At 43.0% G+C, this 118,336-nt stretch overlaps 1 protein-coding gene across 2 annotated transcripts; it reads right to left on the bottom strand.

The window, feature by feature from the left end:
• Positions 1-3,058: 3,058 nt before the first annotated feature.
• On the bottom strand, positions 3,059-91,826 carry GLRA1 (glycine receptor alpha 1). 2 transcript variants are annotated; one of them, XM_072756790.1, is made up of 9 exons: positions 90,719-91,826; positions 56,390-56,517; positions 50,717-50,784; positions 31,442-31,665; positions 28,671-28,753; positions 27,370-27,507; positions 25,051-25,265; positions 14,966-15,112; positions 3,059-8,095 (listed from the first exon to the last, which is right to left on the bottom strand). In XM_072756790.1, exons 1-9 carry the CDS (start codon positions 90,772-90,774, stop codon positions 7,805-7,807), a joined length of 1,350 nt encoding a protein of 449 aa, XP_072612891.1. In that variant the 5' UTR covers positions 90,775-91,826; the 3' UTR covers positions 3,059-7,804. The 2 variants fall into 2 exon arrangements, with proteins under 2 accessions (XP_072612891.1, XP_025866370.1); XM_026010585.2 differs by having other exon boundaries at positions 3,059-8,119; positions 90,719-91,674.
• Between the last annotated feature and the right edge of the window lie 26,510 nt (positions 91,827-118,336).

Here is a 118,336-nt window from a genome sequence, read left to right as displayed (position 1 = left end):
TATAGTGGGACCTGATAGCTGAATTGTGATATTGAGCGTTCATTCACAATCTGTTACTAGTCCACATGTGATTGACACCTATTTGCAGAGCTATGTGTGCTTTTTATGTAGGTAGTATTCAAATGATAACTGGGCAAAAGGGATGTAGGTGCTTGATAAGTGGAATCAGACTAGAATTTAGGTCTTTTCAGTGTCTTTTCAAGCTCTGAGGTAAGCACTGAGGGGCTAGTCCTGAAATGTCACTGAATAGCCTGATCTGTAGGGCAGGTGGATTTGGTTTTTGGGGAGCCAGCCTCAGTTCTGAAAGCAAGCTCTTTGGTGACCTCTTCTGGCAAACAGAGGAAGATGTAAGAAATTCAGAGAGAGTGAGACAATGACAGTGCTTTACATTGTTTACAGTGAGGGGGTGGGGTTAATACGAATTGTGTCATTCTTATCCAGACAGTGGACCTGTGATGTGGTTGTTACTGTCCCCAAATACATAAGCCAACTGCGTGCCCATGGTAGTTGCATCTCCGCTTTCTTGGAAGCTAGTGCCCTTTCTGCTGCACTAGAAAACCACAAATGTGTATAGAGAGGAAAACTGAGAGGGTAAGATGAAGAGTGGGACCAGCTTAAGTCTGGAGGCCTTGTTTTTTTCAGCAGCTAAAAGACAACTGGAGAAGTGGCTTTAAAAGAAAACTTGACCGCTGGTGGAGGAAACCCTTCAAGCTCAACGAATTCAATACTTCTGTTGTACAGATAGGAAAGCTGAAGCTTGAGGGGGAAATATGTAGAATTTTACAGGGACGATATGGTAACCACCTAGATTATGCACTTACCATTTCACTGTATTTGTGAAACATTTGTTATATCACGTATGTATCCCTTCTAGAGTAGGGTAGGAAGTTATGGTTTCTATTTTATTATGGGAAATCTAAAATGGTCTTTAAAAAAAAATTCTAAACCTTGGGAACAAAAAAAAAAGTTTCAGTCTGCAATATTCTCATTAATTCCAGGACCAGATGAAGATAATGAAGATCATTTGTCATACTGTCAACCTATAAATATTTTGAAGAGATTCCTTGATATAAAGCATAAATATGTCCTTGCTCAGAAAGATAGGAGCAGTGTTTTCTGACTATAAGGAGTGTGTGTTGGAGCTACAGGAGTATGGAAGCCATTTCAGAAACATCATTGCCTGGGTGAGGTTTTGTTTCTGGGTCTGGCATGGAGTGAGCTGGCCCAAGTCCAGCTACACCTGCTATAATATTTTTTCTTTATATTACTATAGTGTAGCTCAAGGTCTGAATTTAGATGACCCTCTCTAGTAGTCTGGAGCAGTCCCACTTTTTCTGCCTGTAACTGCAGGCAGCATAATGGACAAATAGGGGGAAATATTCTTAAATCTTGCTGGAAGTTTCTTGCTATGATTAAATTGTATGTGTGGGGAAACAGGCGGGGAGGGGACTTGGTTGGAGTCATTGGAGTTACTTCCCTAGGAGTATTTCACAAGTTCTGCTCTGATGTGTTTCTCTTTGATTCTTCCAGAGGCTCTGGCAGAGAGAACTCAACTGCCATGGGAAATGGGTTACAGCCTTCACAGGACATACATGCTAAAATACCAGAGTGGAATGTTGTCCTGGTGTTTGATGGGATTCTCAGGTGAGAAGCCAGTCTTAGAAGCAAGTCCAGTAGTGCTGTGAAAGACTTTCTTTCATGGCCAAAACAACAACAAGAAACTAAGATTGTAATCAGCTTGAGGGCCAAGACTTTCCTCTTTCTTAACCTCTCCCTACCTGCCTACCACAAGGTCTGCCTACCACAACCTTGACACTGAAACAGGGGAATAATGAAACCTTCTCTAACATACAGTATACCCTTTTCTTTAACCCATCAAAGTATCCAGTATTTGCCTTTGAAAAATCTCCTTCAGCTTCCTCTTTTTAACAGGGTAGTGAGCAGGCCAAGAAAGGCCAAAGTAGCTTACCTGTGTTTCCATGGTGAGCCTGAGGGAGCACCAGAACAAGGACTCACTTCCTATTGGCCTCTGTCCACCTCAGAAGGCAGGTGTTTAAATAGGATACTGAATTTCTGAAGTCTTTTAAGAAATCAGTGGAATTTAAAGAAAGGCAGGCCAAAACCAAGGCCATGCAGGGAATTGTGCGGCAGGGCAAGTGTGGGAATGGGACCGTTAATGCTTGCATCTGTATGAGACAGGAAATGCCTTTTGTCCCCACATGAGGTGGCTGGTACTGCTCTGTAGCTGGTTAATGGCCTTATGTAGAACATAATTTTCATCACTGGTCTCTTGAAGGGTATATTTTGGGCTTGCCATTCTCTAGACTCTGACTTTTTGACCCAATGTTCCAATGGAAATTTTCCAGAGCAGTGAAGTTTCAAAACGCACATACAAGAGGAAGAATAGACATTGCAGCCTTAAAACAAACAAGACAGGAGCTACTATGTCCATTCTAGTCTTCCCCACCCCCCATGCCCTCAGAAATAAACCAGCATCTTCTGGAAGTGTTCGGTTTCACAAAATGAGATGCACAAACTGATGAGAAAGGAAATGCTGGCAGGGAGGCAGTGGAGGGGCTGGGGGAGAGCACAAGAGGGAGAAGTAATGGTCTGGATGCTAGCTGAAGAAGCCTTAATGATCCTAAAAATTATTGGGCAATAATTTCTACTTTGGAACTCATTTTGCTGTTCTGAAGAATGATAAAGCACCTTAATTATTGCTTTAAATAACCACACAGCTCCATCAAAACAGCATGTAATAGCACCCATGTTTGAACAAACCTATCTCCTGCCATTGCTGTCTTTACAGCTTGAGAAATTCTAAAGGAAGCAACAGGATAATAATTTGGTAGAGGCATCATCTATTCTGGGCCCTCAGCATTCTAGATTACTTGGGTGGGGAGGGCAGCAGTTTAGGATTTTTCAAAGTTCTATATTTCTGCCAGGATTTCAACCTACCCAAGGATATTCTTATTGGGATTTCAGGGGACTGTGAAACCAAAGCCTTTCCAACATACGCTTTTCCTTAACGCTGATACAAGTAGTTCAACAAGCCAGCTCAAACACAACAAGGCATATTTCTTTTACTCTTTCCTTTGGTCAGGATAAGCTATTTCTGGCATTGTAGAGCTGCAGAAAAAATAGAGGATTCTCAATTCAAGTTCCTGGAGTTGATTTCTGGGAGAAGGAGCTTAGTGGAGGAAGAACAGATAAATCATATTTTAAGAACATGTTTGTTTAGAGAATTTTTGGTCTGATAGTTTCCTGGATCAAAGAGAGTAGAGGTCCATTCGGCCTTCCTCAGCAGACCATACCAGCCTCTTAGAGTGCAAGCTTTCTAGTCCGAGAAACAACAGCCCATGGAGAAGACCCTTTTCAGAGCTGGGGTGGAGGGCGGGGAGACCGTGCAGAAGGTACTTGTTGAGTGAATCTGGTAGCTTCCAGAGAGCGGTACTCATCATCTCTGGGCTGGGATTCCAGTCAGGCAGGAGAAACGTTGCCAGTCTCTGCTCTCGACCCCAGTCCTCAAGTTCATACAGATTGTACCACCAGCAAGCCCTTCACTTGCCAGCTGCTTTTACTAAGGAGGCAGCTACTGCAGACATGGTGAGAACTCTGCTCCCTTCGATTTCAATGCGTTACAGTTAACTAAGGAGTCTCATTTTCACAGAAGACTGACTTCACCCGTGATGGTAGCAGCTTAGCTGGGACTGATCTCTGCAATCTAATATCATGGAGCCTCAAAAAGACACAATCTCTTTTTAATGATGCCCATAAAAATGTGTGCTCTTTTTTTTTAATGTGTACTTTGAAGGGAAGGGACCAACTCCTGTCATATTTCTCCCTAGTATGAAAAAAGTCTATGACAAATATTGATAGGCTTCTTAGAGGGAAACATTTCTTATTTATTGAAGCTTAGAAGAAGAAATAATTTGGGTCAGATCACCTTCTTTTATCTTTTTCTCTCTTTCTCTGCTTCTCTCACATGCACACTCTGCATCTTTCTATTCTGCATCTTTCTATTCACTCCTGTCCTTGGTCACTCTCTATAGCCTTAGCCAAGAATGGACTCTTGAATGTTTGAAAGGACCAGAGGGTGGCAGAGCTAAGCCATTTATTTTGGCTGCTCTTAAAACTAATCTAGGTAAGTTGCAAACTAAGGTGAGAAGTTATTAGTATTATTATCTACCTGCTTAGTTGACATTTCTTAATTTAGGTGTAGCTGCAGTATTGGAGGTGGGTGAACTTACCATCTGCTCTATGCCAGTATCCAGTTCAACCTTCCTGTATAAATACTGGTCTAACCATGTAGAGGGTTTGAAAACCAGCAAACCACCTATTACATCTAAATAAGGTTTTCCCCCTCCCATAACATTTGGCATACGTCATCCCCCAAATAGAATATATCCTCTGTGCACAAACTGAAGAGGAAATTACGAAGGCATTGTCCTATTTGTTGGAGCCAGCTAAAAATGGTCTTAGCCTAAATTATCTAGTTGATTTTCTTTTTAATAATGATAAAATCTATTTTTGTTGATATGGTAAAGATCATATGGTAAAAACCATTTGATATGGTAAAAAATTACCATTTGATATGGTAAAAACCATGATAAAAACCAATTTATTGCTCAATCCTTACCTCATTATATATTAATGATAATACCTTCTCTCTGAGCATGCTCCATTTCTAATTCACGATGGTATTTTTGACTTTATAAGGATTGTTCTCTTCCCACCACTGCTCATCTTTGACCAAGTGGAGCAAAAAGCAAAATGAATCTGCAAAATTTCCGAAGAAGAAAGGTGACAAGGATTGTGTGGGTCCATGTACGTGTGTGTGTATGCGCATCTGGAGGGTTCAGAAATCAGAAAGTGACATTAAACTTTTCACTGTGTAAACCTCCAGTAGTTCAAGCACATGGACCAGTTAGAACTGGAAGGGGTTAGAGATCTGTACCACTCTCCCCACTGTGTAGAGGAACTAAAGCTAAATCATTTACTGAGGGTTCCCCAACACATTAGTGGTCGGACTAAAATTCTGCTTCTTGTTTTCACTGCTGTAATGTAATCACTCAGATTAATTTTCCATGAGGAATACCAAGTTTGAAATAGTTGGAGGAAAAATATCAGTGACCTCGCTCTGTGTCTCAAAAAGATGACTCTATTGTCTGTTAGATGCTGTCAACTAGCCCTGGCAGCTCCCAGAGGGCCTATAGGTTGGGTACAGTGGCAGAAGTTCAAGGACCCAGCAGAGGTTGGGCAAATGGCCCAGTGATTTCTCTCTTTCAGAGAGATTCCAGACACCTTGTACGAGGAGCCCAGTTTGAAATGTGCAGATACTGCTGTGTGAATGGAGGCAGAATGTCTTGGAACAATTGGTCCCTGACAGAGACCTAACGCCTTTGCTGCTTGATCACCTAGACATCAGACATTATGAATTTAGTCCAGTAATGAGTAAACTAGAGAAAAGGGCTGCTTTAATTTTTTTTTAATTAAAAAATGTTTTTCCCCTTAAAGTGAATATAAAGTGCTAGTGAAATGGTCAAATAGCCTCTCCAATGACTCGCGCGCCACTGCAGAATTGAGGATTTCCTCCCTTAATTAAAGTGAATGTCGTGCTAATATCAATTCAGTCCGGAACTGGCAGTATTTGTTCAAATCTCTCTGTTTCACCTTTCCTCCTTTAGATGCAGTTTGTGGTGGGGAAAAGGATAGTCGTAGATGAGAGATTCCTACTCAGGATTCCGGGTTCTATCCCACATCATCCAAGGCTAGAATACAGTTTAACTTTCTGGTCTACCCAGGCCAAGAGAAGGGAAGGCAATGACTTACTGACCTTGAACCTGGATGTAAACAGTTTTTTCATTCAAGCCTCAAAGCCAAATCCTTTTTTGGCTGCACAGTGCATTTTCTTTACCAAGATCACACTAGATCTTTGTCTTGGGCTTGGTTTTTTGGGGGGCCTCTATAGAGGTATTAGCTATTGTGCCACAGGGAATGGGAGAAATTTCCCTAGGGGAAGGAGCTTTAGGGAAGAGTTAGGCTCCCAGTGTCTTCCTTCTCTCCTCCCCCACACTGGGGATACTCTAAAGCCACATGTGAAACCCCAAGCCTCAGGACAAACTGATTGTCTGCTGTGTTCCACCATCTACCACTACTTTGATCCAGAGCCAAGACCCTAACATGCAAAGGAAGAAATGTACCCAGTATTCTGGTCACAGGCCACAGCAGGGAAGCATGCCCCATACAGCAGTGCCATCATTTCAGGCATGATGCTGTTGGCAGAGAGGACAGAGGCTCCTGGGGGCTACTCCTATCTTTAATTCTATGGTCCCTTTTGCAGACCTTCCAACAGTGAACATCCATGTCCTTTAGCAGGCCCCCACCCTTACAACTTATTTCCTAGTCTCTCTCCTTTTTTTCTGGAGTGCGCTAGCTAACCTGGGATAGTTCTGGCACTTCAGAGTTAGAAGCAAAGAAATATTTATCTAACTTTCCTAAATGTTAAAGCTAAGCAAAGCACCAAAAGAAAAACAAAAAAGACTTATAAAAATATAATGGGGTCATCCCCCCACGCTTCCCACATTATTTGTGGCATATGAAATGTCAAAATATAATGAACAGACTTTCTCAACACCACTATCTCTTTCCACCTGTATGTATCTGAGTTGTGGCTGCCTCATTACTACCCTTTCACATCTTAAAACTTCACTCTGTAGAACCACTATATAATAAATCTACTTCATCCCACGGACCCCACCTTCCCAAATATATATCCACTTGCAATTCCAAAGAGACTCTCCAAAAAAATAGATATTTGAAAAAAGTGCATCTGTGTATACTCCATCTATCTGCATATTTTTCTTGAGATTATTACTTTTTTTTAACCATAAAAAAGATTGCATATTAGCAATATAATGGGAAAACCATGGCGGCCATTTCTGGGTGGCAGTGAAGGGTAAGTGGGGTGGGTGTTGAAGCATAGAAGCAAGAGGGCTCAGAGAGAGGCAGGTGTGGTCCTTAGCCTTGAGACCTGAGGACTGATATGGGAGTTATCTTGATTATCAATCCTTGGGCCTCTGAGATTTCCCATCTCCTTAGTCATACCCTCTCTTCTCTCCATCCTTCCCTATTTCCACACCCATGACCAGGCCGCATAACCCTCTTGAAGCAGAGGTGGAATGGCTTTTTGGCATGTGTCCACCCAGGCCAGTTTGAAGACAGGCATGGCATTTGGAGGGCTGTGATATGGGACACACACCAGAGCAAGCTTATTTGTGACTATTTCCACTCTGGGAAAAATTGTCCGTCACTTCTGTGACTATAAAAATTTAAGCAGTTACTAGGCTGATAGGTTTAGAAACAAATCTTTTGTTTTTGTGTTTTGCATTAATATTAAGCATGAATATATATCATATATTACATTGCTTTCCTTCTGCTCTGGGGCAGACTGCACTCTTCTTCCAAATAGGAAAACTGCACAGCCCATGGACTCAAATTTTTGAAAGCTGTTATTCCCCCACTCCCTACCCCCCACCCCTAGCCCTCCCCTTCCTCCCGACCCCTCAGTTCTTATATTAGAAAAGCCCTTCCCACCCCCCTCCCACCAGCCCACCCGAGGTTAAATAGTGCCACATTCTAAGATTCATGCATCACTGCATTTTGCTATTGCACATAGTGCAGAGAAAGGAGTTTGTATGTGTGCCCCCTCCCTCTCCTTTTCTCTTCCTTAGGCTCTCAGATTCCTGTGCTATTCCCACTCTGCCCTCTCCCAGCCTCCCCCGACCCCTCCATCCCAGACCCGTCACTGGTTGTGGACATCCTCCCTGCGGACAATCTTGTAGATGATCCAGTAGAACATGTTGAAGATGAGGAAGGCCATGGGGAAGCCAATGCGGGATATTTTGTCGATCTTCTTGGCCCTCTGGATGAAGAGTTTTCGCATCTCCTCTGGGGACTTAGATGGTGCGGGAGGGGGGTTGGTGGTATTGTTGTTGTTGGCTCCTTTAACCGAGATGCCATCTTTGGCCTGCAGACAGGCTGGGCCCATCCCATAGGCAGAGAAGTTGAAGCGGCCTTCTCCAGCCTCATCCTCCTGGAATAGATTCAGCATGGGGCTCTACTTAAAATAAGACAGGGGCTGGGCACCCTCCCTGCAAGGCACTCCCCTGGGGGCCAGGCCAGGCCCATCTGGTTCTCCCTGCCTCTATCATTCCAGGTTTTCTGAAGGCTTTTAAGCTGGCTGGGGAGTTATGCCTTATAGAGGGGCGCCACTTGCATGCTGAAACAGATGCAAACCAGGGGATAGGAAATGCCTAGAGTATGCAGACCTATGTCCAAGTCTGGCTTGGTCACTTGCTGGCTGTGTGGCCTTAGGCAAGTTACTTCTTTGAGTCTCAGGGGTTTTTACTTCATCGTTTCCTGTGAGGGAAAATATTCACCCTACTACATCAAAAGGTTCTTTTGATCATCAGAGGTTATACATGAGCAGATGTTCTGGGTGCTGTTTTGTTAGAAATCAAGGGGAAAATTTGGAGAGATCCCCTGCTTTGCCTCTGTTGCCTCCTTGCCCTCTTTCTCCACCCCATTCCCCAGATGATGTTTTCTTGGGCATGGGTTGGAGGGAGGGGGCAGATGGCCTAGGAGAGAGCAATGCTATGGACCTCACCTGTTTCACACGGCGGGGAAGCCATAGCTTCTTTCTCCCTCCACGTTCCCACAGCCCTGGCACTTGTGACCTCAGACGTACCTCTGGATTAAGTTATTATTCAAGGCCCTCCATCATTTGGCTCAATTTACCTTTACAGGCTTCTGTCCTTCCCCTTGCTTTCTGCTTTGCATACCTGGCAGTTCGGTTGCACTTTGCAAGTCAGCCCTTGTGCATTTCTCTCTCCCTGCCTTGTATGCTCACTACCAACATGCCTGCTGCCTTTATTCTTCTAATTTCTCCCTTTCCTAGCTCCTGGTTATCTTTTACTGATCTGACTTATGGAGACACTGTTGTCTGCTCTCATCATGTCTGGCTTTATCATCTTCCCGGGTGAGCTCTGGTGGCACCGAGAGCCTCAGCTGAGCTGTTGATTCAGTGTGTAGCTCTGGGGAATTTTTATCAGCTCACATTGTGTTCCTAGGGAGTGAGGGTTCTTAGAGTAGGAGGCCTATCTTCTGCTTGTTCCTGTGTAGGACAGGGCTGACGTAAAACAGAAGACACAGTAGAGGAGCCCCTTTCCAGGTCTGTTCCTGCCACCCTTGCTTGGGCCACCCTAGGAGCAACTTGTGACAACTTCAGCCCAGTCTTCCTCCTGTCTCCAGTCCGGTCCCCCCAACCCATCTGAGTTGTCATAACACAGATCTTACTGGTCTTTTGTTTGAACTTAATAGGCTGCCCCTGGCTTCAGGGTAATTAACATCCTAACATGGTAAATGAGGCCTTGGATGACCTGAGCTCTGCCTGCCTCTCCAGTCTCATCTGTGCCGTTCTCCGTCTGGCATTCTATGCGCCAGTCACCCTGAAATATGTACATATATTCAAAAGTGCCATTCTCCTTTTTCAGCTGTGGGCCTCTGTTCAAATTGTTCTGTCTTCCTGGCACATACTCCTAACCTCTGCTTCCAATGCCTTCTCTTTCACTGAACTAATGTCTTACTCTGAAGCCTTCCCTGAGGGCAAGGATAGTGAGGTGCTCCTGCTATGTGCTCCATGAGCTCCATGTACATCCCTCTCTTTTTTTTAAGCTCTTATCAAATTATGTTTCTTTTAAAAAAATATAATCTTTATCTCTTGCAAACCTTTTTATTTTTATTTTTTAGAGAGTGAGGGTGGAGCAAGGGCAGAAGGAGAGAAAGAGAATCTTAAGCAGGCTCTATGCCCAGTGCAGAGCCTGACATGGGGCTGGATGTTAAGACCCTGAGACCATGGCATGAGCCAAAATCCAGGGCCAGATGCTGACTCTGAGCCACCCAGGCGCTGTACATTATGTTTCTTAATTCATGTCTATTTCTCCCATTAGACTGTAAGCTTTATGAAGGCAGAGTCTTACTCATGTTAATTGCACCCTCAACACTGAACATATGCACAGAGTTCCTGGACATAAGCTCAAAGCTCAGTAAATATTTGTGGAATAAATAAGTAAATGTTTACTAGCATATCTTCACTACTCCTAGTTTCCTTTTTTTTTTTTTTTCTTTTTTTTTTTATGAGGTTGTATTCCTGGCACCAGGGGATTTGAGACATGAAAAATGCTCAAGAAATCTTTGGTAAATGGTTGAATCTGGTCCAACACCCTCACGGCAGAAAGGGGGAAAGAACATGTGCTTGGCAAATAGATCTCAATAAATATTTGTCTCTGAGTAGGGCAACAGTAGAAGGTTTGTGCCAGGGCCAAGGAAAGGAGTTGGGGGCAGCTGTCCAAATTACTGGACCCTGTGCCTGGAAGGGGGTTTGAGTCCAACTCCATTGCTTACGAGTATAAATCTGCCCTAGCTGCAGGATGTGATGCTTGAAAATGTTTTCTTGCTGGGTTCTAGTTATGCAAGGGAAGCACCAAATTAATTTTATATACAGCTTTGGGCGAATTATTCTCTGCCTTCCTCATCTATTAAACATGGGAGTGGCAGGGGTGGAGGTGTGGCCTGGAGGCCCCATCTAGTTAGATGATCATCAATTTCACACTTTACCTAGGAGAAAGGAAATTCGCTAGAAATGACTGGAGAGAGGCTTGCTATTCCTGTTCTCTCCAGCAGATGGCAGGAAATGAAAGCTTGGGGACGGAGCCGGGGGAAATCTGGTTGTCTCTTCTAGAACCCAGGGAGGTTGGGAGTGTGCCTGCCCAGTCGGGATCGCAGATTTCCTAATAATCTGACTAATGAGGCCGGCCAGGGAATTTGAGGACCAGATGCTTTGTGCCCAACAAATGAGGTAACATGGGAGGATGGTGGGAGTTGAGGAGCCTGGCCAAGATCACAGGCTCTGACAAACTCAGGCATGGAGCTAGTTACTTTTCACTCACCATCTGGGGCTGAAAACCCCCTCTGCACCCTTCCCACTGAAGGGAGGTTTCTGCAGCCCAAGCTTATGCACTGCTGATGTACAAGCCACATCCAGAGGGGTTTACTGCAAAGGAAGTGCTGCTTTATGCAATTCTGCATCCTTGTAGTTTCTGACATTTCAGCCAATTTCAGAACCCTGAGGAACAAGGTCACACTGATTCAGCCACACATAAGGGGCTGTGCAGGAGAAATGTGAGTGAAGAAATGAGCCAGGGCTGAAAAAAAAATCTCTAGTCAGAAGAGACCATGGCAAAGCAGAGAGTGTGTTCCTACCCACAGGCAGTTCTTATGACCTTGTATCAGGTGGGACGTGAATCCAGTGGGACCAGAGGCTGTGACTTTTTGAGTGAAGATAAAAGTGTGATTTTTAAATGCTGGCCCTTATTTTAGACTTCTAAGACACTGCTAGTGAAAATACAGATAGATGCATGTTGAATTAGAACTCTGGCAGCTGGTTTTTGACCTTTGCCTTGGGATAAGTCTTGCTTCTTATTTGTGATCTAATAAATCTCAGGGTTATTTTTATTGGCTTCAGGATGGAAACATTGATGGACAGATAAGCAACTGATGGTATAGGGTCAGTAGGAGCCGTGGGACCTCAAGTACCTACCCTGCTTTTGCCCCTAGCACCTCTGTGATCCTAGTGACTTGCTTCTCCTTGCTGTTGTCACTTGCATGGGCAGAATGGACAGAGATGCCCTCTAAGAACTCTTTCAGCACTACTAACATGCTGTGAGAGAGGGAGGAGGAAATGGAGCCCAGATTTCTGATCAAATCTGATAGTGGCTTTATTGACATTTCACCTGGCCCCAGAGAAAGTTTAATTTTCCTCTAGTGTGTAAAACTGGTAAGGAGTTGGTGAGGGTGGAGGCAGCCTTTGGAAGTACTGTAGGCCCCCCATACTGCACATTTTCAGGGGGTTCCATTTACATTTAGCCTATGCAAATAGCATCCCCTGGAGTTGTGCAGTGCACAGTCTACTGGCCTGATGCTAGTCAAATATTTTGGACATAATCTTCCCAAATAAGTGTCCCTTTAACAAATATATTAACCCTCTTTTACCTGAGGAAAATGGAAAAAGCAGCTAGCCAGTGGGAAAAAAGGAAAAATAATAAATTCCCAAGATAGGCACGTTTGATCAGTTCCTTGCTTGGATTATTTTAATAGTCAAAGGCTAAGTATCCAATGGGCAGTAGGGACTAAAACTAGAGGTCTTTTGAGAATGCCTGTCTGGCTTGCTGCACTGAAGATAGTTTTCTCTTCCTTTTTTTTTTTTTTTTTTTTTTAGATTTTATTTTTTTATTCATGAGAGACAGAGAGGGGCAGAGACACAGGCAGAGGGAGAAGCAGGCTCCATGCCGGGAGCCTGATGTGGGACTCCATCCCAGGACTCCAGGATCAGATGTGGGACTCGATCCCAGGACTCCAGGATCACTCCCCTGGCCAAAGGCAGGTGCCAAACCTCTGAGCCACCCAGGGATCCCCATAGTTTTCTCTTCTAATGCAGATTTAGAAGGATGGTTACACCTGAACGCCCATAGACATTTTCTGTCTTGAAATGTCTGCCTCCTGCCTATGGTAAACTACTAGAAGTTAATTGAATCAGATAGCTGATGTTTAAGAAATACACTGATGAAAATACTGTGTGCGTGTAATCATTTTATTCCCTGGCCCTTATTTGGCAGGAACAAAACTTAAAGCTACCTCATAATCTGATTTAATCTTCACCACAGTCCTCCATTGTGCCAATTCAGTCCATTTTACAGATGGAGAAACTGGGCCAAGAAAAAGGCTATCTTTAAATCACAGTGATAAAAAAAACAAAAACAAAACAAAAACAAAACAAAACAAAACAAAAAACAGGGATGGGACTCCTGGGTGGCTCAGCGATTTGGTGCCTGCCTTTGGCTCAGGGCATGATCCTGGAGACCTGGGATCAAGTCCCATGTCGGGTTCCCTGCATGGAGCCTGCTTCTTCCTCTGCCTGTGTCTCTGCTTCTCTCTCTCTCTCTCTCTCCATCTCTCATGAATAAATAACTAAAATCTTAAAAAAAAAAAAACAAAACAAAGAGGGTCCTTTGACACAACACATTGCAGCTGAGTAGTAGACAGCTATTTGAAGCAGGTCAGTCTAAAGCTTATACATCTGTGGTGTATGGCAGGTATTTGGTATGGCCTGACAGGTCAGTGTATTATGGGTTCTTGTTTGCTCTAATCTAATCTATTGCTGGAAAAACTTCTGGGTAGGCTCTCTGACCGGAAGGGCTCCTCTTTGTTCATTAGGTTATCCCTTTGTCCATTTGTTCAGTAAATGCCTATAGCATATTCACTATGTGTCAGGCATTGTGTTAGTTACCAGAGACAGCACTGAGCAAAAATAGACACGGTCTCCACCATTATGGAGCTTATAATTCAGTGGAAGAGATAAGCACAAAACAACTACATCACTGAATGTATAATTGTAAATCAAGATAAATGTTCAGAAGGAGGGAAACTGAGTTCTATTAGAGCATGACCTTTGTTAGCTCACACAGCATCCTTGTCCCTCCTTTCTAAACATATGAATGGGAATCCCTTCCTTTGGCTGATACAGTCTATGCTGAGACAGGTCTTGGGGAAAAGTGCTTCATTGGCTAGGGGCCTGTGTAGGATATAGTCTGCATGGCCATACTTGACAGCCTTGCGTGAGTACCTCACTACAGGACCTAGACCTTGACTCAGGTATCAGGAAAGATGCCTCAGCTAAGAACCAGAAAATAAGTGCTTGGTTAACACTAAGCAAATGCACGGGGAGGGCATTCCAGGAAAGAACAAGACATCTAAAGTCCTATGTGTATGTTTGAGCAACAAGGGAAAAAAATAGGGTAGTTGGTGCTCAGAGATCAAAGGAGAAAGTGGTGTAAAGATGAGGCTGGAAAGAAAAGTGGATTCTCTGATATCCAGAGGTGAGGATTACTAGAGAGCATCTCCAGTTCCTCCAGCAATAGCCACAAATTCTCCAACTGTGAGACTGCACTCTCACCTTACATGTCCCAAAAAGATGGATACAAATCTTTCTCTTCCTTATCTTAATGACGGTACTTTTTTCAATTTCTGGAAAAATAACAAGCCCAACTTCCCTTTTGACTACAGTCATATTAAACAGATCACATCAATGATAAATGTCACCACTGTAAAAACTACTTAATTTGTAAGGAAATTCTGTTTCATAGTAAAAATAATTGTGGTTGGAGGAAAAAAAAAAAGGTGAGGTGAGGTCTTTGGGGAAATATTTATAGACCAAGGTGTACAATCAGTTTGTTCCCACAGACGGCACTCTCCCCAATGGCATTTGCTGGTTGGAACACAGCCTCTGAGTTAGCAGAGGTTGGTGACTGTGTATAGATAGTCTGCCAAGTAGTTTTTTATTCACACCCTCATAAAGTGAGAGAATGCACTCTGGGGGAGAATCTTGCATGAGGCCCCTTTTATGGAAGTAGGAAGCAAAGACCTGGCACTTGGACATTCTACTCAAAGATCTTAACCTTTTGTGGTGCAATGCCCTTCTAGAACCAAACCCTTGGAAATAATGCAGCCTTGCAGAAAACACCAATAAAAATCTTTCAGCCTGCCACGCTTCAAGGTCACAGCTAGTTATTATCTTAGCTCCTCAGTGTTTGCTCTATCACTTCTGTTTTCAGGTATAACTGGATCATTTCTATGTGTTATGGTTGGAAGAATAACTGCCTACAGACCCAACAAGGCATTATTTATGGGATGGGAAGTTAGGTCTTCTAGGACTTCAATCCCTATTTTATATCTGCCTTACGCACTGAGAAGGATGGTCCAGTGAAACACATATCACAAGACAAGGCTGCTTGGAACTCTTCTGTTTACTACCAACTCTCCCTCCTTAGGTAGTGATTCAAAGTCCTACCTTGTGATGTCTTCGCTTCCTCCTGAATCGGAGCAGCTCTTTGTGCTGCCGAGACACAAAGTTGACAGCAGCATACTCAAGCAGGGCTGAGAACACGAAGAGGAGGCACACTGCCATCCAAATGTCAATGGCTTTCACATAGGACACCTGAAGTGGGGATGAGAAGAACACAGGGGCATGAAGGTAGGGGAGAATGAAATATCTCAATATTTCTGCTCCTCAGTAACTCCCCCATCACCCACTGCTTTTCCCTCCTCAGCTAGGATATTAGGAAGGTACAAAGGAAAACAGAAGAAAAATGAATCAAGAAGACTGTCTAAAACACTAGAGAAAATAGAATATGGTACCCAGAAGAGTAGTAAAGAGAGGAGGATGGGGTATCTAGCAACAAAATTGAGTGAAATGGAATGTTGTGTTTAGTCTAAGGGTGATAGGAACAGAATGGTATATATATCATTAAAAGTAAACAGATGATGTTAAAAAGTATCAGAGTAAGATCTTCAAGAATTCTTTTCTCTATAAAAGGAATGAAGACAACAGCAGAAATGGTCAGAATCAATTGTCTCAGAAGCTCTGTTAACCAAAGGCTAACAGCAATCTTGAAAGAATTTACTTAAAAAGTCAGCTGAATGCCAGTAAGAGCATCAAACTTTGTAGCATTAAAAAAAAAAACAAAAACAAAAAACCTAGCTTCATTGAGATGTAATTCATATACCATACAATTCACACACTTAAAGTGTATATTTCAATAGTTTTAAATACATTTGAGATATATGCAACCATCATCACAGTCAATTTTGGAATGTTTTCATCACCTCCAAAAGAAACCTAGTAACCTTTAGCCATCATTCTTTTCCCTGTTCCGCCAATTCCTGTCTCTCCCCCTACCCCATACCAAGCAACCATTAATCTACATTCTGTCTTTATAGGTTTCCCCATTCTGAGCATTTCCTATGAGTGGAATCATACACCATGTGTCCTTTTATGACTAGCTTCATTTACTTAGCATATTTTCAAGATTCATCCATGTTGTAGTCTGTCTTTTTTCTTTTCTTTTCTTTTCTTTTCTTTTCTTTTCTTTTCTTTTCTTTTCTTTTCTTTTCTTTTCTTTTCTTTTTTTTTCTTTTCTTTTCTTTTCTTTCTTTTCTTTTCTTTTCTTTTCTTTCTTTCTTTTCTTTTCTTTCTTTTCCTTTTCCTTTTCCTTTTCCCCTTTTCCTTTTCCTTTTCCTTTTCCTTTCCTTTCTTTATTCATGAGAGACAGAGACACAGGCAGAGGGAGAAGCAGGCTCCATGCAGGGAGCCTGACGTGGGACTCCATCCCGGGACTCCAAAATCTCACCTTGGGCCAAAGGCAGGAACCAAACCTCTGAGCTACCCAGGGATCCCCTATATTTCATTCTTTTTTAAAAAAAAGATTTATTTGAGAAAAAAATAGTGCAAGCAGGAGAGGAAGAGAGAAACCCAAGCAGATTTCCCGCTCAGCATGGAGCCTGCTGCAGGGCTTGATCTCATGACACTGAGATCATGATCCATGCCAAGACCAAGAGTCAGACACTTAACTGACTGAGCCACCCCTATATTTCATGTCATTCTCTATTATGGCCAAATAATATTTCATTATGTGGATATACCACATTTTGTTGATCCAGTCATCAGTTGATGGACATTTAAGTTTCAACTTTTGGGCTATTATCAATAATGCTGCTGTGAACATCTGTTGTACAAGTTTTTGTGTGGACATATGTTTTCATTTCTCTTGGGGCCTTGTGGTGTTTTAACCTGCCAAATTCCTGTTCTCCTGTCTCCAGTTCTGTGCTAGCCTTGAAAACCAACAGCCTGTAATCATTCTGAAAACCAGTATCCAGGCAATCAGTGTATGGGGTAGAACAGAGTTGGAGCTTCTTTAAAGTCCCATTCCCAGAGAACTGTCATTATTTAACTTGTCTTCCTTTCTGAAAGACCTCACTCACAAAAAGGGCTGTCTTTATTTGGCCTGACTTGGAGCGGGCCCAATGTGAACAGCCTTTTCCCTGGAGGCATCTGTTGAAAACAGTCAGTGGCAATTGTTGAACATCACATCAGCCTGAGGCAGTAGGTAATAGTTGAGGCAAACAATAGGTTGATTAAAAAAGCTTAAAAGGAAAATCTGGGGGAATGAGATGTCCATAGGGGGCTTTAGAAAGCTCTGACATATTTCTGGGAATTGGTGTGCATACTTAAGCCTGTGTTCTACTCAGGGAAGACCTGAGAAGGCCCCTTCCCTCTCAACTCTGTCTAACCTTGACACACTGAGCAAGCTGCAAGTGAAGGGTAAGGCAAAACTGTAAACTGCTTGGCTGAGTGTTGGAGGTGTGTTCTAATATATCTGTAGAGCCTTAGGAGAAAGTTGGGAGATTTCTAGGTTCCACACATTTAAGCAAATTTCTGTCCAATTTTAGCTAACCACCAAGCTGAGCAGAGACTTCACTGACCCTATACAACAAAGACCATATACAATACAATACAGACCTTAGAGAATTAATTCACAAGAGTTACTAAACAAACAGCAACAAGAATCTGATTTCCCGAGATGCCATTACATTATGTAAAATGTAGTTTTCAACCCAAAATTATAAGATATACAAAGATATAAAGGATGGCCTTGCAATGGACTAAATGTTTGTGTCCCTGCCCCCCTCCCGTCATAGATTGAAATCCTAATTCCAATGTGATGGTATTTGGAGTTGGGGCCATTAGGATGTCATTAGATCATAAGAGTGGAACCCTCATGAAGGGATTAGTGCCTTTATAAAAGGATACCAGCTAGCTAGCTAGTTCTCTGTCCACCCTGTGAGGATATAATAATAAGTAGGCAATTTGCAACTGGAAGAGGGTCCTCACCAGAACCCTACTATGCTGGCACCTGATCTCAGACTTCCAGTCTCCAGAACTCTGAAAAATAAATTTTTGTTATTTATAAGTCACCCAGTCTCTGGTACTTCGTTATCGCAGCCCAAATTGACTAAGCCCCATACACAGAAAAAAAAAAAAACAAAAAAAAAAGTAGTCAAAAGAAGCTGCCCCTGAGGAAGCCCAGATGTTGGATTTACTGAAGGCTTTTTTTCCCCCAAAGATTTTTAATTTATTTTTTCATGAGAGACACATACAGAGAGAGGCAGAGACATAAGCAGAGAAAGAAGCAGGCTCCATGTAGGAAGCCCGATGTGGCACTCCAGGATCACGCCCTGGGCCCAAGGCAGACACTCAACTGCTGAGCCATTCAGGTGTCCCTTACTGAAAGTTTTAAATCAGTTACTTTAAATGTGTTCAAAGAACTAAAGGAGACCTGTATAAACAACTAAAGGAAAGTACCAGTATAAAGTCTTACCAAACAGAATAGGAGATAGGAATGATAAAAAGAACCAAATAGAAATTCTGGAGTTGAAAAATAACTGAAGAGTTCACTAGAGACGATAAATAGCATATTTGAGCCGACAGAAGAATCAGTGAAGTTGAAGAATCAGTGAACTCAAGGTTATCTTGTCTGAAGAACAGAATGAAGAAAAATGAACAGAGCCTCAGAGATCTGTGAGGAACCATCAAATACACTAACATGTTTAATGAGTGTGCCTGAAGGAGAAAAAAGAAGCAAAATATTTAAAGAAATAATGGCCAAAACATCCTCAAATTTGAAGAAAAACACTAATTAATGTCCACATCTAAGAAGTATGAACTCCAAGCAAAATAAAGAGCTCCACACCTACACACTTCATAATCAAACTGCCAGAAGACAAAGAGAGAATCTTAAAAGCTGCAAGAGAAAAGCAACTCATCGTATACAAGGGATCCTCAATAAGAATGACAACTGATTTCTCATTGGATTGATTATATACTTTTAAGTTGGAGTGGGGGAATAGAAATTATTAAAGCACAGAGATGACCCATGGGCATAAAGAACTGCATTGCAATTGTGAGGAGTGAGGTTTTTTTTTTTTTTTAAGATTTTATTTATTCATGAAAGACACACACACACAGAGGCAGAGACACAGGCAGAGGGAGAAGCAGGCTCCATGCAGGAAGCCCAGTGTGGAACTTGATCCCAGGACCCCAGGATCACACCCTGAGCCAAAGGCAGACACTCAACCACTGAGCCACCCAGTCATCCTGAGTAGTGAGATTTCTCATTAGAATTCAAGCAGTCTAATACAGATGGCTAACAGACACATGAAAAAATGCTCAACATCACTCATTATGAGGGAATAAAAACTAAAACCACCATGAGAGATAACACCTTATACCTGTCAGAATGGCTAAAATTAACAACTCAGGAAACAACAGATGTTGGTGAGGAGGCAGAGAAAGAGGAACACTCTTACACTGTTTGTGGGAATGCAAAGTGATGCAGCCACTCTGGAAAACAGTAGGGAGGTTCCTCAAAAACTTAAAAATAGAACTATACTATGATCTAGCAATTGTACTACTAGGTACTTATCAAAAGGATACAAAAATAGTGATTTGAAAGGGCATGTGCACCCCAATGTTTATAGCAGCATTATCAATAATAGCCAAACTATGGAAAGAGCCCAAATGTCCATCAACTGATGACTGGTAAAGAAGATGTGAGGTGTACACACACACATACACACACTGGAATATTACTCAGCCATCAAAAAGAATGAAACCTTGTCATTTGCAATGACATGGATAGAACTAGAGGGTATTATGCTAAGTGAAATAAGTCAGAGAAAGACAAATGCCATATGCTTTCATGCATGTGGAATTTAAGAAACAAAACATGAACATAGAGGAAGGGAAGGTAAAATAAAATAAGATAAAAGCAGAGAGGGAGGCAAACCGTAAGAGACTCTTAACTATAGAGAATAGACTGAGGGTTGCTGGCAGGAGATGGGTGAGGGTGGGGTAAATGGATGATGGGCATTAAAGAGTGCACTTGTGATGAACAATGGGTGTTATATGTAAGTGATGAATCACTAAATTCTCCTGAAGCTAATACTACACTATATGTTAACTTGAATTTAAATAAAATCTTGGGAAAAAAAGAAAAGAATCAAGCAGTGTAGAAGACAGTGGAATGACCTATGAAATGAAAAGACATCCTTTGCTTATGGATTGGAAGACTTGCTATCATTAAGATGGCAACATTCCAAATTCATCCACAGACACAGTGCATTTTTAATCTAACTTCCCTTTTTATTTTTGTTGCAGAAATTGACAAACAACTTAAAAATTCATATTCTGGTTCATATGGAAATATAAGGGACCCAGGATAGCCAAACCAATCTTTAAAAAGAACAAAGTTAGAGGACTCACACTTGCCAATTTTAAAACTTACTACAAAGCAAAAGTAATCAACAGTGTGGTACTGACATAGGTTAAGTATGTCAGTGGAATAGAACTGAGAGTCCAGAAATAAACCTATATATTTATGGTCAGTTGATTTTTGACAAGGTTATAAACTCAATGGAGGGAAAGGATAGTCCTTTCAACAAATAGTGCAGCAGTAACAGGACATCCACATGCAAAAGAATGATATCCCTCCCTCATACTATATGCAAAATGCAAAATGGATTAAAGCCTAAATTAGGGCTAAACTACCAAATTCTTAGAAAAGAACATAGGTATAAATTTTTGTGACATTAGATTAGGCATTAGTTTCTTAGATACAATAACAAAGGCCAAGCAACAAAAGAAAAAATAGATAAGTTTTATACTTCATCAAAATTAATAACTTTTGTGTATTAAAGGACACAATCAAGTGAAAAGACAACCCACAAAATGTGAGGAAATATTTGCAAATCATGTATTTGATAAGGGATTAACATTTATAATGCACAAGGAACTCTTATAACTCAATAATAAAAAGAGAAATACCTTTATTATAAATTGGTCAAAATATTTGGATATTTCTCCTAAGAAGTTACAGAAATGGCCAATAAACACATGAAAAGAATACTCAACATTATTAATCACTAGGAAAATGCAAACCAAAACTACAATGAGATAGATACTACTTCACATCCATTAAGATGTTTATAATAAAAAAAGACGATAGAAGCATTAGTGAGGAAGTGGAGAAATTGGAACCCTGGTAAGATTATGAAGTAGTGTAGACACTTTGGAGAATAGTTTGGTAGTTCCTCACAAGTTTAATATGTAGTTTCCATATGACCCAACAATTCCACTCCTAGATATATATATTTATCAGAGTTGAAAACATATGTCCACACAAAAACTTCTACACAGATGTTCATAGCAGCATTATTTACAATAGCCAAAAAGCGGGAATAACTCAAATGTCCCTCAACTGATAAACAGATAAGAAAAATGATAGACCCATACAATGGAAATATTACTCAGCTACAAAAGAAAATGAAATACTGATACAATGTACAGATGAATCTTGAAAACATTGTGCTAAATGAAAGTACACATATTATATGATTCCATTTATATGAGATGTCCAGAATAAGCAAGATCATGGAGGTGAAAAGTAGAGTAGGCATTGCCAGAGGCTGGTCAGAGAGGGGAATGAAGGATGACTATTGATGGGTAATGGGGGTTTCTTTTTGGGGTGATGAAAATGTCCTGAAATTAGATAGCTGTGAGGACGTGCAACTTTATGGATATATTAATTGCCCCTGGATTTTATGTTTTTAAAAAAGTGAATGAGGAAGAATGTGAGGTTGAGTGCTAATAGTATATGGAGCCAAATACCAAGTCTGGTGTCAACAATGAATGGAGCAGAATGTTGAGTCTATTGTAAATCATAAGTGAAAGAGAATGTGGCACCAACAATAGACAGTGGAGTAGGATGTTGAGTCTAACATAAGGAAAAGGAAGCAGATACATATGTTGTTACAATTGTACAGAGCAGAATGTGTTGCCAAGTGGTAACAGTAAATGGAATTTGGTTTCAAGCATTTATAGTGAATCTAGCAGAATGCAAAATCTAGTGTCAATAGTGCAAAGGGTAGATTATTGTTTTTTTTTTTTTTGTAAGAGTGAATAAAGGAGAGAGTGTTGATGGGAGATGAAGCAGAATGTCATCTCTCACATTAAAAGTTAATGGGACATCTGTGGTGCCTGGGTGGCTCAGTTGGTTAAGTGTCTGCCTTTGGCCCAGGTCATGATCTCAGGACTCTGGGATGGAGCCCTACATAGGGCTTCCTGTTCAGCGGGGGTCTGCTTCTCCCTTTCCCTCAGACTGTCCCTCCCCCCCAACCCCCATGCTTTCTTAGTCCCAAACAAACAAAATATTTAAAAAGTTAATGGAACATGAAATATTATGAAAACAAAAAACAGTGGGCTGACTATTCTAGATTAAAAGAGTAACCATATACAATATGAATCGTGACTGGATCCTTGATTGGATCCCTCACCATTTTTACTGATGATATTTTTTGACAACTAGAAAAATTTAAATAAAGTTTCTGTATTAGATGATATAGAATTATTTCTAATTCAACAATTATATAAAATTGATATATGATATAAATATAATTATTGTTGAATTAATGTTGACATTTTTTTAATATGAACATTTTTATTTTTTATTTTTTATTTTATTTTTTATTTTTTTAGAAATGCAGTGTGAATTGGTGACAATTCCACCTTATAAGATTTTTATTTTTATTTTTTTAATTATTTATTTATTTATGATAGTCACAGAGAGAGAGAGAGAGAGAGAGAGGCAGAGACATAGGCAGAGGGAGAAGCAGGCTCCATGCACCGGGAGCCCGACATGGGATTCGATCCCGGGTCTCCAGGATCACGCCCTGGGCCAAAGGCAGGCGCTAAACTGCTGAGCCACCCAGGGATCCCTTAATATGAACATTTTTAGATGTGACAAATATCATTGTGATCCTTATTCCTTATTTAGAGATGGCTTGTTATGATGTCTGTAGCCATCAAATGATTCAGCAAAAATTGTGGCTGTCTACCTACCTACCTACTTAGTTACTTATCTACCTACCCACCTACCTATCTATACAGAGGGAGAACTAAAGTAAATGTGGCAGTATTATAACAGAATCCAGGTGAGGGATATTAGAGTGATCATTGTATATTCTTCCAACTTTTCTATATCAAAACAGAATGTTAAATGAGGCATTAATTGAAAATGGTGCAGAATGGTACATTTAGCATAAAGCTGAAGGAAGAATATGGAGTCTGGCATTAATGGTAGAGCTGAATGTTGTGTCTGCTGTTGAGTGATGAAAGCAGAATGTGGCTCAAATGATAGTAGTGAGTGTAGTAGAACGCAGTGCCTAGCATTAAAAGCAGAATGAGGCATCAAACATTCATAGTGAAGGCAGCAGAATGTTGTACCTCACATATGGGTGAATGGAGGAGTATGTGGTGTCTGGCATTAATAGTAAATGAAGCAGAACATTATGTCTAGTGTTAAAAGTGAATTAAGCAGAATATGAGGTCTGGTGTTAACAGTGAAAGGAACAGAATGTTGCATTTATTGTAAGGGTGACTGGAGGAGAATTAGTGGCTGGTGTCAGTAATGAATGAAGTGGAATGCTGTGTCTGGTGTTAGAAGAATGGAGCAGAATGTTGTGTCTAGCACAGAGTGAATGGAGCAGAATGTGTATCTGGCTTTAATAGTGAATGGAGTGAAGTGCTGTGTCTAGTGTTAATAGTGAATGGAGCAGAGTATGGTTCAAGAGTGAATAGTGAAAGTGGCAGAATGTCATGTTGAACATTAGAAACGTAAAAGAGGATTGAGGTATGTACAGAAAAAAATTCATGTGTGATTTTTCAGATGAGGCTGCTATCTTGCAAAGGACCTGCTTGCAAGATTGGCCCTTGGTTGACATCTGGGAACTTGGATTTGGGGAATGTTCCCACTTTCCCTAACAGATAAGGATGCCTCACTGTGCCTAGACTGCCTATATAAGCAATATGGTGTATGCAGAGCATCTGCTTTTCTTCTGGGAGTCTGGAGTTTTGGTATGTGCTCGGCAGAGGGTGCCTATGTGACCAGCACCCAATAAAAACCATCGATACCAAATCTTAAATGAATCTCAAAATAATATCTCTATCTCCCTGGGCAGAAACATCCCACACATGTGACTGCCTTTTGATTGTTAGGGTAAGAATGTGCTCTGTGTTGTCTCTCAATGGGAGGGAGAAAACAAGAAGCCTGCACACGGATTTCTCCAGACCCTGCCTGTGTCTTTTTCCTTTATCACCTAGCTGTGTATTCTTTTTAATTTAATTTTACTTTATTTTATTTTCAGAGATTTTAATTTTTTTCAAAGATTTTTAAATTTAATTTAATTTAGTTTTTAAAAAGATTTTATTTATTTATTCATGAGAGACACACACACAGAGAGGCAGAGACACAGGCAGAGGGAGAAGCAGGCTTCTTTCAGGAAGCCTGATGTGGGACTGGATCACGCCCTGAGCTAAAGGCAGATGCTCAACCACTGAGCCACCCAGGCACCCCTATTTATTCATTTCAGAGAGAGTGCATGCGTGAGTTGGGGGAGGGACGGGGGAGAGGGGAAGCAGACTCCTTGCTGAGCTCAGAGCCCCATGTGGGGCTCCATTCCACGACCCTCAGATCATGCCCCGAGCAGAAACCAAGAGTTGGACACTCAACCGACTGAGCCACCTGGGCGCCTGCCTAGCTGTGTATCCTTAATACGACACTGTAAGAAATCTTAGCTGTGAGTACAACATTTTGTAGAGTCCTGTGAGTTGTACTAACTCTCTGAACATGGGGGTGGTCTTGGAGACCCCCATCCCAAAGTATCTACTGTTAATGGTGAAAGGAGCAGGATGTTGTATGTAGCCACAAAAGTGAATGGAGGAAATGGTGGAGTTGAGTGTGAATAGTAAATGAAACAGGATGTGTGTGTAATGTTGGTAGAGCATGGAGCAAAATGTGGGGTTTGGCCACTGTATACGACGTAATGTTCAGTCTGGAGGAGAGGATTTGATGGATCAGCATGCTGGATCCTGCCAAGTATAGTAGATAAAGAAATAGTGACTAATGCCTTGTGCTCCCTTTCTCTCAGGCAGGGTAGGGAGATGAGTACAGGTGTTCTGTGCTCTCTGGCAGTAGGACTTACCTTGGGCAGGGATGCTCGGGAGCCAGAGCTCTGGGTGGTCATGGTGAGCACAGTGGTGATGCCCAGGCCCACACGGGCTGGTGCGGCATCCATGTTGATCCAGAAGGAAATCCATGAGAGAATGACAATGAGCAGGCTGGGAATGTACATCTGGATCAGGTAGTAGCCCATCTGTCGCTCCAGGTGGAACCGGGCCTCAATGCAGGTGAATTTACCTGCAAGAAATTATAGTGAGAAGGCAAAGTAGCCTGGTGAGTAGGAACCAGACGTTGAGGTCAGAACAACCTCAGTGGGGGTCCTGGTTCAGCCTCACACTAGCTGTGTCCTCAGGCACGTGATTGAATCTCTATGTCTCAGTTTCCTCATCTGTGGAAAATTGGGGATGATGATGATGATGATACCTACCTCATATGGTTACTGTGAGGATAAAATGAGATGATGCCTATAAAGAACTTAGCACTGCCCTCACACCATGTATGCTCAGTTGCCATCACCCTCATCAGCCATGTTTTGTTGCTAAGAGTGTGCCTAAGTGGACCATTCTTTATCCTTCTGCCAGTTATTTTCCCCAAACGTGGCTTGATCTTGTTACTTCCTCTTACGAAAACCTTTCTTTCCTTCCTTCTTTTCTCAAACCATAAAATCCCTATTATTTACAAGAAGAAGTTCAAACTTTTCAGTCTGCTGTTCGTAGTCATGCTGTGGCCTGGTTTTCCATCCCTTTTCCCTTCTTCCTTCACCCTAATCACGATGCCTTCCACTGTATCCTTTGCCTTGAACACGTCCTACACTTTGGCCTTTCTGGGCTTTGGCTCCTGCTAATCCCTCTGTCTGGGATAAACCGGGGACTCCTCCCCACAACCAGCCAGAGCAACCCTCCTGCTCCTCTGCGGTGCAGAATGTGAAGTCTACCCAGGCAGAATGACTCTTCCTTGCAAGTTCCTTCAGTTCAGTTCTGTTCATGCAGTTATCTGGCCTTTAGGGCATAATACAGTGAGGGCATAGTCACGTCGGTGTCTCTCTCTCTCTCTTCTGCACTGGACTGCGGGCAGCTGGTCTTCTCCCCATCTGTGCTTGCCTGAAACTGGGGCAGGGCTGTCCCATGGAGGGGGGCTGGTTCTCATCTCCAGCCCACTGCAGTGCAGTTACTAGGGAATTTCCTAGAGCTCCCTGGACTGTCTGCTGCATGTGGGCAGGGCCTCATCAGCCTCTGCCCTTGTATCCACAGGGCTTAGCACAGAACTCAGCCCTCGCTTAAGTGGAAATAGTGAAAAGCCAATGAGATAATGAATGAGAGAATGGTGTTTCAAGCTATGGTATGCGAGTCAGTGTGATTGTGTGATTCGTGGGAAGTCCCTGCTCTCATGGCTGCTAATGGGTGTATCATTACTTCTCGGTATCTCAGCATGCGCAGTGATCAGGAGAGTATCTCTGGAGGTTCTGAGACATCTTGGAGGTTATCCAGGAAGGGGCAGCTGTCCTCAAGAGACCAGAGACCAGGCTGCCTGCCCTTGGTCTGGGCCTTCTCCTTGTACCAGGGCGCAGCGTGATTTCTCTCAACTCCCCTGCTTCACCTCCTCCCCTCCCTGGCTTCTGTCAACAGCCATTTTTATGCAAAATGCCCACCCTTTGCAGCTGGGCTAGGAGAGCAGCCTCCTACCCAATACTCCAGCTGGCATCCTAACTGCCTATCTTTCTTCCACTGTGTCTCTGTGAGCTCCTTTCCAGCCCAGGGTAGGGCAGGAAAGGCCAGTCTTGGTCTGATCTTCCACCAGAAGCTGTGCTGTGCCTGGAAGACAGCTGAGCAAAACAGTCATGGTTTCTACACCCTCTTGCAGTTCACAGTCTAGGGGACCCTTTCCAATTGCACTGTTTACAACCCTAGTGGCACTTCTCAGCTCCCTCCTGCTGTCTGATGAGAGCATTCTGTGTTCCTGTGCCCTGTCAGAAATGCCAGTTTCTCTGTGACAGACACTGTCAGATGCCCTAATATCAGCTCCTCCCTTCTGCCTTAGGAATAGGATTCATTTGGAACTGGGCATGCTGCTACCTGGAATGAAGACAGTCTCTCCTAGCTTCCCATTCAGTGAGGTGTGGCCTAAGCTTTACTTACTTGCCCCAGGACATCCAGGAAGAAAGTGTCAGAGCCATTTTCTTGGTTTCAAAGACTATTCTCTTAACCACTAGGTAATAAACACATAACCATGTCCATCATAGGCACCTGAGAAGATCTGTTGAATCAAAGGTTGAATGAATATTTGGAATTACCTCTGACCCTGGTTTGGGGGTGGGACCTGAGGAGGATACCCTTGCACCTACCTGTGTTGTAATGCTTCGTGCAGTATCTCAAATCTTTCTCCTCTTTCAAGATAAACTGGGGTAGAGTTAGTCCATCTGCCACCTGCACAGCTCCCTGCTCCTGCCACTCGAAGATCAGGTCATTCATGGTATAGCCAACTGGGATGGGGGATCAGAAGAAAGAGCAGTCACCACCCAGAAGCACTTATTTGAAGCATGTCAGAGTTGGTTTGGGTTGGAGGCTGAGAGGCATCAGGCACTAGATGGCACTCATGAGACCATGTTGCCTTACCAACCTCCTCTTCCACCCTGCCCCTTCCAAGGAGGTTAAAACTGGTTTGATTGTTTATATCTAACCCCCTGCCCTTCTACCTCGCTTCTTATCTCTCCCACCACCTTACATTAGCTTGTCCTTTTGCTTCCATCCTTACCCCCACGATCATAGTTTACTACATCTGCTATTTGACCTTGCAAGTTCCCTCCTCTACTCACAGCAGCTTTTCCTCTGGGGAATGGCTCTATAGAACGCTGTTGTGGGACTATTAGCTGGGGGCCAAGGTGTTAGATAAGGTGTTAGATAATGACTCAACTAGACCAGTCAGATGGTCTGTCCCAGAACTTTGAATCTTGAGTCAAGTGACAAAAGATTCAGAGTTGTCTCTCTGAGGTGGGACTCCAAGGGACTGCTCCATTAGTTCCCACTGCCTACATCCTCTGCTGTGGTGCCTGTACTTTCAGCTTCTCTTCCAAGTCCATGAGGAACCCCTAAGTCCTTCCATCTAATTCCACCTTTTAAATTAGATTGGTTTCTGTTTGTAGTCAGTGAAGTCAGCTACCTCCTACATAAAACTCCCTTCAGTACCCCCTCCCTTTCCTAGTCAGAAGAAAGCACTCTCTCTGCCATGAGGCCACAACATTTGTACTTCCAACAACACACTTACCACTTGCTGCCCCATGTTAGAGTTATTTGTGCAGCTAGCTGTCTATCTCACCAGCCGCAGGGAGCACCCCTGTGAGTTCAAGGACCATGACTTATTCAAGCTCTTTCTCCTCTGTTCCTGGAGAGCATATTCACAAGGGACATGGAACAGTGCCTCTTGGGAGAATAGTGCTGACTCCAAACCTAAGCCTCAGCGAGACAGTATAAAGGGGGTTGTGTTTCTAATGCATTTTCTAAAACAAAGCCCCTCATTTGGTATTTTGGGCTAGTACAGTAATCTCTTGGGGTCTAGCAGTTAGAAGCAGCTGTATGGGAATTTCTGTAGGTCCCATGGGTAAAAGGGAGCCTGGTTCTTTCTAAAGCCCTCATGCAAGGGACTCACAGCTTTCCAGTTGCATGATACATGTCTGGACGTCCATGGGGAAATTCTTCAAGTCCATGGGGCAGGCCAGTGTTAGGGTGATTCTGGGAAGAGAAGGGAGTTGAATGATGTTAGAGCCACAGACCAGGGAAGTTGTGCCTCCATTTTAGTTATTACCAGAAAATAATCTTGGAGAGGTCAAGGAGGTCAGGGAACTAGTATTTATGGAAATAACATATGTATATTTCTACCTTCCAGATATGGAAATGGAGGTTCAGAGAGATACTTTATGTTGCCTAAAGTCACACACAGTCAGTGGAACTTCTGTTTTTTTGTGGAGTCTGTCTGGCTTCTAGATATCTGCCTTCAGCAAGTGGCCTGAAGGCCTGGAGGCCAGGGGTTGCCCTTGATCCCTACTCTTCTGCAGAGCCTGAATTTCAAGTTGAGCAGCCCTAGGGCTCAGGCATCCAGTACCTCTGCAGCAGGTGCTTCAAGTTGTTCTTTGCTGCCTCCCTGCATACACTGGAATCAGCAAAAGTTATTTTAAAGAGGCCCTTGCCTTCTGGGTATCCAAATAGAGCTGGCTCACATCTGTGGGCCCATGCCAGGGTCAGTTGGGAAGTGGTGGGTGCCCCTGGCTTCTGGGAGAGCTATTTTGGGTTGTTCAACCGTGCTGAGGCTGAGCCTTAGAACTAGAGGGAGTCCCCCTCACAGAAGCAAAGTCCACAGCTCAGGCTGGGATGCAAGGCCTCAGCTTGAAAGGCTGTGCCCACATCTGAGCACTTGCTGCAGAGAATAGAGAAGAAAGACTCTCAGAGCTTAGATCATCAGGCCAACTCCCTCATTTGACAGGTGAGAAAACTGAGGTACAGAGAAAGATTGGTTGGGACTCCTGCAAGGTCACACAGCAAGTGATGGCTCAAAGGCAGGATTCAAAACTACATCTCTTGGCCTTTGGATTCTGAGCTCATGTGTTTGCTTTCCAACACTATCCTGAAAGCACCTCATTGGTGGTGGTCTAGCGACACTTGGCTGCTGGCAGGTTAGCTGCAGCTTCCTTCCTCATGCGCACACCCATTGCTCTGGTTTGGGCCCCATTTAAGCACAAGGTAGAAGCAAGAGGGGGAAAAGAGAAGGAAGCGGGAGGGAGATGGTGAAGAGAAAGTGAACACAGTTGAATTTCTGAAGATAAAAGCTCCAAAGTGGGGCAGCTGTCACACTAGGTTAATTTCCCGAAGTTGAATGACCTTGGGAACATCACTTTCTGCTGATTTGTCCTTCTGTCATGCTGCATGGGGCTTAGCTCTGTGGAGATATGAAACTAGCCTGGCAGCAGCAAAATCCAAGCAGGGTAACCCCAGCCAGTCAGGGCACTGGCGGCCATCCTGAGCCCATCACTCTTCCATCTGGATGTACCCTGGCAGGATGGGCTCCAGGGTGAGGAAGGCTGCATTAGCCTCTGGCTCTTCCCACTCATCCCCTGCTTGGTGCTTCCTTTCCCTGCTAAGGTTCTTAAGTCCCCTCTCCCACCTGGACTATTCTCAGAAGACACCCCGGGCCCAGTCTCTGAAGGTTAGGACGGTTGCAGCCTCTCTGATGGGCCTAGACATTTAAAGCTCATCTCCTAATGGAAACAGGAAGATTTATTTCCCCAAAAGAACTGGAGGGTGAGAAGGAGTCATTTAGGGCCAGTGTACCTTGTAAGCTCTTTAAAATAAAAACATATTCATTCATTCATCAAATGAGTGCCTACTGGATGCCCTCGACTGTTCTGCCAAGCTCTGAGTGGGCATCAGGTGCACACAGATTAGAATCTGGGCTGTGCCACTAGGTTGCTGTAGGAACTTTGGCAAGTTACTTAAGCTTGTAGATCTTTACTTCTCTAATCTGCAAAAATGGGTGTAATAGAAACTACTTCATGGGATTGTTAGAAGGATTACAAATAACATATGTAAAATACTCAGCCTAGTCAGTAAATTCTCCGTGAATACACATGTGTGAGAATCTAACATGGATATTGGTCATTTTCTCCATGACTTGGGGGAGGAAATTGGGAATTACATGGGGAGATTTGGCAGGAGACTCTGAAAGTTTGCCCCTAACCAGTATCTGCAGGGTATTTCCCAGCTGGGAAGGGGGTCCAGCTTCCTAGACTCAGTGCAAGGCATGGAGGATAGAAAGGGTTTATAGAAGGGAGGGAGCAGCCCTGGCTTATACCTGTGAGTAGCACCATCCACTTGGAAGGCCCATTTTTGTTGAAGTTGCTATGACTTTTCAGGCTTTGTGCCTTTGCTCCTCCTGCCTTTTATTTTATTTTTTTTAATTGTGGTAAGAACATTTAACATGAGATCTAGCCTTTTAACAAAAGTTTTTGTGTATAATATAGTATTGTTCATTCTAGGCATAGTGTTGAACAGCGGCTCTCTAGAACATACCATTTTGAGTCACTGAACACCTCTGCTGCTGAGCAGTGTCTTTGAATGCTCTTTTCCCTTCTTGTTTTATCAAAATGCTGGGTAAGCTTAGGGGCCTAACCTTAACGCCTCTCTCTGAGGTGCTTCCTTGGTTCCCCTGGTTATAAGGAACCATTGACTCCTAGTACTTTGCATGGTCTGTTATTCTTGCTCCTGAGTGTAATTTACATAGCTGGCTCTGCATATTGTGCAGGGGTGTGGGATTGCCAGGGCCTGTTTACCCATGGTTGGCCCGCTTGTTAATGTCTCCTCCCAGGAGGCAATGGGACAAGGTGTGTTCTGAGGCTGACGGCAGGGGTGAACCTGTGAGGAATTCACCTGATGCTGTAGAGGACATTTCCGTTCCGGGAGATCCTCAGCAGTTTGTTGTCTGTGGTGATCTCGTGGAAGTGGGCCCCCTTCTCATTGGCGAAGAACAGGTCAGGTTTCCAGATGGAATCCAACATGGATGGGTCCAGGTCCAGAGAGTCATCTGGGTATTCATTGTAGGCCAGCCGGGGGTCATTCCACTGCTGCCGCAGGAAGATGTTAACCCTATAGTCCTATAGCCAGGAAATAAGGAGTTAGAGTCAGGGGGTTAGACCCTGGGATGTCAACTCCTGGAGGGCCCAGGTGCTTTCATTCAGTGCTCCACAAAATCCCTCCTGGAGAATTATGAGTGAGGTTGCAACTTATGAAGTTCATGCATCAGGAAAAAGTCAGGGGAGTCATCCCTGAAAATTCTCTAAATGCCCTATTAAATATATTAAGTTCTGAATTGAGATTATTTAAATGTTATTCTTGTGAAAAATCTTAAAAATAAAGTTCCAACTGATGTAATAAACATCTATTGTCATCCTGTTGACATTTTGTCATGTTTGTTTCATTTTTTTGAAAAGAGAAAGAGTACGTTACAGATAAAGTTGAAGTCAATCCCTCTTTTATTATCGAGGTCATCAGGGCAGTAATTCCCACGCACAGTGAAGTTTGAGGGTTGCTCTGCTAGATGGACTGAAGGAGCAAAGGGAGAGGCAAAAAGCTGACGCCCGGTCATTCAAACTGTTCTGTCTGAAGAGAACAATTAATTCCCAAGCAATGAAGGAAGGATGGGTGAATTCTGTGGTGCTCCTGCTGGCCATAGGGTTCACACCACTTTGTTTCAATACCAGCCTTCTGCAACCTTCTATCATAGGTGTTGATTTATGTGTTTGGGGAGGATTTTCTTTTTAATTTTTTTTTTCTGATGTAAGCTCTAAAACCCAATGTGGGGCTGAACTCATGACCTGGAGATCAAGAATCGCATGTTCTCCCAACTGAGCCAGCCAGGTGCCCCTGGGGAGGATTAATAGATGCTGTGGAGTAGTATCTTACTGGGTTCTAAACTCAGTGCTAAGCCTAATGCTTCTTTGATGGGACTGTTATGTAGTCTGCTGGAAAAAAAAAAAAGGTCATGATTAAACCAATTAGGGAAATGTTGGACTAAACCAAATGCAACTGATTTTTTATTGTAGGACTTCTCAGAGACCTGAAAAAGCTAATTATTTCTATGTATCTCCAAGAGGGGAACAGAATATACATTTCCTGGATTTATTTTGGGCATACAACTCTTGCATTTCGTGCACGATGCTTGCCTTTTGTGGAACGTATGTTAGTAATTGCCATCCTAGTCAAAACTCCCTCTCCTACCCTCCACCTTTGTTTCTTTTCTGAATGGAGAAACTGAAGTCCAGAGAGTTAAGACTGATCCAGTTTCACTCAGAAGAGGCAGGTCAGAGCTGATTCTGGAGCATGAGTCCTGACTCCCTAGCTGAGGATTTGTTCAGCTGGTCCTAGAGTTGCTGACAGAGTCCATTCAGCTCCCATGCACAGCCTGAGAAGCAGTTAGTGGTTTGGGGAGGTCTCCATGCCATGAAAGTGGGTCATGAAGTTAAATATTTTCATGAAGACATGTTTTCAATTTTGTTAGGGAGGCATTGTAAATCTGGGATCCATAGTATCACTATAGTGCAAGTAGAATTGGGTGTTTGTGTTTTCCTAGGAAGAAGTGCATGGCTGTCTATATTAGATTCTCAAAAGGGTCTATAGCTCCCCAAAAGATTAATAACCTCAGTTTAAGTCCAACTCTGAATGCTGTCCTTCCAGGAATCATCTCCACACAGGAGCACCTGCTGCCGTTTTCCCCGAAAGTGCTGGATAAATGAGATCATGCTACATTTTATTTTCCTAATCACTCTTGATCTGTCATCAGCAGGGATGGACTAGAACAAATGACCCTCCTCGCCACCCTCACCCTCACCCTTACCCCTGCCAGTTGCCCCCATGGTACATGCCTCATTCTACTTGCCTCCAGAAATATCAATAGCCTCATAAAATGTTCCAAAGTATTTTATAGGATTGTTCTATAATTTAATTGAAGACTCTCCCTCCAGCCCCATAGAAAATGACATTTGGTCTCATAATCTCATGTCTTATAAGTCCCGTGGTGGAGAGAGAACTCTAGGCCAGAGCTGGATGTTGATATTTTGTTTATCCTGCTCACAGTAACAGACAGCTCCCAATCTGGCCCCCTCTTATCAGGGAATTAGAAATAGCCTTTCTCTCTTGGATATTACATGAAGTGTGTGTGCGTGTGTGTTTGTTTGCATATGTTTGCGTGTGTGTGACGGGGCACTGGGCAAGTCACGTCAGAGGAACACAGGCTATGAGTGGTTGGGCAGGAAAAGCCTTCAGTCAGCAAACCCCAGCTGCACTTTTGATGTTCTTGCCAGTGACATGACAATCCTGTTGATGTGGCTGGAAGGAAGAAAAGAAAGTGGCATTTCTTAAAACAGTCTGTTAGGCATCAGGCGCTGTTCTAGATACTGTCACATATACTTATTCCTTGCAAAACCACCCCTGGTAAACTAGATATTCAAGTTCCCATAGTGAGCAGAAGGAGACTGAGGTTTGGAAAGGTTGTGAGACTTGTCCAAGGCCCAGAGCTAGTAAGTGGCCGAGTTGGGTTCTGAAGGCACGTCAGTCAGCCCAACCCGCTGTTCTGTCCCACTGGTGCACATGGCCTGTTCTGTGCCAGGGATGCTCCTCTTTCATCCTCACTGCCTCTGTGAATTTTGCCTGCTTAGCTGAGGCGCTGTCTCCTGCAGTAGCCTTGATGCCCCTAGGTGTCCACGGTCTTTTCCTTTTCTGATCTCCCAGCAAAATGGAATCACTGGAAACATGTCATTTAGCACTGCATGTGTCTTATCTTCTCGACTTGATTGGCAACAGTTTGAGAGGATGAACCTGACCTACCCAATACCTAGAAAGAGGAGGAGGCAAAGCCAGAAAAAGAGCAGGAGGAGCTTTCCTCATTTTAGAGTGGAGAGACTGAGGCCTGGAGAGGGAAAGCATTTTCTAAGGTCACACAGCAATTCAAGAAAGGACTAAAATTTGGAATCTGAATTTGCTTTTCTAAGCCTCAGTGTTCAAAGGAGTTAGCACAGATGGTCTTTAAGGACCTCCCAAATCAAATAGCTAATTGTTATTTAATTTTTTTCCAGCAACATTTAACTGAGCATCTATTGAGTGCTAGGCATGGTTCTAGGCCCTGGAGAATCTGCCATGAACAAGAAACACATATTCTTGCAGCCACGGAACCTGAGTGTAATATTTACACCACACAGAGCTCAGGGCTTCCCTAGGGATTAAGTACAGGGTGCCAGGGAGATGTAGAAGACAGGTTCTCCAGCTAGACAGGGGCCTGGTGGTCAGGGAAGGCTCCAGAAGAAGTGATATTTGGTGAGACCAAATATGGTTGAGCCCAAGAGGAAAAGCACTCTGGAGCAGTAGGAGCCCCTATATTGGAAGGCCTAGAGGCAGAGGAAGGGCAGGGAAAGAAAAATATATACATGAGTGAGGGGAGGATGCTTGCAGGGCCTCGCCAACTGTCCTGAGGAATTTGGACTTCATCCTGAGAGTTGTGTGGAGCCTTTGAGGAATTTTAACTAGGGGAGGGCTTTGTTACATTTGCATTTTGTGACTGATATTTTTAAAATATTGATTTTTTTTCTAATTACAAAAGTAAATGCGTGTACATTTACATGTACATGTACAAAAGATAAAGGTACATCCCTTAAAAGAAGAAAAACGAAATAAACGTGATAGGGTCTCATTATGAAATGACTAATGAAAAGTGAGAGCAGGAGACCTGGAGAATGTATCTGGTGTCCTCAGGCAGCTTAACTCCTTCTCCCGGCAGCCCCTGCTCCTCCCCTTAGCAGCTGCTGCCCAAACAAGCTGTTACATCGATTTTCTCGTCCCTAGTTGGGAAACAGCAGTGGGATATGCAGTTCGGAGGCGATCAATGTAATTGGCATAATAGGCTGAAAGCTAAATGCAGTTTTGCTTACTTAGCCCTGCAATCACACTGGTCAGTGTTCGACATGCTGGGGGTCTCTGTTCAAGTTCAGGGGTCAGAGGAGCAACATTTGTGTTCTCCGCCCTAGAACCTCAGGTTCCCCCTCCAGTAGTTGGCTTCCAGGTCTCAAGCTCTCAACAGTGGCCCATCTAAATCTGAGGTGGGAGGGATTTCCAGAGCTCTAGCTCAATAGTCTTTAGCATCAACTCACCTATCCTCTCTGTGAGAGTCCCTGATGGTCTCTTTTCTGGTAACAGGGCAACTACCTTGCTTATAAGACCAAGGTAGAGCATTAGTCCCTTCATTCACTCATTTTGTCATTCAATAAATATTTATTGGTGGCTTCCTGTGTGCCACCTGCCGTGGGATCTGCCCCCCCCCCCACTGCCACCCCTATTGCGTCTAATTTCAGATTCTAATCTTTCCCAGTAAATTCCTCTAAACTCAGTACTCTGGCAAAATAGGAAGCATGAGTGGTTTAGCAGGAAAGAGCCTGCATAAGTGTGGTGGTGAGAAGGGGATGTGGTGGGCAAGATGTTGCCCATTACAATCAGAGCCAAGAGACATCACCCAAGCCCTGGACAAAGAACTAGATTCTTATACCTTCCTAGGTCTCAGCATTCTGGCTGTCAAAGGGGTGTCTCTTTGCTCAATCCATTTCTATTCTATAAACATTTATTAGGCCTAGAATGGTGAGGATGGAGGGAAAAGGTCTTGGTTCTACCCTCAGACAGTTCAAATTATCTGGCAGGTGAGGTTAAGAGATGGACACAAATATCTACCACATAAAACTGACAGTGATAGAGGTCAAAGAGGTTCTAAAAAATTGCTATTAGATTTTGCTTTCAAAGCCATTGAGATAGCTTCTAGCTAGGTTGGATTATTCTGGAAAAGCTATCAGAGAGAAGGTGACATTGGAAATAGCCCCTTTCAGTTTGCTCCATCCTACTGAAGTTAACATCTCTGCTCTGAGATGGGAACTATATCTCATTTCAGCTGGAAAGGAGACCAGTGATGTGTGAGGGGGACATCCAGGTTTGAAGAGTCAGGCTTAGAGCAGGAGGGACTTGAAGACTGTGGTGTGGCCTCAGAGTATTTAGATTAGGATGGATATAGTCAGGTCAAAGGAATCTTGTGTAGAAGGTACAGCACAAGCAAAGGTGTGGAGGTAGGGGCATTCAGGCCGTTCAACTTAGCTCAACCACTAGCCATATAAGTAATAAAAGGTCCCCCTTATTGAGGATGTACTATGTGCCAGGCATTGTGCTAAACATGCCATCATTTCATCTTATTTTAAAAAAGATTTTATTTATTTATTCATGAGAGAGAGAGAGAGAGAGAGAGAGGCAGAGGGAGAGGCAGGCTCCATGCAGGGAGCCCGATGTGGGACTCCATCCCAGACCCCCCAATCACGCCCTGAGCCAAAGACAGACCTTCAACTGCTGAGCCACCCAGGCATCCCTCATTTTATCTTTAAAACAATCCTATTACATAGGTATTTTCAACCTAAGCTATGGACGAAGACTCAGAGAGGATAAATAAATTGTTTAGACTTACACAGTAGTCAGTAAAGTCAGAATTTGAATCTGGATTGTCTGATTATACAAATTCATGCTCTCAGCTACTCTGCTGTGCTAAGGCTGTAAAATGGATTGATTTGAGACTCTGGATATCATTCACTGCCAAACCAAGGGGTTTGGATTTTATTGTGTAGTCAACTGGGCACCTCTGGGGTCTTAAGCAGTGGAGCAGTATCTCCATTTGACTTCAGGAAGGCCAGTGTGCCAGCAATGGCCATGAAGTCTTAGAAATGAGAGAAAACAGGTATAGGGAGATCCATTTTGAGGCTCTTGTGGCAGTCTAATTAGGGCCAGCTAAACTAAGACAGCAGGAATGGAGAGTGGCGTAAGTGAGAGAATCATACTTCTGTTACCACCATCATCAAATATTACAGTTAGAAAGAACCTTTGGAGAATTCTGTTTCAACTTCTTCATTTTACACATGGCCCAGAGAGGGAAAGGGACCTTCCTTGGGCCACACAGCAAGTCAGTGACTTAGGTGGGACTTGCATACAGACATTCTAACCCTACCCCACTTTTTTTTTTTTTTTTTACGATTTTATTTATTTATTCATGAGAGACACACAGAGAGAGGCAGAGACATAGGCAGAGGGAAGCAGGCTCCCTATGGGGAGCCTGATGCGGGACTTGATCCCAGGACCCCTGGATCACGCCCTGAGCCGAAGGCAGACGCTCAACCACTGAGCCACCCAGGTGCCCCCAATGTCTGCTTTTAGGTAGTATACTGCATTGGCTTTTTAAAATTAATAATGTGTCATATTTAGTTGCTGCTTTTTACTTTTCAAAGCATCTTCACATTAATTGTGTTCTATGACATTTGGCATAAAGAGAAGATTCTTTTCCCCATTGGGCAAATGTAGAAGCTAAGGCCCTAAAATCCTGAGTTCTCACCACTGGTTACTGGTAGATCCAGAACTGATAACAATGGTGCAAATAATACGAATTTGTAAGATTGAGACTTTACCACATGGAAGGAATGATTCCAAGAGCATGATGTGTGTTATTTTATCTTCATAATAATCCTGTGATATAGGTTCTATTATCATTCCCATTTTATAGTTAGATAAATCAAGGCACACAGAAGTTAAAGTACTGTTTCTGACATCACACAGCTAGTAAAGGCCAAAGCTGACATTTGGACCCAAGTTGTTCATGCCAGAGCCTAAACACTTAACTCCTAGACTGCACTGCCCAGAATCTCCTAGAATTGCTCCAAGTGATAGTTTCATGCCACCTAAATGCCATTGGAAATATTACTCAGCCATTAGAAATGGCAAATACCCATCATTTGCTTCAATGTGGATGGAACTGGAGGGTATTATGCTTAGTGAAATAAGTCAATCAGAGAAGGACAAACATTATATGGTCTCATTCATTTGGGGAATATAAAAAATAGTGAAAGGGAATAAAGGGGAAAGGAGAGAAAATGAGTGGGAAATATCAGAGAGGGTGACAGAACATGAGAGACACCTAACTCTGGGACACGAACAAGGGGTGGTGGAAAGGGAGGTGGGCGGGGGGATGGGGTGACTGGGTGATGGGCCCTGAGGGGGGCACTTGATGGGATGAAAACTGGGTGATATGCTATATGTTGGCAAATCAAACTCCAATAAAAAGAAATTTAAAGAAGATGCCATTGGATACTGTCGCTGGCTGCAGGTATGTAGCTGTGGATTTGTAGATATCCACAATTATCAGGAAGTATTAAAAGGCAAAAAACAAAAAACTTCTGCCCCAGGTCCAGAAGTCTGCTAGAGCTCCTGCCTCATTTCCAGTTTGACCCATTGTCTGCTCTACACTCAAGTTCAGTGCTGGTGGACGCCCCAGATCCTGATCTGTTGAATCCTTGGTTCCAGGGATCTGCTCTGTGGCTCAAACCTCTCCCAAGTCACCATTCCTGCCTAGTGTATTCTCTTTTAGATTTCGTGCAGTCAGAGATACATTTGTTGTGAAGAACTGTAGATGGTTTGGACCAGTGGAGCTGAGCATCTTTGTTTGTCTTTAGGGGATCACTAAAACACAGCGTGAGTTTAATAATTACATAAAAATGCTAATAGCAGCTACTTTTCTTGGGAGTCTTGCATTTGCTAGAACTTTATATGCATTGTATCTCTAAACCTTTCATCAACCTAGAACGTTGGGTATTATTATCCTCATTTTATAGGGGAGGAAACTAAAATCCAGAGAGGTCAAATAGAGGTTAAGTGTCTTGCTCAAGTTCTCATAGCTAGTAGGTGCTAGAGCAGGAATATGAATCCAGGGCTGTCTGACTCCCAATTTCACATTCTTTTGACACTTAATGCTGCCTCTCTAGTTCCTTTTTTTAAAAAAAAACAAGTTCCTACATGGGTAGATGAAAAATACAGCAGACATAGTGTATTGGGACCCCACTGAGCCTATGTGACAGGTTGGTTCATGCATGCCCTTATAATCAGTAGCAGTTGGAGAACTTTGGATTGAGATATTAAACAGTGAGGTGGCTTCATAACTGGTTGCCAAAGGGTGCAAACTGGGGTGGGGGAAGTTAGCCTGGAAAGAGGAAAGAAGACAGTATTGGCAGTGTAGGGAGGAGTAGTGAGATATGCCACGAACATATTTAGAAATATGGAAACAAAGTTGCTCTGTGTAAGTTAAACTAATAACAGGGAAGAATGTGCAGTAGAGGAGTTTGGCAAGGCCCAGCATCAATCACAGTGTCTTAACGTGTAATCCTGATGATTTAGAACAGGCCTATGCTTGTAATTTAATAACTGAAACCCTAATTTGCTGTACTGTGTCTCATTTAGGGAACTGTTTATAAACATATGGGAGACATTCGTTCAATAGTATGAGAAAAGGGTGTTTGAGGAGCAGGAATTTGGCAATTGGTAATCTAGCATCATCTGGTTGGGGGAATACCAACACTTTCATTCCTGCAAAGAGGGTTTCTGAGTGGTGAGGCAAGGATGCTTTCTTAGACCTCTTTCTGGCCTAGATGAAATCTCCCTCAAGACTATCTTCTTTTCCTTTAGTTCCAGATATGTCAAATGTGACTCCTGATTGGCTTCCCTGGTATTCGGAGAGTGGCAAGGGAGTGCTTTCACAGAGGACATGAGCATTCCTATTACTTGAATAGAAAGCCGCATTGTAAATTAAATAATGTGGCAGTCCAACCCACTTGAGTATTTTGTGGGGTTGAGTGTCATGAGTCAGCCTTCCTGAATATGATCTGATAGAGGGCCAACTCTGAGCTGTCACGAATTCCCTATTGTTATGCCCCCCTCGGTGGTGTACTGGGGAGAGAGGCATCCAGCAGATGAGACATCAAGGCTGCCTACAGCCCCATTTTCTGTCTCTAACAGACTCTAATGGCATTTCTGAGCCTTCTCTCCTTGGCCTTCTTTTAGTATTCAGTTTACCGAGGCTTTGTAGACTGTTGAGCCGTATCTAATTGGATGACATTAAATAGACTTTCTCTTGGATCCCCAAACCCAAGAGTATAAAAAATGACCTAGCATGAGCTGTGTAAAGAGACTGAAGTGTAATGGAAAAAAGCAACAACAACAAAAAGGATCTCATTCAAAATAGCAATCAACCTCACAAAGTATCCATGGATAAACCTAACAAGAAATATGTGACTCCTAGATATTTAAAAAAAAATGAACCCAACAACTCTAAAACTTTACCGAAGGGCATAAAGGAATACCTAGATAAATGGAGAGACATATTGTGTTTATATAATATTGTAAAGATGTCAGTTCTTCCCAAATTAATCTATAAACTCAATGCAATCCCAATAAAAACCTGAAGTGATTTTTATCAGCTTCAACAAGCTGATTCTAAGGTTCATATGGAAGGACAATGGACTAGAAACATCAGGAAAATCTTAGGAAAGAAAAACAACAGAGAACTGTTTCTACCACATATAGAAATATAATGTTAAACCATAGTAATTAGAATAGTGTGTATTGGTGCAGAAACAGACAAACGAGCAGCAGAACACATGGAGACTGGAAACAGACCTAGGTATATATGGAGATTTCGTTTATGAGAAAGATAGCATTTCATATTGGTGGAGAAATACTGATCACTTAAGGATAATGATGGAAAGATTACTATCGAATTAGAGAAAAATGGAGGTAAACCACCACCAAATACTTTACAAAAGATAAAACCAACTACATAAAGGAGGTACACGTAAAAAGAGAAACCTATAATATTATTGATAATGCTCAGTATGCAAAACAATATGCAAAGATACTCAGATTAACTAGGAGTCTGGAGTGAAAATTAAAAATGATAATGAAGTACCATTTTAAAAATCCCATTTGGTAAAATGAAAAGGCTTGATAATGTCTTGGGTTGGCAAGGATAAAGAGAGACAAACACTGTTGTGGGGACAGTGAATTAGAAGCTTCTTTGGAAGTGAGCTGGGTAATACGTCTGTCAAAATCACAAAAAAGTTTCATGTCTTTTGATCTATTCATTCCTCTGCTGGAACATATCCTGAGGAAACACGCGGAGTTAGGTACAAGAATATTCTTTGTGGCATTGTTTGTAATAGTGAAAAGCTGCATAAATGTAAAAGGTCCATCAGGAAAAGAGTGGTTAAATACCACAAAATGATGGCCTTTTCCAAACATGGCATTTTTTAAAAGACTTATTTATTTGAGAGAGAGAGAAAGAGAAAGAACACATGAACAAGGGGAGGGGCAGAGGAGGAGAGAGAATCTCAAGCAGGCTCCCTGTTGAGTGTGGAGCCAGATGTGATACGGGGCTCTATCTCACCACCTGAGCGTAAATCTAGAGTCGGGTGCCTAGCTGACTGAGTCACCCGGGTGCCCCAAGGAGCATGGGATTTTACAGGCAAGCCATAAAGTTTGGAAACAGATTAAAAGTATTTGTCATATCTGGAATGTGGTAATAACAAACCACCTCTTATATTCCAAGTTGGTGTTATGCAAAGAGGTAAGAATGAGTTAAACCCATATGCAGTGATGGGGAGAAATTCCAAGACATAGTGAAGGAAAAGAGCACAGTCCTAGTTATATAATGGTTGTGCATGTGTACATGAGGATATGTGGGACCAAGGAGGGCAGTAGGATATACACTGACTTATTTATTTGTAGTGGTTAACTCAGGATAGGGCAGTAGGAATTGGAGGAACACGGGAGGCAGGGGTATTTCTGTTTTCTTTCTCTCTTTTCTTTTTCATTAGACTTATTACAAAAGCTTCTTTTTATCTCTTACTTGTGTACTTAAAAGAATGTTCCAGAGTTTAGCTCTGTAGCATAGTGTGAGTCAACACTGTGACATGGCTACCTAAAGGAAATGTCTTTGGGTGGCACGTGTAGAAATGACTTTAGTATTCTGAGAAGGTTCCCTGGGAGGCAGGGATTAAGGGAAAAACTGAGGGAATGAGATTCCTGGCCTTTGCTCCACTTCGTCCAGAACAGCCTGGTTTGGTTTGGTTTGGTTTAATCAGTTTGTCAAAGTGCTACATAAGATTTAGCTTAAAACTGAACTGTGGTGGTTGAGCTGTTTTTAGAAGCAATGCTTTGAAGCCCACTAACCTAGAATTGGGATGGCAGTGACCTTGCCTTGCTCTGCTCTAAGTACTCTTGGGGGCTCGGGTTCAGTTGTTGGCTTCTCATCTCAAGATGGAAGTTGATGGCCCTGGATGTACTTGGAGAGCACCATGATGGTAAAGGAACTGGGCACCAGGGGGGATGGTTGAAGAGTCCAGGTGTGGGCAGGGGGCAAGAGGACTATCTCAGTTATTTGAAGGGCTGTCAGGTGAATAGATTGGTTCTCTGTGGCCCTAGGAACAGAATGAAAACCATGGGTAAGTGGAGATTTCAGAGTTGTCCAAAGGCAAAATGGGCTGCCTTGGAAGATAGGGAGCTCCCTGCCTCTGGAGGTATACAACAAAGTACTTGGCCACAATGTTTATGGTAGAGATTCTGATGACAGATGGCCGTTCAACTAGCAGACCTCCAAGGCTAATTCTTTCTCAGTATTGATTGAGTGCCTATGGTTCAGGCAATGTGTTGGGTGATTGAGAGAGACAAGAACCCCCTTCCAATAAAAAAGCAAACAAGACAACTTAGAAGTGAATTTTTACATTTGAGACATTGCTTTAAGGATACTAGAACAAATGATGTGATAGTGACTGGAAGGGGGGTCATTTTTAGATAGGGAGTCAGGGAACAGCCCTCTGAAGAGACATCTGAGCTGAGACTTGCAGGATGAGAAGGAGCCATTCACACAGAGATCTCTCTGGGCAGAGGGAACAGACCAGAGGAAGGGAAATTGCTGCAGGGTTTGAAGAAAGAGAATGTTGTGATCTGATTTAGGGCTTAAAAACATTCCTCTAGCCACTATAGGAGGGGAGGACATGAAGAGGGAAGGCACAGAGGCCAATTAGGAGGTTGCTTTAGTCAAATAGGAGAGAGGTGATGTCAACTAGACCTGACAGCAGTAGAGTTGGAAAAAAGTAGGTGGATTTAGTTTTATCTTCTATGATTCAAAATATCTGCTTCATTAAGTCACTTGATCCCAGAAGTAGGTTTGCACTGTAAAGTACTACTTTCCAAACGTGTATTAACATTTAGGGTTGAACTAAGGGGCATTTAATCTCCTATGTGATAGCTGTTTTTGTGTATCTTGAGGTTTCATTTGTGAATATCCAAAGGGATGAATGGCCAAGGTCTTGTTGTGGTACAAGTTCTGATAGAATCCCACAATCCTACTGATTAACTAGACCACAGTGCAGAAGACCAGGATAAGGTCAGGTCCTCCCATGGCCCATCATCCTGTTGGCTCTGCCACCTTTCTTCTTGCCCCATGCTGTGTAGGTGGACCAGGCCAAGAGCAGGGCTCCAGAAGTCAGGCAGCCTGGAGATAGTAACTGGCGAGGACATTTATCAGCTGGTAAAGTGTGAGTGAGTTAAGTCTGTCTCAATTTTAGTTTCCTCATCTGTAAAATGGGATTGTTAGATTATATAGAGTAATCCCCATAATTTGCTAACCACAGATGCCTGGTTTTCAGTAAAGTGATCAATAAATGACAAACACTGCCACCTCACCTTCTCTTCAGAGCAGAACTTTTTGGAAGAATTATCCTCCTACTGTCTTTGCTTCAGTTTGTCTTCTGCTCTCTCCATGCCCCTGAGGTTACATTTCTAATTTCATACATGTTCCCTTCCCGTAGTCCATACTGCTAAACCCATTGGATGGTATTGTCTTTTCTTACTTGACTTTCACCCTCTTTTAGTACTGTTGAACACACATGGGTTTTTAAAAACCCTCTTGCTGTTGGGTCATTCCATGGCATCATTCTCTGCTGGAAGGTTTTAACCTGGAGAGTACCATGATAAGATTTACGCTTTAGAAAAATTACTCAAAATCATACAACAGCATTTTCATAGCACCTGGCACATTAGACATGTGGAGTGAGCATTGGCCAATACTGCTATTGGTCATCTTGCTTCTTAATATCTACAAATGAGGCCAAAGTTGTGGACTATATTTGGATAGGCTGTCACCAATCACTGGGGGTCCTGGACACAGTGTGCCTGTCTCTATGCCAAACTAGCCCAAGACTTGGCAAGAGAGTCTGGAACACATGTCCTGGGATTCACGCCCGAAGGATGTCAATCCACATGCACTCAGACACACATACTCACACACATACGTACACTCTGTCTCTCTCTCTCTCTATATATATATATTCTACATGAATTCCAGCTACCAGAGTGTCCCCATATGTGCACAATCACATAGACATACTTGTACTCACATACACATTTAATTGTGTATCACTTATTCACATGTAATTGTGTGTATACACATTCACACACACATGCATATACACATATAAATGTGCTTATTCAAATATTGAAGTATACTTAAATATGTGTTCATCTATTCACAAATACCCATATATAATTGCATAACTGAAAATAATATACTTCATTCCCTCTTAAGAACTTTTACTTATTCTTACATATATGTGTGCACACAGATATCTGTGCATCCCCACTTACTTACTTGTACATGTAGAACCACAGAAGCAGACATACTTATGCTCATACCTGTACTTGGCCATAACATTTCTCTTTAAGGCTACCTGTTTCAATATCTTTAAGCTACCATGTACATATACACATACCTATGTGTACATTTGCACAAATATACAAGCCCACAGTATACACATGTGCATAAACACTGCACAGAGATGCTGCTGCATAAGCACTTAATACACACTTATGTGTGTCCAGACAAGCTAGATGGATTCTTCTAGGTTCTAGCTCCAGATCCTTCTCTTGTAGCCTGCCACAGGGGCTGCTCTAGTTCAGGACCCCCTTCTCTCTTCTCTCTTTTCCATTCCCATTACAACCCTACCTTTATTTTCTGTGTAGACTCAATGAAAGTGTCTGGTAAGGTCAGATGAAGGGCTGGCAGCTTCAGCCTTCGCCTCATCGGGAATGGATAGAGACCCCTGTTGCTTTTCTGGCTGCCTCTCTGTGCTCTCAGGTCTGTTAGCTCCGGTGAATAAAGCCAGGCCCTGGGAGGCAGACAACCAGGCCTGGGGACTCCAGCTGTTTATAGAGCTGCTATGCACTCCTGCTGCTCTTGGAGAACAAACACAGCCTGGAAAGTTTCTGGCATTGGGACTATGTCCATATTACCATGGGCCCAGGAGGCACAGCTAGCTCTTTGCGTGGATGGTGAGGCAGAGTCCTGGGCTGGAAGTCTATTCAGTGAAGTTGCCTTTCATCTCTGATTTCCTTATGATGAAAGGAAACAAGTAGAGGCTGGGATATTCCAAACATCCAGGAATTAAATATTTATATTTGGCTCAAGAGAAGATAGGCTTTGGGGTGAGATAAGATCTGAGTTCAAATTCTATCTCTGCCACTGATCAGTTGTGTGACTTGATACAAGTCACTTAATCTTTCTGTGCCTTATATTACTTATCTATAAAATGGGGATAACATTTCCTGCCCCCTGGAGATTGTGGTGAGCTCGGAATGAGATGATATATGCAGAAGTGCTCCACACTCTGCCTGGCACACAGTAGCATTTAAGGCATGGTGTGGCTCTTGTTTTTAAGATGAGTCCAGTCTTACTCTCCAAGCATATTCTGCATGACAAGAAAGGAGGTTTGAATGGGGAAAGTGATTCAAAGGGTTTGGTGGGTGGGATCTTGGTGAGAAAGAAGCTGAGGGGGAGGGGAAGTGTTGGCCACTTGGAAGAGCGTCAGACCTGGGGTTTTGTCACACTTGCTCCCTACTTTGTGGCCTTGCTCAAGTGATGTCCCCACTCTAGCCGTCATATTCCCTCTCTGTAAAGTGAAGGACTGCCTTAGACAATTTCTTCAGGTTTTCTTCTAGTTCTGAGATATTAGGTTATGTTTTTCTGAAATCATCTGCAAAGTAAATTAAATGCATATAGATAACTAAGGACCCAGTGGGAAAAAGTCACAGTATTATGGAACGTACAAGCTGAAAATGGTAACTCCTATTCTGAATTAACATTAAGTAATAAGAAGAAAACTGTGCCACCTGTGGACCACTCCCAAGGAGGCACATCATTGCCAATTCTTCATTCTTCATCTGAGGATTCTGTATCTCCACCGCAGGGTGCCACGCCCCCCCAGGCTTCCCTTGGGGCTCTTCCCATGTTCCATCTGTTCTGTTTTCCCCTGAGGTGTGCTGAGCCTGGCACGATGTGAGGTTGGGTTTCTACTTCTGATAATAGTTAGGTGGTTGCTTAAGCGTGCTGTGTGGGTCTGTGGTCTCTCGGCTTCCTGAGTCATTGCCTTTTGATGTTATGGCAGTGTGGGGCACTGCAAACACCTTCTATGGGTTAGGAGAACAGGATCTTCATCCTTGCCTGGTAGCTAACTAGTTCTGTGATACAATGTGTCCAAATCTATTTCTTTAGCTGGAAACTGGGGGACATAGTGTTTACCGTGTCTACTGTGTAGAGAGTGGTTGGAAGACCTAGTATTTAGTGAAGGAATCAGATGAGAGAGTGGGCATGAAATATGTTGAAAATTATGAGTAGTATTTAATAATAATAGCTGACATTCACTGTGTGTGTACTTTGTGTCAAGCACCATGCTTGGCACCTTCTACACTTTATCTCTGAATCCTCACCCCATGTGGCAAGGTGGATGCTACTGGTACTCCACTCTACAGATGAGGAGAGACTGACTCAGGCTACTCTGCCCCAGGTCATAGAGTTGAACCTCATGTTTTGCTTGGCCATGGAAGACTGTGTCCTAATTGCTACACTAACTCTATAGAGAGCAAAATGTAGCAGGAGTGAAGTCTAGAAAGGTAAGCAGGAGACATGGGAGAGGGGAAAACGGAGATTCAAGGTCACACAGATGATTAGTGATAGCTCTGGGGTCACCATCATCATCTTCATCATCAGCATTATCATGGGAAACATTAAGAGCACTTACAAAAAGCATTTACTGTGACGAAAACTGTCTTGCACTTAATTTCCACCCATGATACCTTGATGAGGTCAATATATTAGTCACCATTGGGATTTTACAGATGGGGAAATTTAGGCTTAAAGACATGAAGAAAAGTAGATTCTCATATATAGTGAATGAGACTGGATCTATGTGACAACAGAGCCTGGCTGGTAACCACCACACAAAATAAAGGCAAACTGCTATTCTTTTTAAGAGAGAGGAGGGGGAGGGGGTAAAGAGAAGAAGAGAGAGAATCTTAAGCAGGCTCCATGATCTCTCTCCTCTCTCTTTCTTTGACCTGAGCCAAAATCAAGAGTCAGATGCTTTTTTTTTTTTTTAAAGCACTTTTTTATTTTATTTTTTTACTTATGATAGTCACACAGAGAGAGAGAGGCAGAGACATAGTCAGAGGGAGAAGCAGGCTCCATGCACTGGGAGCCCGACATGGGACTCGATCCCGGGTCTCCAGGATTGCGCCCTGGGCCAAAGGCAGGCGCCAAACCCCTGTGCCACCCAGGGATCCCAAGAGTCAGATGCTTAACTGACTAGGCCAGGTGCCCCAAACTGCTGTTCTTTTAGGAGGAATCTGTGTCAAGGAAATAGATCTATGTGTGGCCATTGTAGGGAAACAGGTTGGGGTGGGCTGGAATGCTCTTCCAGGTGGTTGGGGTGGTTCCAGGTGGTTGGGGTGGTTGGGGTGCTCTTCCTGCTTGGAAGAGAAGGAATGTACACCTGTTCTTAAATAACCAAGTTATTTACATAGCTGGGTGGTCCTTGACCTAATCTGATAACCATGTACCATTCTAGAAGAGTGCAAGTATCAAGACTCACCACACAGAGAGTATGAATAATTCAAGTGTCAATGTGCTTCTGATTTGGGAGGAACAAGAAGAAAAGCATTAGGAGCTCTTAAGACATCCATTCAAAGTGTGGAAAAACTTGCCTTTTCCACAGGCAAAGTGGATCCAGCTGACCTGGATACCCAGTGAAAAGCAGTCATATTTGTTCCTAGTCAACAGGTGGGATCATCTCCATTTGGAGATAATAGGCCTATTCATTTTAGGGAATTTTTTTTATCATTTGTCCTTTGGATGTGAGCAGGGTCTACTTGACTCTATTAAGACAGGTCTCTTTGCAAAAGGACAGATTTTGGACCATTTGCCCCACAATCTATAGAGATCAGTGATTTTTGCTAGTCTGGGTCTGAAAGATTAGATCTACTCTCCATAAATGCTTAGGACCCAATCATTGTACGAATCAACAGACAATATACTTGATTTGGTTTATTTATTTAAAAAAGTTATTGAGTACTCATTATTAAATCACTGTTCCAGCTGCTGAGGTTACCACAGGAAATGAGACAAGATTCCACCCCAGAAATAACTTACATTATAGCAAGAGCAGGAATGAATAAGCAGACCATTAACCGTGTTACTTGTGAGTGGTAAGTGCTATTATGGGAACTGTAAAATGTGTCATGAGAATGGGTGGAAAGAACTCCTCGTAGCCTTGGGTCAAGCACACAGGTGAACTCACACACGTACACACGTGTTTGAGTGTGCGGGCTGCGTCTGCAGGTAATTCTAGCATAGACTTAAAGGGGAATAGGAATCAGCAAGGGAAGGGGGGCTAGTGTGGGTGCTCTAGGCAGAGTCCTCAATGGCATCAACACAGAGACACACCTGTCTAGAGAACTCTTAGGCATTTCCATTATCCAGAAGAGGAAGCGAGCGAGAGAGAGAAGAGTTGAAGCAGGGCAGAATCACGGAGGACCTTCTAAGCTTTTCAAAGGAATTGGGGCTTAATGGTGAAGCTGAGGGGGAGCCACCAGGGAGGTGTAGAAGCTGGATGATGGTGGGGTTAGATCTGTATTTTAGAAAGACCAGCCTGTGAGAAAGAAGGATCGTAGTGGAGCAAGATGAGAGTTAAGGCTCTTTTGCAGTAATGTGAATAAGCCCCATGGAAGCCTGAACTAGCCAGGGGCAAGGGATGTCTAGAAATGGGTAGCTGTTTTTGCCTTTTTTTTTTTTTTAAAGATTTTTATTTATTTATTTATTTATTCGAGAGAGAGAGAGAGACAGAGACAGGCAGAGACAGGCAGAGGAAGAAGCAAGCTCCATGCAGGGAGCTCGATGTGAGACTCGATCTCAGATCCTGGGATCACATCCTGAGCTGAAGGCAGACGCTCAACTGCTGAGCCACCCAGGCATCCCCAGAAATGGGTAGTTTAGAGGATTTCCTGGCAGTAACATCTGTCTATAGGACTTGATGATTAGCTGGCTGCTCTCATTTGGCTCTTAAAGAGATGACTTTAGGCTGCTTAAATTGTTTTCTCATGAGCTAGATCATTCCCTTCAAAGCAAGTACAATTGACTTTTGTTTTGTTTTGTTTTCAAGGATTGGGAAAAAAATTTAAAGTATCATTGCATCTATTTACAATCACAAATGTATCATTTGCTCCTTGCAGAAATTCAAAAAATAGGGAAAGACTGAAAGAAGAAAATTAAAAATTATCCATAAGTCTGCAAGCCAGGGATAACTGCTATTAATATTTTGGTATTTTTCCTTCTAGTCTTTTTTTCCAGTATAGCTGGTTTATTTTAAACTTTTTACTATGCAAATTTTGAAATATACACAAAAACTGAGAGAAGAGTTGAATCAACCCAAAAGACCCACTGCGGCTTCTATAAGCAGTCTTCTGCTATTGCAGAGTTGAATTGTAAACTTACATGCAGCTCTTTACATTTTCTTTTCTTTTTTTTTAAGATTTTATTTTTTCATGAGAGACACACACTAAGAGGCAGAGACATAGGCGGATGGAGAAGCAGGCTCCCTTACAAGGGGCTTGATGTGGGACTAGATCCCAGGACTCCCCTGAGGATCACACCCTGAGCCACCCAGGCAACCCTATAATTTTGTTTCTGCATCCTGGGTGTTTGGCATGTGCTAGCCCTGCTGGCTCTTTGAGCATTTGCAGGTGTATGTCTTCACCCCAAACATTGAATAGGAGAGTAAAAATGCCTAAGTCGCATGGTATGTACTCGAGATCTGAAAAAACACCAGATTCCCCACCTTCTTGGGGAAACTCCATGCAGAGCGCGCATATTTCTGGGAGAGAGATGTCCTCAGCAGGAAATAGCAGCCCATATTTTGATTCACTCACCATAGTTGTCTCAGCAATGGAACCAAAGCTGTTGATGAAAATGTTGCAGCTCACATTCACCGGGGGACCTGCCAATCAAGAGAGATTCCTGCTTAGCTCCATGGCCCAGAAGAAACCCACAGGATAGGACCCATTCCTGGAACAGTGACTTCAGGGATGGATTCTTCTTGGCAGAGGAGACCCTTACTTGCCCTCCACACCAACCCTGAGCAGCAGGGACTCCCAGCCACATCACTATGCCAGATTCCCTGGTCCCCAAGTGAGCATCAGGTACAGAACACCAGAGGCTGAACTGAGATGTACTTTCATTAACACAAGATGATTCATCATCCTGCCATATGGTTGAAATCCCTTCTCCAAACCCCATCGGCTGCCTTCTAATTTGTGGCTGAAATGTATTTACGGCTCCAACATTTGGAGGCCATCTTGGGAATCGCAAGGAACAGCAAGTTCCTTGCCTTGAACTTATGAACCAAGAATGATTGCCTGAAAGGGCGTTGATGGGAATTACCAGCTGAAGAATCCAGAGGGAACCTTGAGGGAAGTCCATAAGTCTTTATTAAATACTTTTCAGACAAACTTTTTAAATTCTACTGCAAAGGATAGGAAAGAAATGAAGGAACATTTGTCTTTGGGATCTCATTGTTAGGGGGCCTCTGTCAATCTTTTCATTTTATACTGTGCTGTGCTAAGAGTGTTATCGATACTATCTCATTATATCCTCTCAACAACTCCAGAAGAGGACATGGTTATTACCTCCACTTTGCAGGTGAAGAAACAGAGGCTCAGAGAAGCCACACAGCCAGCATATGGTTGAGCCAGAGTTTGAGTTCAGATTTCTCTAATTGCAAAGCTAGTGATTGGTTGTACTTGGAGGAAAGAGATTCAGAGAAAGGAAGGGGCATGTTCAAAGTCACAGAGTGGCGGACTCCAGGATTTTAAGCACTGGGCTTCTACATGAACTGACAAGGGGGCTGAGATAAAATACCCAGAGAGAAATGTGAGACCATGGGATAGATTGCTATAAGCAGGAGGAGTTTAGGTATAAGAGAGGTTCTGGGGAACAAGGCATTAGGAAAGACCTCATGAAGGTGATAAACCTTGAGCTGACCTTGAAGGTGGGTAAGACTTGGATAATAAATAGCTCATCATCCTTCACATGAAGATTGCAATGGGCAATCTGTGAATTTTTTCGGGTCTGCTTTTTTGTTAATCCCCATGAGGTCCTGAGGGAGCCATGGCAAAATTACCGTCCCTGCTATGGAGCAGAGAGTTTTAATAACTCACTTGGGCTTATTTATCAAGCATGTGGTAGAGCCGGGACTCACACCCAAGTTTTCTGACAGTGGAAAGAAGGAAGCAGATGTCTTTGTGTCTTCTGTTACCTCTTTAAAAAAGTAGCCCAAACATTTTACCCAAACTCAGTCCAGTTTCCTTCTTTTCAGAAATCTTGGTGTGCAGGAAGGGACTCAGTCTTAAGGTAGGATCCAAGTTTTCCCTCCAAGGTTGTGCCAGGCTCCCTGGGTTTTCAACACAGCTCCGATACTCATTGGCTATTTTATTCAGGCGCGTCTCTTCCTGTTTCTGGGTTACAATTTCCCCATAAGTCTGGGAGAGTAGTGCATGATCTGGGTAGACACTTTGAGCTCCTTTGGTTTGGAATTCCCGTATGGAAGCTATCCATGTGAATTACATGGTTACAGGATTTCAGGGCTGGAAGGTTTCTTAAAGGTCACCTTATCAATTTCTTCCCAAAGTACTGTCTGTAGTAGAATCACCTGGGGCAAAATTTAAACTGCAGATTCCTTGGCCCAACCCCAGACCCAGTGAACCCAGATCTCCGGAAATTAGCCCAGAATGTATTGTTTAACGAGCTACCCGGTGATTCTCACACACAGCCAAGTTTAGGAACCACTGTTGTAGTGGCACCAGCTGCCCATTCAAGGCTGAACACCTCAGTGATGGGGAACTCATTTTGTCTTGAGTAGCTCTTTCCATAGTTGGATACTTCTGTCTGCTAAAACATTTCCCTTATGCTGAGTGAAAATCAGCCTCCTTGTCACTTCCACCTAAACAAAGACCCATTAAATTTTTCCCCTCATTTAGACTCAGACCCAGGCTTTTCTTTTCATTCAGTCTCATACCATTAAGATGCCCCAAAGAGTTACTGCCAGTGCCTTGAAATGACGCACTCAGAGTTCCCACCCAGGCCCTGCAAGCATCTGGTGCTGTGACTCCCATATAAATTAGATCCTGATTTATGTGTGTGAGAGGGCGCCAGCCAAAGGGACCCCATGGGGAGGTGCGGTTCATTGATATAAATCTGAAATTAAATTATCCTCGAGAAAATTACAATCCGGCCGCCTTTGGCAGCAGGATAATGTATATATTTCATTAAATATTAAAGTTTAATTTTGCTTTTGTGTATGTGTTTGTATTAGGCTGTGCCCCAATCCCGGGAGCCATTATCCTATACAAAGTCTTAAAGAAGATACAGACTATCAGAGATAGAAGGTCTGAAGCCCTACTGGATCCTTCTGCAGATGCAGAAACAAAGGCCCAGATATGTCAAGTGATGTACTTCGGGTCACACTATCAGGTCAGTGGTGGGAGGACTGGACTCCAGTGTTAGCATGCTTTACTTCCGTACTCTGATTTGCATTGCCACTGTGTTCTGCAGACTGAGCCTGCTGTTCCCTGCCATCCTGATCTTCAGTAGAGTTAAGAGCAGGCAAGATTTCTGGTGTTTGAAGGAAACTGCTGGGTGATTAATCACTCTGTAGAGTTTCCAAACAATGCAGACCTCTTCCTCTTGTGTTAGGGGTTACAGAGGCCTTATCTGCGTGGCCTTTTCAGGAGCTCTGTGTTTGTAAGCTCTGTGGCTTTTGGAAGTCTTATTTGTGCTTTGAGTGGAAGTGTGAAAGGACCTTGGACCTTGGGACTCAGGGGCAGAAGAACCTTCATGCCAATGTTTCACCCCTTACCACAAGGCAGAGTGGTGAAACCTTGCTTCCCAGTTTTAGAGGGTAGGGTGGAGGGAGCGGGGGGGGGTGTCCTAGAAGATTTACCTTGCTCAGGGCCTGACTTAGAGGGGACTGAAGGGAGTAGAGACACTGCAGTTTTGGGAAGCGACTAAGACATTATCTAGTGCTGTACATTTGGGGACCAGATATTCAAAGTAAGGCTCCCAGATGCGGATAGGGAGGAGAAGAGTGTTGATTCAATAATTTTATAGTCTGAGCAAAATTTTATTTCTTAAAACTGTCCATTGCTAAGCAAATAAACAAGTAAATAAATTAATGAATGAATAAACAAATCAACAAATCACTAGCATGGTACCAAGAATTGAGTAAATGTAGCTGAGTGAAAATCCCTAATCTAGATGGCATCCCTTGGGAAAGTCACTTAACTGCCCTATGCCTTTGCATATATTTTGGTTCCTTCGTTCATTCATTTGTTTTTGAAAGGATTATTGAGGGCCATCTATGTGCCAAGTACTGTGCTAGGCACAAAGGATAACTAACTAATGCATGAACGCTGTATGGTACACATGCAACGAACGGGATTCCTCTCTCGGGAGAGCTAGACACTCCGGGTGGAAGTTCCGAGAGAGCCCACCAGGGGGCGGGGTGAGCTGGAATTCGGGAAAACTGAAGGCGGCCCTGGAGGCAACCTGGTGGTCCTTGTTCTTGACCATGTTTGGCCAATGGAGTTTCTAAAAGGTGTCATTTAGCTGCCAACTTGGAAGACTTCCTAGAAAACCCTCAAGTCTTATCTCGGAAGGCCTGCTGCCCAGGGCCTGTATTCCTACCTGGCAGCTACCTTAGCACCTGACAAGTGGCTGCCCTTAGATGAGCCTGTGCTTTCTGTTTTTTTCTTATCCCGCTCCCGCTTCACTCATGTGCCATACATGATCCCTCTGCGTGTTTGAGGTTGTGACCCTGGTGAAAGGTGTGGTCCCAGGCACTATGGCAGGAACACTGGTCATGATTTGCCTGTTCTTGAGGGGACCATGGTCATGCTAAGGATGCTGGGAGATAGGGCCCAGGGAGAAGGGGTCAGAGGAGCCTGGAGGTAGAGGGGAGTGGGAGGTGGGCCCCAAACAACCAATCCCTATGCATTTCACAGAGCACTTTCCATTTGCAGAGCACTCTGAGAAGGGTACTTGGAGAAGGGGGAGCCAGGTAAGCAAATATTAGGAAGCTGTTACTAGCTGTCACATCCCTTGTTTGGTCTTGGACTTGAGCCGAAAGGAACAGTGAGGAAGGGCATCTGGAATCAAGAATTGATTAGGAGGCTGGCAGTTGATCCTTGAAATAAGATTTTAAAGGGGTACTGGAAGGAAGGTCAGAGAGCTTGGGGTCCCAGGGAGCTCCTCACAATCGTACCTATAGAACTCTGCTTGGCAGTTTGGGATTGCTGCAACTTCTTTGGGTATCCACAGACATGACGAAGGGAACCTGTCTCCTCTAGTAGCAGACGTCAGGGTCTCATAGAGCCCTTCAGAGCTGAAAGAAGCTTCTTAGATCACACTGGTGAGGATGTGTAAATTGGTCACCCACAGGGCATATCTGGCTCACCAACATGTTTTTTTTTTTGAATTCACATGTTTTAGGAATCAGGAAATTTTGCCTAAATCTTGATTTCTGGCTCTTCTTAGAGTACTGGATGATTAGGAAACATGAGGCCCTAATTCCTGTAGGGTAACTGTGGCCTGGGGCTAAGGAGAGGCTGTGCCCTTTCGAGGAGACTGTACCTCTGTTTTTCCATAGTGGCTACAACTCCCTTTGGCCTCACTTTGGGCTCACCTTACTTGTTATCCCTGGAGCCATTTGAAATTGTGACTCTGATTTAGCCTAGACCTTTTTTTTTTTTTTTTTTTTTTAAAGATCTTTACTTATTTATTTGACAGAAAGAGAGAGTGAGAGCATGAGTGCACATGTGCAAACAGCAGGAGCAGCAGAGGGAGAGGGAGACTTCCTGCTGAGTAGGGAACCCAAGGCAGGGCTGGATTCCAGGATCCTGGGATCATGACCTGAGCCAAAGGCAGATGCTTAACTGACTGAGCCACCTAGGAGCCCCTAGACTGGACTATTTCAAAATTATATACTAATCCTTGGGAACTTTCAGCAGATGAATTTTAGTTGGAAGTTTCTTCTCTAAAACAAATAACAGTAAACTGCTTGGAGGAAAAGTGAGGGTGGGCTTGCTCATTATTCCCTGTGTCCCTTTTTTGGGCACATGGTGGAAACCTGAGAACTCCAAGAAGCATAGTTTATAACCCACAGATACGTCCAACTCTATCACTGCAGAGATGAGGAACTGAGGCCCAGAGAAAGGAAGAGGCTTATCAAAGTTCAGAGTATACGTTTGCACCTGAAGCAAAACATGAACCCCTTTCTCCACATTCCATATTTGTCTATCTGTCTGTTACACCAGAGGGAGCAAATAGGTTTTCATTCACATACTAACCCCTGGCAGGCAGAGGTACTGTTGAGCTGGGTTCTCTGAAGCTTTGTTTGGGCTTGGTGGGGAGAAGACAGAACAATGTCTGCATCTGGGAAAGAGTCGGAGTCATACCATGTGTTTGCCATCTGCGTACAATACCATGCTGTTTGCTTCTGTAATTTAGGAAAGCAGATCCCTGAGAATCGGAAGGAAAGTTTTCTCTACCTTTGAAGTTGGGCCTGATCCTGGCATCATATCCAGAGGTTCTCCCCATTAGCTTATCCAGGAAATCCGAGGGTGACATGGGCTTGGGTGCAGAGCGGGCAGCTTCAGCCTCCTTGGAAGCAGCAAGGCTAAGAAAAGAGAGGAAAGCAGAGGGTTAATGATGGCCTTGTGATCATATCCCAGCCTTGCCCAGATCCAAGAACCACCAGAGAGTTCTCAGCCTAGGAAATAGGGAGTGTGGGTCCTTAATGAGGAAAGGCCAGGTTAAATTGTTTGTTTGGCCAGACATCAGCCAACATGGAATCCTGTCAGGCAGCTGCCTGTCTCATGCTGTGGAGAAGCTGCTGCCTCTTCAGGTTGCATCTCTGGGGTTTTGTGCAATCATACTCCGCTGCTGGGCCTACCTGGGAGGAGATTGAAGGGTCAACTTCCCCCGAGGCCCAGCCCCGTGTTCTGAGTGACTGCACTGTTATGGGTCTGGGGAATAGCACATCTAGAGAGAATCTTAGAGATCTAATAGTTCAGCTTTTCCCCAAAGTTTCTCTTCAGAATCAGTCACTAATTAAAAAAAATGTTGCCCAAGTCAAATGCATTGGGGAACAGAAATTTAATCAGGCATCTTTACCTCGAGTCTTCTCAGAAGCTTTAACAAGCTTAGAGGCCTATGCTTATGGGACTACCATCTCATGAAACATACACTTTAGAAAATGCTCAGTTGGGAAAATTGAGGTATAGTTAGTGGAAGAGAACAATGTAGGTCCCAGAGTAAATCAGTCTGCCTCAGTGTATCAGGATTGGGGGATTCAAGGCTGCTGGAGTGCTTCACACTTGTTTCTGTCACCAACCCCCATCCCCCACTCCCACGTGACACTGTGGTTTCGGGTCCTCATTCATGCCATAGCATGAATTACTGAGTCTAAGGACAGTGGCTGTCCCCCTGCCACAATCTCAAAGGTGGATAGATTTCTAAAAGAGTCAAGATTGAAAGCTGAAGGGTGAAAGAACAATCATTCAGGTTCTTTGGGCAACTGAGCTTTCCCAGTCCTGAAATTGTACCAGGAGATAGCTGGATCAAGTGCAACCCTGGGGTGTGGTGCTGTCAGCAGCTGGTAAGTTGAAGGATGTGCATGCATAGAGGGATGAGTGTGTGCACATACACACACGTGTGTGTGTGTTGCATAAGATGGGAACTTCTGTCACCTAGCCAAGTAGGTGTTCCCCAAGCATATGCACTCAACCTCTCTTGTTCTTCACCTTGGCTTGTTTCTGATCTCACAGCTGTAACGATTTAAGTGATGACCTTTAATGGATGACTTTCAAATCTGTATCTCTGCCTGGCTGCTCAGGAAGCCCCTTTCCTCCCGTGCAAACACCTGCAGGGCATGTCTATCTAGATGTCCTGTGCCTCAAATTCATCTCCCAAACGGAATGCCATAGCTTCCTCTCTGAACCAGCTCCTCCAGAGCACACTTCCCCAGACAGCACCAGCGTCTGTCCACTGGCTAGTCTACAAGCTCCAGAGCCATCTTGTCTCCTTGTTGCCTTTTCCTCTCATCCCCTCATTCACCAGGTCCTGGACTGTGCTACCTTGTAATATAGTTACTTGTGTTTGCATTTGAAGACCAGGAATCATGGTGTTGTTTTTTTTTTTAAGATTTTTAAAATCTATTTATTCATTCATGAGAGTCAGAGAGAGAGAGAGAGAGAGAGAGAGAGAGGCAGAGACACAGACAGGGAGAAGCATGCTCCATGCAGGGAGCCCGATGTGGGACTCGATCCTGGGTCTCCAGGATCAGGCCCTGGGCCAAAGGCAGACGCTCAACCACCAAGCCACCCGGGCTGCCCAACCATGGTGTTTCCATTTATTGTTTATTTGTTCTTTTAATCCCCTGCTATATCTATCACGTATCTCAAACATAATTGGTGCTCAGTGATTGTGCAGTGAATGAATGAATGAATACTATGCTACTTTAATTAAACAAATATTCTGGTTAGGAGGGTATTCATAAATATTCATGTATGGACTAACAATTTTAAAGTAATTACACTATTATTTCCAGTAATGAAGAATACTGAAAGCAATCTGGTATTCCTGTGCAGGTTCAGAAGGCATTTCAGGATTATTCAGACACTCATGTCACCTGAAGATCCCTTACCCATATACTAAAGAGCTCATTTTTACCGACAGGATGAAAGACAAATACATTTTCCTGTTTTTTTTTTTCTTTTGTGTGTGACTCTGGATGTTTGTGAGTTGGTGTCATGTGTACAAGTGGGTAGACATGTATGGACGTGTGTGGGGATTGGGATGTGATAGGTGTTTGTGGATGTGCAGTGGATTGTGTTACATAGATACACGTGTGCAAACGTGAATACCTATGTTCATGTGAAAGTACGTTGTTAAGTATGGCATTTGTGTGTGTATATGTGGGGTGGAATATATGAGCTATAGGGTATGAATATATGGAATGCTTGTGTGGATGTATATATGTGGTATGTGTAGTGCATATATGTGTTTCCAAAATGAACTGTGAGAGGTAATATAAGAAAGCACAAAAAGAGTGAAAAGAACAGATGATTGGAATTTATCTTGTCTCATTTATAAGCTGTGTGACCTTGGGGAAGTTACACAACCTCTCTGAACTTGAGTTGCCTCCTAGGTCAAATTAGTTTTACACAAGCAGTAATTGACATAAAAAACACCTAGGACGGTTCTTGGAACATAGTGGGCATGTAATACATTGTCTTGCTCTTGCCTTGCTGTGTGTGTGTATGTGTGTGTGTGTGTGTTTGTGTGTGTGTGTGTTTGTGTGTGTGTGTTTGTGAAGCAGTTCAGAGCCAGTCTGGGGTCTTCTTTCTGGTCTCACTGCTGCTTTCAGTGGCACCATAGGCTCCACATGGCTGGGAAGTCTTGCCAGATACCTTCCATGGCTCACAGTCCCAGCCTTTTCCCCATTCAGCACCAGACTCATGGCTGCTCTGTGGCTCTGGTGTGAACAAAAGTGACCACAGGCATGCAACTGGTGATTTATGACTTTTCTGCTGCTATAATTCACTTCTAGAATCTTTCTAGGAGTGGGGTTATGAAGCTTTCATAAGTTCCTGTTCTCTCTGCAGCCGCTTCTCTCAGATAATAAGATTTGGGAACATAGTACTCCCTCCCAGCAGCTACTGGAGCACCAGCCATCTCTTAGCCCTTAGGCCTCTTTCATAAGCCTGAATCCTATTATGCTGTACAGTGAGAGAATGAATTTGCCCCAAATTATCCCCTACCACTTGCTATTAGCAAAATGTGCCATTTAATACCTGAATCCTCCCCCAAGCTGAGGAGTCCTCTGGTCACCCTAGCGCTCATGTCTGCAGCACCTGGCCACTGACTCACTGCAAGCCCTGGCAGGGGGAGCTGAACTTGAGGGCATGGAGACTCTGAGAGGTTAAGTAACTGGCCTCAAGTCACACGGCACTTTAAGGACAGAAGGGTTTAGAAATCAAACTGTTAAGTGTTGCTTCATCCAAAAGCTACAATGTATGGGAAAGCCTTGTAAATTGCAAAGAGTATCAATAACATAGCTGCTCTTGCTACTATCTGCTACATTCAGGAACATCAGAACATGAGTCTGACTTCCAGCAATTCTGGAACAACTGCACTCACCACACTGTAAGGTGGAGAAGAAAGAGTTGTGGGTCACCACGTGATCTATTTCGTCAAGTGATTCACAGCAGAATTCTTTGAAATTCTGAGATTTGCTAGTCCCAACTTCCCCACACATCACATACCAGTGGGTTTTTGGATATCCCTTTCACATTTTTGGCCTTGTTTCTGCACCACCTCTCCTAGTCAGTTACAATGTTTCCTTAAATTGCCTCACTTCGTTCAAACTTGCTCTTTTTGTTTTTAAAAGATTTTATTTATGTATTGTACAGAGAGAGAGAGAGAGAGAGAGATTGAGCACAAGCAGGGGGAGTGGGAGAAGGGAGAAGCAGGCTCCCCGCTGAGCAGGGAGCCTGACACTGGGCTCGATCCCAGGACCCTGGGATCACAACCTGAGCCAAAGGCAGATGCATAACCCCTTGAGACACCCAGGCACCCCCAAATTATTTTTAACACTGAACTTGGTATTTCACTACTTAAAAATGAAAAAGCAGTATTATTTGCCGTAATAGACATAACCCCAATAATGAAAGTAGTGAAAACAAAACAAAAAGAGAAGTCTAAAATTCTACTAAAGAAGTCTAAAAATCAACACGTGGTTGATCACCAACTTTCAGAACGCAAAGCCTGCCGGGAATCCCAGGGGAAGACCAGGAGGTATCACAAAAGTTTGGAGACATATTAACACCTGACTGAGACTCTTCTTGAGATAACGAGAAGAACCGAAAGACAAATATACAATAGTAATTCACCGATATTGTGGGTGAACCACCCCCAGCCATCCCCCATCTCTTATTGCCCTACACCAAAATTTCTCTAATTCTTTTTCAAATACAAAGGCTCCATTTGAATGTCAAAGAAGCCATGCCCCTCCACTGGATAATCATTGTACATTTCTGTCTATATTTAGAAAGTACATTTTGCACAGAATTAGTTCAAGGGCCCCCTATAGTCAGTCTGTGCTCTGTGCTTGTGTGCAAAGTAAATACTCATCAAGGAACCCTTGGTGTACTTTTAGAACCACTACCTCTTTTATTTTATTTTATTTTATTTTATTTTATTTTATTTTATTTATTTTATTTTTTTAAATAATAAATTTATTTTTTATTGGTGTTCTATTTGTCAACATACAGAATAACACCCAGTGCTCATCCCATCAAGTGCCCCCCTCAGTGCCCGTCACCCATTCACCCCCACCCCCCGCCCTCCTCCCCTTCCACCACCCCTAGTTTGTTTCCCAGAGTTAGGAGTCTTCATGTTCTGTCTCCCTTTCTGATATTTCCTACTCATTTCTTCTCCCTTCCCCTCTATTCTTCATGTTCTGTCTCCCTTTCTGATATTTCCTACTCATTTCTTCTCCCTTCCCCTCTATTCCCTTTCACTATTATTTATATTCCCCAAATGAATGAATGTCCTTCTCCGATTGACTTATTTCACTCAGCATAATACCCTCCAGTTCTATCCATGTCAAAGCAAATGGTGGGCATTTGTCGTTTCTAATGGCTGAGTAATATTCCACTGTATTCATAAACCACATCTTCTTTATCCATTCATCTTTCGATGGACACCGAGGCTCCTTCCACAGTTTGGCTATTGTGGACATTGCTGCTATAAACATCGGGGTGCAGGTGTCCCGGCGTTAGAACCACTACCTCTGGTGAACTTGAACGTTGGCCCATAGACTGTGAGCTACACTGAACAGAGAAGCTGGGGATGAATCTGAGAAGGGAAACATTTGATTGTTCGGATTTGCTGACCCTATGAAAGTATTTGGAAATGATGCAAATTGTTTCAGGGATTACTGCACTGTAATGCAGTGAATCAGACTCGATTGAGACAAATTTGATTCATAGTAATTTCAGAAAGACCATGAGAGCTTTAGGGACCAAGTGTTCTGTGCCTCGCCGAGAAGGCTTTGTGGCAAAAGCCGCACAGACTGGACAGAGTGCTAAACTCTGTCACTTTTTAGTTAGGAAATTTGTCATGCTGGGAGACTTTGGTACTTAAAGCCTGTCAGTTTTGACTCCTAATGTAAGAGACCATGGAAAAATCCAGGAGTGGATTTCCCAGCCACGGGTGGGGGGATGGAGGCAGGGTGACATAGTGAATGAGAGCTGTGTGACTTTCCCTTTATAGCTTTCAGTTTCCCAAGCTATAAAATAAGGGGGTTAGAATAATCTCAAGGAGTCCTTCTGGCCCTAAACTGTCATTTTATTAGTCTGTAATATTCACCCCCCCCCTTTTTTTTTTCTTTTTCACACATCTCATCTGGACATCTAAATTTGACTCTTTTGGGGGAATGTGAGCATGTTTGTGACTTGGTTTTTCCCAACCCAGTCTCGAGATTTCTCTCCAATGGAACAACTCATTTTCCAGGGATTTGTTGCAAGAAAGGCCAGATCAATGCTCAGATTCTCATTCTCCTGTTGCAACATCAATTGGAAATAGGGAATCAATATGGAGCTGTCCATCCGAATTTCAGATGAACTGGGCTTGGCAACAATGCTGGGGAGAAACAGTTTTCAATTATACCCTGCATGACACCGCACCACTAAGAACCATTCTGGGTTGGCAGAGGACATCCTCCCGACAGATTGCATCTCCTTGGTTCAACACCAGTAGAGAAGTCAGGAGGTCAAGGATGGGAAAGGGGAAGGAAGTTATAAGGTGAGGTTCAGAGGAGAGACTAACGGGCAGAGGGTAGCCAAAGGAGAGGCAAGGCACACTGGAGGAGAAGCTGCAGGTGCAGGCTGAGAAGAGAGGGGAGGTGGAGTGGGGAGCAGAGTGTGCAGATGTGAAGGTGCCTGAGCTGTGGCCAGTGCTATCCTCAAGGGGCTCAGTGAAGACAGGGGACGAGCACTTGACTGCACGTAGTGGGAGGGTGGGGGCTTCCCAGGGGGCTTTGAGGAAAAAGCCAATTTTACAGTAGAGCTTGCAGGTTGGGTGTGGAGTTGGCCTGGAAGAAAGAGGGGAGGAGGAGTGTTTTGAGTAGAAGGAACAGCATGTGTACACTCTAGAAGTGAAAGAAACTTAGTGTGTATGAGGGAGAGAAGGAAGGGGTGGAAGAGAGAGAGACAGAGAGAGAGAGGGAGAGAGAGAGAGAGAAGACAATGATAAGAGGTAAGGATGAAACATGGAGTCTCTGTGGTTGGGAGTAGTAGAGATTGGCCCCCCACTGGTCTGTGTCCTTATGGTGGATCTAACAGTTAAGGGAAGATTGCGTGTCCCCTAATCCCTTTACATTAAAAATAAGCCATCCTGGTTTCTCTGCTCTTCCTGGTTGTACTGAACTATGTGGTTTGGCCAAGCTTGAGAAATGGGCCCTTCAAAAACAACTGCAAATGAGGGGTGTCCAATTTGGCTTCCAGGCAACTTATCCTCTGAAGTGGGCTGGAATATCTAGCCATGCTTTGCCTTGGAAGGGACATTATCCAATGAGCCAGTATTTATTCTGTGCAGAAAGTACCTGGAAATCTAGTCATATGTTGTTAGAAAGTGTGCTCTGTGCTTCCACGGGCATTTACTCACAACACAGTTTTGAACGTCACTGTGGGTATAGCCGTCGATCTATCTCCAACTTTCTGTGTGGTCTCGGGCTAAATCTTTCTCATAGGTGGCCCACAGCTTCGTCGTCTGTGAGTGGCAGATTGGCATTAGATTGGGCACGATGAATGTTTTGTGTTGAGTGTCCACTCCGTTCAAGGTGGTGGCTGCTTGGAGAGCAGCTCTGGGGCTTGACCCAGCAGGGAAGGTAGAATGGATCATCAGTCTGTCAAGGGACTAGATTGTGGAGTGCTAGGTCGTCTCAGTTTTGCAGGCCCTCTTGCTGTGAAATCCTGTGATCCTTCTGATTGATGAAGCACCCCCTATATGTATAAAGCGTGCTGGGGGAGATGCAGATGAACATGTCACTGCCTTATAGAAAAAGCCCCTCAGGTGGGCAGAGTTTGTGTCTGTCTCATTCAGTGCTTGGCATGTGGTGGCAATCAATAATCATTTGATGAATGGCCTTTGCCCCCTTGTTGCCCTCTGTTGCAGGTAGAACAGATTAGGTATATTAACAAATATCAGAGGCTGCCACACAGCTTAGGTGACATAATCGGACTGCTATGGTGGTTCAGAGAAGACAGGCGGTATTTAGGGGGTGGTGGGGACATGAATCAGAGAATTTTCCTGAGTTTTATTAATTTTAGCCTCTGCACTTTCAGAGAGAACCAACGTTTGCCATTGTCCATGTTGTGCATTTGGGGGAGAAAGCTTTCTTCTGCCCACGGGCTGTCCTGGGAAAAGGAATGGGAAGAGGTACTGGGGACGGCTCCATATCCTAGACTCCTGGGAAGAGGGGTGGCTGGCACTCTCTGGCCTTGTGGACTGGACCAGTTTCCCGTCCCTGGCTCTGACAGCCAGGAACCTGGGGGTTGTTGTGCAGGGTGGCCCCTGCTGGTCTCCCTCAGCTTGGCCTGGGTTGCATCCTTAGGTCAACATCTGGCTTTTCATGGCCAGCTGTGCAATTCCAATTTTATTTGATTGCAGTGAGGGGCTTAGGCTGGCCAGGGAGTGCCTGACATCTTATTACTCTCGCTTCATGATCTGCTAAGCATCCCTGGGAGCAGAATGTCACAGTTGGCTTGCTCAGAGTCCAGTTCCCCCCAGGGACTTATGGAAAAACACTTCTTTTCCCCATCCTACCCCATCTCCCCAGCTATATCTGCTTCCTATAAGAAAACCATATCTGTATCAGAAAGCACAAGTATTTGAATACAATTCTGTTGTGAAGAAAGATAAAATCTTGGATCTTTGAGCTGGAAGGAACCTTGAGACTCCCTCTGGTTTTTCCTCTGCCCCTAGGGAAGTAGGAATCTCTAGGGATCTTTCATTTACTTTATCATTGCTTCTGGTCTGTTGCTCTGGATAACCTTCTATCTACAAACTCTTCTGCTTTATTTCATGTATCTCCACGAAACAGGCCAGCAGTAGGGCAAGGGGAGGACGCTTCTTGGGAAATTGAAGGAGACACTCGCTCTCAGGGTTTTGGACATGCCAACCATGGGGCCCAAGAGTGAGGCCCTCTTTAAATTTGGTATCCTGGGTGCCTTGCTTGCCTCACCCTAGTCCTAGCCCAGCTATGGCATCACAGAGCCTCAATCCCAGTCTATCTAGTGTAGAATTTCCTGTAGGTAATCAAATCCCACAGGAGAGGGAGTCTGTACTTCCCACAGCCTCTCATTTTATTTCCCAAAAGCTGTGTTTTTATTTTTCTTGTTTGATGGCAACAAATGGCATGATATCTTTTATTTCACTTTATCCTGCCAATAGCCCAAGTGGTAAGATGTCTATCCTATTTTACAAGTAAGTCAATGAAGGCTTAAGATGTGCACGGTGATCTAGCTGTGGACACCACACTGTATTTGCTTAAATGACATCCAAACTTTCCCTCCTCTAGCCCCTCTTATTGTCCTCCACATGTTGGTCTCCAGGCTGGAATGACAGCAGCCCTTTGTGTTTTCTGTTCAAGATCAACCTTCCACTCTATAGCCTTCCTTTTCTTCAGGATTGGGGGCAATCGAGGGGCCCTATAGGCAAGACCCTGAAAAAATGGTGTTTGCAAGTTTCTTTCCAGGCTCTTAATAAGTATGGTTTCCATGAAGCACAGAGCCTGGCATATAGTCAGGGCCCAATAGATGTTTGTTAAATGGGTAAGAAGCACCTGTTATCCCGGGGGAAGCAGAATTTAGCTGTGCAGATACTGGGCCTCAGTGATGTGATTTGACCCAAATTCTGGCTCTGATACCTTTAGTCAGTCTCTGAGGAAAATACTTGATGTCCTCTGGGAAAATCCAAGGCAGGAAAATAGGAAAAGCCATCCTTTTCTTTTGAGAGCATCCACAACCCTCCCATGGGTTGACTCAGGCCAGTGGCCTAGGTCAAACCCAGGTCTGTGCATAAACCTCACATTTCTCCCCCCATAGATCCCTAAATACAATTTTTTTTGTTTTAATTTATTTATTTTTTATTTTTTAAGAGGTATATAATTTTTTTACATATTTTTAAATTGGAGTTAAATTTGCCAACATATAGCATAACACCCAGTGCTCATCCCATCAAGTGCCCTCTTCAGTGCCCATCACCCAGTCACCCCCACCCTCCACGCACCTCCCTGACAACAACCATCTCACATTGTCCGTTCTACAACAACCATCTCACTGACTGTCCCTATATGTCTCACTTGGGTCAATTTTCCCATGCCTCTGACCATCTGTGTCATTCTGCAATCTGGTTCCATGGCAAAAGAACACTTGGCTTAAGCCTGTGGGTATCAAATAGCCCCCCACCCCAACTCTCCCATGAATTATAGTATGAAGAATCCAGGGGGATCCTTCAGAGACTTGAGTGCTAAAGAACAGGCCAATGGGGTTTGCTGTGCCAGAGTCAAAGCTCTTAGCAGGCCCTGCATAATCAGCATGCATCCCACGAGTTGGACAGGAGAGCAAATGGCTCTCATTACCTTCGATGCAGCTTTCTTTTTAATCAGATAAATCTCACTGGAAAAATATGTCTTTGCAGAGAATGGAGCTCAGGGCTTCTGGACAAAAAGTTTTGGGAGGAAAAATTGCACCAAGCAGGGTTTGGTCATTTGAGGTTGCTAAGACCTGGGAGTATAAATATTGAGAAGAAATAATAAAAGGATAAAAACAGATAAAGTCATGATATTAGCTCATGGTAGTGATAGCTCCCATTCACTTAGCACTTATTATGCGCTGGGTACTTTACATGTGTCACTATATTTAATCTTCTCAACAATCCTATGAAGAAGACATCATTACTTACATTTTACAGATGAGGAAGCTGATGCTTGCATTTTCAAAAATGTGGCCAAGGTTGTATAGCTTATAAGGGACACAGCCTCTAAAGCCCACACTATTAACTATTAGACTCTGCTGACTCTTCCAAGTGGTAGTGATTGCAAAATCCCTCTGAGGAGCCACTGTGGTTCATGATAAAATGTTTGCATGACTCTCAGAATGACCGATGGGAATTCCTAGAATTCTGGGAATCAGGAAGTATGGGTTGAGAACAATATGATAGATCACTCTCATACAAATAGTGCTTTCCATGTATGTGGCACTTCCATATATGTCACTGCATGCCCGTGACAGCATCTCCGTGTACTGGTGATGACATTGAGCCTCCACTGGAAGGTTGAGAGATCTGCTCAGGATCTTGGGTAGCAGAGCCATAATGTGACTAGGATCTCCAGATGTGGTCTGGGCATCCTGACTATTTGGCCATTCCCAAAAGACTGGAAGGGGATGGGTGAAACCTTCTTGGCTATTCATTAAATTGTTTCTCAGAATATCTCTGTCATTAACTTGACTTTCATTTAATTTTTTTCCATCTCAGTTCACTCATCTTTAAATACAACCTGCCTTTACCACTACAGGTGTTGTTTGAATGGCCAAACGTCCCGTGCTTTTACAGATGCAGTGGGAACAAGCTCTTCCTTTCAGAGGGCAGTCAGCCTTTTTCATTCACTAGGCATTGAAGGTCATCATCCTCTCGTTTGATGTTTTCTTTTTTTAATTTTTATTTATTTATGATAGTCACACAGAGAGAGAGAGAGGCAGAGACACAGGCAGAGGGAGAAGCAGGCTCCATGCGCTGGGAGCCCGATGTGGGATTCGATCCCGGGTCTCCAGGATCGCGCCCTGGGCCAAAGGCAGGCGCCAAACCGCTGCGCCACCCAGGGATCCCTATCCTCTCATTTGAGATAGCATTAATTTATTACTTCATCTGTTTACTTATTTATCTCAAGCTATTTATGCAGTGCCTACCGTAAGTCAGGCATTTTACTAGGTTATTAAACAAAATATGAATAACGTAATAATAACAGCTGGCCCATGTTGAGTAGTTATAAAGTACCAGGGATTACACTAAGAGCTTTATTTTCAATATTTAGTCCCTAATATAATCCTATGGGTTGGGGTTCATTACTCCCATTTTACTGATGAGGAAACTGAGGTTCAAAAAGGTTAAATAACTTTTCCAGGTACACCAGACCTGACAAACTTTTCTCTTAACTTTATCAGTAGCGAATATGCCCCAGCCCTGAGTTTGCACGAACTCCCAAACTGAAAGAGGAAGTCCTTCATGAAGACACGTAAGTGCTTGAATATCTGGGCCTATTAGAAAAAAACATCACTTTTTCCTTCAAAGTCTATACTAGTTCAGGCCTGTAGTGGAAAATAAGCCATGCTGCAATGAAGCCATAGGAAATGCTTCAACAAAAAAGGGGCTATTTATCCCAGAGAAAATAGAGGTTTTCATGAGTGGAGCTTGGATGTGTGTGGCCCTCAAGCATCCAGGAGACTGATTTCAAAGGATGACGTTGAGAAAATAAACAATCTTCGCTGGGCTCTGAGGAAGAATGACTTTAAATTGTAGAAAGAGCAAGTTGGATTCAAGTCTGAAGCTGCCTTTAATCAACTGAGTGACTGGTCTTCAGAAAGAGAACACTTCACTGTGAGTGGAGAGGGTTTAGTTGAAGTGGGGATTTGTATGTAAATATGGAGTTTTCCAGAAGCTCCAGGGCTCTAATACTTCTCTAAAGAGCCCTTGTTCATTCCCCTGAATCCTCTAAGACAGGGAGCTGCAGCTCTGCTCAGTGGGGTGGAACTTCTTTGTCTCACTCAGCAGGTTCCAAAGTCTTGGGGAAGACAGAGGAAGAGGAGTCATAGAATTATAGGACTTGGTCATCTTGTACATTAAAAAAAAAAAAGTTATTGAACACCTGCTGTAAGTTAATGACCGTATGTTACAGTTTTACAAAATCAGTAGGGATGATCATCTCTATCTCATAGAGAAGGAAACTGACTCAGAGGTTAGCTAGCAATAAATAGCAGATGCCGTCAATGCTAGAACAGTTTCTGGGTGTCACGTACAGAGCCAAGAACTTTTCCATACAGGTTTTCTAATCTATCCAGCAACTCTAATGAAGTAGGTACCAGTTTCTCCTTCATTTTTCAGATGAGGAAACGAAGGTGTGGAGAGCTTAAATGACCTAATAACCAAGGTGCTCTGATGGCAGAATTGATACATGACTAACTGAGGTGGGATTTTGGCCTAAGTTTTGCAGCAGCTGTTCACATGTGCTAAAACAGCTCGCTCAACTGGAATATGCTTTGTGTTGAGTTTCCACTCCTCTATGGTTCAGTATAAGCTTCTGTAAGAAACATTGACTGAGGAGAATTCAGGAGAAGACGTGTCCATGAAACCCGTGGGACCCAGTGAGGGGAAAAGAAGATAGATGGATGATGAAGGAAAGACCAGGTGCTCCTTCCTGGACTGAGGATGAAGGAGGCTAATGGCTGCAGGAATGCAAGGGTCTCTGCTGAGTTTGTCTTTTCCTTTTGGAGTTTCTTTCCTTTCTACCCTGCAGGATCCTCCAGCAAGGTCACCTCTTTGTAAATCGTGGGGGGACCTTGCAGGGGGGTAGATTCCATTGCCTCCTGCTTTTTTTTTATTATTAAGATTTTATCTATTTATTCATGGGAGACACACAGAGAAGCAGAGATAAAAGCAGAGGGAGAAGCAGGCTCCCTTTGGTGAACCTGATATGGGACTTCAAGACCCTGGGATTACCATCTGAGCCAAAGGCAAATGCTCAACCACTGAGCCACCCAGGCGTCCCTGCCTCCTGCTTCTTGCTGTAGGTCTCAGAGACTGTGAGGAGAAGTAGCCCAGGGGATGGGACAAGCAATGGATGTAGAGTCAGAAATCCTGGCTTTGACTCCCCTCCTCCCCTGCCCCCCCGCCCCCCCCCCCCCCCGTTCCTTTCTTGTGTGATGTCGAGCCAGCCCTTCATCATCTTTAAGCATCAGTTTCCTCATCCATAGAGTATAGATACCTTCTGTCCTAACTTATAAATTACTATTTGAAATCATGTTGAAAACGTAAGGTGCTACCCAAGTAGGAACTCCCTTCTGAACTGAAACGGGAATGTTCCATGGACTCTGCCATCATGCTCAGGCTCTGCCGTCTACTAGCTGTGTGGCCTTGGGACAAGTGACCCATCCTGTCTTTGTTTCTGCATGTGTAAAATAGGGGTAATGGTAGTTGCTGCTCCTAGGATTATTGTAAAGAATAAGTAATTCTTTTGTAGTGCTTATTTTGGTACTTGGCACATTGTGAATGTCCAATACAATTTTTATTGATTCAGAGAAAGTCAGTTGATCTAGGCTCTATGATGAGGGATAAATAGATGAATTTCTAGAGGCTTCTTTGTGCTTTGTGCTTGAATGTTCAAGGACCACCCACTGTCACACCTAAAGGAGCACTCTCTGGGGATCCTTCTCCCATGCTCTTAGTAATTTATCTGTTAAGTAGTAAATTAATAGCATTACTTTGGCATTTCAATCAATAAGATTAAGATGATCTGATGGTAACAGAGTAGTAATTGCTGCTGCACAGATGGAAACTGTCCAGTGGCAAAAACCGTTTTTCACAAGCTGGCTGGCTGGCCTCAGACCAGATTCTTTCAACCCTTTAAAAAATAACATTTTCCTCTGATGATTAAAACAATAAATGTACATTGGAAAAACACAAATTGCAAAAAACAAAACAAAACAAAACAAAACAAAACAAAAAAAACAAACCACCTGGAAATCCCATTATCTAGATACCTACTGTTACCATATTAGTAAATTTCTTCTGGGTTTTCTTTTTTCCTCTACAGATTCTAATCGGTTTTGTTTCCTGCTTTTTTTTTTTAACTGAAGATTCTAAATAAGCATTTTTCTCTTGTTATTAAACCTTTAGAAACACGATTATAAATGACAGCCTATGCCAGTGTGTGGTGTTATTAGCATTCACTTAGCTATCCCTCTACTGATGGGCATTTGTATTATTTTCAATTTTTAGCTATTATAAATGTTGCTATGAAAACTCCCCTTGGTCACAAACCTGTGTTCATGTTCTAGAAGCAAAATAACTTCCCTTGGTCACAAACCTCTGTTTGTGTCCTAGAAGGAGTATGACTATTTCTAAGGCAAAAAAATGACACCAGTGTAAAGGAGTTTCCATCTCCCCCAACCCCACAACCAGCAGGCTCCTCATTGAAAATGAGACTCTCTCTAAGGTAGAGTCTGCTAGGGGCAAGAGTTGAAGGAAATGGTGAGGCACTGAAAGTTAAAAGAAGAGAGATGACCACTTCTATCTTTTTCCTTTTTCTCCATTAACTCATATTACCCAAGAAGCCCTAGGCATTGGAGTGTACTAGAAGGGAGAAGGAGAGACCTTTGTGACAGCATAGTTCAGAAGTCCAATGTTGTAGGGGCAATACGTTTCTTTTTTTTTTTTTTAAGGTTTCATTTATTTATTCGTGAGAGACACAGAGAGAGGCAAAGACACAGGCAGAGGGAGAAGCAGGCTCCCTGTGGGGAGCCCGATGTGGGACTCGATCCCTGAACCGGGATCACGCCCTGAGCTGAAGGCAGACACTCAACTGCTCAGCCACCCAGGAGTCCCCATTTCTTTTTTTCTTTTAATATTAAATTGTCCCTGCCTATGTCTTCTGCCTGTTTCATACCCAATTTTTTCTTTTATCCCTGGAAGTACTTAGATATGATAAGCATTCCATAAATGCTTGATATGAGAGATAGGATGGCGTGGTGGACTCAAATCTGCCACATAGCTATGTGATCTTGGGCAAGTCATCTAACCTCTTTAAATCTATTTCTTTATCAGAAAAAGGAGAGTAATAGTGTATTCCTAGGACTGTTGGGGTGAGGGAGAAAATGTGTGTCAGATGCAGATGTGCTGCTAGACACATAGCACACCACTTGGTGTGTTAGCCATTATTACAAATAAAACTTAAAGTTTCTTAAAGATTCAAACATTCTTTGCTAAAATTTTATGCCCAGGCTAGGTTACACCTGATAATCCTGAAGAACTTCAAAAAAATATAAAGACTAAAAGAGGCAGGTATGGCAGGAAATAAGGGATGTGGGCTGCACTTCCAATCTTGGCTAATTTATTATATTCCATTGTAGGCCTTGCATTTTAAGAAGGGCATTAGCAGGTTGGAACAGGCCCAAAAAGGAAAAACTGGGCTGGTAAACAAACTTGAAATTGACCTGTAAGGAATAATTAAAGACTCTGTGGGTGTTAGGCTCAGAGAAGATTTAGGCAGAGAGATCATTTTTTATAAATCTCTGTTGGGTTGTCGTGGGGAAGAGGGACTCAATAAAATAATGTTCTTGAATATTTACTGTTTGCCAGGCACTGAGTTAAGCCCTTTGCAAGCATTATGTCTTTTTTCTTCTCCCAAACACTTGACGTCATACATATTTGTGTTCCTGTTGCACGGATGAAGAGACCGAGGCACAGATGGCGGAAGTGACTTGGTTGAGAGTGACATGACTGGGAGGTGGTAGGTAGGAATAGAACCAGATTTTTCTGAGTCCGTAGCCCAGGTACCTTTTACAGCCCCCTGTCCTGTTTCAGGCAGCCAGGGAAGGCAGGTGGGACTTTGAGAGATGGAGGCAGCTGGCTGCCTGATACATGTGAGGGAAGACCGTATTGACCATTAGGGCCACCCAGTAATGGAAGAGGCAGCAGCATCAGGAGGTGGCATGTTTCTTGTCACCAGAAGTATTCACGGATAGGCTGAACTGAGCAATGGGCTGTAAGGATGAACCGGTTAAAAAGTGGACTAGATGGGGCACGTGGGTGACTCATACAGCCTTTGGCCCAGGGCGTAATCCTGGAGTCCCTGAATTGAGTCCGGTGTTGGGCTCCCTGCATGGAGCCTGTTTTTCCCTCTGCCTATGTCTCTGCCTCTCTCTGTGTCTCTCATGAATAAATGAATAAAATCTTAAAGCAAAAAAAGAGTGGACTAAAATTGTGACTTTGCTACTTACTTTATGACCTTGAAAGTTGCTTAACATTTCTGAGCCTCAGTTTCTTCTTCTGTAAGCTAGGAATACTTAATTCTAACTGTAGGATTGTTAGAAAGAGTAAAAAATTCAGATAAATTGCTTAGACAAGAACCTGGTATACAGAAGTTGCTCATTGTTATGTTACGTGAACAGTTAACCAAGATCTTTTTCTTTGCACCTGCGTTTATGTAGTGACGCTGTCTACTCACTTCTTCCCTTGGGTCAATTCCAGATTTGGCCCGTCACCTGCAGAGTCCGTACTCTACCTCACTTCTATAGAGGCTGGGCTCTGCCAGGTTCTGCCCTCTTAGGCAAATGACAGGTTGGACTTTGAAACAGGGACAGTGGAATAAACAAAAGGAAGAATGTTTAGACTGAAATGTTGAGCAACAGAATAGATATTATTGGGAGAGAGAATAGAACCTTATCACCTATTGATCAATTATTGGCGAGCCCACTGTGTGCCCAGCACCCTGCCCTGTGCATTAAGGGTGTATTCAATCAATCAGAGGTGCTCACATCTTTGTCCTCAAGGGCCTCAAGGCCTGGAGTGGCTCACACAGCTCTGCAAACTGGAGAATAGGACTGAGTGTCCCTCTGTGCTAACTCCTTTGGCACAGGGCTCTTAGGGAAGGGATACTTAGAGGCAGGAGGTTGGAGAAGATGACCTTGAAAGATCTCTTGGTAGCCTGGGATTTTCTGTTTGGTGGTTCCCAGGATTGCATCCTTGCAGGCACGATGTGATAATGTTACAGCTCTAGCTCCTTTGGGCACACCCTCTAGTTGCTTCCCCGGGACATCCCTCAGAACCTGGGAATATGCTAATCATTGTTGTCCATTGTCAGGCCCAGAGGAGGAGGGGCTGCCCTCCTTCTTAGACCTGAGAACCAGGCACCCACCCCTCCCATTTGCCTCCCTGGGCTGCTTCAGGGTCCTATTCTTCAGACATCTGCCCTGGCCCTCCCCTGCCCAGCCATGGCTCCCACGGGGGTGAGGCATTGGAGCTGACTGCCTGAGGATAAAGCTTTTATTGCTATAATTCTTGATACGAGAGTCCTTTCTTCTCTTTCAACAAGAAGGCAGACTCCAACTAATTTGGGAAATGCCTCTTGTTTTTCTTCCCTTGTTTCCTCCCCCTTTCATCATTCCTCCTTAGCATTTGCCTCTTTCCTTCCCTTCTTCCCCTCTAGTTTTCTACCTTCCTCCTTTTCCTTCATTTGTTTCTGAATCCTAGAATGAGGGAGCTGAGAGAGATCTTTAAAGTCAGCTAGTCCAGTCCACTCATCCACTTACAGAGGAGAATACTGGGGTCCAGAGGCGGGCGAGACTCACCCAGGATGGTGTTGGTTGAACCTGGGCGAGATTCTTCCCTCTTGATTAACTCTGCTTGTCTCCCCTTTTCCCCCCACATTATTTCTTATTCTCTTTTGTCTCTTCATGAATCCATGGTGACAGATGGAAAGGAAATTAGGACTTTGGGTGGCGGGACTGAGGGAACTGTTTCATCAAGTTCTCCCCACCTCCTTTCCTAACTGGGAAAGGCTATGAATGGGGGTGAGGCACTGAAAGTTAAAAGAAGAGAGATGACCACTCTCTTGAGCAACAGAATAGGCAGGAAATAAGGGATGTGCGCAACAGAATAGGCAGGAAATAAGGGATGTGGGCTGCACATCCCTGCTCTCAGTTTTCTTCTTCGGAGACTCCCTTTCCTCCACTCTGCCCCAACACACCTCTGGAGAGTTTTGTCCAATCTCTTTCTGCATATGAAGACTTTGGACTGGATTGGCCTCAAGGTGTCCCAGATTGATAGAATCACTGCTTTGGCGTACTCATGCACAAAATGGGGGTGGTAATGATACCTACTTCATAGAGTGGCCTTACAGATTAAAAAGTTAATGCATATGGAGCTTTCAGAAAAGTTCCTGGCATATAGTAGACTCTAAATACATGTTATTTGATAATATTATAAACACCGTTTATGGGATCCCTGGATGTCTCAGTGGTTTAGCACCTGCCTTCAGCCCAGGGCGTGATCCTGGAGTCCTGGGATCAAGTCCCACATTGGGCTCCCTGCATGGAGCCTGCTCTCCCTCTGCCTGTGTCTCTGTTTCTCTCTTTCTCTCTCTGTCTCTCATGAATAAGTAAACAAAATCTTAAAAAAAAAACCCAAACATCATTTAGAGGAATTTCTGTTCATAAGACAAAGGTTTGGGAGTCCTAGATGTTAGAACATGAGAAGGGAACAGAAAACTATGAATACAGTTTCAATAGATACTTGCTGGTAACCTTGTCCCCACTGTGCTCTGTCTGCTGAATGCACCACTTTTTACCCAAACATGCCTTCTTTCCTCCAGCTATTTGAATTCATTTAGCAGCCCATGTCCATGACTCACACTGAGAAGCTGTTTGAGATTTAATGATATAGTTAGGCATTGCTCAGCACTGAGTTTCACTCTTTCTGATGTTTTCCATCTACCCCAATGGCAGTGTCAAAGATGAAATGGTAGAGTCCAGCATACTTTAAACTCAAATTGCCCACATATTGTATGACAAGTTTTGCCCAATTCATAATGTTTTTTTAAAATTTTATTTTTTGTACATTTTTTTATTGGAGTTTGATTTGCCAACATATAGTATAACACCCAATGCTCATCCCGTCAAGTGCCCCTCTCAGTGCCCGTCACCTAGTCACCCCTTCTCCCTGCCCACCTCCCTTTCCACTACCCCTTGTTCATTTCCCAGAGTTAGGAGTCTCTCATGTTCTGTCACCCTCACTGATATTTACCCTTAATTTTATTTCTTAGCTTAACAAAAACTACTAGCATTACAATGAAATTGCTAAATTCTAGTACCTAGTAAAAGAAAATTCATGATAAGTAAAATTAAAGAAAATTATCCTGTACCATTGAAATTTGTCTTGCACACTATCAGTGGAACAATCTTTAGGTTTAAGGGGAAAATGTCTTAGTGAGAAGAGACATAGAGTCCTCAGTCCTTGTCTGGGCTGGGCATTAATTCACGGTGGACTTTAGACAAATCTCTTTCCCTCTGGCTTCTGTTCCTCCCTGGGAATTGAAAGGATTGGGTCAGTTAATTCTTTCCATCTCTAAGTTTTTTTTTTTTTAAATGACCAGGAGGATTTTATGAAATTACAAAAAGAATTGGGTAGGGCTTCAGTATCCTGATGAAAATATGTTGCATCCATCACTTGTTCTGAAGCTCAAGTCTATAACATAACTCTGGCTTCTCATTTTTCAATGACATCTTACTTCTAGCACAGTGATACAGGGGGGGGGGGTTGGAGGGGGGGAAGAAACTTCCATTTGCTCAGAAAATTCCTCCAAACACACCAAACAGTCTTTGCCTCTAGGCTCATTTTCATTTGGAGAAACCAATCAACTGGGCACTGGTTCAGACCACTCCAAATGTCTTTTTTCCCCTACCTGGTACTCCAAGTACCAGGGCTTGGGCTCCAAGTTTGATTGTGTTCCCATGCTCTCTGACAACCTCTTTTGACAAAATCTATTTTTTCAGCTTTCAAAAGTAATATATATTGTAAAACATTCAAGCATTACCAAAATATTTAATGTAGGAAATAAAATTCCCCCATAGTCTCATTCTCAAGAGATAATAACAACTATAAACAGTTTTGGGTCCATTTCTCTAGACTTCTTTTTCCCTATACGAGAACAATAAAACATTAAAAAAATAAAAATGGGATCTTACTGTACATACTGTTTTGCTACTTGCTCTCCACGCTCCCCCTCCATTTTAATCTTTTGTCCTGGATATTTTTGACTTTTCTGCATGGAATGAGGTCACCTGCCTGTGGAACTTATTGGCCTTGAGATTTTGGATGAATCATTGCTCCTCTCAGAGTTTCAGTTTCCTCATCAGTAAAAAGAAAAGGGCTTTCCTCACCTGCCCATCTCCCTATGATATGTCTTTCTTTTTAAAGATTTTATTTATTTTAGAGAGAGAAAGAGAACACAGTAGGGTGAAGGACAGAGGGAGAGGGAGGGAGAGAATCTCAAGAAGATTCCCTACTGAGCACTGAGCATGGAGCCTGACACAGGGCTCCATCTCGTGACCCTGAGATCATGATCAGAGCCAAAATAAAGAGTTGCGTGCTTAGTGGACTGAGCCACTCAGGTGTTCCCTGCATGATATAAGTCTAAGGGAGTTGGTGTTTGCATGTGCAAGTATAGGCAGCCTGGGGTGGATTCCAGTAGACTATTCTCTGTCCCATTATCTGATTTACTCAGGTTGTAGTTGTGCTCATGACCTGAAAATCTATAGTTTCTCAAGTTGTTTGTTTGTAGACCCCTCTGGAAGTTAAGCTGCATGAGAGCAGAGACTACATCTGTTCTGTTCATCACTGTATCTGTCCCCAGAACTTAGAACAATTCTGGCTTATAGTAGGACTTCAAGAAATATTTTTGGGATCATGAGCAAATTGCCCACTCTCAGCTGGGGATTCCAGTTGATAAAAGGCCCCTTGGGAGGGAACAGGATGGAGCAGGACTGGGCTGAGTCTGGTGACAGTAGATGGCTGGCCCTCGCAGTGTCCTTGAGCTCCCCATCCTCCTGCTTGTCTGTTCTGCAAGCCTTCTCCCTCTGCCTGCAATATTCTCTCTTGGCACTTGCTGCCACCTGGTGAATTAGTCATTCTTTGTGGCCCAATTTAAGTGTCCCGACTCCTTCAACTTTGTGCTGTCTCCCCACCTCTAGGTAGAGTTAATCAGACTCCTCTTTATGTTCTCACAATGCTCTGCACCTATTCCCTTTCAGTAATAATAGTCATCATGGCTTTCCTGCTTTGCGTGGTCTCTGTGTGACACATGTATGGCTAACACCCTATATACCATCTCCCATTTAATCCTTAGGATGATTTTTTTTAGGTGTGGGGGAGTGGATACTAATCATTGCCATTTTACAGATGAGGGAAACTGAGGCTTAGGAATCTTAAAAATAATCTCTGTCCAGGACATACAGGTATCAAGTGGTATAACCAGGATTCCAGAATATGTCTGACTGATTCATAAGAGTTTTTAACTGCTGGGTCTTCTCTGAGACAACTTAATTTAAGAATTATGCAATGACAGATGGAAAGACCCATAGTCTTTACATAGTCCAGTCTTACTATAGGGATGGAAAAACTGAGACTCAGCTACAAACTTAGAGCAGGAATTGCAGGGGAAGGAAAATCTTGTTCTCATCTCCAGGATGTTTGATTTTGAGGCAACATGGGGGTTACACCTTTTATTGAATCTTGTCACCCTCTTTTCCAGGAAGCCTAGATTTTTTTTATTTTTAAATTTTTATTTATTTATGATAGTCACACACAAAGAGAGAGAGAGGCAGAGACATAGGCAGAGGGAGAAGCAGGCTCCATGCACCGGGAGCCCGACGTGGGATTCGATCCCAGGTCTCCAGGATCGTGCCCTGGGCCAAAGGCAGGCGCTAAACTGCTGTGCCACCCAGGGATCCCGGAAGCCTAGCTTTTTATGTTCCAAGGCCTATTCAACGGAATTCTCCAAGCCCCTTCTCTCTAGATGTGATGCAGTCTTTTCTCGGCTCCTGTCAAGAGTTTTTCTTTTCTGCTAAATGTTTTAGGTCACACCAAGTAAACTATCTGTGATGAAGTTCACGCTTTCTGCATAATTGAAAATGATTTTAGGAAGTTTGTCTTGTCCCTATGGAAGGGGCCTTTCTGCAGACCTGGGTCATGGTGGGAAGCAGCTTGATCTGTATTGGCTCAGATGTTTTGAAAGGCCTAGGGTTTGAACACGTTCATCTAGATGGCAAGGATAAAGCTGAGCAACTCACTGCAATGGCTACTGAGCCTGGGCTGAGCTGCCATGTCCTGCTCACTGTCACTGTGACTCATGTCTTGGAGCAAAAAGGGGTCACAGTGAGACATAGGAGTGCTTTGGGGTTGGCTGGTTGGAAGCCTTCCGGTCTTGGACTTCTACAGAGCCAAAAAGAAGATTCTGGGAACAGGCATGTGGGGACCAAGCAATTCAATTCAACAAGCACTGAAACCTGATATACATGAACCACAGGGACAATGCTATGTATGAGGAAGGAATAGAACAAGTTGAAAACTCTGGGAAGCACCAGAGGGTGTGTTTTTATCTTCTTGTTGTCCTTCCACATGTCCCACAAAATTCATTAAGTTTCTAGACTTTTAAGGGCTTACAGTCCAATAGGGAAGTTAGAAGGGCACTCAAATACACAGAAGGCCACTGTGAGTAACCTGAGTGCTAAGGGTCATGCCTACATCTCCAAGGGGACTTAGGAAAGAGAGTCTATGGCCAGTTGGGCGATGGTGGTCCAGGGGCTGCCTCACAGAGGAAGTGAGGCTAGAGCTGGACCTTGAGGCATGGATGGGATCTCAGAGATGTGGAGAAGGAATTGCCATTCGTTAAGGGCTTATGTGCAGTGTGGAAAAAGTGCATGAAAGATAACTTCATTGATCTATTGGTGAAGTTCTTATCTTTAGTTTTTAAGATGAGAAACTGGAAGCTTCAGAAAGGTTGAGTGCACTGCCAAGATCATACAGCAAGGAAGTGACAGAGGCAGGATTCAAAGTCAAATTAACTAGAATTCAGAGCTGGTTGGTATGGCTTTCAGGGCAAAAAGAGGGAGAGTTTTTTTTCCCCTAGATCTATGGAGGGATAGGGAACAGTATGAGGACAGTATAAGGATGGGAATAACAGGCATACTGCAGAGACCAATGAGAAGCTCAGTTTGGGCTGGAATTTGGTTTGTGTGAAGGAAAAGAGTTGGACATGGAGGTGGAAGCTATACGGTGAAAGGCAGAGTTGTGTCCTACTAAAACTTGGCAGGCTCAGCAAAGGGCAGCACAAATGCAGAAAGGAATGAGGTAAATCTGTATGCACACTGGCAACGTATTAGTGAATGAAAAAAGGAAGTTGCAGAACATGGTGTTTAGTATAATTTCATTTTTGTAAAATAGAAATGGCTCACTAGAGTAACATGGCGGTTAAAGTCCATCTGAAGCCAGACTGCTTGGATTTCAATCCAGCATTGCCATTTCCATGGTGGGTAACCCTAGGAAAATTATTTAACCTCTCTGTTTCCTCATCTGTAACCTCATCTATACTATGAATGAACAATGCTTTATAGGAGTGCTCTGAAGCCTACATGGCTTAATACCAATTCAGCTTTTAGAAAGATGTCAGGCACATAGTAAGCACTCATGTTTTTGTCATTATGTTATTAAAATCATCTTGAATGCTGAATATCAAACTGTTAAGTGATTTACCCCAGGGGGTAAGACTTCTGTGGATTTTAGTTTTAATCATATTTCCCTATGTGGTTTAAATATTTTATAACAAACCTGTAATGCTTATAATGTAAACAAACCAGCAAGTTTATTTCAAGAGTCGATAATAGGAGACTTTGTTTTTATTGTATTTTTTCTTCTATTAGAAGCAGACCTGCTATGGATACACTTGGAGAAGTCTCTGGTGTCACTCAGAGAGCTCTTGAAAATGGATGTGTGAGAGAGCAATGTTCGGGCTTCCCACAAACCAGGCCTGGAGTGCCGCTCATGATTACAAGGAGAGCTGGCCTATGGCCTAGTCCTTGCTTCCTGTCCCCATTCTGCTCCTGCCATCCTTATCTGGCCCAGGCGTGGTTTCCCAGACTAGAGATGTTCTGAGAAGCCCTTGTCCATGCTTTGGGAATGGCAAATCTGGAGCCTATGGTGAGACCTCCAATGCTGGAGCTTGGGCTGCCTCTCCAACCTCCTTCCCTGGAGATTGGAGATAAAGGGAAACTGAGTATTCTCAGTCTTGTGTGTTTGTGGATTAGGAAGCAAGGCTTTGGTCTGAGGACTAAGGACTGACAATTAAGAAGATTCTTAGGGGCTCCTTCATGTCTCAGTTGACTAAGCATCCGGCTTTTGATTTTGGTTCAGGTCATGATCTCAGGGTCATAAGATTGAGCCCCAAGCCAGGCTCTCTGCTGAGTGTGGAGCCTGCTTATGACTCTCTCTCTCCCTCTGCCCCTCCCTGCCCCTGCTCACATACACTCTCTCTCTCTCTCTAAAAAAATTTGAAAAAAAAAAACAAAAAACAAAAACAAACAAACAAACATGTGGGCCACAGATTATGCTGCCTTTCTTCTCAGCCTCCCAGCCTAGGCAGAAATTGTCTTACAGAACCCTCAACAGCTCTTTCAATTAAGCACTTTAGTTCATAAGGCAAGGCAGATGAAGAAGAAAGGTATTGTAGTGACCTGTGTGCCCTTAGAGCCCTTGCCACGTCCCTCTGTGATGGGGGTGGGAGTTAGTGCCATTCCCCTCTTATGAGAAGGGTGGAGATTGAAAACTCACATATGATTATAGATGTACATTAACTTTATGATTATCTGGAACCATCTGAAAGAGATGAGCCCTCGGTTATCTAGAGAGGGAAATTAATGTCTTTGCTACCTTTGTCTTCATCCGGTTCGGTCCTCTCTTTCCTCCTCCTTAGTTCATTCTTGGAGTAATAATATCAGTGCAATGACTAAGAGAATGTTTTCTGGAGTTAGCCTAGTTTTGAATCCCGACTTTGCCTCTTACTGGTTGTCTTACCTTGGGCAAATTACGTAACCTCTTTATGCTTCAGTTTTATCAACTGTAAAAGGGAATATAATAGCACTTATGTCTGAGGATTTTTGTAGGGTTATGAGATGAAGCACATGATGTTGTGAGCACAGGACCTGGCTTTCAATAAATATTCAATAAATAGTAACAACTATTATCAGTGCTTTGTTGCAGCCCAGCTTGAGAGGGAGCATCATGAGGAAGGAAGAAGGGAAGATTTGGGAAGAAAGGAACATTAGCCTGCAGTATCTATTCGCATAAAAGATGCACATACTCTGTGCCCTAGCAATTTCATTTCTTGTTCTTGTTATCTGCCTGGAAAAACATCACATGTGTTCACAAAGATGTTGGTACACTGAGATTATTGCAGCACTGATGGCAGTGGAAAATTTAGAAGAAAGTATAAATACCCATCACTAGGGGGATGGCTGGAAAACAATGGGATATACATAACATTAAATGCTCTGCAATAGTTAAAAGAATGAGGTGGAGCTATATGCCTCAACAGGTAAAGCTTCCCAAGACATGGTGATATGTGGACAAAACGAATTGCAGAATTATATAGGCAATATGATTCCTCAAAATAATAAGATATATATTTCAATAGTTGTACACATGTATGTATGTATCCATATACACATACATATATGAATAAAAATTATCAAGTACAACACCCCTTAAAGAAACAAAAGCTGGGACAGACCTGGAGAGCCTATCAAAAGGGATTCTTAGGTTGAAGTCTAGTATTAGATTTTTAAAAAGGAATGTGTTCATATATTGTATCATTAAAAATGATCAGGAACAGAGAAAGAAATACCTATCTGGCTAAGAATCAGAGGAATATGGCTGTCAAACTAAAGGCCTGATGGAAATTCCCAGCTCTTCTCTTGTAGGCTTCTTTCCATCCTCCCACTGTGGCCCACTGGCAGAAGGTGGGGCTATTAGCCTTAGAACTGTACCAGCTCATTGGTCTGCAGCTTTAGGAATTTTATATATATGTGTATATACACGTGTGTGTGTATGTGTGTGTGTATGTGTGTGTGTATGTGTGTGTGTGTGTATATATATATATATGTATATATATATATATATATATATACATATATATATATATATATTCTTAGGCAAGTCACTTTTCCAAATCTCAGTTTTCTCAACTCTAAATGGGGATAGTAACCACTGTCTTGTATTTATTTTTTAAGGTGACTGGGATGCTACCATGGGATTGTGAGTGCGAAACACTCAGCCAACTGTCAAGTGCTCTTGTAAGAGAGTGCTGCAAGTCTGCCTGGCAGCCAGGGTTGCTGCGGCTGTGCCGCCTTTCTCTAGATCTGAGCAATGTTGCAGAACTGAGCACATAGCAATAAACACGCAGCTCTCAAAGGCCGAAGATCATAGCAGTTACTTTTTTTTGATGAATAAGATAATAATGTGCTTTGTGGAAAGGATAAAAAGTCTAAGAAGGCAGAGAAGAAGGAAGGATGTGGTCCTGAGGTTAGACAGGTGGTAGCATGGGGCAACAGCTTCTGAACATCTGGGAGTCCTAAACAATACTCTAGTTATGTTGGTGCATGTGTGCAGGGGTGCTGGTCAGTGAGGTTACCCCTGGAGCGAGAAACCACAGATCTCCTTCTGATCACCTTGGTCTACCTCCTCCATCAATTCCAGTAGATTCTCACTTCTGTGTCTTAGGACCCCCTGCGGCTGGGATTCAAAGCCTGGTCCTCAGGTGCCCCTTCTCTTTATCCAACATCATGACAGGAATTCCCAGCTGTGTAAATGAGAGCTCTTGTACTAGGACCTTATGGCCCAGGCCCTCAGTTTGAGAATGGGGATAGCTCTCTGAGGAACCCTTCTTGTGGTGTGTGTCTGTGTTCATGAGGGAGGACAGTGTGTGAGAGTGCCAAACGAAGAAAGTGCAGTGGTAGAGTTGAGGGCACACAGCCCTGAGAGATGACACGCAGGGCGATAAGTTTGGGGATGAATATAATTATGTAGGACTTGGGGAGCTCTGCTATTTCACTCTATAACCTTAAGGAAGTCATTTGTTCTCTCCTCATCTGCAAAATAGAAGGGTTGATCTATGTCAGGGGTCCCCAGCCAGAATCATTTAGAGCCCTACTATTGAAACCTTTGGTCCATGGAAGCATCAGCATCACCTGGGAACTGTTAGAAAAGCAGACTCTCAGGCCCTACCCTTGACGAATCAGCAGCTAAATGAGGTTCTCAAGTGGTTCATACTGAAGTTTAAAAAAGCACTGATTTAGAGACTCTTGCTAACATTATGAGTTTCTGGGTCCCCCTCCTGAGAGATTCTGATTCAGTAGTCTAGTATGGTGGCAGGAAACTAGATGTTTGACAAGCCCCTCACAGCTAGATTTGAGAGCTATTGAATTATAGAACTGCCTTAAGTCTCCCTGATTCTATTGGTACTTAAAACGCTCAGAAGGAACGTGTGATTCTCTCAGGGTGAACGGGTGGGAAATTGAGGACTTTGCCATGAAGGGAGCAAAGGCTTATAGCCTAGGTGCCTGTGGGTTCCCCAGTATGCGAGGCAAGAGAGAACGCTGCCCATTTCACGGCTGGGATTAATGACTGTCAGCAGCTCCCTGTTAAGACGGTAAACTCATTTAGCAACGGACACTGAAAAACAGCCGAATCTAAAGGCAGAGAGTGGTAATCTAATTGCACTGAATTAGCCTCGGGAGACTCGGACAATATCAACTTCAGAAAACCACAAAGGGCTCTTTTATAAGGAGTTTCAAAAGCTTTGGGGCCTCAGCACCCCCCATCAGGGCTTACGTTACAAAGCATAGGCCCTGTGTGGATAAGCCCCTCTCCTCAGCATCCCCGGGTATTGTTCCCTTCCAATGTGCTTTCTGAATGAATTTGCTGGCTGGCCCTATGGTGTTTTCAGTTGTGTGTTAGGCTTAACAGAGGCTTGGTTCAGGAGGGACGGCTGGAGTTCAGGGTTGAAAGACCTTCAGCCATACAGGCCACCGTGCCCATGGACTTGTCTGCAGACCGGTGCACTACCTAGTGGTCTTTCTGGCTCTGATATGTTCTTATTCTGAGGTCCTTCTCATTTCTTAAAACCCGCCTCTTACATAACCAGGTGATTTCCTTTTAATAATCCTTTGTTGCATCGTGTGTGTGTGCGCGATCATTTCCCAATTTATTCATCACCAATCCATTTTGAAGAAGGAAATGATTTGAGTGAATGTGTGTTTGTGGCACAACCAGAGAGCTTACAAAGATAGGATCGTAATTTGGGGGTCAGGAAAGGAGGGAATAGAAGTATTGTGAAGATTTGTCTCTGACCTGCATTTATTGACTTTAATGCAGAAAATTATAAATCTCAATCTACAAAAGCAGCTTGAATTTCTTCTACATTCTTCCTGGGAGGTGGATTTCTCTGCTTTCATACCTCCAGTGACAGGGACCCTTACTACCACCGAGGTAGCCCATTGCACCATTTGACAGATCCGTCATTAATTTCCAAATTACATTGAACTAGAATGTGAGTGTGTACATTAAAATAATTATCCATCAATTTGCTCCATTTCTTCTCTTGGAGCTATATAGAATAAATCAAATTTAATGTTTCCCAAATGGGGTCCCTGGATACCTAGGGGGTTCATGAAATAGTAATGAGGATTCAGAATTCATTTTAAACATTTCAGAGACTCTAACAAATTGCATATTTACTTCTGACAAAGCTCTATGGAGTCACTAAAAAGCATCACATGTCTCTACTTTTGTTTTCTCTTAGGTCAACTCAGGGTAGTGACGTCGCTTATCCCATAATGTTCAGAGTTCCTGACAGTTATGTATGCCTTTGATTAATAAAGATGAGGAAAATAAGTTAATGACGAATAGGCTTTGGCAAACAAAATTTTAGAAACAGATTTTATGGGGGAGGAAGAAACCCAAACAAAATCCCTGGTGAAAGCAGAGAAGTTTTTGGTCTCTTTCTTATGCCACTCTTTGGATCTATGGGGATACTAAATCAAGCACCCTGTTTTTTCATCATCCAAAGCACTTCCTGGGGAAACGGACATATTTATGCGATTTTTCAATAATTGTATCTAGAGTGGGATAACCCTCCAGAGTGAAGTTGCTTAATGAGGTCCTCAATTCTTTCAGACTTTTGAGCCTGAATATGATGCAACATTGCTATTTCTTATAACTGTTGAAATATGCCACAATATTTATAAGCAAAACTTCTGTCATGGAGGATATTGGAAGAAGATAATCCTTAACTGGCACAGTTAAAAATGATTTTGGAGAGCGATTTGTTGATTCCTTTCATTTTACAGCTGGGGAAACTGAGGGCCAGAAAGGTCATGGAACCCTCTCAAGGTCATGCCACTGGCTAAATTCTGGATCCCAGGTGTCATGCCCTTTGGGCCAACGCCGCTTTTCCTAAAGCAGCAGAAAACCTGCAGAATAGCATCAAGATGGCCAGGCGGGAGACAGTGCCATCCATCTTAAAAATCATTCTGGCTTCTGCCAGCTGATGAAGGAAATAAAGTTAATGACGCCCACATAAATGTGATGCTGTCGCAGGACGCGTACACAGGCTGTCTAGAGAGGAGCTCTATGGGCCTTCTGAAGGAGGAAAAAGGCTTTTAATGTAGCTTTAAAGGGAGCAGTGTCTCTCCTCTCTGCAAGAACAAGGACTGTGGCATCTGTTACCTTTGTCCCCTCTGCAGAGTGCCTAGCTTTGGACCAGGTGCATACATACATGATAAATAAATGCCTGGTGAAGAAAAGAAGGCAGTGCCGGCACTGAGGCAAATCCAGTTTGAGCCTTTGTGGGTACGGGCCTCTGTCTTTTATAAAGACCTTACCCCAGATTGGAGGGCACTTAAAGGTGCTGGAATCAGTCATTTGAGTTGATTGGTGAGCAAATTGAGTTCCCATGATGCAAAGAGACTTGTCAAAGCCATGCTGCAGGATAGGAGCAGAGCTCACTTTAGAAGGGGAGAGGTGGTTTTCAAATCATAGCCTAACTGCTCTCTCCACCGCACCACATGTTTGCAACCTCTTTCCTAACAAGTTGGTCTCAAGAATAAATTTCCTAAATATCCCCCAATAGGTCATTACCAGTTTTGCAAATATGCAGAAGCTATGTGTCAATTCATAATTCTATTTACCAGCCTTGGGTCCTTGTCTAAACTGTCCTTTGGGAATAAAAGACTTGATGTTTTCTTTTCTCTTACTCAACATTCCTAAGCTCCCAGAAGAGGGTAGACTGACATTTTGATTGGCCCTGGTGCAAACTTGCCCAAGAAACTTCTTTCCTTAGGAGAAAATCCTTGGCCCATTTCAGAAGCTCTTAGATACTTTTTGCAGGGCCCACAATACAGTGGGTAAGATTTGAGGGAAAATACAGTTATGCTACCAGGAGGAAAGATCGAGATGGTTATCTGCCCCTCTTGGCCAGCGTGGAGACTGAGAAACCAGACAGGCCACCTCAAAGGAAGACTCATTCACCCTTCAACTTGGTGGTTTTCCAGGAACAAGATATGAAACAATATTTTTTCCATGTTCCTTTTGACCCTAGTGTGAATAGAGACATCTTTCCTTCAAGGTTTTGGTGACCTTTCTTAGTAAATGAGTGCCATATTCAGCACAAAACCCTGTGCAAAGAAGCATCTACTGGGGTGGCAGATGGAAGTGGCACATAAAGAAAAGCTGATCATCTTTTGGGAAAACTACCCATCTATTAGACTTAGTTCATCTCCTATACCTTTATTCCCTTTGCAAGCATAAGCTAGGTCCCTTTTTGCTTCATTGGGGTGCTTTGTGTGTTTCATAAGGGGCATTTTCTCAAGGAAACTAGACTTTTTTCCTCATTATAATTAGTATATCAGAACAGCAGATTAAATATTTGGTCATTCTATACCAGTGGTTCTCAACTGCAGATAATTTTTGCACCCCAACCCTCACCGCAGGATTTTTGGCAATGTCCGTAGACATTTTTGATTGTCATGATGCGGGGGCAGGAGTGCCACTGGGGCTATGGTACTGCTAAACACCTTACACTGTGCAGGACAGCCCTCCTAATAAAGATTATCCAGTTCAAAATGTCGATAGTGCTGAGACTGAGAAACATGTTATATGCTATGAGTCTATTTGAATAGAAGATAAAAAAATGTTGGGGTCTTCCTGGTCCCTTCCAGCCATAAGCCACTGGAAGGGCTCTGGGAATCAAAGCAAGTTCCCTTTGGCTTGAAAGGAGGTTTGAAAGGAATGTGCTTCTACCATAAAAAACAAAACAAAACAAAACATATCTTTGCCTATTATTTTTGACTAGTCTGGATATAAAGCCTCATCTCCAACTGAAAATAAAGAGACAAAATTTAGGTTATTGAATCCTAGAATGTCACTCATGGAATTTTAGAACCATAGGCTTTTAAAATACCAGAGCAGGAACTTCAGCCAAATCACCTCATTTTACTTATGGGGTCATAGTTGATGAGCACTGCAATGCTGTGTGCCTCCCAGTACCCTATATCTCTCTCCCCTGAGTTCTGTCTAAAGGCCTCAATTTGTTCTGTGTTGGCACCATCTGATATTTCTGGCTCACTTTGATTGTTATTTTGTTTTACCATCATTATTGCCATTTTGCTGGTTATGTACTGAGCCAGCGGTACTTCTGTTATTGATGGCCTTTCCTTTTCTAGCCCCTAGACTTCCCCAACAAGGTGAGCAGCTGGCATCATTTAATCTGAGGAGTACCTGGGTGCCTAAGATGCTTGGACTGGCTTATTCCAACACAGGTACCTGTCCCTTGGGGGAGAAAGAGTTATTCACATGGAACCTGCTAGGGAGCTGCCTATCTCTGTTTACCCCCACATACAATTCTATTGAGTCCCCAGATTTTAGTGCTTCTGTATTTTCACCTAAAATTTAAAAAATGAGAGAGTTAGAAATGAAAGTACCAATTACACAAAGACAATACTTTTCCTCCTTTTAACCTTTTTTCCCCCATCTCTCTGAAAAATTGCTAAGGGTATTTCTCTAGTTCAATTGCTAGTTTTATTATTTTATGTTTCAGAACATTTCTGAAACAACATTTACTCCTCAGATGATGTAGCCATTCCTATATTTTGAAAGTGCAGTAGTGCCAACCCCTTCCCAGCTCTCCAGAGTCATGACTCTTCTTTCCTTATAAACACAGAATCCCATACACATTGTAGCTTAGATATGCCTTGACACACGTAGAGGAAGGAGATGTAGAGTGAGGCTTCTTGACGGGCCACCACCAGTTTACTTAAAGAATTAACACGGTGGATTCATCACATTATGAAAATGATTACAATGCAAACCTTTTAGACAGTGTCTCTCTTTTGTGAAAGACAATGTCGGAGAGAAGAAAATCAAGCATACTGTTGTTCATCAAGAAAAAAGGAATCCGATGTGTGCATGGGGTGGGTGATGTGCTTGGTCCTATTAATTTGCTCTTTAATCTTTCTGGTTCAGTTCTGTCTCGGTAAGCCAAACAGAGAATCAATTTGCATACAAATGTTACCAAGTACCCCACATCCACATCATTTTACAGTGCTATATGTATAGAAGGGAGAAAGGATTTGATATTGTTGAGAGGATACTTCTTGCCCTTTCCCCCATAAAGTAGCTACATTTCACTCCAATTCACAGGGCCCTGGATTGTTGCACTTTTTTCATTTTATCTTAGTCCCTGACTATTTGCATTCTGAGCTGTGGGAGGACTATGGCCTATCAAAGAATTATTTGAACTGGAGATTAGAAGCTCTAGCGCTGGGTATCTCAGGGAAGGAGGGGGGTCTTTTCTTCATCTCAAGAGAAAGACATGAAGAGTGATTCATATATAGACCCTTACAACCTGGGGTCTGAGAGAGGTGTCATTCATTTAATAAAGCAACCGACAGGTTAATCAAATCAACAATTCATATGCAGAATTCTCTATAATGTTAAAAGGAAAACCAAGAAATAGTTGCTGGTTTATGATGGGAGAGAATAATATTTGATGGTTACTTATTTTTAAAAATAACCTAGAGTATTTTTTTTCAAATGGCTGTTAATATAATGCCATGGTAAAACATGAGAGTCAGGTATCTAAAATGAGAAAGATTAATGATCCCTGCGGGTCATGGAAGAAGAAACATTTTTTTTTCAATTCATATAAATGGAATTTATCATAACCATCTCTGATGATGGCTGATTCACCCACTTACAAAAGGACTATCTATTTCAATGCTTCCCGAAAAGGTGATTTTTCACTTTTCACTTGTACTAACATAGAATGCTAAGTCTGTAGGTAGAAAATTTTAACCTGGGAGATAATGGGTGAGGGAACTCAGCTGCAGACTAAGGAACAGATATAAATTAAACAAAACAAACAAGAATCGTCCATCAGTTCAGGATCTTCAGCTAACAAAGTAGAGTTTGGAAAGGTGAGTGGGTGAGAGGAGGGAGTCAAAGTTTCAAAAGGGAAATGTTTCCCAGGATCTGTTCCTAAGTAGATGCACCCAAGTTCAGGGCTTTACAACCTAAGGTCCTAACACTATTGTTTCCAAGCAGTAAACCTCAGCAACTCTCCCCCCTGCCCCGTCCCCACCGCAGAAAAAGAAAACAACAACAAAAAAGGAGAGAAAATAAAATGTTCTGTGTCCAGCGAGTTCGAGTGCAACCTTCCCCGTCACCGCTAGTTGTCACTTGGCTCCCAGACGGGAGAGCTGAGGTTTTCGGCACTGCGGTTAGAGAGAATGCAGTCCTAATTAAACTGAGTAACTCCTAAAGCTTCCCCTTAAAGTCCTCAGCCCAGTGAGAGCCAATATGCAGAGGGGCTGGGGGCCAGGGATGGGACGGGGGTATAGCAGGTGGAAGGACAAACAAATCACAAAAAACAGGCAAACAGATGCCAGAGCAGAGACTGTCTCAGACCTCTCCACGCACAAGCCAGACACCCTGAGGGCGGGGTGGGGTGGGGGGGGCGGGGGATGGAAGGACCCGATTGCAGCGGTATACAACAGCCCCCTCCCCCCAAATGGGGGGATCACGGACAGAGTCAGCCTCAGTGCTCCTTTCCCCCATTTCCATTACAGCGATGTGGTCAGTAGAAAATTGCATACCTGAAGAATACAATGGTCTCCCAAAGGTAGAGTCGGAGAGTATTGAAGCTGTACATTTTTCAGGTCCTTGTGCTTTGTAGTCCAGGAGTTATGGGGGCAAAAATGTTTCAGATTGGCACTTAACAAAACCAGCGAGCGCTATTGAAAAAATAATCCAGATGCTAAGGGGAGGTGGAGAACAGGGGTGCGGAGGAAGAGCCCCGGGGGAAATTGGAACGAGGAGGCTGTAGGTACCACGGACAGAGGCAGCCGCGAAGCGTTTCAGCACCACGGAGAGCGTCCAGCCCTGCTTTTCAGGAGCGCGAAGAGTATTGCTGTTTGTTAAACTCCAGCTTGTCTGTTGGCTTCCTGCGGCGCTGGGGAGGCACGTTTGGGGGTGGGTATATTTTCTTTTTTACCCCTGTTTTTCTGTTTAAACGGCCAGGTCCATGCAAGAAAAAAAAAATCTTCTGTGGCGATCAGAGCGCTGGCCTCGGACCGTTAGGTTGGGCGAGCATCTTGGGTAGCGAGAGCTGGGCTTTATGCCCCTGGGCTGGCCTGAGGGGGTTATAGGGGCGAGGGCAAGCGATTGACGGTGCTGCCTTCAGTTAAATCCCGGAGAATGTGCCAGGCTGGCGCATCGCGACCGAGTCCCGGAATCTCGTTCCCCTGCCTGCGTGCCGGTCTGCTGTCGTCTTGCGATCCCTGTTCTCTGGTCCCCGCCGAATAAGTTATGATCGCTGCAGGAAAGGTGTCCCATTGCTCGGGGCTGCAGGCGTGAGAGAGCTCAGGGCAAGTTTCAGGGGCTGCCGGGGTCCATGGCGACCCCGCGGGGCTCAGGAGCCCAAGGCTTCAGATGCATCTCGATTTTCTGAGCTCGCCCATCTTCCTTTGGCCAGGACTCCTTCAGATCTTCAGACTTTCTTACTGCATTAATTTAACAAACTGGCGGCATGGGGGTTAGAAGGGGGGGTGGCGGGTGAAGGCCGATGGGAGGGGGGTGGAGAGGGAAAAAAGGGGGGAAAAACTCCTTAGTATCTTCAAACCCTCCCACTCGAGGTGCTCATTGGCCCGCGCCTGCGAAAACCAGATCTTTTCTCAGTGTTTGGCCAATCGCGTATTAGACTCTGGGTTGAGTTTAACGCTTGAAGTGCTGGATGAGATCCGCGTCTCTCCTCCCCTTTGCAAGCGGGCAGTGGGGTGGGTGAGATTATGAAGTTAATCTCTTGAGGTCTCAAAATATTGCCTCGATATTTAAATTATGTAGTTGTATGTAAGTAAAACAAACACCACAGGTCCCAGTTCAAATCTGCCTCGGGGCTCAGTGTATCATCTCAAAAGGGAAGAATTGAACCAGATCCCTGAGTTTCTTTAAAGCTCTGAAGTTGTAATATTTGGTACAGAGGTAAAGGAGAGGTTTCAAGAAGTCTGGTCCATAAAAGTCTCCTCCTCTTCCCCTGGGCCACTGCAACAAGAAAATGCAGGAGAAATTCCTTGAGCATTGTCCAGGGTCAAGAGGGAGCAGTCCTGGCCTCACTGCTGGCACCCTTTGGGGAGATAAGGAAGATATGCCCTCTTCCGACTGGACAGGAGACAGTTTTACTTACATGTCACAAGCTGGGGCAACAGAGCCTAAGAGATCTATGTCCTGTTCCCTAATAATGATTGAGCCAAGCTGTACACACAGGTATCCAGTACTTAACCATTCCTACTCTCCCCAGCATCCTGCTTCTGTTTCCCCCCTTATTTGAGTCTCAGAAACCAGCTATACATTTCACTCTAGAGCCCAGCTGGGGAGGTGGAGTTAATCAGATTTTCTCCAAGCTACCAGACTTTAGTGGATTAATAGCCTCTGCAGGATTTTCTGACTGATTTGAACTGGCTGGAACTCTCAGGTCTCTCCCTCCCAGCTTACTGAGCCGGACCACCCTTTCCTCTTTCTCAGCAGTGTTAGGAACTCCTTCTTTTGAGGTTTTGGAGGTTAGTTCTCCCAGTATAGTTCTTAACAGCTCAGCTGTCTCCAGGCCTAGGCCTTCTCTCCAGAGAAGTCTGGAAAGCTTTGTTCACCAGCCTCCTACCAGCAGGGATCCTTCACCTCCAACCACCATGCCACTGTTATGACACACCCCACATTACTCTCTTTTACTGGCATCTACACACTGGAACAGTGATGGGCTGCTTAGAATTTCCATGAGATTCTGAGTAGTGACTGAAAAGGAAATTTTGCTTTGAAGGTAGTGATTCATATGAATCTGATATACATTTGTATTATCTATCCATGTATATCTATTGCTAACCTTTATTACATGCCTTTTATGTATCAGGTACTAGTGTGCAGTTCACATAATCTCACTTACTTCTCATGGTAATACCTTGAGGTAAATATTATCTTCGTGAATGTGCTTATGTACATGTGTGTGTACATTTGTGAGTAGCTTGGGCAAGACAAACATGTTTATTTCTATATATGTAAATTGATTTGTGATTTGGTATCTGCCCTAATTCTGAAGTGAATGGGAAGTGCATATGTGTATTTGTACATTTGTGTTTGTAAATGGGTCTCTGTTCACATGGGCATATATGTATGCATCTATCTGTGTCATTGTTGTATCCCTGAAGGTACTAAAACAAACTGTGATGTCACAACTTTGTCCTTGTTCCTTACCTGGCTAGGAAGCAACTGGATTCCTTCAAAGGATACTGTGTGTGTGTGTGTGTGTGTGTGTGTGTGTGTGTGTGTGTTTTGTTGTTGTTGCTGCTGCCGCCAGTGTGACTGGCTTCAAGGCTTTGGGCTGTGCAGGAGATGAGAATACTTATTACCTGGGGGCCCCTGTTTTCTAGTAGGCTTCTCTTTACTCTGAGGCTGTTACTTTTAGTCATCGTACTTGAGTATGCCAAGCATTGGGGATCCAACAATATGTAAGATGAACAATACTTTGAACTTCTGGACATGAAATCACTTCAGAGGTTCAGTGGGAAAAGTTCCTTATTGTTGCAAATCTACACTTTTTTACCCCACGTCTCATATATTTCTTATGCCTCTAAGCATTATACTTGGATCTTTCTGTCTTCTGTAAGTCACTATTGAAAATATCTGCAGGCTTGGAGTTCAGAGATTTATGTTCTTATTTTATCTCTGCCTTAAAAAGGCTAGATGAGGGGCACCTGGGTGGCTCAGTGGGTTAAGCACCTGACTTTGGCTCAGGTCATGATCCTGGGGTCCTGAGATCAAGCCCCACATTGGGATCCCTGCTCAGTGGGGGCAGCCTGCTTCTCCCTCTCCCTCTGCTGCTCCCCCTGCTTGTGCTCTCTCTCTGTGTCAAATAAATAAATAAAATCTTAAAAAAAAGGCTGGATAATGTTTGGTAAATGACCAAATCTCTTTGGGCCTAAGTCATACAGGGAGCGTAGCATCTATTCTTCTTGTCACAAGAAACTGAATAAAATAAATGGCGTTCAGGTCTAATCTTATTATGACTACCATGCTATGAAACAGAAATCTCAATGGAATGGAATGGATTGGCTCCAGCAGATGGTCCCTTGTGTAATGGTGAGTATTTTGTATAGCCTAATTCCAATACTTGAGTGGCTCCTTATAGGTAGCCAGATTTGAGCTTTTCTAAGTATGAATACATTTTGACCTACACTGAGACTTATTTTATTCCCAGAGGTGATTCATTCTTTCATTTCATTCATTCATCCATTCATTTATTGAGCATTTACTATGTGTCAGTCACTATTCTAGGCCCTGGGGTTACAGCAGGGAACGAGACAGGTAAAGATCTCTATTCTGATGGAGTGTATCTTCCAGTGGAAGGAGAGAGAAGATAAAAAATTATGATGGATTAGGCAATCCTAAGGATTAAAGAGAAGAAAGCAGTCTGAGGGCCTAGAGGGATACAGAGGTACTACTTAATATAGGGTCAGATCAGACAATGCTTTCTGAAAAGAAAACATTTGAACAAATAACTGAAGGAAGTGAAGGAATGAACCATGTGACCTTGGGGAGGGGAAGGAGAGCTTTCCAGGCAGTGGGAAAGCAAATGCAAAGATCTTGAGTGGTGAGTATGCTTAGAGTGTGCAAGAAACAGCCAGGAGGCCAGCATGCCTGGGTGGAATGAATGAAGGTGAGAGGGTGAGGAAAGAGGAGGTTAGACTAGTGCTTGGAGGCGAGGGCATATACTACCTTCAGGGCACAGTAAGGACTTTGGGTTTTATTTTGAGTGAAACTCTTTAGAGGGTTTTGAGTAACAAGATCTGATTTAACATTTTAACAAGATTAGTCTGGCTACTGTGTTTAGAGTGAAATTTGTAGGGAAGGGAGGTGCAAAATGAAAACAGGGAGACTAGTTAGAAGCTACTGAAAAAAGTCCACGTGAGAAATTCTTAGACTGTTCTCGTTCAGTACTTTTATTTACAGGAAAGGAAAATTATATCCTGAGAGGTTAAGTGACTCACCCTTTAGACTAGTAGTAAAGTTGGGACAAGAATACAGGTACCTAATTATAGCTAGAGGGTCTTTCCACTATTTTTGTTCCAATTGAAATGAAGGGCGTGGAGTGAGAAGGTAAAGGAAACCTACAAAGGAAGGGACTTCACCTGGCTGAAGTTACTGACATATGTCTAGCACCTGGCACAGTGCCCAGCACATAGGAGGAGCTCAGTAAATATTTCTTGCAAGGATGAATGAGTGAATAAATGAAGGAAGAAGAAAAAAATTCAGGCAGAGGGTCTGAAGGAAGAAAGAGGAAGGAATAGTGTTAATCAGGTGAGATTATGCAGGCCTGAACCTGCTAATGTAATTAACGCAATGCCAAGCCTCTGACCATAATGGCATTCACAGAGGAGAGTCCTGGATGTTTCAATACTGCTTTGACAGGCTTCGATGATACTTTGTAAAGAGAGATGGATATTTGGAGCAACTGAGCAGCTTGCCTAATTGTGCTGAAGTATTTTGATGAATATGGGTCTTCAAATGGTATTATGGAAGAGCCTTTCGTCCAAGGAGCAGGAGGCTTACTACCAGCCTTTCCTAACCCAGCCCAACTTAGAGAATGAACTTGCTCCTTTTTTTTTTTTAATTGCAAAGCAATGGTATGTCCTTTGTGCTTAGCTTTTTTTCCCCAAAGATTTAATTTATTTATTTGTGAGAGACACAGAGAGCGAGGCAGAGACATAAGCAGAGGGAGAAGCAGGCTTTTGTGTGAGGAACCCAATGCGGGACTCCATCCCAGGACCCTGGGATCACGACCTGAGCCAAAGGCAGATGTTCAACCACTGAGCCACTCAGGCATCCCTGGATATCAAATCTTAACAAAGAAGACTAGAACTCAAGGGTGGAGAAGTTATTTACACTTTACACATCAGAAAATATTGTGCTTAGTTTTTTAAAAGACTTTATTTATTCATGAGAGACACACAGAGAAAGGCAGAGACATAGGCAGAGGGAGAAGCAGGCTCCCCATGGGAAGTCCAATGTGGGACTCGATTCTGGGACTCCAGGATCACTCCCTGAGCCAAAGGCAAATGCTCAGCCACTGAGCCATCCAGGTGTCCCGTCCTCTGTGCTTTAAAGGAGGGACTTCAGAACTCCTTGGGACATCTCAGGGGTACTTGGAGAATTTTTAATCATAAGGAATGCATGTTTAAAATATTGAGACACCTTTCCTCCCATTCTTCTTCTTCTTTTTTTTTTTTTTCCCTCCTCCCATTCTTCTGATTAGTCACCGGGAAGCCCGGAAATTTGAATGATTGGCTTAAGGTATCCCTACAAAGCTGAATCTAGAACCCCGGACTCCTGTCTCTCCAGTCCTAGCTCCCAATACCTTCATTTGCAGACCTAAAATAAAAGAAGAGGAGGTAGGATCAGTGAGGAAAAATGCCTCATATCAAGACTGATCAGCCCCCAGCTTTCTGCCCAGAGACTACCCCAATTTAGTTTTGCAGCCACGTCTATCCTCGTGTGCTGGGCTCTAGCGGCTTGACGTCCATGTGAGACTTTTCATTATCCCCCTGTGCTGCTTTCCAATCTTTCCATCAAACCATCTCTGTCTCTTTTTTCCCACTTTCTTCTCAGTCTGTCCCTAACTCTTCTTTCATGTTTGTTCAGTCAATTCCTTTTATTGGGTCTCTCACTGCCTCCACAAGGAGTTTTGGCATTAAGGTTTGGCAGAGGATATGTTTTTTTTTTTCTTCTTCTGAGTTTTTACTCAGTGGTTCATTCGTTTAAAAAGTACATATATTTTGAACACCAGCTGTATGTCTGACACTGTGCTGAGGTTTTAGACCTCTAATAAAAGAGTTGTTCATTTGGTTTTTAACAAATATTTATCAGTTGCTTTCTCTATGCTGGGAACTATGGCAAATGGGTCATAATCAGTGTTGGTTGAAGGAAGGGGGTGATGCAGAGAGATTCTTGTATTGCATATTTAAAAACCATTTAAAGTGGAAATACACATATAAAATGTGTAAGTTTTGTTAAGTTGCTTACAAAATGGGTGCTATGCATACCATAGACATAGAACATGACCAGCACCCTAGAAACCTGCCTCATATCCTCTGCCAGTCATTACATGCCAAATGTATCGACTATTCTAATGTCTATTACTTCCATTTTGCTTGTTTTTGGCAAAATTAAATAATCTTCATTCATGAGAGAGGTTAACTCAGAATTTTCCTTTTTAAAGATGTCTTTTTCAGGTTTTGGTATAAAGGTGGTGGTGGCCTCATCACCACTGTTTTTTCTATTCTTTAGAAACATCTATGTAAGATTGGTGTTATTTCTGTTTTTGGAATGTTTGGAAGTGTTCATTGGTAAAGCCATTTGGGCCTGGAGACTTCTTTGTGGGAAGTTTTTATTTACGGATTAAATTTATTTATTAGCTACAGGATTGTTAAGATTGTATATTTCTACTTGTAGTGATTTTATAAGTTGTTTTGTTTTTTTCTAGGCACTTGTCCATTTAATATAAATTTTCACATTTATTTGCATAAAATTGCCATAATCCTCTTACTTTGTCTATAGAATCTGTAGTGATGTCTTCTTTTCTATTTGTCATAGGATAATTTGTGCTTTCTTTTTTCTTGATTGTTCTTTCTAGGGGATCAGCCGTTTTATTGGTCACTTCAGATAACTAGATTTAACATTTTTTCTATATTATAAACTTGTTTTCTATTCTTTCTTTTCTTTTTCTTTCTATTTTACTCTCAACTTATGCATTTTTTTGCTTGTTTAATTTGTGGATTTTTTTTCTGGCTTCTTGATGTGGATGCTTAAATAATTGACTTTTAACTTTCCTTATTTTCTAATATATATTTAAGACTTTGTCCTTTCTCCTGAGCTTTACTTGAAATGCATCCCACAAGTTAGGTTTTCAATATTATTCAGTTCAAAATATTTTCTAGTATCCTCTCTGCTTTAGATTTTGATCCTTAGAGGTATTTGGAAGTATTCTATTGATTATGTCATTCCATTTTCTGCCTGATATAATATCTTTGAAAAGTCAGCTATAGGCTTTATTTTTGTTCCTTTAAAGGTAATGCATCTTTGTTTTCTGGTGGTTTTAATATTTTACTGACTTTGGTTTTATCAGTTTTATATCATGTGCCTATGATTGTTTGCTTTTTTCCCAAGGAGTCAAACACTATTCTAATTAACTAGTTATTTTGTGGGTGTATGTGTGCATATATATTTTTTATTGAAGTATAGTTGAAGCAAAAAGTTACATTAGTTTCAAGTGTACAACATAGTGATTCGCCAGGTCTATATGTTATGCTGTGCTCAGGAGTGTAGCTACCATCTGTTACCATACAACACTGTTTCAGTACCATTGATTGTATTCCCTATGCTGTACCTTTCATCCTATTGAACACTATTTTAGAACTACATAGGAAAGACTGAATAAAGTTTTATGTTAAACTTTGCTGAAAGACATTTTCTCATTAGGCTCTATGTAATGGATTATATCAGTCCCATTAACCACATTTATACCATCCACAAACGATATACAAATTGTGTCATTTGCTTGAAGAGTCAGGTTTGAAAATAGCAACTTTCCATTCCTTTTGCTTTCAGAATAATTCTTAAACACATTGATTATGCTCCCAGCCCATAATTGTTCAATTAAGTGTTTCTTCTAAAAATAACTTAGAGCAAGAGAATCATTCGCTTTATACTTATTAAAAAATAGAACTCACCCATTTTCTCCAGTGTTCGATAGAGGGAAAAACTGGTTCAACCAAACAGATAGAGTAGAAAGTATGATTTCCATTTTGGCTTCTCTCTTTCAATGACCAAAGAAAATCCTCTGTCATTTTCACCTTGTTTTGACACAGCGCTATCAATATCCTTTTCTTCCCCTGAATGTTTTTATTTTTATTTATTTTTTATTGGTGTTCAATTTGCCAACATATAGAACAACACCCAGTGCTCAACTCATCAAGTGAGTTGAGCCCGACACCCAGTCATCCCCAACCCCCGCCCACCTCCCTTTCTACCACCCCTTGTTTATTTCCCAGAGTTATCTTCCTCTGAATTTTGATCTGGCATCGAACACTGATATTTTACATCCGAAGAATGAATATTTCAAACCTTGCGAGATCCTTCCTTCAAACACTGGTGATGGGATTTGCCTTCCTGGAGCCCCATACTCCAACTGAAGCAGGCAGGTGTCCAGGCCCTCTTCTAGGCCCCCTGAGCACCACCCTCTGCCCCATCCTAGAGACCCCCAGACCCAGCCTCCCGTCCACTGCCACCTCCACCCTCAGCAGCCACTGTGGACTGCTGAGGTTTGGTGTTCTTATGAACATCCTGCTGAGACTTACAGAGTTATTTTGAATTTGTGTCTTGATGTAGTTCATCAATAGTATTTCTTTCATTATTGCTCCTCCATTCTCTCCTTTCCACTTACACACATGCTAAGAATCCCAATTACACACATGCTAATACTTTTTGTGATGTTTCCATGTCACTATATGCCTGTTTTTGCATTTTCTATTTCCCCCTCTTTCTCTGAGTCTTCTGGATCTTTTCTACTCTTTTCACTAATCATCTCTTCTGCTGTGTTTAATCTGGTTTTACACTTGTATACTGAATTAATTTCAATTGTTTTAATTTTCAGGCTAGCATTTTCATTTCTTTTTAATTTTTAAAAAAATATTTTATTTATTTATTCATGAGAGACATAGAGAGAGAGAGAAAGGGATATAGGCAGAGGGAAAAACAGGCTTCCCGTGAGAAGCCTGATATGCAACTCCATCCCAGGACCCCAGGATCATGTCCTGAGCCAAAGGCAAACATTCAACCACTGAGCCACCCAGGGATCCCTCTTTCTTCTTTTTAAAAATAGATTGCAGTACTCTGGAGAAATTCTCCATCTTTTCATCCATTTTCTGGAACATAATCATCACAATTATTTTAAAATTCCTGCCTAAGAATTCTAGAATTTGGGCTATCTGCTCCCTCTATTGCCTGATATTTTAAAAACTGGATTTGTTTTGTTTCTTTTTAATTAAAAAATTTTTTTATTGGAGTTCAATTTGCTAACATATAGCATAACACCCAGTGCTCATCACACCAAGTGCCCCCCTCAGTGCCCATCACCCAGTCACCCCAACCCCCCACCCACCTCCCCTTCCAATACCCCTTGTTCATTTCCCAGACTTAGGTGTCTCTCATGTTTTGTCACCCTCACTGATATTTTCACTCATTTTCTCTCCTTTCCCTTTATTCCTTTTCACTAATTTTTATATTCCCCAAATGAGTGAGACCATATAATGTTTGTCCTTTTCTGATTGACTTATTTCACTCAGCATAATACCCTCCAGGTCCCTCCACGTTGAAGCAAATGGTGGGTATTTGTCGTTTCTAATGGCTGAGTAATATTCCATTGTATACATAGACCACAGCTTCTTTATCCATTCATCTTTCGATGGACACCGAGCCTCCGTCTACAGTTTGGCTATTGTGGACATTGCTGCTATAAACATCGGGGTGCAGGTGTCCCAGCATTTCACTGCATCTGTATCTTTGGGGTAAATCCCCAGCAGTGCAATTGCTGGGTCATAGGGCAGGTCTATTTTTAACTCTTTGAGGAACCTCCACACAGTTTTCCAGAGTGGCTGCACCAGTTCACATTCCCACCAACAGTGCAGAAGTGTTCCCCTTTCTCCATGTCCTCTCCAACATTTGTTGTTCCCTGTCTTGTTAATTTTCCCCATTCTCACTGGTGTGAGGTGGTATCTCATTGTGGTTTTGATTTGTATTTCCCTGATGGCAAGGGATGCAGAGCATTTTCTCATGTGCTTGTTGGCCATGTCTATGTCTTCCTCTGTGAGATTTCTCTTCATGTCTTTTGCCCATTTCATGACTGGATTGTTTGTTTCTTTGGTGTTGAGTTTAATAAGTTCTTTGTAGATCTTGGATACTAGCCCTTTATCTGATATGTCATTTGCAAATATCTTCTCCCATCCTGTAGGTTGTCTTTTAGTATTGTCGACTGTATCTTTTGCTGTGCAAAAGTTTCTTATCTTGATGAAGTCCCAATAGTTCATTTTTGCTTTTATTTCTCTTGCCTTCGTGGATGTATCTTGCAAGAAGTTTCTGTGGCCAAGTTCAAAAAGGGTGTTGCCTGTGTTCTCCTCTAGGATTTTGATGGAATCTTGTCTCTGTAATGAAGCCCCTCCCTGACCATCCTCCTTGAAGTACCACCTGCATCATTATCAGTCATTTTATTTTTGAATTTACAGAAAAGTTCCCATATACCCTTCGCCTAGTTTTCCCTCATGTTAACATCTTACATAATATGATACATTTGTCAAGAGTAAGGAAGCAATATTGACATATCACTATTTGCTGAACTATAAACTTTATTTGTATTTTTCCAGTTTTTCTTTTTTTTGTCCTTGTACTGCTGCAGACCCCAATCCAGGATACCAGGATACACATTACTCATCATGTCTCTTTAGTCTCCTCTGCGATGTGATGGATTCTCAGTCCTTCATTGTTTTTCATGACCTTTATGGCCTCAGGAGTGGTGGTTAGGTATATTATGGAATGACACTCAATCTGAGTTTGATTTTTTTTCTCATGATTAGACTGAGGTTATGAGTTTCTGAAAGAACACCATAGTGGTGAGGTCCCCTCCTTGTTATGGGATCTCAGTGGGTATGTGATATTCCATGAATCTTAATTTAGGTGGTGTCTGGCAGGTTTCTCCACAGCAGAGTTATTGTATTTCTGTTCCCATACTCTGTTCTCTCCATGTGTCATTAAGTCTTACTCTCACTCAGGGAGAGGGAAATCAGCTCCGCCTCCTGGAGGAGGTTATCAGTGATGTTTGCTTGGCTTTTTAGACTCTCACCATCTGAGAACTTGGCAAAGGCACTGATGAGAAATTGCATGCGGATGTTGGTCTCACTTTTCTGTGATTCCCTTTTCTCTAGGGTCTTGGCTTTTCAATTTCTGGGCGCCTATAACTATTTTTTTTTATTTTTGGTCTTGTACCCCAGTGAAACTGCTAGGCCACTGTTTTCTGTTTCTCCTTTTTGTTCTGCAGTGAGAATCAGAAAATGTCCTGAGTACAGAAAGCACTGATTCAGGCTTTTGAGTCATGGCTGCCTTGGTGGCTCCCACATACCTTGAAACACTCAGTTTTATTTTTGATCCAGTTTTTTGTAGTTTTTCACAGTAGGAGAGTTTGTCAGACACAGGTTGCTTCTTCATAATAAGGAAGCAGTAAGGAGCCACTGAGGATTCCCACCACTTCTCTGCACCATGCTCATGACTCCTTCAACTGGCTCCCTTAGGGCCCCTTTTTATCTCTGTCTTAGGCTTTCTTAAGGGATTGGCTGTTACTTTTTCACTTCTATTCTTCCATCAAGCATTTTTTCTTCCCTGGCTCTTATTTTTACATCCAACCATAGTCCATTATTTATACAGAAGCCAGAGTAATCTTTAAAATATTAAACCTTTGCGGGCACCTGGGTGGCTCAGTCAGTTAAGCATCTGCTTTCTGCTCAATCATGATCCAGGGTCCTGGGATGGAGCCCTGCATTGGGCTCCCTGCTGGGTGGGGAGTCTGCTTCTCCCTCTCCCTCTGCTCCTCCCTCTCTGTTTGTGCTCTCTCTCTCAAATAAATAGATAAAATCTTTTTAAAAATAAAAAGTAAAATATTAAACCTTTGCATTTAATACCATTTGTACTAAGAATGAAATATAATTCCTCACCACAGACTTATATGATCAGCCCTAACTCCCCTCTGTGACCATACCTCATGCTCCTCTCCCCTTATCTTACCAAGCAACCGATCTTCACATAATTAGTTGTTTTTGTCATTCATATCTCTGTTAAAATGCTACTCCTCAAAAAGACTTCTCTTATCATTCTCCCTGAAGTATATCTTCCATTCTGTTTTATTTTTTTATGACAATTATTCTTACCTAAAATTTTTTGTTCATTTATATATTTGCTTTTTCATTTTATTTATTCTTAAAGATTTTATTTATTTATTTGACAGAGAGAGAGAGAGAGAGAGAGAGAGAGAGAGAGAGAGCGCACAAGCAAGGGGGGCAGCAGATGGGGAGAGAGAAGCAGGCTCCATGCAGAGCAGGGAGTCTGATGCAGGGCTCAATCCCAGGACCTTGGAATCATGACCTGAGCTAAAGGCAGATGCTTAACCAACTGAGTCACCCAGGTGCCCTGCTTTTTCGTTTCAGAATATAAGCAGCACAATAATAGGAAGTTTCTTCCTAACTGTATTACCAGTTCTTATAGTAGTTCTTGGCACATAGCAAGCATTGAATGAATGAATGAAGTCCTACAAGATTTATTTACTATGTGACATGCACTGTGCTTCATTCTTCTGATAACTCTTTTATTAGATGATCACAATGACCACGTGAAATAGAGTCTATTATTGCCCCCATTTTACAGAGAAATGATATTTAAGGCATAGAGAGATCAAGTGTTTTGCTCAGTTATAGCAGCCCATGTCATTTTTCAGACTTATGATGTATAGTGTATGTTTAAGGTTATTTGTTATAATCAGTTAGGCTTTCTATTAATTTTACATGTGACAACTTTCTCTCAACTAAAGAATGGTTTCCTTGATGAAAAAATGTAGCATTATTGTGTATTTCCCTTTTGGATTTCCACCAGAAGAATTTTGAGAGTAGACATCTGTTGTCTTTGCCCAACCAGCATCCATTTGTCAATCTTCTGGTAAAAGCATCTGGTTTTTCCTTGAGGAATACCCTTACCTACCCATTGTAAATCTAGGTGGTTGGATGGGATTAGCCCAAGATCCAGAGGTGGGAGGGTCTGACAGACTGCTTCATCAATATACTCCAGCCCCTGAACATGGATTCAGGAATAAACATATGACCCAAATCTACTAATTAGACTTCATGCTTTGAGGATGTAAATAGGAGAGCTCACTCCCCCTTCCTCCCACCAAAACAAAACAAAGAAGATGGAACCAATATGAGGAAATCAGAATCGAGAGTTGGAGAAAGTCAGTTTCCCAGCGATACTGTTTGAGTGCCTGCATCCAGCCAGCCTCAAATCATGATCAGCCTCTTTTTAGTTAAATGGACCAATTAATTGATTTTGTGCTTAAGCCAGTTATAGTTGGATTTCTTTTTCCTTTGCACCTGAAAGAGCCCTGATTCATATAGTGTTCAATATATGCCTCTTGATGGTTGATTGACTATGTGCACATGCAACTTGTACCCAACCCAACTGTGTATCGGTGTAGCCTGATTAGAGGCAAAAGAGTATCTTGTGTGACCTTGCAGAAAGTCTCATCATGCACCTCTCTGAGCTTTGGGCCCTTGAGTCTGTGTGAGGGCAGACTCTCCTTTCTCAGGTAGAGGTCATAACGAGCCAGGCAGTGGTTGCCAATGCTTGGATATCAATTAGTGAAGCTCTAACTGCAGGAAAACCTCTCTGACATGTCCTAAGTGTCTTAATCTCTCAGTGGGCCTTCTCCTCCCAAGGCTTAGGTGACTGATAATATGTTTGAGCTGTTGATCCTTTCTTTGATCATGCCTTATAGGATTATTCTGTAATGAGATGGTGCTGAGGAACTGAGGCTGTTATTTGGTTGCTTTGTCTCACACTCAGACCATGTTGCTGGTCTCTAGATTTTGGTTTTCATCTTCTCCTTCTGCTTGTGCTGGAATAGAAGCCTGTCAATGCGCTGTCACCAAAGCAGGTGTCTTCTGATTCTTCTGGCTCTCACCAAACTGTGGAAGTGCCAGAGTAATTTCCAAATAAGAAAATATGGCTTACCAATTCCTTGCACAATTGGGGCATTTTGCTCTCATTATCATCTTATTTTAAAACCCTTGCACCTGATCCTCATGGCAACTTGGGGAGAGTCAGGGCAGGTGCTATTAGTTCCATTTTATAGATCCTTGCCTGAATGAGGTGTAGAGAGACAGATGCCGTGTAGTAGATCTGTTCCCAGCCCAATGCTCTCATCGTTATACCACCTTAGGACCCTTCGTCCACTCCGTTCTTTGCAACGGTAGATGGTCAGTAATGCTCCTCAGTCTTCAAGACCAGGCTCAAACAACATCTCTGGGTCATCTTCACATGCCCAGCTGGAAAAACTCTTCTGAACCCATACAGCCATTCTTCAGGTATTCTTACAGTTTCATAATTTTCCACCTTGTAATGTAATCATTTGTGTGCATTTTTATCTTCTCTTCTAGAATTTAAGCTCCATGGTTCCCTCGGCACATAAATAGCAGAGTGTTTGATCTGTGGTCGGTATTCTGGCAATGTTTATTGAGAGTGTGAACAAGTAAATAAATGCTTTAATATTTTTTTCTATAGCTGTAGGGAGAGATGGGGGTGGTATATCTAAAGGGACCAGAATTGTCATTTTCAAAGTACCCAGAGGGCTGTTAGGTGGAAAAAGGGTTGAACTGGCTCTGCAAAATTTCAAAGGGCAGAAATAAGACCAGTGGGTAGACATTTCAGTGAGACATATTTAATTCAATGTAGGATTTCCTGTAGTCAGAGCTCCTCAAAGGTGAAGGGCTACTGTGTAAGTTAACAATCTGTGTCATTGAAGATATGAAAGCAGGTATTGGGTGACCAGTTGGCAAGGATAGTGTAGAGGAGATCTGAGGAGGGATGGGGCTGCTAGGCTCCCTTCCTTTTCACACGGCAGTATTCAAGGTCTTTAGTGTAGTTGGCTGTGGAATGTTCTTGGGAGCAAAGCTTATATTCAAGATGCAAATCCTCATTTAATATACACATAGGCAATGGTGACAGTGACTAAGAGTGTAGCCTGTAGGGTCCAAATTCTGGTCCCCTACTTACTAATGTGTGACCTTGGCAAAGCTACTTAACCTCTCTGAACCTCAGTTTCCTTATCTGTAAAGTGGTGGTCACAGCACAGTACCTACCTCCTACCTCACTGGGATGTTGTGTAGTAATGTACAAGGAGCACTTAGCCTGGCACAAGGAAAGTGCCCCACTGTCCCCATCACCCATCACTTCCCTCTCTAGCTGCTGAGGTCATGATCGCTACTCAGGGTCTGTGACCTGCGCTTCCTGGGGGCTGGCTCTGTCCTCCCCTTCTGGTACTATCTCAGGTCTCTCAGGCAAGAGGTCTAAGCAGGCCCACAGGGGCCCCACAGCCTGTGCCCCTTAGCACTCAGTGGACAGCTGACCGTGAGCCTGGAGATCTGGGCCTTTGAGCCTCTGGTTACCTTCCAAAGCCAACAATGTGATATAAAAACAGAGTATCATTTCTCCAATCTCTTCTGGGATCCTGGATGCCGGCACTCGTTAAAGGCAGTTTTCTCCTGAATTTCAGAAGTAAGGGGTCCTTTTTTTTGTTTTAAAAGCTTAAATCTAACATTGGATTCCCACAAGATTGATGGCAGTTTCTTCAGTTTCCCCCCAAATCCCTGACCTGAATTTCCAGTGCCTGGGTTATTAGTGCATCAACAAAGTATGTTCCTTGGGAAGAGAAAATCCATTCTTGTCCTTTGGTCATTTAGAGAATGGTAAGAGGAGATCTCAAGTCCTCAGCCCACCCCTTGCTTAAGAGCAAAATTGTTCCCAGAGTAAATCTCCGTCCTGCAAGTTTTGAGATTTAATAAAAGTGGAACAAAATTGACTCAGACTCATACAAATTCTTTTATATAAGCTCCTTGATAAGAAATGATTACACATGGTAGGTACTTGAATATGTTTTATATACTTAATATCATCTCCATTTTAAAGAAGAGAAATAAGGTAATGTTTTCACTTCTGCTTTGAAGATAAACACAGGCATGCTAACTCCTCCCGCCCAGTTAATAAGGTATAGAGTTGAGACACCAAAGCAGATCCACCTGACCCCAAGGTTTGGACCATTGCTGGTGACTCCTGTTGCCTTCTGTTAGGACTATAGGAGAGGACTTATTATTTATATAATAAATTTAATAACAAATTGACCAAACGTTGTAGATCTGACAAGATAACATGCGTGTACAATGAGCCAATAGTTACATCTTCACATTAAGCAGTCAGGCCAACCCTGAAAGGTTGATGTTCATATTCTTGATTCAGAGATAGGAAAACTAGGCACCAGGAACATAAGGGGTTTGCCCAAGGAACCCAAGCTGGGATGCAAACCCTTCTCCATGAGCAACTGGGGGATGCACCCTCTATCATCATGGTTGTTGCCTACAAGAAATATTTTAAAAACCATGCTCAAATATACCTTCTTTAATTTTTTCAAAGCACAGTAAGGAATCTTCTTGGAGTCTCTCAGTGATTCAACAATCGTGGCAGGGCAGGTTTTAGGTACCCTGTTTCAGTAATGATGGATCTGAGTCTAGAAGGTTTACTTAATGTCAAACAAGGAGACCAGGCAGCAAGATGGGTTTGAGCCAGCTGTTCTCACTTATGGGAAACTCTGCTTTGGTTCTCCTTTGTTTCGTGTTTTGTCCTGCCTGACTCCCTAATTCTTTGAATTGTTAAGTTTCTCTTGACCACTTAGGATCTCTAATCTGGTGCTCCTCAGAGCCTCCTCTTCCCCATCTTTCATGTAGTCCACACATTGTATGCCAGGTAGTTGTCAAGGGGAGAGTTGACCTGAAAATGAGTCAGCCTGCTTTCCCCGTTGCTTCCCCACTCCTTCTTTCCCTGGGCCCCATTTACTGGCACCTGTTCTACCCCTCAGCTACCCCAGACTTCATGAACAAATTGTGTTTTATAAACTGTTTATGTAGCCCAAAGTGTGACTTTCATGTAGAAGTCAGTGTGAGAGTGGGAAAGGTCAGCAACAAATTCTTAGAGACAAGAGAGCTTGGTATTGAGAAACTAGTCTGATAAAGTGTGTTCAAGTGTCTGTTTGGTCCCTTGTTAGCCGTGTGACTTTAGGCAAGTTAATTAACTTTTCAACCTTGTTTCCTAATCTGTTAAATGAGCTAATTTATAAGGTTATTGTGAAGATCACAGGAGATAATTAATATGAACTGTTTAGCACAAAGCATGTGCTCTTTTATTATGGTGCCAAATAAATGGGTAGATAAGACTTATATAAATTAATTACAATATAAAGCAGTGCCTGTATTTTAATGACTGCTCAACCCCAGTGCCTATCTCAGGGTTTGGTATAAAGTCGAGGTTCTAGGTCTATAGCTGTGGGTGCCATCTGTTGAATGCTCTTCTTGCTCCAGGCGTGTGCTAAGAATTTAGCATGCATTATGTCATTTAACCTTCCAGCAACCCCTGGGGAGGATAGTATGGCTCTCTTACAGGTGTTACAGATGATGAAGTTGAGGCTTAGAGAATTTAAGTGATTCGCCCACTGTCCTGTGGGTTATTTTAAAGATGTGGAGAGTATTTTAAAGATCGGAGTCTGGGTTTGAGGTCAGTTATAGCTGACTCCCAAGCCTGTGTTCACTTGCTTATTCCGTGAGTAATTTATTTATTCAGGCAGCATCCTTTGAGTATCTCCACTGGGAGAGGTCTTGGATTTAGTGCTGGGAATGCTGTGGGGATGACGACATAGTTCCTGCACATAAGGAATTCATCATCTGGGAAACAGAGCCCTCTAACATGGGGAGGGGAGGACGAGTGTCATGAGGTCACTCATGCAGGGACTGTGGACACACTCCAGAGGGACTTGTTGCCTCCTGAAGGAGGTGGACTTCAAACTTTGGGGAGGGCCAATGGTAGATCAAGGAGGGGAGAGTATTCTAGAGAGTAAGCTTAGGAGGAGCCAAGGGTTAGAAGAACTCCCTTGGAAGGTAGCCTATGGGTCTCAGCCAAGGATATGGAGGAGACCAGTGAGGAATAAAGCTGACAGGAAACATGAAATCCAAACTGTGGCTAAGGCAAGGTAGGCAAAGTTGAGTTAGAAATGAACCCACATTTGGGTCTATGGGAGCTTGCACCCTCAGAAAGCATTTGCCAGAACATGAGAAAGTTATGATGAGTTTGCAGTGTTTTTGTTTTTCATGAGACAATCTTCCATCCCAGAGTTGGAGGCTATGCATTTCAGGTAGGTGGGCAGGGTCAGAAAGGTCATTTAAGGCAATAGGAGTTTTGGGCTTAACTCACGTCAGGTACTGGGACTCAGCTGTTCCACTTTCAGGAAGTTGTGAGCACAGAATGAGCTTACGAGGTGAGCTTTTTGCAAGCCCCAAAGGTCTGTGTTCACTGGGGGTTGACTGTCACTAAGGAGATGTGAGGATGGGCCTGTTTCTCTGCTGTTACTGCCAGGGGACAGTCCTGCTGCTTCTGTGGAGCTCCTTGAAGAGGCCCTGCTGGGCATTTTCTGCAGCTGCATTGCAGCCACGTTGCCTTACACTGCTATACTACTGGCCACTCAGAAGGTTATTGAGTTATCCAACACTCTGGGAGCACTGCAGGTAGGAAGCACCTCCCACAAAGTACATTTACTTCTTGGTGATTACATTGCAATCTATAAAGGAAGGACAGTTCCCATATTTATGTATGGGTTTTCAGAGGAATGTGAAAGCAAGCAATTGAACATATGCTATGTTTTCTGTTTTTTTTTTCTATTAAATATTTTTAAAAATTGAAGTATGGTTGACATACAAGGTTATATTAGTTTCAGGTATACAAATAGTGATTTAACAACTCTATACATTAAACAATGGCTTACCGCTATAAGTGTAGTTGCCATCTGTCACCATACAAAGTTGTTACAATATTATTGACTATATTCCCTATGTTGTACTTTTCATCCCCATGAGTTATTTATTTTATAACTGGAAGTTTGTACTTCTTTTTTAAATATTTATTTTTTTTAAAGACAGAGCAAGTGAACAGGGGGAGGGGCAAAGTGAGAGGGAAAGAGAATTCCAGGCAGACTCCCTGCTGAGCATGGAGCCCATGCAGAGTTTGATCCTAGGACCTTGAGTTCATGACCTGAACCAAAATGAAGAATCAGATGCTTAACTGACTGAGCCACTCGGGTGCCCCTGAACACTTGTTCTTCTTAATTGCCTTCGTCTGCTTCATCCATTCCCCTATTCCCCTTCCTTCTCACAACGAGTTCTCTGTATTCATGAAACTACTATGTGTGTGTTTGCTTGCTTGTTTTGTTTTTTTTTGGGTTCCACAAATAAGTGAAATCATAAGGTATTTGTCATTGATAATTCATTTAGCATACTACCCTCTAGGTCCATCTTTGTGTTGTGAATGTCAAGATTCATTCTTTTTTATGGCTGACTAATATTCCATTGTGTATGTGTGTATAAAGCATCTTCTTTATCCTTTTGTCTATTGGTGTATACAGTTAGCATTCTTTCTTTTTTTTTAATTTTTATTTATGATAGTCACAGAGAGAGAGAGAGAGAGGCAGAGACACAGGCAGAGGGAGAAGCAGGCTCCATACACTGGGAGCCCGACGTGGGATTCGATCCCGGGTCTCCAGGATCGTGCCCTGGGCCAAAGGCAGGCGCCAAACCGCTGTGCCACCCAGGGATCCCAACATTCTTTCTTTTAAAAAATTACCATCAAGTTTGTTTCATTCCCTTTCCCATACCACTTCTGTGTAATATAGTATAATCAGTGGCCCTGGAGAACTGGTCCTGAATTCATATTCTGTTCACGGCATCAGAGCAGGGCAGTGGTGTTTGGTGTTGAAAGCACTTGATTTGGAACCAGCTGGTTTCTCACTACAGTAACACAAGTGAGACCATCCTGGTCAATTCTCCTGTTAGAATTCCCCCTTAACTTTGGCTGGAATTAGAGTAACTCAGTGTGGTCCAAAACAGTCTCTCATGAGGATAATTGGTTAAGAAAACAGGACAATTATCAAAACATAAATCATGTGGTTTAGGAAATTGAAGTATTTTGAAGCCAGGAATGCATGAAGGTGAATGTGAAATGGGTCCTCCATGGTATAAAAGTCAAGAGCTGCCAGGTCTAATTAACCTTTCTATGTGCATGAGCCTCCTTCAGGGAGCCTGGTCAACATGTCTTTACCTCCCTCACATAGAAGAGCCTAAAAATATAACCTTGCACATCTGTTGACTTGGGGAACATGTGAAGAAATGGGGGAGATAATATCTAAAGCCCATAGTATAGATTAGAAGTACATGGCATAAAAGTTATTCCCTCTTCGGTATTTCTAGTTACATCAAAAGGAAAGTCTCATGCTGGTGATGCTGTGTCTTTAACACCTTTTTACCCCTTTTCAGTTTCTTTTTTCAAATAAAGGCAGAGGGCAGGGCAGGCCTCAGGCCCAGAGTCTTTGACAGTGGTTGTGAGTAGCTAGTCTTAATAGTGCTAATTTAATTGTATTGTTTTTCTTTATGTTCATTTTCTATTTTTTTGACAAGTAATACGGGTTTTTCATTTATTGAAGTATTATAACATTGAAAAAGAAACTTATTTAAGTCAAAAGGTGAGTCGGTGATGGAAGAAAGGTTTAAATAGAAGTTTCCCCACAGATATGACTAGTATTGTTGAAGTTGTAGTGTAATGATTGAAATGAAACTTAAGATAGTTCTCTAGGAATAGAATTGGTTATGCCTCTCTTTCTCTCAAGTCTGTGAAGACAGGGGCTATACTTCCTTCCTCTCTGAGATATTCTGGAACAGGAATTGGGAAACTACTATCCATAACCACATCTAGCCTACTGCCTATTTTCATGTGGCTCCCCCTGCCGCACCCCATCAGGGTCTTACATTATTAAAAGGTTGAAAAAAATTAAAAGAATAATATTTCATGAACATGCAAATGACATGAAATTCAAATTTCATTGTCAATAAAGTTCTCCTGTAAACACCGCTGTGCCCATTTGTTTACATATCGTCTGTGGCAGCTTTCGCTGCGTAACAGCAAATTGGGACAGTTGTGACAGACACACAAACATAATGTGTTCACTCTTCAGCCCTTTGCAGAAAAAGTTTGCTGACCTCTGTTCTAGAAGGTCATTGGGCTTGGAGTCAGGAGGCCTGAGGTTGACCCCTGGCACTCCACCTGTCACTGGGTGACCTTGGGCAAATCAAGTCTTCTCTCCAAGCTTCAGTTTTCCATTTAGAAAATGGAGCTAATAATAGTAACTACCACAGGGCCATTGTGAGGATTGGATGTGTGTGCCTCCACTTCATAAAAGTGAAAGCATTAGAAAACCAAGATATTTTTATTTCCCTTAATAGTTCTAACCTTTGTTTTGTGAGAGACTGTGTGTAATCATAAATATCAGCTCCATCGAGTCCCTCATATTTTCTACTGGAATCTGGAAGCCTCTTCTATTTTTAAGGTAAGGAGAGATTATTCTCTCCTTGCTTTCCTACTTCTAATATTTGTTATCTTGCTATTATCCACATTTTTTCTCCTCCCCATCCCCAACTGGTGATGAAGAAGCATTCCCTGCACACCTTTGCCTTTGAACATTGTCATCTTGGCCATTGTAACTGACTCCGCTCCAACCCAAGGATTCTTCCTCCAGATCAAACTGTACTTAAGGAAATACCATCAGATCAGAAGCAAGAACATATTTTCTATTCAGTATTGTCCTAGGTCTATTGTGTACTTGAAGAGCATACTGACTTCTCTTTGGCTTTTCAAATAGAATTTGCTCTGGTCAAGGAGGGATATTGGAGTGAAAATTCAAATGTGTATGTGTGTGTAAGAGTCCAGCCTTGGGTAACAGATGCTGAAGGAAATTATTTGTCATTTATTGAGCATTTATTATGTGCTGGGCACTTTGGTGAAGCATTTGACACTATCTCATTTAATCTCATTTAATCCTCTCAATAGTATTAAGAGGGAGATAAAGTTATTACCCTTACTTCACAGACGAAGAAACTGAGGCTGAAGGTTGAAGTCACTTGCCCCAGGTCTCCCAGCAGGAAAGAGATGGTGCTGCGATGTCTCTACATCCCACTGCACTGGAACTGCTACCCTTTCCTGGCTCTCTCTGAGCCCCGGTTTGTGCTCCTGGTGGCATGTGATCCCAGCTCCAGTCGTTGTGACACTACCTTGCAGTTGCCGTGTAGTGCTCTGTCTCCCCATCTAGCCTGTAAGCCTGAGGAAGGCAGAGACCTGTTCGTTGACGTATCATGGCACCCGGCCCAAGACTGGTCCAGAGTGGTTGCCCAAAGATGTTTACTAAATGGATGAATGAATACATGACTATGATGAGCATTCATATAGCTCAAAGCATTCACTGGGAGCTTAAAGGGAAGGAAAATGATACACTCCTGCGACTCACCAGCCACGAATTCTGCTGCTAAGGAAGCCTGGGGAAAGAAAGGAGAAAGGAAGTGGGAGAGCCCAGATTTTCATTTCAGTTGGAAAAACGAGGCAACAGGATGTATTATTTCATGATTATTTAATTTGAGAAAGGAGGACAAAAGTTACACATCATCTACTCCTTTCCAGCTAAAGCAGTGCTTTTCCAATTTTAATTTTTTGTGTACTATCTTTGTGATTTGTGCCAGCCATATTATTTACTTAATATTTAAAAAAATCAGCCCACTTTAAAAATCATACATATATTTACTTTAAAAAGGATTTTTATAACACTCCAACCAACAGGAAGCTTTTACCATTTGCTTTAAAAAGTAGATAAACAAAATAAAAAAAATAATAAACAAAATTAATAAACAAAAATAAAAGTAATTATGTTCTAGCAGGTACTATTGCTTACTGAAGGACCTGGGCCAGGGCCTGCTTTTTGTTGGAAAGGATGATTCATAAGTGGGAGAACAGGGTGAAAGACACACTGGTACCAAGTGGAGGCTTCCTTTTTCATCATTAGAAGAATTTAAAGAGAGTTGGGAAGGAGATAACCTCCTTACTGAATGAGTCACTATGATTTAATGTTGTGTCCGCATCTTACCTAAAGTCATCTGTACCATGTGAAGTCAGTGTCATACTGGTTGGGAAATAACCGAATCAGTGGAAGCAGGCCCCTCTTCTCGTGTGCGAGATCTCAGACAAGTCTGCTAAAAGCACCCTTCCTCCTGAAAAGAATCACAGTGGTTTATTTCTTCCTGTCTCCATGGACAGCTCTGTCCTAAGGCGGGGAAGAGGGTAGAGGGGTAGAGGGCAGGCTGCCAATAGTCAGGGTCCTTCTGTCCAGGGCTACTTGCACTCTGGGTCTTCAGAGGCTCACCCCAGGTCACATGGGAGGGCCTGGAGGACAGTTGCAGTCCCAGGCTGGAGCCCACAAACCAAGGGGGTCCGGGAGCCTTTGCAAACAAAGCATATCTACTTCAAGTCACCTCTTCAGCACAGAACATTTTATTCTAGTGAAATCTCTCTCCTGCCCCAATTCACTCACTGCAAAAACCAACATAATTTATCTTCTGGAGGGAAGGGTGCAGACTTCAGTTTGGTAGAGGTTGTGTTTTTTTTTTTTTTTTTTGTTGTTGTTGTTGTTTTTTTGGCTCAAGCAAGAGCTCAGCCTAAGTCACTTGAAGAAAAAGATGGGGAAAGGCTAGAGCAGGTTGCCAAATTGCAAGTCTGAAAATAAAAGGCAATGTGGGCATTATCTCAAAGGTTGGAGAGAAGATTGCCTTGGTGTTCTGGAGAGGCAGGAAAGGAGGGTTCCACATCCATGTTTTGTTCGCCCTACTTTTGTTGGAATCACAGACTTTTAACAATTTTATGAATCTTAGGATCAGGGGATCTTGGAATTCTGTATATCCCCTTAAGAAGGAGGGAACTAGTGTTCACTGAGTACCTATGTGCTTGGCAGGCAGCACCCCATGATTAACCAAAAAGGTAGAGGAAGGGTCAGCCACATTCTAAAGATTAGGAACGCTTTGCCCAAGGTCATTCAACCTCTAAATAGCAGAGCCAGGACTGAACTGCATTATTCTTATTCTAAAATCTATGCTGTTTATTCTATTGCCCTCCAAGAATTGACTAGAACCTGAGACTCGGAAGGAACTTCAAGGCTTCTATTTAGTGTTCTACCTGCATAGGATCTGCTACAGTGTCCTCTACAGATTCAGCCTCCACTTGACACCTTGTTCAGTAGAGTCAAACCATTCCATTGACAAAAAACATTAGTTGTTAGTGGGCTTTCATTGAAGTCAGAATACCCTCCATATGCTGCTTTCCCCCAAAGACCTTCTCCTTCTTCACAGGCATCACATCAAAGACCCTTGGTTACCATCCTTAACTTCCATAGCAAAGGGATCCCCAAGGAACTGTGCATTTTAGAATCTCTTTTTGTTTAAAGACAGACCAAGCTGATTGCTTTCCTTTCAAGCCTATAAACCCTACAAGATTTATTTCCTTCTTTTCTTGCTGTCAGGATTTTTAAAAAGTCTTTTCCGACCAAGGAAGCTATTCATTACAGAGCAGATGAGAGGAGTCCAAGGTGATTTATTTAGGCCATAAAGGGGCTAAAGGCCTATGTTAGGTTAGGTCAAAGGTTCTCACTTGTTGGAACTAGCAAACAGCTTGGCCAAGACACCAAGAAATCACAGTCCTCTCGTTAAGGCTGTGTGCAGATGGCACCCAACCTTCTTGCGCATGGTGTGCTTGGCACCCAACCTTCTTGTGCATGGTGTGCTTGTCTATAGACTCTGGGGACATCTGGGGACAGAGGCCAGACGGCTGTGATTTCGCAAGCCACCAGTCCAGCGAGTGATGGTCCCCTCTCCAGGGCTGCTGGGTGCTGTAGAGGGTGTTTCTGTTGAAGAAAGGCTAATGGGAGCATCTTAGGGTTTGGTTCTTTGTGCTAATTTACTCTGTTGTCAACCCCTTCTCCTCTCTGGGCCTTGGTTTTACTTTCTCTAAGAAGAGGATGACTGTGTTGGCTCTTTGGGATCATAGAGTTCTTGAAAAAGAGAAACACACAAAGTCTGTGTCCTTCATTGGATACTTAGAATGGGGAACCCTGAGCTACACAACAGCTTCATGCCTTCCACTGAGATGAACAGAGTTGTCAGCATTTGCTCTCCTGGGACCTGCCGCCTCCTCTTCCCTGGATCCTGACTTTGGGCTTTTGTTTCCTGGACACACTCTGGTCTTGTCCCTGGTCCCTGGTCATGGCCCATAACTACAGTTCTTTGGTACTGATCGTGTCTCTGGGAGATATTCTGGTGTTGGTTGTAAGCAGCCTGGCTGGGGGTCTGTCAGACTGGAGTCCTGGAGTGACCATGTTCCAAGTGTGTTATTTTCGCAAGTCCCCTGGATGAAGCTTTGTTGCTCTCTTTTAAGATTCCTCCTTTTTTACATTTGAGGATGGTTATGCGTTGGAACGTGAGCTGGAAAGTGAGAGGCTGTTTGTAAAGCAGCATGGAAGCATGAGGCAGGGCAGCGGGGTGCTAGGAACTGCTAGCACCAGCTGGGACTGCGTTTAGGTCCCGTCCCTCTGTGGCTTGAGTTTGTGACCTGGGAAGAGTTGCCTGAACTTGCTATTATTGTAGGGAGGTGCTTCTGGAACTCACCTCACAGGGCTGTTGCAAGGATGACATTTTACGTCGGTGAAACATTGAGAACCGAACCTGACAATTCAATAAAAACTATTATTGTTGAGACTGTATTCATAGTTTTATTGTTAGGATGGGCTGCAAACTGTTTAAGAGAAGGGACTTCAAATGGGAACAGAGAGGGATGAATAAGCAAGACTTCCTGGAGGAGGAAGACTCTAGCTGGTCCTTGGAGCCTGGGTAGGGAAAAATTCTAGGTAAAGACAAGGGTGAAGTCAAATGTCAAAAAATGGAAATGGTGGTGACGGTGGAGAGAAGAAGATGCCCTAGAGGGAAACCTAGCTCTGAAATGGTAAGTTGTTGAGGATATATATTCCTCTGCAGCTTGTGATCACAGCATGTGTGTGTGCCCGTGCCTGCATGCGTGAGTTGAGAGGGGGTTGCCTTTTTTGTTTTGCTTAGTAAAGGCCAGTGGACCCCCCACTGGGGGAGATGTGGAGGAGGAGGAAGGCAAGGGTTTCTCATTCAGACAGGCCTGGGTTGGAATCCTGGCTCTGCTTTTCATTGGTGGAGGGACTTTGAGCTGATTTATTTCACTCCCTTAAGTCTCAGTTTTCTTACCTGTAGGGATATTGGGAAATGACTTAAATAAAGAGCTCTGTTTTCTGCCCTTCTTCCCCTGACCCAATTCACTCTTTAGGAGAAGGGAATCTCTTGGACTGTTCCTACAGCTGCATCCCATGATCATGTCAGTTGCCAACTGTGTGGCAGGGTGGCAAGGGGATGGTGCCATGGGAGAAAGTTGCAGGTACCACCAAAACAAGAAACAGGAGAATTTTTTAGAACTAGAAAGGTCCTAAGTGGCTCTTTAGTGTGGTTCACAAGCAAGTAGACACATGAGAGTTTTGTTTTGCTGTGTTTTTGTTAGACCCAGAGTTTGAGCTGGGTGACGGTATAAGCAGCTCAGCACCATTGCCATCTGCCCACTCATCATATATATGGGTGTAAACTGCCTCCCCTGCACCAAAGCATTGAAATGTGTGCACCTCAATCTTATCCACATTTTTCTTATTAGAGATGAGGAAACTGAGGTTGAGAGGGCAGAAGTGACTTACCCAAGGTCACACACTGGTTGGGCTAGACCATTTGGATCTACACTCTGAGCTCTTTCCCTTGCACAGAGAATGGTGTCTAAAGTTCTTGGTATGAGGAGATGCTTTGTAGGAAAAAAGGGAAGTTGTCGTATAGGTGAGGTCAGTTTTTCCTGGGTTATTTGGACTGTTTAGACTAGAATGGGTGTTCCTTTTGGATCATGCTTGTAGAATCCTGCGGATTGGATGTTTCTCACCATCTTTTTAGGCTTGGTGAAAAAAGAAAAAAAAATGATCACAAGCTCCGAATTTCTCTGAGAACCTGCAGCTTTGGCTCCCCTGCCTCCTTTCAGGGCCCCTCCCTCAGGCAGGTTTTTAAACATGATGAATTGCCATGGTCAGCCACGGCAGTGCGCTGTGCCCAGGGGAGCCAGCCCTCGGCTCCTTGGCCAGCCTGCATCTCTCCAGCAGGCCAGCCCACTGCATGCGTCCCTGCGTAGACAATGTTGCTGCTGCTGCATTCCCTCTGTCCCAACGGAGGCGTCACAAATCATCGAGAGGGATGTGTCCGCTCCCTGGCCCGGCAGAACAGAGAGAGAGGTGGGTGTTGCAGAGTCGGGAGAAATTGCTTCTGGTCACTTGGGGCTGGAATGACCCCCACAGGACT

This window comes from Vulpes vulpes, chromosome 4 (assembly GCF_048418805.1).
Source record: "Vulpes vulpes isolate BD-2025 chromosome 4, VulVul3, whole genome shotgun sequence".
Classification (NCBI taxonomy): Eukaryota; Metazoa; Chordata; class Mammalia; order Carnivora; family Canidae; genus Vulpes; species Vulpes vulpes.
Note: the sequence above shows the minus strand (reverse complement) of the source record. Positions and strands in the feature narration are given on the sequence as shown.

Bases quoted from the DNA above. Each gene is read 5' to 3' on its own strand.
- GLRA1 (XM_026010585.2), bottom strand. From the start codon at position 90,774: ATGTACAGCTTCAATACTCTCCGACTCTACCTTTGGGAGACCATTGTA. The intron at 56,518-90,718 runs GTATGCAATTTT...CTCTTTTCTTAG, and splicing joins GAGACCATTGTATTCTTCAG to CCTTGCTGCTTCCAAGGAGG. The intron at 15,113-25,050 runs GTAAGTCCTACT...TCCCCACTTCAG, and splicing joins CCCGAGCATCCCTGCCCAAG to GTGTCCTATGTGAAAGCCAT.